This window comes from Erythrolamprus reginae, chromosome 7 (assembly GCF_031021105.1).
Source record: "Erythrolamprus reginae isolate rEryReg1 chromosome 7, rEryReg1.hap1, whole genome shotgun sequence".
In the NCBI taxonomy this organism is placed as follows: Eukaryota; Metazoa; Chordata; class Lepidosauria; order Squamata; family Dipsadidae; genus Erythrolamprus; species Erythrolamprus reginae.
In genome coordinates, this window is record NC_091956.1 from 52,706,109 (window position 1) to 52,850,287 (window position 144,179).

A 144,179-nucleotide genomic window follows, 5' to 3' on the forward strand; every position below is an offset into this window, starting at 1 on the left:
ATTTATAGTCAGTGCATATCCTAATGGAGCTGTCCCCTTTAACAGGGGTGACTATTGCTATCTCTATTTTCAGGCCATTACACCCTGAAGTTCACCCTTCCAAGCCTACAGAAGAGCTGCCGCTGTGAGATCCTCATGAAACTCTCCGGCTACCTATTGCATTCCTGTTGTTGGCCAAGGCCAGTTCCCTGTCAAGTTCAACCATTTCAAGAGGCTTCACCAGCTCACTGTGGTCATGGCAGCCTTCCAAGCCTCTTGGGCTTGGATTGGTTCGACGTCCTTGGCTTAGGGGTAACTAGAATCAACTCTGTCACCAACCATGAATTTGATAAACTTTTTGAGGAGTTTCAGGATTTATTTATTTATTTATTCATTTATTTATTTATTCATTCATTCATTCATTCATTTATTTGATTTGTATGCCGCCCCTCTCCGTAGCCTCGGGGCGGCTCACAGCAACAATAAAACAATGTACAACAAATCTAATAATAATAAAAAACACTAAAAACCCCATAATTAAAAGCAAACATACATACCATGTATAAACTGTATAGGCCCGGGGGAGATGTCTTAATTCCCCCATGCTTGACGGCAGAGGTGGGTTTTAAGGAGTTTACGAAAGGCAAGGAGGGTGGGGGCAGTTCTAATCTCTGGGGGGAGCTGGTTCTAGAGGGTCGGGGCCACCACAGAGAAGGCTCTTCCCCTGGGTCCTGCCAAACGACATTGTTTAGTCGCCGGGACCCAGAGAAGGCCAACTCTGTGGGACCTAACCGGTCGCTGGGATTCGTGCGGCAGAAGGCGGTCCCGGAGATATTCTGGTCCGATGCCATGAAGGGCTTTATAGGTCATAACCAACACTTTGAATTGTGACCGGAAACTGATCGGCAACCAATGCAGACTGCGGAGTGTTGGTGTAACATGGGCATACCTAGGGAAGCCCATGATTGCTCTCGCAGCTGTATTCTGCATGATCTGAAGTTTCTGAACACTTTTCAAAGGTAGCCCCGTGTAGAGAGCATTACAGTAGTCGAACCTCGAGGTGATGAGGGCGTGAGTGACTGTGAGCAGTGAGTCCCGGTCCAGATAGGGCCGTAACTGGTGCACCAGGCGGACCTGTGCAAACGTCCCCCTCGCCATAGCTGAAAGATGGTTCTCTAATGTCAGCTGGGGATCGAGGAGGACATCCAAGTTGCGGACCCTCTCTGAGGGGGTCAATAATTCACCCCTCAGGGTTATGGATGAACAGATGGAATTGTCCCTGGGAGGCAGAACCCACAGCCACTCCGTCTTGTCTTGGTTGAGTTTGAGTTTGTTGACACCCATCCAGACCCTAACAGCCTCCAGGCACCGGAACATCACTTCCACTGCTTCGTTGACTGGACATGGGGTGGAGATGTACAGCTGGGTATCATCAGCATACTGATAATACCACACCCCATGCCCCTGGATGATCTCACCTTTTTAGCAAAGACCTGGGCAAGTATGTGGGATGTTTTTAGCCTAGACCCCAATGTCGCTCCTATCAGCTTAAAGCCCAGGCATGTGCCTTTGGCCTTGCAGCCAGGGGTGGGCTACTGCCCAAACGATGGGGAACGCAGTGGGGTAGCGAAAATGGAGCTCCACCCCAGAGCATCCAATTTGCACTGAAAGATGTTGAAAGAAAATGCAGGACATCCTGCATAAGCCACGTCCACAGTGTGGTAGTAAAATTTTTGGTAGCCGTTCACTGCTTATGCCCCAAAATTGACATGGAACTTGACAAACCTATTAGGCAGGGGATCCTTGAGCCGGTCGACCAGCAGTTTTGTGGAGGGCTGCAATGTACTGGTTAATGGTCTCCCCCTCCTGCTGCAGTCTCTACCAGAATGTATAGTGCTAGATGACTTTGGAGGAAGTGGGAGCATAGTGGGTCTTCAAAGTTGCTTGTCAATCCTGCTACGGTATGGTGTGTACCAGGGTTGGGTCTGACAACGACCCCATGGTATCAAATACCCTGGGACCTCAGTGATTCCAGAAAAGTGATCTTTTTCTGTTATTGGTCAGACCCAACAGGTCATAAAATTAGTATGATTATGGTTATTATTGTACCTTTACTCAAAATTAATTATGCCCAGACAACATGCTGTTCAGATAGACAGAGAATTTTTTAATGTTTTTTTTAAATGTACCAATAAAACATATTCAAAAATAAATACGATTTTCATCCATGTGATCGTTCCCAGGTTCTCTCTAAGCTTGTTAAAATCGACTTTCTAAAGTCTAAAACACTAATTTGATTGTGTTCTATTGTTTGTGTTTCTATTATATTGAATTTCAATATGATAGGGTCACTCGCCCCTAACATTCTGGCAACTTCAATCCCCTCTATCACTTTTTCTCTGTTAGTAAGAATTAGGTCCAATGTAGCTGTTCCTCTAGTTTTTTCCTCTACTTTTTAGGTGACAAAATTGTCAGCTAGGTTGGTCAGGAATGTGCTCAATCTCCCATTTGATGCAGGGTTTGTCTCCTAGTTTATGTCAAAGATCCCCATTACTACTGTGATATTATTTCCAATGAAACGTTTCTCCAAATTATTAGCTGCCATCTGCCCGCTTTATTTTTCATCCACTGATTCTGATTTTATTCTCAACTGCACCAATTGCATCATTTCTAGTGATGGGCGAACCCAACAGTGTTCGGGTTTGGCAAGTTCGGACGAACTTTACGCAAAATTCAGCTGAACCCGAACCGAACCCGAACGGGGAATCCCACCAAGATTCCAGGGACGGAGCTTTGACGTCACGTATACCGGCAGGTTGCTAAGGACGCCAAGGTGATCACTTCCTGGATTCCATGGAATCCAGGAAGTGATCACCTTGGCGTCCTTAGCAACCTGCCGGTGATGTCAAGGCTCCGCCCCCGGAATCTCCTCGTGGGAGGGATTCCCCATCTCCTTCAAAGGGAGGTCTTCACGTAAAAAGAAACATTGTTATTTTTACAAAAAAGGCCGCTGCAGTGGTGCTGCAAGCAAAGGACGGTTCTTTCACATAAAAATAAACATGTTTATTTTTACATGAAGACCTCCCTTTGAAGGAGCTGGGGAATCCCTCCCATGAAGAGATTCCGGGGGCGGAGCCTTAACATCACTGGCAGGTTGCTAAGGACGCCAAAGTGATCACTTCCTGGATTCCATGGAATCCAGGAAGTGATCACCTTGGCATCCTTAGCAACCTGCCAGTGACATCAAAGCTCCGAACGCCGAACGCGACCCCAAACTTTGTCCAAAGTTTCAAAAAATTTTGGGTTCGGGTCCGGCATACCGAACACCGCAAAATTCGGTACGGACCAGAATTGTGCAGGTTCGGTTCACCCATCACCAATCATTTCCCATCACAGTCACTTTTATCAATAAACAATTGTATAATTTTGATCATATGAACTAGCAACATTCTGAGTGTCTTACTTCCAAGAAACATTATTCTTTACCTCTTTTTTATCCAAATTATGATGTTTGGATTTTGTAAATTAATCCCCAGCTAAACTAGGCTGGAACACCAACTTGGAGAAATGTATTGGCTACCTTTTATCAAAAGTCAGAATATCAGAGTGATGTGCAGCCACTAGGTGTCAGTATTCTTTAAACATACTTTTAGGTTTCTCTCAAAGTATCTAAGAGATATGTACAAGTTAAGACTGTCAGGTCTAAGTTGGAAAGATCTTAATTTCTACTATCTGTTAGAAAAGAGATACAGGGGGGAAAAATCTTATTTACCACCATCTATTGATTATCCAAATTTAGCAACACAAATTCAAATCCTTTCAGAAGGAAATAGTTTTTTCTCCTTAACTATTTTTGCCTTCTTGATTCTAAAAGGGGAATTGAGTTTCTGAGCAAATCTCTAATGCTAAGAAACTTAGCCTCAAGACTTTCATCTCTTCTTCTTGCCTAATGCTGCACAGAAGTGGTAATTAGATAAACATGCACCAGCCTACATGGTGGTTCCAGTCCTTATTTAGCAACATTTGGTAACTATTCAAAGTTAAAAGCGATGCTTTAAAAAAGCCTTAGTGACCAGTCCTTGCATTTCAAACCTTTACAGGATCTCTCTGCTCTTAATTTCACTTGCTTACTTATCCCATGTCAAGATTTCTTCACAGAGAACAAATGCAGTTTATTTGAAGGAAGTAGCAAGAAGCAAAGGAAAACTGAAGTCAGATCATAATTCTAGTCACAATCACATGCTTTCACTTCACAACTTCCTCTCTTAGTGTTGTGGTTAGCTCTGGCCCAGCTCCTGCCCCAAGGAATGTGCAGGTGGATGTGGGGGAAACATCCACATGCCGCAGGCCTGTTTTGCTCCCGATGGAATCTGCCAACGAAGCCTCCTCTGACCAAGGAAGCGTAAGTGACAGGGAAGAGGGGAGTTTGGCAGACAGCCCGGAAGGAGATCAATCATCTGTATCATCCCTGGATTCTGAACAAGAATTAATGACACATCCACGCATGTGTAGAGTGATGCATAGGAGACAACAACTGAAGGATTGTTACAAGAGAAAATGAGGCCACCTGTGATTGGGTGGGGCTGCTGTAATTATTGCTACAGATAAAAATGCAGCTTGGTGTTTTACCCTCATGGCAGTTTATCTGATTCATTGTTTTGTCAAGATTGTGGTTTTTGTGCTGTTCAAGATTGTTTGGGGACTCTCTGGACTTTAGAATTGGACTCAATTTCCCAGTTATTGGATGAGCAATTGGATTGCATTTAACCTGTGCCTTGTGTGTACCAGAAAATCCCTTTGACATTTAAAAAGGGAACTGTTTCTGTTTTTCTGTTTATAAAAGCTTTTGGGTTTTCCTTTTATCGTGTGGTGTGTGTCTTCCTGGACTAATTACCCTGTAATTACAGGTGGTTGAAACAAGCAGTAGAACACTTAGTGACCTAGTTTTTGTCCCCCAATGCCCTCAGTAAATAAGGACTGCCTGTAATGAACATGATCCATTCTAGCCTGTCCTACAAATATAACTGAACTTTGGGAATGAGGTCTTCAGTGTGATTAGAATATTTTGGAGCAGATCCTCTCTAGCTTTCCCTACTGGTACTAGCATCCAACTACATTATCTATGCCATGGCTTTAAAAAAATAGAAATGGCATTTCAAGCCCAACAAAGGATAAGAAATTAGTTGCTCAAGAATCCTCCTATCAACTTGTGGCTCAAAAAACCGCCATTCAAATTAATTCCATAAAGGAAAGCTTTGGAATCAGAGAGAGAGCCCTGTGCCTTCTCCGAAGGGAAAAGATGCAGGTCAGATAATGGACTCAAAAACAGTAGTATTTGAAAATACTTGTTATTTTAGTTCACCTTTGGGAGGGGGGGGGGATAAGGAAAGCCAAATTCTTTTTGTGGGTCCTGTTCCCTAATGAGGTACATCTGGCGGGACCCATAAAAAGGGCCTTCTCTGTGGTGGCTCCCTCCCTTTGGAACATCATCCCTGTGACATTAGACTGCCCCCCCCCAATTTGACTTTCATATAGCCCTGAAGACATGGTTGTGCCAGTGAGCCTGGGGAACCCAGAGTGTGAGGGAGACCATCAAATAGGGTAGATTATTTAATTCTTGCTGTCACAGGAGGGGGTGCATTGTTTTTATTGTTTTTATTTTACTTTATATTATTATTTATTTTGTTGTTTATTTTATTATTTCTATGGTGTGTTTTTACTGTTTGTAAGTTGCCTAGAGTAGTGTTTCCCAACCTTGGCAACTGGAAGATACTTGGACTTCAACTCCCAGAATTCCCCAACCAGCATTCGCTGGCTGGGGAATTCTGGGAGTTGAAGTCCAGATATCTTCAAGTTGCCAAGGTTGGGAAACATTGGCCTAGAGCCTCTGTGAGTTAGTAGGCAGCTACAGAATATACATTTTCTAAAACCAAATGAATAAAATTCTAGAAAGACACTATCTCAAAGAATCCAGGATCCTCAGCAATGGCTGCTCAGCCTAAGGAATAAGGATGGGCCTTACTTCAGACTGTAGACCAGATGAAGTGCTCCTTTGTGCTTTAAGGACAGGAGTGGGTGCCTCACTGTTTGACTAGTTTGCGATCCATTGGTGATGTCACGGTGACATCACCAACCCAGTTCGGTTGGTGCAAGTCCGTGGGTGCCGCCATCATTAAAAAAAAATTTTTTTTTTATTATTTCTGAGCATGTGTAGAAGCAAAGTTTATGGCACTGGGCATGCAGTCGCCATCTTGTTTTCGGCTTTGTTTTCTTTTTGAACTTTTTGGCACTGCACATGCGGGCATGGGGGCAATGCACATACATGCCCACGAGGTGCCCCCATTCAGCATGGGGGAAGTGAACCAGCAGTAAGGTAAATTAGAACCCACCCCTGGATTAAAGACATTGTGAACTGCCTTTCTGGATGCTACAAAAATGAATGGGTCGAATTGATATTTTTCTTGGTTATTTTTTAAAAAAACTATTCTTGGAATGTATTAATTAGATCCTAGGCACAGACAGACAGTTATATTAAAGTACAGTCCTATCAAGAATTGGCAAAGGACACTCCATAGATTTCCTGCTCTGACTGGTTAAGCCCTATATTGGTTTAGTATGAGTCTGGGACTTGTGTGCATGAAGGTTGGGGGAGCCAAGGGCCTGGTCTGTCTGCTCCAGCCTAAAATAGCTAAACACATGGGGTTATGCCCAGCAACTAGGCATCAGCAAGGAGGGAATATGCGTGCACCAGTTTTAAGTGGACAGTAGGATCCCCATCACTGTATGATGAAATCAATCATATTTGTTTTAAGCTGGAATAGCTAAAGATGACTTTAAGATGCTCAGATGTGAACACAAATGAGAGAAATGAACATCATGAGAACTAATCTAATCACTAACTTAATTCTACGTAGCTTCTTCTCTGGCAACAATGCACTGCTAACCAGAGCATACAAAACATTTGTTAGATCAATTCTAGAATACAGGTCATTTGTCTGGAACCCGCACTGAATATCAGACATTAATACAATCTAGAGAGTCCAGAAATATTTCACAAGAAGAATGCTTCACTCCTCCACTCACAACAAAATACCTTATTCCACCAGACTTGAAATATTGCGATTAGACAATTTACAACTACGTCACCTCTGATCTCATCTAAATGTAGTTCTTTATCTTTATTAGATTTATATGCTGACCCTCTCCGTAGACTCGGAGCAGCTCACAACAAAATAATAATAGTGCAACAAATCTAATATTAAAAACATATTAAACCCATAATTAAAACCATACAACACAATCATACCAGGCGTAAACTATATAAGCCTGGGGTATCTCAATTCCCCCATGCCTGGCGACATACGTGGGTCTTTAACAATTTACAAAAGGTGAGGAGGGTGGGGGCGGTTCTAATATCTGGGGGGAGTTGATTCCAGAGGGCAGGGACCGCCACAGAGAAGGCTCTTCCCCTGGGGCCTGCCAGACGACATTGTTTAGTCGACGGGACCCGGAGAAGGCCAACTCTGTGGGATCTTATTGGTCGCTGGGATTTGTGCGGCAGAAGACGGTTCTGAAGGTATTCTGGTCCGATGCCATGTAGGGCTTTATAGGTCATTATCCACACTTTGAATTGTGACCAGAAACTAATCGGCAACCAATGCAGGCCGCAGACTGTTGAAGAGACATGGGCAAATCTGGGTAGCCCCACGATAGATCTCGCAGCCGCATTCTGCACGATCTGGAGTATCTGAACACTCTTTAAAGGTAGCCCCATGTAGAGAGCATTGCAGTAGTCAAACCTCGAGGTGATGAGGGCATGAGCGACTGTGAGTAATGACTCCCTGTCCAAATAGGGTCACAACTGGTGCACCAGGCAAACCTGTGCAAACGGCCTCCTCGCCACAGCTGATGGTGCTCTAATGTTAGCTGTGGATCAAGGAGGATGTCAAGTTGCGAACCCTCTCAAAGGGCGTCAATAATTCCCCCCCCCAAGGGTGATGGACAGACAGATGGAATTGCCCTTGGGAGGCAAAACCCACAGCCCCTCCGTCTTGTCAGGGTTGAGTTTGAGCCTGTCAGGGTTGAGTTTGAGTTCATAAAATCATATCCCAAAATGTCCTTCCTGTTAATGATTACTTCACTTTCAACCACAACATACACGAGCATGGAATAGATTCAAACTAAACGCAAACTGAAGAAAATACAACTTCAGCGATAGAGTGATCAATGCCTGGAATGACTCTGTGACTCTGACTCTGTGGTTTCTTCCCCAAATCCCCAAAAACTTTAACTTTAGATTGTCTACAGTTGACCTCTACCTGTTTCTAAGAGGTCTGTAAGGGGTGTGCATAAGCGCACCATTGTGCCTATTGTTCCTGTCTCACTGTCCTATTTTCTTTTATCATCACTTTTTACTTATGTTATGTTTATACAAACTACTACTATCCTATACATGTTTGACAAATAAGTAAGTAAGTAAGTAAGTAAGCAAGCAATTAAGTAAGTAAGTAAACAAACAAACTGCAGAGTTATTCAACCTTGGCAACTTTAAGACCTATAGACATCAACTCCCAGAATTCCCCAGTCAGACAAGAGCCTGGGGAATTCTGGTACTTGAAATTCTTAAAGTTGCCAATGTTGGACACCCCTGACTTCCTGATTTCTATTCTGTGATTAGTGGGACCCGAACGTGAGCACTTTGAAAAAAAGTATTTTTCCAGTAAGGTTTCTTTTAAGGGTGTTTTATAGAAATTACATTCCATTGTAAATATAGGTCTTCCTTGGATTGTTTTTTTTAAAAAAATGCCGGCATCTTTGTTTCCTCTCCCCTAACTGGGTGCTTGGCTGACATCCCAGTCATAAATGAATGTTGTCATGGTTGCTGAAGCAAAGAAAAAACAACAATCCTTGGATTGAATGAGCATGATTCATTCTTGTTTCTTTCCATCAACGGGTCTTCTGTATTCAGAGGCAAAATGGCAAGCAGCCAGATTTTCCAAGATCCTCAATGATATGAAGAGTTTTAAGAGATGATGAAGTCCAAGGAAGGAGGCAAAGAAAGCTTGCAGCCTTTCCTTCCGTCTGCACAGAATATTTCTATTTTAGTAGTAGTAGAAAAAAGCCACTATCTTCATCTGACACAGTTGCAGTTACTAACTAAAGACATATATCTAGGCATGCATAGGAATATGTGACGTAAGCAAAAGTAAGAATAATTCACCTCTGACTTTTAGGTTCTGGTAATAGTGACACTGACCTTTTAAATTGTTCATCCATTCTAATTAAAGGACAAATATTTATTAAAAATAGAGAAGGAAACATTTGTTTTAAATAAGCCAGAAATGACTGAGCATTACGCAGATTATTTACAGGGACACTTTTAATATCTTGGACTAGTTCCCAGACTCATCTTTCTATTTTTGGCTCTGCTTGGTTCCAGTGGTAAGTGAAAGTGAGAATAACATTGTATTTCTAGATGTAACTGTAATAATCCTTGGAAGATACACCTGGAAATATCTCTTCCAAATTGTGTGCATGGTGAATGTTACCAGGATATTAAATTATGTGGTGGACATGTGGGGAGGTCAGATATTTCTGGGGGGGAAATGGAAATGGGTAAAAGAAATTACTTTAGTGGAGATAAAATTTGAACCGGAAATTTTTATATGAATGATTGATAGCAACATTAAAAAAGAGGATAAATATCTTATTATACACGATTACTGCTGCTAAAATATGCTATGCCCAAAATTGGAAAAAGGACCACATACCCACAAATATACATATTATAAATAAAATAATGGAATTGGCTGAAGTGAATAGGTTAATTATGTGGATTAAAGAGAGAGAAGATACAGTCTTCTACAAAATCTGGGACAAATGGTATAATTAGCTACAAAAAAAGGAATCGCAAAAAGGAATTTTATCAACATTGAAATTAAGACCTTTTTTCCTTAATTCAGTCAGGCCATAATATTTATAGACTAGAGCTGCTTTGTTAGCCTTGTTTCTTTCAGTATTATTGTTTCTATACCTTTAAAGTTTTTTTTCCCCTTAAGAAACATTTTTATTATAACTTTAAAATGGAAAGAGGTATTGAAATTTTTCTGTTTGTTTTTAAGAAATACTGTATAGTTAATTTAGGAAAGCGTGAAAATACAGATATGGTAATCTGCAAGTTAAATATTATATTGTAAATCTATAAAATATAATAAGGAAAGAAGGTAAGAGCAAAATATCTCTCCAATTGTTACTTTATTTTACTTTTGTTATTCTGAATTTCTTCTTGTTTTTCTTTTTTGTATTTTTATTTCTTTTCTTTTTTTTTCTTCAAATGTGTTTATATCTGTTTTTTTATTTCAGTTTTGTATTGTGCATTATTATTATTTTTAAAGAGAAAAGTCATCTTATTTGTATTCCCCCTTGAAGACATTTCTGCTCTCTCTCCAAATTTCTATGGGGAGTTTGGGGGCTTCTTGGAGAATATGAGGTGAGTTATGGAGTTGCTTATGAGGAAAATAAATAAATTAAACAAAACTGAACATCATTGAATAAGTGAGGCAGGAGGTCTTATTCTTGGCATGTAGGAGATTTCAGTGAAGAGAAAATGGCAACTGCGTTGATAGTCTTTGTGGATCTACCAGACTTTGTGTAACTCCTCAAACACACCATCAGCACACTTTCACATTGTCATTTTACTGATGTATGAGGGATTACCTTGTTCCTGAAGGGAAAAAAATAAAATCAAAGATAAACACAATAAGTTTGCAAGCTCCACTTTTTATTAGCAGCTTACATGTATTCTTAACGCTTTGCTGTGTGTCATAAAGTCACTGATGAATCAATAGACAAAGAGTTCTCCTGTTATTCTGACTAGGGAAGAAACAATATGTCCATTTATCATTTAAGATTGTTTTATTATTAAATTTCATTTCTGCCTCTCCGTTTTTATAAACATCCAGACAGTGTTCCCTCTAATTTTTTTTTTTTTGGGGGGGGGGGGGCGGAAAAGTATAGTGTCTGAGCGGCAGTCCCTTCGGGACTGGGCGGCACAGAAATAATAAATAAATAAATAAATAAATAAATAAACAAACAAACAAACAAACAAACAAACAAACAAATAAAAAACCCACCCTGTTTTGCCTCAGAGAATTTCAAAATAAAATACTGTACTGTGTGTCTATAACAGTGAGCTCATAATAGGGCAACTCTATCAATATCAAAATGCCAATTATTAAATAGTTGAGCTAGTTTCAAACTAGATTTTGATTTTCTTTCTCTCTTCCTTACTCTCATTCTTTTTCTTTCTCTTTTGCTTCCTCTCTTTTTTCTATCTGTTTCTCTCTCTTCCTTTCTTCCTCTCTTCCTCTCTCTCTCCTTCCCTCTCACTCTTTCCCTCTCGGCTTCTGGACAGGTTTGGAAAACTCTGAGTTGATGATGATTTTTAAGTGAGCGATTGCTCACTGCTCAACTTACAGGGAACTATGCATCCAGACCAAGAAACCAGCTCCACAGAATTGCTAAATTTACTTTTATTGATATTGGCCACAAAACATTTTTTTGCAAATCTGTCTTATACCTCCTTCTCCTTCTTACATTTTGATGAATTTGTTCTCAACCGTTCTAATGATGCGACCCCTTAATACAGTTCCTCACGTTGTGGTGACACCCAACTATAAGTCTACTGCCAATTCTCCCAACAGAGCTTTAAACTGATTGGCAGGAAAGTCAGAGGGACACCCCCACTGTAAATGCCTGGTTAGTCAGATTGTAAAAATATGTTCCTAGGTGCCAGAATAGAAGCTTTACTTCCTAACACCATGGGAAAATTGACTTTTCCCATGGTCTTAGGTGACTCCTGTGAAACAATCATTCGATCCCCAGAGGGCTTCGGACCCCCAGGTTGAAAACCACTGAATTAGGAGATGTCTATCTGAGTTGCTTACATATAGTATCTGTCTGTTGTGGATTTAAAAATATTTGTATCTTTTATTCCCTAGATCTTGCATCATGCATTTATCCCTCAGGATCATCTTCTTTACCTTCATAACAACTTACATTAATATATTTCAGTTTTTGCCAAGTTGTCTCCATTCTTTCATCTTATCGGTAATTCAAAATGCCACCGTCATCTATAGAGTTCTTCTACCCATTTCTTCTGAAGCCTAAAACTGGTACTCCTGTCGAGGGCATCTGTAAAAAGGAAGAGTTAAGTCATTGTACAAATAGATAATTTCATTTCAGTTGTGACATCATGACACAACTGAGGCATTTCCCAAATGAAATCTTGACATATGTGATGCCATCATGTTTTCTGCTTAAGAAAGGAGAAAAACACCACAAATTTCTGATATTACAAGGTTTCAGATTGTCTGGGAGCCTTTGCATCGTATCTGAAATGTGAGCACCTCTTTCCTGCTGATATATTTGTCCAGATGGTTCAGGAAAACTTATATTTGTAGATGGGCTGTCAAATTGGAGGTAAGCAGTTCCAACCTTAGGTACAATTTCCTGTTATGGTTGCACTTCTAAAATGTCAGCTTCTCATAATCCAATTTGTCCCCCTTTCATTCCAGTCCCAATGAAAATTTGCAGTGATTTTAATACTTGTATATCTTTAGTTCATTGTATTTGACCAACCTTTTCGTGACCTTTCTTTTCTGAGAAAGATGTAGGATTAGAAATAAGAAACACAGTTGGGGGAGGGGAAATACAATATGAAAACCTATTGACATTCTTGAATACCCGAGAGGTTGAATTTCTCTATTGCTAAATTCAGAAACATTTTGGAGTTTCAGGAGCTTCAGAAAAATATTATCTGTTAAACTCTCTATAAAGAGGGCTTATTTCTTCCAGAGTTCTGCAGGACAGTAAATATGCCACGTTTCCCTGAAAATAAGATCTATCCCCAAACTAAGGTCTAGCATGTTTTATGCATGCAGTTAATACAGTGATACCTTGTCTTACGAACTTAATGGGTTCCGGGATGAGATACGTAAGGTGAAAAGTTCGTAAGATGAAACAATGTTTCCCATAGGAATCAATGGAAAAATGAATAATGCGTGCAAGCTCAAAACTCACCCCTTTTACCCATTACTGCCGGCATTCGGATCCTTTTTCAGGGGCGGGTGGCGGCGGGGGAGGTGGATGTGGCATTCCTGGCACTGCTTCTGCTTCTCAAAGGGAAACCGCCGCCGCCACCGCCGCCACCGCCGCCACCGCCGCCACCGCCGCCACTATCCTCTTGTCCTGGCAAGAGGGATGGAATCCGCTGGGACATGGCAGCCCCACCCTTTGGGAGGGGGGGCTGGAGCAGAGGGGCGGCTGCAAAGGGGCTGGCTCAGTGAAAGCGCTCCCAGTGAAGGGGCTGTGAGAGGGTTTTCTTTGAGTGCTTCAGGAACGCCTGCCCCGCCCCTCTCACAGACCCTTCACTGGAAGCACTTTCATTCAGGGCTGTCAGTGAAAGGTCTGCAGGAAAGGTGGGGCAGGCATTCGCAAAGTGCTCGTAGAAAGCACTCTTGCAGCCGCTTCACTGGGAGCGCTTTCTCCGAACACTTCCAGAATGCCCGCCCTGCCTCTCCTGCAGCCCCTTCACTGACAGCCCTGAACGAAAGCCCTATCAGCGAAGGGGCTGCAGGAGAGCAAAGCGGCTGTGAGAGCGCTTTCTCCGAGCGCTTTGGGAACACCTGCCCCACCTTTCCTGCAGTGCCCAGAGAAAGGAAAATGCTCCGTTCACTCTGGGCTGCCAAAGCCTCCTTAAGCGCCATCCAAAGGCTCTTCTGGCAGCCCAGAAAAGCCCAGGATGGCCAGGATTAAAGGGAGAATGGAAGGAAACTGGCCAGGCCTTCATACCGCTCTCAAATTTCCTGGGAAATTTTTCCGGGCTCGGTTCTTAAGTAGAGGCAAAAAAATCTTGAACACCTGGTTCTTATCTAGAAAAGTTCTTAAGTAGAGGTACCACTGTATAGCCAAAATAACATTCCTCTCTCAGAGAGTCAAGGTCATCTTGCCCTGGCACCTGGAGTTGGATGACTGGGAGGCATCTCCAATTTGATTGGACCATGTGATGGGCATGTGGGTGCTGGGCAGGGACTTGAACTTTCCCTTGGATGGGGAAAACCTGGAATTCTTCAGATTTGGGGTTTCCCAGTTGTGCCAAAATGACACATCTAATAAAATGGAATCTTAGAGGAAGTTCGAGCCTTGGAGTTTTATTTTGTTGGAGGTGTTATTTGGAACCCTGACATTAGATACTTTTGGAAGAAAAAGTGCTAGCTTTAAAAGTTTTTAAATGTTACATTATTACTTTGTTTATTGCTTACCTGAAGAAAAGAGAGAATGAATAGAGATACTTTAAACATGTGACTTGTCTAAAATAATACCGCTTTATTGGTAAATACTTTAATTGGTTTGGAAGTTGATTGTTCCAAGTGTTTTTAAGTGGCTGAGCTCTTTAATTGTAAGTGGGTGTGTTTCAAATACTCTGTTGTAACCTTTGAACTGATTTAGTGCAAATAGCTTACTTTTAAATAGGATTATTTCCAACATGCAATGTTTGTTGAGGTTGCATCATAGGTGCTCTCTTTGTTTACACAGAGAGCTAGAGTTATAAAAGAAGAGGAAGGCAAATATGGAAAAAATTACTCTATTTCTTCATTTGTTTTGACACACAAAGCTGCACTCTGTTCACAATTTCTATATATTTTCTGGTATTTTTATTTCCTGAGTCCTACAGTACATGAAGATTGGCAGAATTAAGCTAGCTGGATATTTCATTATTTTAAATCAGTAATGTTGTTGTTGTTGTTGCTGTTGTTATTATTATTTTTATTATTAATTAGATTTGTATACTGCCCCACTCTGAAGACTCAGGGTGGCTCACAGGATACAATACAAAACAGTGAATACAAAACAAATCTAATTAATTAAAAAACTACGCAAGCTAAAACCCCAGTTTATTAAAATCAATCAAACAATTCAATTACAGTCATACATCACATTTATTGCCAGGGGGTCTAGATCTAATTACCCCAAGCCTGGCGACATGTGAGTCTTGAGACTCTTGCGAAAGGCAAGGAGGGTGGGGGCAGTGCGAATCTCTAGGGGGAGCTGATTCCAGAGAGCCGGGCCCCCCACAGAGAAGGCTCTTCCCCAAGCCCTGCCAAATGACATTGTCTGGTTGACCGGACCTGGAGAACGCAAACTCTGTGGGACCTAACTGGCCACTGGGATTCATATGGCAGAAGGCGGTCCCGTAAGTAATCTGGCCCGATGCATGTAGGGCTTTGTAGATTACTATCAACACTTTGAATTGTGTCCGGAAACTGTTGTACATACTCTTGATCAGTTGGAGGATGATGAAGATATTGAGGACTCTGATTCAGATAGTGTTTATGAATTAGTGGGGGGCCCGGGGTTACAGGTAGTAGAACAGGTGGGAGGCCAGCCATAGGATGGGGCTATGAGTTCAGGATCTAGTGAGGGAGAATCAGAAGCGCGCTGGGTTAACCCTAAATTCAGAAGGATTCAGAAACGTAGAGAGCAAAGGTCTGGAAGAAGATATTAAGGAGAGGAATGGGTTAAATATTGTAGTGAGGTATTTGGCATGTTAGGGGGCTAGTGGAGAAGAAGGGTGGAGTTTCAACGTTGCTGAAAAGAAATATGAAGGGGTTTTTCGCCACGCTAAAGTAAGCCAAAGAATTTTGTATTGTATTTAGTCAGTGCTGCTGTTTTTTTATGTAGTTAGGAAATAAATCTTGTCTAAGTGAAGCAGGAAAAGGAATGTGAGAAATGTGTCTGAGAGAGAGATAACGGACCAAGTGATGTCTGGAAGGTGTTAAAATACAGAAGAGCAGAGAAATAAACGGAGTTGCTTTATTCATGAAATGATGCATTTAATGAGAGTTACAGTATTTGTAATTACTAAACTTCTACCAGAAACCAGAACAGAAACCAATCGGCAACCAATGCAATTCAACCTTGGCAACTTTAAGACTTGTGGACTTCAACTCTCAAAATTCTGATTGGCTGATGGGAAATTCTGAGCTGTCTACAGGCTTAAAGTTGCCAAGGTTGGACACCACTGCTCTAAATAATACATTGTCCATGGGCTTTCCCTAATTTACCAGGCAAGTTTTCCATATCTATAAAGATACTTAACATAGGAGGAATGATGAGTTGCTGGTGGAATAAAAATGTTACAGGACCTTAGTTTGCCAAACGGTGCTTTAATTCTCCTTTCAGGGAAGGGTACATTTCTGTCTGTACATTCATCTGGAGATATTGCATTTCCTTGTGAGCTTCCAAAAATGCTGGATTGCAGAAAGGAGCATATATTTAACCCACCTATCTTATTTCTGTAAGAATTTATCGCTAGCACAAAGGTCATTCAGGTACTAAGAAATAATATGCTGTTGCCATGGGAAGGCAATGAACTGTTACTATGGCAACATGGAATAGCTGAGCAAGTTGTTGTGTAAACTGAAACTGCAAACATATATTGTCAAAAACATTGGTGGTATTAACACTGTCCTTCTCTTGAAAAACATTGATGCTTGAACAGGTTCTGCAATATTATTTTATGGACAACATAATAAGTATGTAAGACCCACTGAGAATAGAATAGAATAGAATAGAATTCTTTATTGGCCAAGGGTGATTGAACACACAAGGACTTTGTCTTGGTACATACTAGTTGCAGTCTCCAAACACTTTTCAAGGGCAGCCCCCTGTAGAGTGCATTGCAGTAGTCAAGGCAAGAGGTGATAAAACCATCATCAAAAAAGCACAACAAAGAATGTTCTTTCTGCACCAACTCAGGAAGCTCAATCCAACAAGACAGACATAGACTTCAGATGATAATTAGAACTGCAGAAAAAACAATACTACCAACCTGTGTTCCATTGAGAACCTGTATACTGCATGAGTCAAAAAGAGGGCTGTGAAAATATTACCGACCCCTCATATCTTGGACATAAATTGTTCCCTCAAAATGAAGCCATAGAGCAGTGATGGTGAACCTTTTTTGGCTCAGGTGCCAAAAAGGAGTGTGCATGCGCAGGCCCACATCCATAATGAAATGGCTTCAACCCCACACATGCATACAAGTCCCGTGCTGCCCACCACGCATACACACAGGCCTCACTGAAGCCTCTGGACTTCCAGAAGGCCTCTTGGGCTGTTTTTTGCTCTCCCCAAGGTTCAGGAAAGCCTCCTGAAGCCTGCGGACAGCGAAAAACAGCCCAATGAGCTAACTGGAAGTTTGGAAATGAAACAGAAGTAGAGGTGTCTTACTACTTACATTCAGACAGTTGCAACCATGCCTCACACACCTCGGCCTATTTCTTCTGCAGCCGGCAAGGCTTTTCTGAAGGCCTTTGTGAGCCGATAACAGAACTTCAGATCAATCCAGAGCTCTGTTATCAGCTGCAGAGGTCTTCAGGAAAGCCTTGCCTGCTGCAGAAGAAATGGACGGCAGTGGCTGTAACTATCCAAAACTGAAGAAGTTACTGAAGACCTCTGACAGCAAAAAGGAGGCAGGGGGTGATGAGCACAGGCTACAAAAATGGTGGAAGGTATTAAGCATAAAACCTATCAGGAAAGACTTAACGAACTCAATCTGTATAGTCTGGAGGACAGAAGGGAAAGGGGAGACATGATCGAAACATTTAAATATGTTAAAGGGTTAAATAAGATTCAGGAGAGAAGTGTTTTCAATAGGAAAGTGAACACAAGAACAGCGGGGCACAATCTGAGGTTAGTTGGGGGAAAGATTAGAAGTAATGTGAGAAAATATTATTTTACTGAAAGAGTAGTAGATGCTTGGAACAAACTTCCAGCAGACGTGGTCGGTAAATCCACAGTAACTGGATTTAAACATGCCTGGGATAAACATAGATCCATCCTAAGATAAAATGCAAGAAATACTATAAGGGCAGACTAGATGGACCGTGAGGTCTTTTTCTGCCATCAATCTTCTATGTTTCTAGCACAAATGAACTTATGGTTGGCTCATTGGGCAATTTTTCTCCATCACCAGGCTTCAGGAGGCTTTCCTAAAGCCTTGGAAGAGCGAAAATGGCTGAAAAGAAGGCCAAAAATCAGCTGGCCATGAGCACGTATATGTGTTTGAGCTGACACAGAGCAACGCCTCGCAGGCCCTCATGGCTCCATGTGCCACCTGTGGCACTTGTGCCATAGGTTCCCTATCACTGCTATAGAGCACTACACACCTGAACAACGAACACAAGAACAGTTTTTCCCCTGAATGCTATTAAATCTGCTAAACAAATAATTGCCTCAACACTGTCAAACTATTTACCAAGTCTTGACTACTATTAATCTTCTCATCGTTCCTGTCACCCATTTCCTCCCACTTCTGACTGCATAACTATAACTTTGTTGTTTGTGTCCTTATGATTTATATGGGCTGTTTCCTAATGTGATTTGATTGCTTATTTATATGCTATGACAGTGTTTGTGAACCTTTAGGCACTGAGTGCTGAAATGGGAATGTGTATGTGCGCATGGGAAAGTGCCGGAAACCAGGAGAGCAGCTTCCTGGTGTGCATATGTGGGAATGCCAGAAACCAGGAGAGCAGTTCCCCAGTGTGCATGAAAAGGCTGTGAAGCTGAGCTTCCGGTTTCTGGTGTGCACATGCATGATAATCACCTGGTCCTCTGGTTTGTAGTGCGCATGCCAGGGAGCTGCTCTGAAAGTTTCCAGTGCTTTCAGTTTCCAGTGCTCTCCCACATATGAAGACCAGCTGGCCCGCATGTACATGCGTGCTGGAACCCAGAAGAGCAACAGGCAACAGCTGGTGTGCCCGTCATTATGGCACTAGGCCAGTGTTTCCCAACCTTGGCAACTTGAAGATATCTGGACTTCAACTCCCAGAATTCCCCAGCCAGCTGGCTGGGGAATTCTGAGAGTTGAAGTCCAGATATCTTCAAGTTGCCAAGGTTGGGAAACACTGCACTAGGCTATAAACCAGTGGACTGTAAACTCTAGCTGTGCCTTAGCCAAGAAGACAGCTTGGTGACTTTGGGCCAGTCATTCTATCTCGGCACAGCCCACCTCACAAAATTATTATTGTGGGAAAAAATAGGAGGAGGCAGGTGTATTTTATATGTTCACTGCCTTTAGTTATTTGTAAAAATAATAATAATAAATTATTATTATCTGCACAGTAAAAAAATGGCCAGGAGAAGATGGCAATGAAAACATAGAAACATAGAAGACTGACGGCAGAAAAAGACCTCATGGTCCATCTAGTCTGCCCTTATACTATTTCCTGTATTTTATCTTACAATGGATATATGTTTATCCCAGGCATGTTTAAATTCAGTTACTGTGGATTTATCGACTACGTCTGCTGGAAGTTTGTTCCAAGGATCTACTACTCTTTCAGTAAAATAATATTTTCTCATGTTGCTTTTGATCTTTCCCCCAACTAACTTCAGATTGCGTCCCCTTGTTCTTGTGTTCACTTTCCTATTAAAAACACTTCCCTCCTGAACCTTATTTAACCCTTTAACATATTTAAATGTTTCGATCATGTCCCCCCTTTTCCTTCTGTCCTCCAGACTATACAGATTGAGTTCATTAACTTAGTCAATGATTGCGATTTTATGAAGCCATTTCTTTCTTTCTTTCTTTTTCTTTTTTCCTTTTTACAATTTACATATCAATAAACATTTTAACAGTATTGTGTCATATGTTTCATACAGTTATTTATATTAATTTCTATACATCTTTATTTCTCTGTTCTACCACTTACTCCACACCTCTTAACATCCAGAAGCCATTTTCAAGGGTGTCCTCACATGCTGTCAATATTCAAAATGGCTCACTTGACCTGCAGGAAAGCTGTAAGCAATTAAGAACTCTCTGCTATGCATTAGATTTTTATATGATTTTACTGTTTGCCATCAGCTTCCCTGCAAATTATGTGAAACATTTATTTCTAGCGTAACAATATACTTTCACACATCTCCTGAAGCATAATAGAGGACATTAACTCATGCTCTAATTACCACTGCTTAAATTTATTACACAAAACACTGTTGTTTGGTTTCAGCTGCTTTGTATATTTTTAAAGGTGCTACATTTATCCTTGGCATATGGCCAGTAACTCCAGTGGTAACAATTCTATGTGTCCGTCGGTCCCCCTTTCATTAGAAAACCATACATTCTGCCTCTGAGGCCTGTTATGCAGATAGTTAGCAGATGTCCATCACTTAATCGCCATGCCAGGAAATGTTCCTTCATATACTGAAGTTACATAGTTTGCATATAGTATCACATGTTCAGTGTAGAAATGGCAAATGTTATATTGTTTTGGTTTGAACTTCAGATCATCTTAATTCCTTCTAATTTATTTCTGTCTGTCTGGCTGCAAAAAGAGTAGGACCAATAAAGGAGAAGCCTGCTTTGTAAGCCAAATTATTCAAACTTGTAAGAAAATATAGAATACAGTGTTCCCTCGATTTTCGCGGGTTCGAACTTCGCAAAAAGTCTATACCACGGTTTTTCAAAAATATTAATTAAAAAATACTTTGCGTTTTCCCCCCCTATACCACGGTTTTTCCTGCCTGATGACGTCATATATCATCACCAAACTTTCATCCACCTTTAATAAATATTTTTTTTAATAAACTTTAATAAAGAAACATGGTGAGTAATAATCTAAAAGGTTGCTAAGGGAATGGGAAATTGCAATTTAGGGATTTAAAGGGATGGTTTGTGATACTGTTCGTAGCCAAAAATAGTGTATTTACTTCCGCATCTCTACTTCGCGAAAATTCAACTTTCGTGGGCGGTCTCAGAACGCATCCCCCGCGAAAATCGAGGGAACACTGTAGAATAGAATAGAATTTTATTGGCCAAGTGTGATTGGACACACAAGGAATTTGTCTTGGTGCATATGCTCTCAGCGTACATAAAATAAAATATACATTTGTCAAGAATCATGTGGTACAACACTTAATGATTGTCATAGGGTTCAAATAAGCAATGAAGAAGCAATATTAATAAAAATCTTAGGATATAAGCAACAAGTTACAGTCATACAGTCAACATGGGAGGAAATGGGTGATAGGAATGATGAGAAAAACTAGTAGAAAGTCTGACAGTGTTGAGGGAATTATTTGTTTAGTAGAGTGATGGCGTTCGGAAAAAAACTGTTCTTGTGTCTAGTTGGCTTGGTGTGCAGTGCTCTGTAGCGACGTTTTGAGGGTTATTTAAGTTTATATTAATACACTGCCCGAAAACCAGCTTCTAAATATTGCATACATCACAAACAGAATTCAAAGGATTTTTAAAAAAAGAAAACAAGTATTTAAAATTGAGTTGCATCTGACTTTCAGCAGGAATGATTAAAGACAAAGGTTTTATTGTGCTGTAGCTGTGCCTGGGTCATGGAAAAATATGGGGATTCAGAAATCATTTTAGTCTACTACTCATTCAACTTTTTTCTTCAATAAAAAAACATTATTACATTGAGAAAAAGGTTTTGGATTTTTAATGCCAGCAGGGGATTGAATTTTTAAGAAGGAATGGTCAGCAAGCCTGCTTTAAGAACAAATTTTGTAAATTTGTCTTGTAAGCTGATAACATTTTGTATTTACATGGCCCTCTTTGCATAATACCATGAAAGGAAAAGGAGAGCAAGGGAAAGTATGCATATGTACACAGATGAGTGGCAGCATATTTCCAAATAAGTATTTCCTTGTTTAACTTTCATAATCTCTATTAAAACAACTTCTGGAGAAAGAATAACTCTTTTGCATGTTGTCATACACACTGTAGTTCTATAGTTTGCATATGGAAGCCATTCTATGTTCCATGTAGAAATGGGAAATTTTGTTTTTGTTTTATAGAAGTAAACCTCTATCAATCTTAGATCATCTTATTACTGGCTTACTGGTAGTCGTCGGGACAGCTGATAATTTTTTATCAATATGCCTTGGTCTTCTAGAAAATCAAAATGCACATTTAAAGGAGTGTAGAAAATGTAAAAAAAATGCAATTAAAAAAGCAATAAAATATGAGTGGATAATGAGCAAATACCTAGCAGGTCTAAAATAGCAAATGACTAATATATTGTAAGATATATTTATTTAGTTATTTGTTTATTCATTCATTCATCTTGTCTGATATGGCTGTCCATTTCTCTAATGCAACTTCTTGCAAGTACTATAGTAACAAGAATTGAAATAAAACATATGTTTTTAAAAATACTAGCGTAAGAGATTTCATACCCATGTCTAGGCAAAAGATGTATTCAATAAATTGTAACAGTGGTGGGTTCCCAATTGTATACCCCGGAACTCAGTTCCAATAGCGGTCAGAGGATTGGGCAATTTGTGCATGATGGCTCTGGTGCCATCTTCGCCGGTCCATCATGCAGTGATATCTTTTTCCCCCCACTTTATTTTGCTTCCTGAGCATGCATGGAAGCAAAATCTCATGAGAGGATGCTGTGATTTCAGCTATTTATTTGCTTCCACACATGTGTGGAACTAAAAATTCACCAAAATTGCACATGACAGTGCATCCTCTCACAGGTTTTTGGCATTTTTTTGCTCTCTATGCATGCGCAGAAGCAAAATAACATGGTGGGAAGCACGCATGCACATAGCAAGCGTATGAGCATGCAAATTGTCATGATGCACGCGATGAGCACTGGTATGCAGGTAAGAGGAACTCTCCCCTGAATTGTAATAGTATTTGGTTAACAAAAGTGAAATCAATAAAAGTAAAAGGAAAATATAAAAATAGTAAACAATACTGTACATTGAAAGAATATTGTAGACGATATGTCAAATTAAAATACAATACAGTGATACCTCGTCTTACACACCCCTCATCATACAAACTTTTTGAGATACAAACCCGGGGTTTTAGATTTTTTTGCCTCTTCTTCCAAACTATTTTCACCTTACAAACCCAAGCCGCCGCCACTGGGATGCCCCGCCTCCAGACTTCTGTTGCAAGCGAAGCGCCCATTTTTGCACTGTTGGGATTCCCCTGAAGCTCCCCTCCATGGGAAACACCACCTCCGGACTTCTGGTTTTTGCGATGCCGCAGGGGAATCCCAGCAGTGCAAAAACGGGCGCTTTGCTGGCAACACAAGTCTGGAGGTGGGGTTTCCCAGCGAGGGGAGCCTCAGCGAAATCGCAGCATCACAAAAACACAAAAGTCCGGAGGTGGGGTTTCGAGGACTTCCATATTTTGGCAATGCTGCAATTTCGCTGAGGCTCCCCACACTGGAAACCCCACCTCTGGACTTCCGTTGCCAGTGAAGCACCCGTTTTTGTGCTGCTGGGATTCCCCTGCAGCATCCCCTGCAGCATCACAAAAACACGGAAGTCTGGAGGTGGGGTTTCCCATGGAGGGGAGCGCTTTGGCTGGCAAAAGGGGTGAGTTTTGGGCTTGCACGCATTAATAGCTTTTCCATTGATTCCTATGGGAAACATTGTTTCGTCTTACAAACTTTTCACCTTACAAACCTTGTCCTGGAACCAATTAAGTTTGTAAGACGAGGTATCACTGTATATTGAAATCAAACTTGTGATGTGACACTAAACTAATCTTTTGGATTTTTGGTTACTTCAGTCAAGGAGCTTTAAAGCTGAAGTTACAGTTAGGTTTTTTTTTTGTAATCAAATACTTTATGTGAATTTTTATGAATGAATATTATTTGAAGTCTACAGCCTGTTGGTACACTGTGAAATTATTGTCCTTTCTTCCACCTGCTAGCCCAGAACCAGTGCAGATTAATATAGATAGGGTAAAGGGTTTTCCTTCAAACTTACATTACAATTTTCTGGTTTATTTGACATAAGTGATTTAAGGCCTTTCAGTTTTAAAAAAGAATGTTACCTTATGAAATAGCCTATTTCTAAATAACATTTTCTTTAAATAATTGTATCAAATCTTGCTGTATGTCACTAAAAAGACACTACATCTACCAACACGTTAATTAGTCCTTTCTTGCCTAAAGTAAATGACAGTTAAATAGAGAAGATTAGATCCAGGCAGAGGCATTGACAATTGTGTTAACAGTAGCAGCGTTGTCTCCCATTACCAATTATCTCAAGTTTCCAGAAACATGTTTACTCTTTTCAAAATGAACCTGGCATTCGGCAGAGAAAAACAATTAACACAAATGTTTTATTTGAAAAAGACCAAAGCTGCTTGTAAATAATCATTGTGGAAAGAAGGCTGAAGATATTTTCTTCCTTTCCTGTAAATTTTCTATGTAGTATTCTATAAATCAAACTTGTACTCTCTTTCAAAACTACAGCTACATTTACACTAAAATTAACCCATAGCTGAAATTTTTAAATCCCATTATTGGTGCCATACAAACTGGCCCTCTTTCTTTATGAAAATGTTCTTAGATGCATAAAAAAAAGAGGTTTCTAATGCCTGAATAAAGAGGAAAGAAAGTTAATCTGAAAATGTAGGACTGTTCAGAGCAGGGGTCTCCAACCTTAGCAACTTTAAGCCTGGTGAACTTCAACTCCCAGAATTCCCTAGCCAGAGACCCTGATTTAGAAGAACTACACAAATTTCATAGGTATTTATTAAACAGAACTTTATAATACAATACACGCAATGCAATTAAATCTTGCATTCACACTTGGGACTTCTTATTGCTCTGTTGGAAGATCATAATTACTTGTGGAATAAATTAAGGTTGTAATTGAACAAAAATATTGCTTTGGGTGACTGTAGTCTGCTAATGGATATACTGTAGTTCCAGGTGAATGCATAGTATTGTTTTCGTAGAGAGTCAGCAATACAAGTCTTTTCATCTTCCAGCAAAAAGGAGTAATAGATTTTATTCAGTAACTGCTGGAGCTGATTGCCTGCAAAATTTTGGAGCCACTATAGTACATCCTCATAAATTAATGCTGAATTCACACATTACTATACACTATAGTACGGTATTATGGTTTATTCACTTTTGACATGGTATTTTGTATAAACTCAGCTTTTGTAGCTTATTTACAATATAGGGTAGCCTAGAGGTCAATAGATATAAAACAAGAAACAAAGAAAAATCCAATGTATTTTTGCCTAAAACAAGACATCAAATGGTCTATGGGATGTCTTCTTTGAATTCTTAGAATGCTTATCATGTCCAAACATGCAAGCATTTTGACCAGTTATTCCACATGATACAGAGCAGTTACGAAGATGTTCTGCCATTACGCTATCACTATTATAAGAAATGTTACATGCGGATGAATAAAAACCTGTTATCACAAGAAGCCACAAGTGTTTTGTTCTTGACTTCTAATTTCATAATTATCCTGTATTCGATAAATCAGCAATCCTGGGACAGTCTTCAAAATGATAGGAAGGTTGACTTTCAAAGCATATACTTTTTTTCTGAATGCTTTTCTTTTCATTGATTATTAACAGGAAAATATGCAAACACACGCATATACTTATGAACTTGATAAGAAGAAGACACTCAAGAACAAGAAGAGTAAAAGTCAGCAAAGAGAAAATAGGAAAGATACCATTATGCTCTCTGATATATAAACAAACGGAGTTCCTTGAGATGCAATGGATGTAACTTTTAAGTTTAAAATTGTACCCATGTTTTTAAAATAAAATGATTAAGTGGCCCTTAAACTGACTAGATGGCCTTAGAAAATTATAATTATTATTATTTATTAGATTTGTATGCCGCCTCTCTCCGAAGAGTCGGACCGGCTTGAAATTCTTGAAAAGCAATTCAAACATAAATTATTTTCAAGGTGAATGTGCAAAGAGAGCTAAGTATATAGCAGAGAAACAGGGAATCCTGTTTTACTGGAATTTGCCAAAAATGTCTAAAAATTATATATAAATATATTTATCCATATTGGTTGCCAGTCTGCTTGCAGGTCTGATCCAAGATGTTTTACTATTAAAGCCCTTCATGAGACCAGGTTATCTGAGGCACTATATTATACTGTGGTTGCTAAATCCACAGTAACTGAATTTAAACATGCCTGGGATAAACATTTATCCATCCTAAGATAAAATACAGGAAATAGTATAAGGGCAGACTAGGTGGACCAGGAGGTCTTTTTCTGCCGTCAATCTTCTATGTTTCTATACCATACACACTCTTGGTTTTAATATTTTATTTATTTAATTGTTATTAAGCTTAATTTTAATAATTAAGCTTAATAAGAATATTTTATTTAATAAACTTAGTATATTATTTAATTTTAATAATGCACTTAATGTTTTTATATTTATGATTTTACACTATTTTAAACCACCCAGTCACTTGAGACAATGAGATGAGTGGCAATCCTTGATTTAAGACTACAATTGAGCCCAAAATCTCCATTGTTAAACAAGGCAGTTGTTAAGTGAATTTTGACCCATTTTTTGATCTTTTTTTACCACAGTTGTTAAGTGAATCATGAAGTCATTAAACAAATCTGGCTTCCTCATTAATTTTGCTTGTTGGAAACTGGCTGGAAGGTTACAAGTGATGATCAAATACAAGTTTACAAGTGGTGATCAAATAACCCTGGGAGAGTAAAGACATGCCAGTTGCCAAGCACCCAAATTTTGATCATGGGGATGCTGCAATAGTTGTAAGTAGGAAAAATAGTCATGTCACCTTTTTCAGGGTTGTTGCGACTTCCAAAGGTCACTAAACTAATAGTGGTAGGTATAAATTGAATGAATAAACACAATAAAAATACAAACATGCTCTGCGGCCTTATGACACAAGCCTTCAATTAAAGATAGAAATAGCCAAAACAGACACACACACAATAAGTTTCTTTATCCGAAACAAAATAGAAGCAAAACTCCCTTTTTACATTCAAAGGGATTTCTTGTAAAAACAAAGCACACTTGAATGCAGTAAGATAATAAAGACAAGAAAAAACTCCAGTCCATTAAATCGTAACTGTGAAATGCGTCACAACCACTATTCTTCAGACGTTGTAAAACTCACAATGATTTATGGCCAAAGTCCTGAAATCGAAACAGAGTCCTGAAATCCAGAGTCCTGAAAACAAATCCTGAAACGGCAAGTCAAGGTCCAACAAGTACGATCAGATAATCTTCCACACTGCGAGACTGGCACGCTGCCCATTTAACAGCAGCCCTAATTACTTGAACCTCACCCAACCACAGGTGAACTCCCTTATCGTCTGTAATACTTTTGAAGCTGTTCTCTCCTATGCATAACTCTACACATGTGTGGGTCTATCATTGTTTCCTCATCAGAATCTAACGAAGATTGGCTTCTTCCTGGGCTGTCTGCCAAGCCCCCCTCTTCCATCTCACTGACGCTTCCTTCTTCAGAGGATAATTCACTGGCCGACTCTTGTCAGCAGCAAAACAGGCCTGTGACGTTTTGATGTTTCCCCCACATCCACATCCACAGTCCTTGTGGCAGGAGCTGGGCCTGAGCTAACCACAACAAAACGTGGCCAGATTGGAAAAGAAGAACAGTTGGAATCAGGAAGGTGAAATACTAAAAATTGGAGATCTCAAGACATGATTTTCATAAGCAAAAGTGAAGACAATGAATTCATGATGAATTAAACATAGAAATTTAAAAATACATATGCTGATGCTTATTAAATATTGTTTATTAAAGTTACAACTGAATTGAAGAACTTAAGGTAGTAATTATTTTTTCAGGCTGCAAAATTGAAAAAAGATAGTGAAAGAACAATAAAAACTATAGCTTAGCTTTCTTGGGAACAATACAACTAGCATGCTAGTGCCTTTTGGGATTTTTCGGGAGGATATCTTTCTTCTGAAGTATTTGCTCAACCTGGTCCGTTTTTCTGGGAGTGATGATTTCACACCCAAGCCCTGTTTGAATTTACCTCTTTCAAAATCAGGTAAAGTCAGTTAAGGGCTATTGTCTTATCCTAAGGATGGAAGCAATGACAATCTTAGACAAGATCCTGAAAGTAATGACAATAAAGAGGCACAAACTCAAGCATTTCGGGAATAAGATATGAGTAGAAAGAAAGAATTATGCCTGAAAAGTTTGAAAGAGTAATAAATCAGTAGATGAGGTAGATGAAAAAGATCAAAAAGATTGTAGCAGAATATAGTTGGAAGAGTTATTATTAATGATAGATCAAGAAGGCAAGCGTTTGTTTATAATCAGCTGGAATCAAACCAAATTTGTGCAATGACCATGTAATGGTCAGCAATAAATACAGTATTATTGCCTAGTCAAACTCAACAACCATGATCTTCATTAAATATTTTCACATAGATAGGAGATAAAACTATTTTTTCTGTTCTATATAGGTGAATAAAATCATGAGGAAGAAAAAAGAAACCATAGCAGTAAAATGAATGTGTTATTTATTTATAGCACATGCTTTCTTGTAATAACACAAAAACATTTGTGCCCGTTTATATAACTTCTTATATTGGTGACTGCTGCCACTTTTGGCAATAGCAAAATAATTAGCAATGAAATCTCTCTCTCTCTCTGTGTGCATTCAGGAAAGTTTCCTTTATGTCTTCTACATATTAAGGAAAACCATCCTATTTTGTTTAGGATTTTTTCATTGAATAAACTTCCTTAAATTCCCAGAACTGCTTTAATATATATATTATATTACTAATTAAAAACAAATCACGAGAATTATAATAATTGTTCTTATCTCAACAGCATTTTAAGAAGTGCAAGAATGAGTTAGTTAGAGTCATGTGATCCACACTGTGTTGTACTTGATTTTGGCTGAACATATGAATGACTCAGCATGGCACATGCATCAGGCCCTAGTTTGTTTTAGCTGTATATTAGTTGGAAACTACTCTACGGTAGCAATGCTTATAGCCAGATGTTGTCTGCAAAGGAAGACCTACTTTCCGATTTCTTATTTGTATTTTATTTTTAGAGTTCCACACCACTTTCTAATCTATTCACAGATGATTAATACAAATGACAGCAAATCAAACTAAACTTCTTCTAAACTAACCAACCATGCTTACTACTTTACAAAATAAAGTTTATATCAATATTCCCATCTGGGGATAATCTACAACCAGGTTCAATGTTTTATAAAAACATAGTAATTGACTTTAAAAATATGACTTCAGTAACCGAGTTGTCGAAGTGTGGAACTCATGACACTATGGGGATGACACTATGGAACCGGACTCCATAGTGTCATCCCCAAACCCCCAACACTTTACCCTTAGATTATCTACAGTTGACCTATCCAGATTCCTAAGAGGTCAGTAAGGGGCGAGTACAAGTGCACTAGAGTGCCTTCCGTCCCCTGTCCTATTGCTCTCCTATATCTCCTATACCTTTCTTCTATTCCTATATCTCTTCTTCTACTCTTTCATTGATATGTTCTATTACTATATCTTCTTTTCTATTCTTTCTTAGATATATTTTACTTTGAGTATCTCCTCTATAACCTTCATCATGTATTTTACTATGTGTATATAGATATATACCCACTAAAACCCTCATTGTGTATTGGACAAAATAAATAAATAAATAAAATAAATAAAAAACTTTGAGCCCTGATGCAAGTAGATTGTTCTGGTTAAATGAATAGAAAATAATAGAAAAACATTTGAAACAATTATTTTGTTGAGATGTTTTACATTTGAATTAAAAACTGATTTCTGTAAAAAAAACCAAAAACTTCAAAGAGCAATTTATCGCCTTTTCATTTATGTAGATTTGCTACATCATTATCAGATTTTGAGGATGGAATAAGACAGTATGATGGCTGTGGATATCACAGCAAATGTGGAATCTTTAAATTAATATTTTCAAAGAAGTATGGTTACTGATCTCATTATCATTGAATCATACAAAATTTTGGTATTCTTAATTGAAATATTGCAAGGGTTGGGGGCAAGTATGCTCAAATCACATGAGATTTCAAACAAGAATATTGTTTGAATATTGCAATATTGTGAGGTTTCTGATACCCAGACTAAGAACACTCTTTGTAAACAACAGTTTGTTAGGCCCCATTTGGGAAGCATTTCATATGAAAAATATTTCTGTGCATAGTTAAGGGCCAACATAGACTTCAAGTAACTATTTGAAAGTATTACCATATATTATGTACAATTATAATAACCATAACCATAACCATAAGCACAAGGCAGATCTGTCGCTAAATCTCTTGATGTGCATTAAGCAAAGAGATTTTTTAAAAGTACTTATTGAATGGAAGATGTCCAACACTGTGTGTGAACAAGCTTCTGATTATCCTACTTTTATACATGTAGCCATGCTTTTTCCAAATTGTCCCTGAAAGTAACATCTGTTCCACCGCCAATGCCCATTCATTCCACTAACCAGACAAACCCCCTTGCATGTTTTCAGTATTTCTAGGCTAAATATCTTTTCATAAAAAGCATTTTCTATATTTGTCTCAAGTTTTTAATAATTTAAAAAATAAACTAAATATAATCTTCAAGTTTGAAGGTGTTTTATGCTTGGTCTAATTTGTACCTTTTCTTGTATCTTTTTAAACATGTTCCACTGTTAATGCCTGGCACTTGTTTGCTGGTGTTGTATGCTGTTAACTCCATTCTTTGGTTAATCTCTTAATCCAGTTGTAGAGGATCAGTGGAAATCATAACAAGAAATTTAACCCTATGGAACCTTTATGTTTCATTACAATTCAGAATTAAAGCTACCACATTGTCTACCAGTTAGACATTAAAGTTGCTCTGACAACTGTCTTTCTTCAACATGTTTGACACTAAACTTCCAAAGCTGGTGTTAAGATGTTCTGCTCTGCAAGATGGATATGAACTAGGGCTCTGCATGCTTCAAAAATGATTCTGAAAAAAATGCTTCATATTTGATGTAGGAGCACAGCCCTCCTTTAAAGCAGTAGGATCTATTTGTGATGAAGAAATCAGAAGGAATGTCATGATGCCTTTTGATTTTCCAACTCAGTTGCAAAGTGTCCCCAATCCTCAGTGTATGTATTTGAAATTCTGGAAGAAAATGACACATTGCATACTTTTAGCAATGAATAAATTAAATATGAAGTATTTTATTTGAAAGGAGGCTCATGTGGCCATTTAACATGTTTCATGTTTAAAAACTAGGAAATAGCATTCATTTTATTTCAGTACCTGCTGAATATAATTATCTGATTGAATTCCAGGGCGTTTTGTTAAATATTTGTGTTTTGATACAATTTTTGAGCCTAGGTATTCATTATTCTCTCCTCCTTGCTCATTACAATATTTCCCAATATCACACCTTATATGATTTTTACCATTTCATAAATGTAGACAAAGTATTTATTTAAAACTTAGCTATATGTAATATTTATTATCAATCCACAGGATATTTTGATTGCTACATAAAACTCATTATTTCACCTTTACAAATTGTAAAAAAAGAGAAAAAGAGAGGGAGAAAATGAAAAGAGAAATGTGCCACAAAGATGTGATAGTTGCGGACAACCAAACACTAAATTGTAAAATTATAAATTTGCTGTAGAAAAGATAAAAAACCTGAAACAATTAGATTCACTTTAGAATTTTACTTTGAATAAAATAGTCCACTGTATAAAAAAATAAAAAAGCTTACTCTGTTAGAATTAGGGAAAAAATTCTTTAAAATCTTGCATAATATATCTGTAATAGATTTTCTTCTATTGTACCACACAGATTTCAAGCATAGCAGATTAGACACAAATAAGACAAGCACTCTTCAAAACAATCTGTGAAATGTACATGGGAAGTTTTACCTTCCTTTTTAATTCATATTTCCAGATTCCAAGGCTACATATGTCAGAAAAGCCCTCGGAGAGATCAAACCTGGAGCTTTAAATGTGCCATTGATTAATAAAAGGCCTTTTTTGCAAGTGCTATTTTTTTAATAAGGTGCGAAAGCAGACTGCAGTATTGCTAGTGCTGCATTATGTACATATTAACAATAGATTCTGCAGAAAAAAAATATCCAGCGAGTTCACATTTTCTCTTTCCTTCCAAAACATTTGGAGTTCATTATGGTGGCTGCAAGAAGTGAAGTGCTTCTGTTTGGAGGGATGCTTGAGGAAGCTTGGCAATACACGTCTAAGTGAACCTTCATTCCCTGGGCTGTAATCTTGGAACTCCAACATTCTGCTGATCGGAGTTTAAGATGCTCCAATGATGGAGTTGATACAGAGTCATATCTTGTACTATCCAGGTTTTCCTTAAATCTGTAGAGCTCCCACTAGATAGTTTATAGTTTATTAGATTTGTATGCCGCCCCTCTCCGAAGACTCGGAGAGATATGCTCCTCAAAGCCATAAGATACTATCTTCCAGGAACATATCAGTAATTGGCTTAGCTGCTCTTGACTCTTGACTGAGTGATATCTGAGGTTTTCTTGATGACACTTGCACGGTTTTCATGATCTGGAGGCCTGCTAGTGTAGCTGGTAGAAGCAGAGCAAACTATTTGTTGGAGAGGGTGATCTGTGAAAGAAGGCCATGAGCTGCTATAAGGCAAAGGGTCGCTTTCTTCTTTGATGGTCACCTGGAGGTCAGGTTGGTTAGAAGTCACAAAGGTGACCATACTAGGAAGTGGGTAAGGTGGATTCCTTGTACCCAAATTGCTATAATATTGCTTTCCACCGATGTTTTTCTTTTGCCACTGAAGTTGACTCTGTAGAGAAGAATTGATCAAGTTACTTATTTTGTTAACTCCAATAGAGAATTCTTATTTATTTATGGTATTTGTATCCTGTGTTGCTTCTGGTGGTCTTCCCTCATTGTAACTGCAGAACAACAATCCTGTGAGTTACTGTAGTCCAGGGGTCTCCAACCTTGGCAACTTGAAGACTTGTGGACTTCAACTCCCAGAATTTCTCAGCCAGCAAAGTTTCTGGGAGTTGAAGTCCACAAGTCTTCAAGTTGTCAAGGCTGGAGACCCCCGCTGTAGTTCAAAGTCATCCAGACAGCTCTTTGATCAACTGGGGACTTGAAACTTGGTGCCTAGTCCCTAGTCTAAAATCCAGTACCCAAGATAGTATATAGGTAGTCCTTATTTACCAACCATTTGTTCAGCAACCATTCAAATTGTGTTGAAAAAGAGGATTTACAGCTAGTTCTCAAAGTTATGATGTCATAGCCTCTCTTTGGTCATATGATCACAATTCAGGTAGTTAGCAACCCGCATGCATTTATGACAGTTGTAACGTCCCACAATCACATGGTTTCCATTTGCAAACCTTCGCAGTCAGCTTCCAACAAGCAAAGTTACTGGAAAACAGGCAGGAAGTCGCAAGCTTCAATTGTGTGATAGGCTTAATGACCAGCACCTAGAACTGGTGTTGTTAAATTGGCACGGTCATGTGACATTTTGCTTACAAATGTGCTGCTTAGCAACAGAGTTGCTGATCCTAATTATGGCACTGACACATTTAAAAATATCAAATATTGCTCATGTTATCTGTTGTATAAAAAAGCAAACATGCTGACAAGGACAGAATTCTTTGGGTAGTATGTGAAACACAAGGTAGACTTTTCTTGCCTCAATTGTGCACCTTGTTGCAACAAGTTCAGTTTGGGGCATATAGATTTTGTTGCTTGGGACAATGCTTGTGTGCAAAGAAAAGGCAGTACAGGCATTTTCCCTCAATGCAAGGACCACTATTTACTGACATCTGATCTCCGTGCCTTTAGGGAAAACTCTGCATGTGCGTATGGGGCATGTCAAGAGTTCCAAGTCTTCAAGTTGCCCAATTTAGTCTGTTCAGACTTTCTTTCAAACATCAGGATAAAGCTTCTATAAAAATTAGCCTCACAACTGATTAATGAAGAAGTATATACAGGTAGTTCTCAGCAACCACAACTCAGACTAGAATTTCCATTGTTAAGTAGTGCAGTTGTTAAGTGCCCAATTTTATGACCTTGCTTTGGCCATGAATGTTAAGCGAATCTCTATAAGTGCTCCATGAATCATGCGGTCCTTAAATAAATTCATCTTTTCTCCACTGACTTTGCTTGTTGGAAGCCTGCAAAGGTCACAAATGGCAATCAAAGGACCTTGGGACCCTGCAACTGGTGTAAATACATGCTGGTTGCCAAGTGATCAAAGTTTGATCACCTCACTCTTGGTATGCTGTGGAAGTTGTGAGTCATTTGTGATTGTACCTTGGAACATTTGCTAAGCAAGTGGTTGTAAGGACTTGCTACAGAAAATTTAAATATCAGACCTCTTCAAATCCAAGTCTGTTCCCATCTCGTATCAAATATAGCAAAACAGATGTTACCAGCTAGGGCAGTGATAGCGAACTTTTTTTTCCTCGGGTGCTCAAAGAGCATGGGCGCATGCTATCATGGATGCGCGAGTGCCCACACCCATAATTCAATGCCTAGAGAGGGCGAAAAGAAGCTTTTCCCAACCCCCGGAGGCCCCCTGGTGGAAATGGCCTGTTTTACAACTTCTGATGGGCCCAATAGGCTCATGTTTCGCCATCACTGAGCTAGGAGAAAAAACCAGCAAGCCAAAAGTGAATATTTCCCCATTTGTAGCTGAAATTATTTCTCTCCATCCTGGAGAAGTTGCAGGTTTCATCCTACCATGTAGTTCCATCGCACACCTCCTAGTTTACCCTTTTCTCATTAAGTTCAGCAGAAAGCAAGAATGCTCAGCCTTTTGGCTCAGCTTTACAGAAAAGAGAAATAATCATTCGAAAAGCAGAGAGGGTTTTTTTTTAAACCCCAGGAAAAACTACAATTTTAAAAAAGAAATATTTGTTTCCTGATTGTTTCTCATGCAACTTATGAATAAGACTTGATAGAAATGTTATTTGTCTCCCACGTACAACGTGTAAAAAGCATGGTTAGGAGAACTTCCTGCCGTTGTGTTCAAGCACACGTGAACTCAGGAAATCCAAAAGACACAGCTTCTGACTAAGTATAGAAATGTTTATACTAAAGTATCCTCCCTCTGTAGCTTTGTATAGTTAAAATATAATAAGCACTAAAACCTGAAATCCAAACTGGGTGTTTAATTTTTCCATTAAGATTTTGTTGCTCACTGAGTAAGAGGCCATAACTTTATCCTGGGGGTTGATTTCAATTGCAATAAAATCATAGCTGCAAAGAATGAGAAGAATCAAGTTGAAGTGGAAGATATATATTGCATCAAAATAGATAACTCAAACCATCAAGTATTAGGAATGTATAAAGTATTTAAAGGAACATGCTTTGCAAATGTGAAATCAACGTGATCCTTTGGAAGGCTCACAGAGTTGTTTCCAAGGCTATTTCATGTTGCCTATGTATGTTTATCTTTCCACAAACAACTAGATCACCAGGGCAAGGCAGCAGCTATTATGTTTGCATATATCCATACAATGCTACTTTACATGAGAACATAAGAAGAGCCATGCTGAATCAGGCCAAAGCCCATTGAGTCCAGCATTCTGTGTCACACAGTGGCCCACCAATTGTACATGGGGCTCTTGAGCAGAAAGAGAAGGCAAGACCCTCCCTTTCCCCTGACCCCCAACAAATGGTACTCAAGGGAATCCTGCCTGCCTCAAGCAACATAGAGGCGGCACATGGACATCCGTTTCAATAACCACCGATACACTTGGCATCCATGGATCTGTCTAATCCAGCCTTGAAGATATCAAGCCTGACAGCTGTCACAACCTCTTCTGGAAGTGAATTCCATAAACTAACGACCCTCTGGATGAAGAAATATTTCCCTTTATTCACTTTCTTACTTATGAGCTTTAGGGAGTGCACCCTTGTCCTAGTATTGTGTGATAGAGAAAAATTTTTTTCTCTATCCACCTTTTCTATCCTATGCATGATTTTATACACTTCAAGTCACCCCTTAAACGCTGTCTTTCAAGGCTGAAGAGACCAAGGCATTGCAACCTAGTTTCATAAGGGAGATGCTCCATTCCCTAGATCATTATTGTTGCCCTTTTCTGCACCTTTTCCAGTTCCATTATATCCTTCTTGAGGTGCGGTGACCAGAACTGTACACCGTACTCCAAGTTTGGTCTCACCATCGATTTTATTAGATGTCAAATAACAGCAACATCTGGAATGTTTATATTTTTACATTTTATTGTGAGATGATTTATTTGCCCCATGCACTTTGCAAACCACTGATAGCCCATATAAGAATTATGCCTTCTGTAGAGATTTACCAGATTCAATGCCTTATATCAGTGTTTCTCAATTATTTTCTGTTATGCCCCCCTAGGAAGAAGTAAACGGAGTCCATGGAGAGGGGCAGCATACAAATCCAATAAATAAATAAAGTAAACATTTTGCGCCCTCCCAACTCTCCTCCAGGACGATTGTTTGCAATATTCAGCATGTTTTCGCTGGAAAAAAGTCATTACAAGTGGGGTGTAATGTGTTTAATTGGTGCCTTAATTTATTTGGCTTCATCCTGTTCGCTGTCAACATTTTTAGACACAGTAAACATACCGGTCTTTCTTCGTCTCTCACCATAGTCATAGGGAAGCCAAGCGCTACATACGCTTCATATTTCCTCGTCTTAGCTTTCAGGAGACTTACATTTGTCATATTATCGCCATCTCTCTCCTCCTTTCTTTTCATCCCTGTTAAATATTTTTCCATGGTGTCTCTTAAGGGTTTGTTATTTACACTTCATATCTCCTGTTCTGTGCTGGGTGCAATTGTTTGATGCAAAAAGCCCCTTCTCCCTGCAGCATCACTCTCACATTCCTTACAGAAAAAGTCACTGCAGCCAAAGCTACAGTGAAGTTCTCAAGGGAGGTTCTCACTGGGTTCACACCTGTGCTAAGCCAATTTGCTTAATCAAGTCTTGATGAGTCAATCAAAATTGCCTGACCTCCCAACATACAAAGCCAAAAGAAAGCAAATCACACTATGGTTTAACTTGATGTGTAAACCTGTACTTTGCCTGCTGATCTAGAAATTAAACTTAACTATGGATAGTTAAAGTTTTGGGTATTTTAAAAGTTCAACAGCAGCAGCTTAAAAAAAAAATCTCTGCCCCAAGCAACCAGGGTTGTTATTTAATATACTTGTTACCTCTCTAATGGACCATGACCCGTCAGAGCATTCCAGAAGCCAAAACTTCATTTCCAACCTGACCCTTCTAGATCTATTGCAATACAACGCCCAGTCCAATGGTGTTTAAAATCTGGCTATAATGATCAGGCCGCCCTGAGTCCTACAGGATTGGGTGGCATAGAAGAAATTAAATTAAATTAAATTAAATTAAATTGAGTTGCTTTTAATCTAAAGAACAATGGGCAGAAAAAAATCATATTCCTTTTTTGCTTCTCCCTTGGTTGCTGCTTATATATTTCAAGTATTTGAGTTTTAATTTTTTGCTTGTTTTATATCTGTTTAATGCCTTTTTGTATTTTGTAAGCTATTCATCTTTTGGGGACAGGAAAACCTGGCTACAAAATTCCTAACCATCCTACTTTATCTATGGGTCAGTGGGAAGATGGGGGAAATTATTACTGCCTATTTTATTATTGATAGAGTTTCAAATGGCTCTTGTTAAGATGCTTAAATTATTCTTGTAACATTTACATAGTAATCTCTTCAGAAACAATATTGTCTTAGAAGTTCAATCATGACTTCTGGACTGATTTCAGCTGACTGGAGGATAATGAGTCAGCCATCACACTATGGGCTTCTCCTTTAAAAGGGCCAAGCTATTTGAAGGAGCATGTCACCAATGTGACTGCTGAGGAAAAAGGAAAAAAACCCTGCCTCTGGAAAGTCCAAGTAATTCCTATTTTTCATCCTTTTGGAAAAATATGAAGATTTGTTTTCATGAAGAGTTTTTATTATTCTACTACAGGTAATCCTCAACTTATGACAATTGAGCCCCAAATTTCTGTTGCTAACCAAGATAGTTGTTAAGTGGATTTTTACCCTATTTAACGATTTTTCTTGCCACAGTTGTTGAGTGAATCACTGTAGTTGTTAATAACACGGTTGTTAAGTGAATCTGGCTTCCTCACCGACTTTACTTATCAGAAAAGATGACCTCAGGACACGGCAACTCTCTTAAATATGAGTCAGTTGCAGAGCATTTGAATTTTAATCACGTGATCACATGGTTGCTGCAACAGTCACAAGTGTGAAAAATGGTCATAAGTAACTTTTTTCACTGTTGTTATAACTTCAAACGGTCACTAAATGAACCATTGTAAATCGAGGACTACTTACATTTGCCATTTCTTAATGGTACAATCATTTTTATACTGCTCATGCAATAAATTTCATGCAACTTTCTTATCTCTGTTACTGTCACTTTATTAGTAGTATCTAAATGTTATTGTTCACTGTTTCCATCTGTCATAAGACATTTTGCAAACCTTCATAAAGAACAGAAAGGATATTGACTTCTAAACATCATATTGACATTCAAACAAAACTCCTAAAAGCAATGTGGTTTGTGGTGCATAGAACAATGAAGAAAGTTAATTTTAATATTAAAAAAGAAACCTGGAAATGTTTTACTTACTTGTGCATTTTCTTCGTCACTTGGGATGCTATTTGTTGTTTCACTTTCTGGACAAAGCAGGGATAAAAATAGGAATTTTTCAGTAGTATGAATAGCCAATATAAACAGAAATTTACTGTAGTTATTTTCTTTTAACCATCATCAGCTACATCTTCTCATATTCAAGAAATGATTCTATATCAGTCTAGTAAGATTTATGTAAAACTAGTTAGTTCATATTAGTGACTGGAACAAAGGGCAAAACTAATCTAAAATGAATAAATATAAGTTTCTTTTAAAAAAAATAAGATATATATTAGTTTGTATGTGAGGGCCAAAGACCAATGCTACTACTATGTGTAAACTTACTTTAGGATCAAGAGGTTACTCTTAACTATTCCTGCGTTTGCAGCCATGATTATTCATAAAGGCTCTGTGTATTACATTGGCTTATCTGCAAGTAATGTTTTAGCTGCATGTCCTTAAATAATTATACTTATTTTACTTGATAATGTTTATCTAGATTTCCAGACTTGAGGCTGCTTTTTTTGAACTGAAGATATATTGATATCCTAGTAAACTGTGTTTCACCAGAACATTATTGGTGTTTGGCTGTATTATGACATAACTGACAGATGAAATGCATGACAAGATTTTATACATAATAGCAGATCAAGGTTAAATCACTGATAAAGCAGCTGCATTACTTACAATAAGGCCCAGATTGAGTCTTAGATTTCATAGAGGGAAATACAAAAAAGACCCTGTTTTGAATTCCTGGAGTCCATATAATTGACAATGATTTCCATTTTAAAAGACAGATTAAACTATATATAAAAGTGAAATGAAGATTAAGTGTTCTTCAAATTAGCTATTGTCTTTTAAGGAACTAACGTTTTATTGACTGAGTTTTATTAAATTTAATTTTAAGTACTTTTAAGGAACATTCAATTTTATTTTAGTGCCTATATCTGATTTCAATACAGCTTCCTTTCTTAAAAGAAAATTGTTTGTGTTGATTACAATGGTTTTCCCAGAGCATCAGAATCTCTTCCAACTAACCTAAGCAGAAAAGGATAATATCTGTTAAAAATTATAGTATTACAAAGCTACTGACCTGCGTAGGAGGAGACAGGAGAGATTTGTAGTGGATATAGTTGACTCATGCAGCTGGGCTGGTCATCACATTCTGTTGTTACCTCTACTACTTGGCAAACGTCTGGAGGATTGGGAACTATCATGTGATCCTCAGAATCAACATCAAAATGTGATTCTCCTACAACTGGAAATGACAGCAAATTATAAAAATGGTGATTGCATGGAGTTATATAACCTAATAGTATATTTTTTTGTGATTCTGAATGAATTATGGTTTATTGTATTTTCGTACCAGTTTACAAAATCCCACTGTACAAAGGTAAGGCATATGGGCAGTGAACATAAAAATATTTGGTTACTGGGCCATGGGTTCCTGACTGATTCTTTCTCCATCACCACTTGGAGTCAATCAGCTTTCTGTGAATATTTTATTACAATAGCATCTTAACCAGTTCACCCATACAGTATGGGCGGGCATCTCAGAACTTTGATAGTAGATGAAACTCCTTTATGTATGCCATCACTCTGCTAAAGTCCACGGAGAGGGGCAGGATATACCGTATTTTTCGCTCCATAAGACGCAGTTTTTTTCATCCCAAAGTAGGATGAAAAATCAGCCACGTCTTATGGAGCGAAGATGCAGGCAGGGAGGGGGGGGAGGCGCTGGAGCAGAGGGGGGCGGCGGCGATATACTCATCTGGAGACCGCCGCCTCTGTCGCCGCCTCTCCTCTTCCCAACCCCGAAGAGAGCCGCGCCTTTCGGCCTCCGGAAGTGCTGGGCCGGGGGATGCCTCCACCCCGCAGGTTTAGGAGGCGGAGCGGCACCGGAGGAGCGTTGGCGATTCCGAGCCTTTGGGAAGGCTACGGGAATCGCTTAAGATCCAAAACCCAGCCAGTCGCTCGCAGCCGGCCGCCGCCTGTGCAAAGTTTGGCTGCGAACTCGGCTGGCTAGCTGCTGCCTGGCCCCCTCCCTCCCAGAGGAGGGTCTCCCTTCGCACCACCAGCAGCGCTCCCCACGCCAGCCAGCCAGCCAAGCCCCGCGCCCGCCGGAGCCGGCTCCTCGCTCTCCCCCCGCCGCCCGCCGCATTTGCAGGAGGTAGGGAGGGTCAGGCGGCCCGCCAAGGCCAGGAGGGACGCCGCTGCCCCCCCCTTCCCTCTCTCCGCCCGCCGCTGCGCCTCCTGCTGAGCCCCCTCAGCCCCGCGCGGCGCCTGTCAGAGGAAGCTGCCCTGTCCCGGACAGGATCCAGGGGCGAGGTCGTCGGGGTTTGAGGGGCCCTAAACCGCCCACAGCAGAAAAACAGAAAAAATAAGGGAGAAAGAAAGAGAGAGAAAGGAAGAAGAGAGATAGAAAGGGGGAGAGAGAAAGAAGGAGAGATAGAGAAGGAGAGAGAGAAAGAGAGAGATACAAAGAGAGTGAGTGAGAGAAGGAGAGATAAGAGAGAGAAAGAAAGAGGGACAGAGAGAAAGAAAGAGAGGGACAGAGAGAAAGAAAGAGAGGGACAGAGAGAAAGAAAGAGAGGGACAGAGAAAGAAAGAGGGACAGAGAGAAAGAAAGAGAGGGACAGAGAGAAAGAAAGAGAGGGACAGAGAGAAAGAAAGAGAGGGACAGAGAGAAAGAAAGAAAGAGAGGGACAGAGAGAAAGAAAGAGGGACAGAGAGAAAGAAAGAGAGGGACAGAGAAAAAGAGAGGGACAGAGAGAAAGAAAGAGGGACAGAGAGAAAGAAAGAGAAGAACAGAGAGAAAGAAAGAGAGGGTCAGAGAAAGGGAGAGGAGAGATAGAAAGGGGGAGAGAGAAAGAGGGAGAGATAGAGGAGAGAGAGAAAGAGAGAGATACAAAGAGAGTGAGTGAGAGAAGGAGAGAGAAGAGAGAGAAAGAAAGAGGGACAGAGAGAAAGAAAGAGAAGAACAGAGAGAAAGAAATAGAGGGACAGAGAAAGGGAGAGGAGAGATAGAAAGGGGGAGAAAGAAAGAGGGAGAGATAGAGAAGGAGATAGAGAAAGAGAGAGATACAAAGAGAGTGAGTGAGAGAAGGAGAGATAAGAGAGAGAAAGAAAGAGGGACAGAGAGAAAGAGAGGGACAGAGAGAAAGAAAGAGAGGGACAGAGAGAAAGAAAGAGGGACAGAGAGAGAGAAAGAGGGACAGAGAGAAAGAAAGAGAGGGACAGAGAGAAAGAGAGGGACAGAGAGAAAGAAAGAGAGGGACAGAGAGAAAGAAAGAGAGGGACAGAGAGAAAGAAAGAGAGGGACAGAGAGAAAGAAAGAGAGGGACAGAGAGAAAGAAAGAGGGACAGAGAGAAAGAAAGAGAGGGACAGAGAGAAAGAAAGAAAGAGAGGGACAGAGAGAAAGAAAGAAAGAGAGGGACAGAGAAAGGGAGAGAGAGAAAGAGAAAGAAAGGTAGAGAGAAAGAGGGAGAGATAGAAAGAAAGAGAGAGGGGGGCTTGTTTGTATATTTTCCCAATTCCCCTAGGGCAGTGTTATTGTAATAAATATTTTAGCCTACTTTTTGGCTCAAAATATTTTTTTTCTATTTTCCTCCTCTAAAAACTAGGTGCGTCTTATCAGCAGGTGCGTCTTATAGAGCGAAAAATGTAAGTCAAATAAGTAAGTAAGTAAACAAACAAACAAACAAACAAACAACTAATTCCCACAAAACTATTTACTAAGATGGTATTACCTATCTTCTCCCTCTTATGACTATAACCATGTTACTTGTATTTTTACAAATTATATTGTTCTGTTTGTTTCCTAATATGATTTGATTACTTACTAGTAACCTATCACTAAGTGTTGCATCTTATGATTCTTGATGAATGTATTTTTTTTCTTTTTACATACACTGAAAACATATGTACCAAAGACAAATTTGTTTGTCCAATCACCATTGACCAATAAAGAATTCAATTCAATTCAACTCAATTCTAGAGGGCAATTCCTTTTTACTGGAGAAAGGTAATCACTAGCAAACCCATGGTTTGCAGAGGCCAGAATAGCATTCCTATTGAACTAATCAAAGAAAGGTAAGAAATCTAATAAATTAATCTCTTAGTGTAGTAAAATTAAGTTTTGTGAATGAGAACAGGTATATAACAGCTCCGAGTCCTCAGAGAGGGGCGGCATACAATTATTATTATTATTATTATTTTCTTGTTAAAGATGTATGTATGCTAGCTATAGAATGACCCTATTTTGAAGCACCCCAGAACATTTGTGTTTTTCAACACATTTGAACATCTCCAACAGGCCCAAATAATTTGTTAAGTTCATTCCAACAGGATGAAGAGAGAACGGGATTTGCAATTTTTCTGACTATCCACAGCACATTTTCTCTATCCAAACTCCAATGTAAATGTACAGTATGTGTTCGAAGAACACTGGATTTTGTGGATCTAGTCCTTGGACAATTTTTTTATGCGTCATTTGGGAATGATCATAATATAAGAATTTCCAAAGTGAGAATTTTCCCATTCAGCTCAGAGATCTCTATTCAGGCCAAGTGAAAAAATTCTGAAAATCTTAGGCTCAGGGTTGACCATTCATAGACTGCTGATCTGCAGCCTTATTTGTGCTCAGAAAGAGAGTGGAATTTAGGGGCACTCGTGACTAACTAACTGATGGTTTTAATAGGCCTGCTCAAACAGGACTAAATCTGTAGACAAATAACTGCTAGATAAAGAGTTAAATTTCTCCTTTCACTTCTACCATTTCCCAGGAGTTTTGTTCAAGATTCCTAACTAAACCAGGATCTAATTATTCTGTTGCTATGATACATCTGATAAATTACGGTTCAGCATGTAAAATGAACTTTAAAAGCCAAAATTCTTGTTCTAGAAGTTTGCCACACAAGGAAAAGAATGTACCGGTCTACTGGAGCTGCTTACCTACAATGTTTATTGTACTGTCGAGTTCATTTTTTATTGTAGAAGACAAGCAGTAATTAGAAAATTCTGGACTTGTTCCATTACTCAGCTGATAAGAGCCGTCCTCTGGTTCTTGCTGGAAAGAAAGCAATGGAAAGATGATGCATTAGTGGGCACCCAGAAATATGTCATCTCCTGATTGGTGCTCAATTAAACCTATACCATACTATTTCTTTGGCATTCTGTAGGCCAAGTTAAAGCAGACTAATGTCTCATGCTGTCCAATCTCAGAACTGAAACACCAGCCATTTTATTCATAAAAATAGTCTGCATTCAGAAGAGCAATGCAGAGAGTTTATTCTGAGGCCTTCTAAGAAATATGCTTTGCATTAAGAAATTAACTTCAGTATCACCATCCTCAACAACTCTTCCTTATTAAATATACTGCTCAAAAAATAAAGGGAACGCTTAAAACAACAGAATATAACTCCAAGTAAATCAAACTTCTGTGAAATCAAACTGTCCACTTAGGAAGCAACACTGATTGACAATCAATTTCATTTTGTTTTCAGCACATTCAACTTTGTACAGAACAAAGTATTCAATGAGAATATTTCATTCATTCAGATCTAGGATGTGTTCTTTGAGTGTTCCCTTTATTTTTTTGAGCAGTGTATTTATCATAGCTTTCCAAATAAATTGAACTGGTTCTAACTAAAATGCATGATCTTAGAAAATTTCTACCTCCTACAAAATCAAGTCCATAAAACCTAATTAGGCACTCTTGGGTATCAACCTCAGTGGGTCTAGCACCCACAAAATGTCCTTTGATAGTAGTATAAGTTCCTGTTTTCACAAGACTCTTCCAATCCCAGGAAATGAGAAAATCCTCTTTCTTAATTTTTGATCATATATTTGGTAGTCCAGGTCAAGAAATAATTCTTGTGTTTGTTTTCATCACTTTGGGAGGGTTTTTTCTTCCATATCTTTTCAAGGGGAAAAAAAGTAATAGCTCTCCATTTTGATCAGCAAGAATTCCTCTAATTTCTAGTTGCTGATACAGAAGGTGGTATGAATAATAAATTATGACACCATGAGAATGAAGAAAATGCCCCAGTTCCAGCGATGGGCTATTAGACGGAACGCTAAATTGCACTAGCCGCCACGGCTCATAAGTGCTTGCGGGGCCAGCACGATTTTGCTTCTGCACCTGTGAAGGTAGCAAAATTGCGCATGGAGCCGCAGGCGCGCCCGTATTTTGGTGAGATTTTTTTGCTTCTGTGCATGCCAAAACACGGGCGGACATGCATCTCCATGCGCGATTTTGCTACCTCCACAGGTGCAGAAGCAAAATCGTGCTGGCCCCAAAAGTACTTATGAGCCGCTGCGGTGATCGCAATTTAGCGTTCCAGCTAGTAGCCCACCGCTGCCTAGTTCCCAAGTTAGACTTCTTAATAATATGCCTATAATGGAAATACTGTACTTATTCTGTTAATTAAAAGTATACTTTTTAATAACAAATAATTACATTGAATAACTTGCCCTTCCAGTACTTGTGCTTTTCTCAGAATATCTAACAAGTCAGTACAACTATCAACCATAATGTCCACCTACAGCAAAAGTACAGTATGATCAACACTGAGATAAATGGAGAAGGAAAACAGAAGTCATAACTGATTTGGGTTTTTCCAATTAAAAAAAAATGTCCATCTGCTACCTGAAGAGGAAGCTTCTTGCCCCCTCATATGGTCCTATTCTATATTTCTGTTTCTGTTCCTAAAGCCTGCAAATGTACTTTTGAAACTGTGTAGATAACCCCTATCGACACTGGAAAGTGCAGTCAGATAATTGCATAGGCTGTTACTAATGTCACAGGAAGGGAAAGGTCTTTCCCCTGTTTAATTCCTTGTGCAGGATATATTATGAGAATTAACCTTTTGAAGACGAAACCAATTATATAACACAGAAGCAGCTGGCAATTATCACTGTGTGTCCTCCTAGAGATATTTGAGTGCTACACATACTTTTTGATGCCATAAAAACTCTTGAGATAACAGAGATGGGCGGGTGATTGCAAGAGACTACCCACCATGGCTATTTGCCATGATTTCAATAACTAGAAATCTAGATAACCAAAAAAAATGTTAATACTTTTAATGAGCAAGCAGAATGGTCTCAAGCCAATGGTTAGAAACATATTTTGATAGGGTGTCTTATAATACAACTTCCTCCAGAAGTTATAAATACTCCAACACTGGAAGATTTTAAGAAGAGATTACCAGTAGGTAACCATTTGTCTAAAATCGTATAGGGCAGCAATGGTGAAGATTTTTTTCCTCGGGTGCCGAAAAAGCATGCACGCACGCTGTCATGCGTGCACGAGTGCCCATGCCCATAATTCAATGCTCGGGGAGGGCCAAAACAGTTTCCCCAGTCCCCCAAAGACCCTCTGTTGGCCAGAAGCAGCCTGTTTCCCAACTTCTTGTGGGCCCAAGAGGCTCGTGTTTCTCCCTCTCCAGACTCCAGAGGCTACCCTGGGAGTTAAGGGTGGGTAAAAACGCCCTCCCCCATCCCCCAGAGGCTCTCTGGAAACCAAAAACACCCTCCCAGAGCCTCTGCATGAGCCAAAAATCAGCTGACCGGCACACACATGCACATTGGAGCTGAGCTAGGGCAATGGCTCATGTGCCAGCAGATATGGCTCTGTGTGCCACCTTTGGCACTCGTGCCATAGGTTCACCATCACTGGTATAGGGTTTTCCTGCCTAAACAGGGGGTTGGACTAGACCCATGATGGCGAACCTATGGCACGTGTGCTACAAGTGGCACACAGAGCCATATTGGAGGGCACATGAGACTTTGCCCTGTGTAAGCTCCAGCATGCATGCATGCGCTACCCAGCTGATTTTCAGCTTGGGAAAGGCCAATTCACCCTCCGGGCACTTCATGGAAGTTTTCCGAACGTCCAGTTTGCCCGTTGTGCTGTGTTTTTGCACTCCGGAGTTTTAGGAAGCTTCCCTGGAACCTCCAGAGTGCAAAAAACAGCACAACAGCAAACTGGAAGTGCGTTTTCCTGAACTTCCAGTTTGCCCATTTGGGCATTTTTTTTTCATGTACCAGGCTTTAGTAAGCATGGGGGTGCACATGTGTGGGGAAGGAGGGAAGGGGTGTGGGCACGTGCACACATGCTCGTGCACACATGCTCATGCTCACACACACACACACACACACACACACACACACCTTTTGGCACGCGAACCAAAAAAGGTTCACCATCACTGGACTAGGGCAGTGTTTCCCAACCTTGGCAACTTGAAGAGATCTGGACTTCAACTCCCAGAATTCCCCAGCCAGCAAATGCTGGCTGGGGAATTCTGGGAGTTGAAGACCAGATCTCTTCAAGTTGCCAAGGTTGGGAAACACTGGACTAGAGGAACTCCAAGGTCCCTTCCAACTCTGTTATTTCTTTTTTTTTTTTCTTTTCTTTTTTTATTCCTATTCTAGTCTAATAAATCAGCCATTACTACAAACTTAAAAAATAAAAAATAAAACCAGAAGCAAACAAAATCTAATTTTGCTACACTTTGGTTTTCATTTCAATAATCATAGTTGTGAGAAAAGGGGACTCTATTAGAAATGCAGTATAGGAAGAAGTAGATTGTATTTTTTCTGGTCATGTGGGGGAAGGTAAAACAGGAGTGTCTTCTCCCATAGGCCACGCTCCTAAAAAGGATCTATCTTCACCTCCAATTACTTAAAATAAAAACCAGTTATATTAAGCATGTTTTCCAGCTGGGTCAAATATTATGTCTGAATGAGGTTTATTGGGGGGGAAAAGTCTATTTAGTCCTTTTGATGAAAAGTGTCAATAAACAAATAATTTTTCAGATTAATGTTTTAATCCAGAAATGACATCTTCTTTAGCCTTGAAATGATAACAAAAGAAATACCTTAATTTGTTTAATTTTATCTTCCTTGTCAGATTTTGGTTTCTTTCCTGTAGAAATGTAAGAAAAGATATTTTACAGTCATTTCCTGACAAAAATTAAGTATTATTTGCAAATAAAAGATTTTCACGTGAATTTAATAGAATAACCAGGTCAACAATACTTGAAAGATGCTATTTGTTTAAATCATTCTGAAAATATGTGAAGACACACAAACAAAACTGGCATTATTCTCAAAGTTCCCCCATGTCAACGAGGAATAGGATCCCTCTCTACGTTGGCAATACAATAGCTTGTATTATTATTTTTCTTTTCAGTTTCTGGAGCTGTCTTCCAAAATAATAAGATACTATGCTTTTCTAACCATCATCTGCCAAAGCAAGAGAAAAAAAGAAGCTAAATTTTTCTGGAAAATCTTATGATATTTCCCCCCCCTCATTTCCATTTTTTAATTATTCATGTCAGGGAGGTAAACAAAGTACCGATGGGGCGATCATGGTTTTGATCCTTCCATTTTTCTTTGACACAAAATCATATTATTGCTATATCGAAACAGGATGAATGCCAGAGTCCTTATCACCATTTACAATATTTTCTATTCTGATTAGCAATGAAAGATTTTTCCCCATTTTCTGAAAAAAAATTAAAACCGTGGGGCCAGGAATTAATTCAGGACTGTCATCTGCTGGGCCATGCGCAACTCTTATTTTCTGAACAGAAAAAAAAACCCATGGAATTTGATGATGTTATATGAAGTGCTGATGGAACCAAGATCTAAGTATTAAACAAGATCTAAGTATTGCCCACAAGATCATATGCTGCAATGTCCTGCCTGTCGGCGACTACTTCAGCTTCAACCACAACAACACAAGAGCACACAACAGATTTAAACTTAATATTAACTGCTCCAAACTTGACTGTAAAAAATATTCAGTAATTGAGTTGTCGAAGCATGGAACTCATTACTGGACTCCATACTGTCATCCCCAAACCCCCAACACTTTACCCTTAGATTATCTACGGTTGACCTATCCAGATTCCTAAGAGGTCAGTAAGGGGCGAGTACAAGTGCACTAGAGTGCCTTCCGTCCCCTGTTCTATTGCTCTCCTATATCTCCTATGCCTTTCTTCTATTCCTATATCTCTTCTTCTATTCTTTCATTGATATGTTCTATTACTATACCTTCTTTTCTATTATTTCTTAGATATATTTTATTATGAGTATCTCCTCTATAACCTTCATCATGTATTTTACTATGTGTATATATATATACCCCCACTAAAACTCTCATTGTGTATTGGACTAACTAACTAACTAACTAACTAACTAAATAAATAAATAAATAAATAAATAAATAAAATAAGACCATTTGTGCTCATCTGTACAGCTGAAGGCAAGAAAGTTTCAGTATGGAAATGAAGATTCTAAAGACTTATTTTTATTCTTCTTCTTCTTAGGTGACTGCATTAGAACAGCGTTTCCCAACCAGTGTGCCACGGCACACTAGTGTGCCGCGAGACATGGCCAGGTGTGCCGCCAAGCTCCAGCTGGGCGGGGCGCTGCCGGTACTTCCGTCCTGGGGCTCCCGCTCGCAGCTGTCCCCTGGCTCCTGCTCGATGCCGCGGTTTTCGGCGCTCTCCTGCTGGGCCCCAAAGAAGGAAGGCAGGAAGAAAGAAGGAGAGCTCCATTCTTCGCGCCTTTTCCCCGCCTTCCTTCTTTGGGGCCCAGCAGAAGAGCGCCGAAAACCGCGGCATCGAGCAGGAGCCGGTTGACAGCTGCGAGCGGGAGCCCCAGGACGGAAGTACCGGCAGTGCCCCGCCCAGCTGGAGTTTCTCTGGCATCGACGGCAAGTGTCCTTTGTGGCCCGGCGGGAGGGCACTGGCGATGGGAGCGGGGGGGGGGGTGGCCGCAGCGGCCGCAGGCAGTCGCGGGGAGATGGCGGCGGCGAGAGGGAGCGCTCTCTCTCTCTCTCTCAGCTGACTGCAAGCGGGAGCCCTGACGGTGGCGGTTGGACGTGCTGCTGGCGCTGCGGGCCTGGCATATACGGTGTCCAGCAGCACGTCCAGCTGCCACCGTCAGGGCTCCCGCTTGCAGTCAGCTGAGAGAGAGAGAAAGAGAGACATATAAGAGAGGCAGAGAGAGAGAGAGAAAGAGAGACATAGCAAGAGAGGCAGAGAAAGAGAGACAGAGCAAGAAAGAGAGAGAGAAAGAGAGACATAGCAAGAGAGGCAGAGAGAGAGAAAAAGAAAGAGACATAGCAAGAGAAAAAGAGAGACTTAGCAAGAGAGGCACAGAGAGAGAGAGAAAGAGAAAGAAAGAGAGACATAGCAAGAGAGACAGAGAGAGAGAAAGAGAGAGAAAGAAAGAGAGATAGCAAGAGAGGCAAAGAGAAAGAAAGACATATAGCAAGACAGTGAAAAAGAGAGAGAGAGCAAGAGAGAGAGAAAAAAGCAAGAAAGAGATAGCAAGAGAGAGAGAGACAGAGAGAGAGAGCAAGGGAGAGAGAAAGACATAGAGGAAGGGAAGGAGGGAGAGAGAAAGAGAGCAAAAAAGAGAGGAAGAAAGAAAGAGGGATGGAGAGAGAGAAAGAAGGGAAGGAAGGAAAAGAGAGAAAGAGGGAGAAATAGAGCGAAAGGGAGGAAGAGAGAGGGTTTTTTTGTCCAAACTTTTCTTTAGCCCGCCCCCCCGCCCCCCCCCTTTCAGTGTTTCCGAGGATTTTGAAAATATGAATAATGTGCCATGGCTCAAAAAAGGTTGGGAAACACTGCATTAGAAGATGTGCCTGTGACCAAAGAAAGAATGCCTGCCTGTTGATCCACATGCGTCTAATCCAGTACTTCTCAATTATTTTCTGTTACGCCCCCCTTAGGAAGAAGTAAATATTTCACGCACCCCCCAACTCTCTGATCTGTGCCCCAACCGAATTTTAGTGTTAATATTTATTCGTTTACTTATTATAAGCTGTAAGCAGGCTATTGGCTGGGGAAGGCTACTCTACCCACTTATCCAGCAATAAGTCACACTGAACAAAGTGGAGTTCATGGCTACTGTGGCGCCTGCCGAGAACAAGAACCCACACAGCCGCCCCGCCAGGCCGCCTTCTCTTCCGGGCTCAGAGCAGCGTGCAACTGGGAAAAAAACTCCCTGTCTGGGAGAATGGATTGAGATGGGCCATGCATGTTCCCCTGGGGTCCTACCTGCCCCTCTGGCATTGCTCCGCAGCCCCCCAGGGGGGGTCCGCTCGACTATTTGAGAAGCACTGGTCTAATCTGACTTTTCCCAGATTTCCCCTTTAGTTTCCTAAGTGTATTGAAATTGTAAGCTTTATTTGTTTTGATCTAGTGGGAATTCTGTGAGCTGGAATCTTGATATATTGGGAAATCTTTTAAAAAGCAGTTAGCTCTTGTCCAACAAGTTACTAATTATCACAATCCTTTCATTTACCTTTTTTAGAAGGCCTCTCAGATAACGGCAGCATCCGATATACTCTAAAAGCATTGTTCCCTTTCTTGATGCTTTTGTCTTTAACTTCTTCTATGTCTGGTAAGGAGTTCATCGCACATCGAAAATTAGCCTTCCATGTCTTTGGATCTGCTTTATCGACTCCTGGCTGGTACTTTCCTAAGCAAAAAGGGGAAAAAAGAATTCTTGGTAACTGGACTTTATCTTGAAGTGGAAGAGACTGTTGTTGTAACACCGGTTTAAAAATCAATGATTAATCTGACAGAGGGGAAGGAAATGCAGTGCAAACAAAGACCACAGAAAGACAAGAACTGTGAAAAACCGATACAGGGTTTTTAAAAAAAATTAAAATATTTGGGTAGCGGTTACAATAAAATGGTGAGGGGAACTTGGAAAGCCCCTTGGAGATCTTCTAGCCCAACCTTCTACTCAAGCAGGAAATCCTATGCCATTACAAACAAATAGTTGTCCAATCTCTTCTTAAAACCCTCCAGTGTTGGAGCACCTACAACCTCAGGAGGCAAGCTGTTTCATTGATTAATTGTTCTAACCTTCATAAAATTTCTCCCTAGTTCTAGGATCAATCTTTCCTTGATTAATTTCCACCAATTGCTTCTTAAACCTGCTTTCACGTGCTTTGGAGATTTTCTGATATAAGTCTATAATACCATTGGTTTAATCTACCAAAAATTATTCCTATAAAACTTTAACTAATTGAGAAGATTGAAGAAAAGTAAGGGTTAACTGGGCTGCACACTGCCAAAAAGGATTCAGTATTAGCTAAAAATGTCCTGGTTTGAACCTAAGTTGTTCCGTGACCTCTGTGGATGTGGTATCAATTGACAACCACTCCCAAGGCAGACTCCCTAGAGCCCATTAAAGCAACTCCACCCTTACAGATGTGCCTGAGTCCAACTTCTGGAGAAGTTGACTGTTTTCTGCACCTGCCCCAATATAACAAAAAGCTTTTTGTAGGCCACAAGCATATCCCCATATTCAAGTGTGATAGTTCTTAAGAAGTGGAGCCAGAGGGCCGAATCACCTTCAGCTTATGGATAGGGAGGATTTGGTTTCATAACTCAAGTATTTGTGATAGAGGAATCAGAACCAAGACCATTGCATTTTAGACTTTACAGCTACACAGTGTTCCAGATCAGTGGCTCTCAACCTTGTGGTCCACAATGTCATCACAGGGGGTCTGTGAAGGCTTGAATAAATTGTTATGATTTAAAAGTAATAAGTTACGTCTTGGTGGTCCATGGCCACAAAAGGTATTTAAAGGAGGTCCATGGTGAAGAAAATGTTGAGAACCACTGTTCTAGACAATCAAATCAGCAAGTTTCTCATTGATAGTCCATATTTACCCAAATGTGGTCCCAGAAATCAATTTTCAGGAGCAAAGCACACAGATACATCTGATATTTAAGCAACTTTACTTATACTTCAAGGACTCTCTTTCCCAGTATTTCTCAACCTTGCCAACTTGAAGATGTCTTCAACTCTCAGACTTCCCCAGGCAACCATGCTAGCTGGAGAATTCCGAGAGCTAAAAAGTCCATCCATTTTCAAGTTTCTAAGATTGAAAAATACTGCTCTATCCATTTGAAACAGAGAGGGCACTTTTACTTATTCAACAATGTTTAGGGTCCTAATGAGTTTGATCACACAGAACAGCAAAATAGAAAGTACAGTGATACCTTGTCTTACAAACTTAATTGGTTCCGGGACAAGGTTCTTAAGGTGAAAAGTTTGTAAGATGAAACAATGTTTCCCATAGGAATCAATGGAAAAGCGATTAATGCGTGCAAGCCCAAAATTTACCCCTTTTGCCAGCCGAAGCACCCATTTTTGCGCTGCTGGGATTCCCATGAGGCTCCCCTCCATGGGAAACCCCACCTCTGGATTTCTGTGTTTTTGTGATGCTGCAGGGGAATCCCAGCAGGAGAATCCCAGGATGAGCGCTTCACTGGCAACGGATGTCCAGAGGTGGGGTTTCCCAGCGAAGGGAGCATCAGTGAAATCGCAGCATTGCAAAAACACCGGTCGTCGAAACCCCACCTCCGGACCTCTGTGTTTTTGCAATGCTCTGATTTCACTGAGGCTCCCCTCGACAGCGAAGCACCCGTTTTTGCGCTGCTGGGATTCCCCTGCAGCATCACAAAAACACGGAAGTCCGGAGGTGGGGTTTCCCATGGAGGGGAGCCTCAGGGAATCCCAGCAGCGCAAAAACAGGTGCTTCGCTTACAATGGAAGTCTGGAGGCGGGGCATCCCAGCGGCAGCGGTGGGTTTGTAAGGTGAAAATAGTTTGTAAGAAGAGGCAAAAAAAATCTTAAACCCCGGGTTTGTATCTCGAAAAGTTTGTATGACGAGGCGTTTATAAGATGAGGTATCACTGTAATAGCAATGAATAAAAAATTTAAAAAGAGAAAAATAAAGAAATTTAATAAGAAACCACCCCAGTAAAAACAAGTTTCCATACCAGTGTGAATGGCCCAATTCCGAAATAAAGGAGCATCTTTCTCGACATCCCACCCGTGACGTGCGGCATGCATCCAAGGAATCTGAAAAATCTTCTTTTCCTGAGGGGTGGGGATCAAGTAGGACACATAAAAAATTAGTTCACAAACTTAAATCTTAGATACTTACAGACAATCAGTCACCCAGGATCACTGGAATATTTAAGGACACATTTCTAGATGCTGTCAGGCTCTTTTAGATCTCTGAATAGATTTTTAAATATTTTACCTACACTGGGAAACCCGAATCTGAGCTTTCTTTCTTTCTTTCTTTCTTTCTTTCTTTCTTTCTTTCTTTCTTTCTTTCATTTATTTTGTCCAATACACAATGAGAGTTTTAGTGTGTGTGTGTGTGTGTGTGTGTGTGTGTGTGTGTATGTTCGCCTGAGAAGAAGGACAGAAACACCAGCCTGAAGATGACGAGTGAGACCTCGTCGAAACGTTGCCAGAAATTTCCAAATCCTACACGGGAAGAAACCCGAATATACCAAGACCGTCATATATATACACACACCCACACACACACACCCACACACATACATACACACACATAGTAAAATACATGATGAAGGTTATAGAGGAGATACTCATAGTAAAATATATCTATGATAGAATAGAAAAGAAGATATAGTAATAGAACATATCAATGAAAGAATAGAAGAAGAGATATAGGAATAGAAGAAAGGTATAGGAGATATAGGAGAGCAATAGGACAAGGGACGGAAAGCCCTCTAGTGCACTTGTGCTCGCCCCTTATTGACCGCTTAGGAATCTAGATAGGTCAATTGTGGATAATCTAAGGGTAAAGTGTTGGGGGTTTGGGGATGACAATATGGAGTCCGGTAATGAGTTCCACGCTTCGACAACTTGGTTATTATAGTCATATTTTTTAGTCAAGTTTGGAGCGGTTAATATTAAGTTTAAATTGCTCTTGTGTTGTTGTGGTTGAAGCTGAAATAGTCACCGACAGGCAGGACGTTGCAGCATACGATCTTGTGGGCAATACTTAGATCTTATTTAAGGCGTCTTAGTTCTAGGCTTTCTAGGCCCAGGATTGAAAGTCTAGTCTCATAGGGTATTCTGTTTCGAGCGGAGGAGTGAAAGGCTCTTCTGGTGAAGTATCTTTGGACATTTTCAAGGGTGTTAATGTCTGAGATTCGATATGGGTTCCAAACAGATGAGCTGTATTCGAGGATGGGTCTGGCAAAAGTTTTGTAAGCTCTGGTAAGCAGTGTGAGATTGCCAGAGCAGAAGCTATGTAGGATTAGGTTTAGTCTTGAAGCCTTCTTGGTTATGTTGTTGCAATGGACTTTGGCACTTAAATCTTTTGTTATTAGTATACTAAGGTCTTTAACCAAGTGGGGATTATCTGTGATAATTAGATTATTCAGCTTCCAGAGTTTCCCCCCCAGTTGAAAGTTCACATCCCTTGCCGCAGCCCCAAACTTGTCACGTTGCCCACACAGGTTGTACCAGCGTGGCAACTACTCCTTTCACTTCCACAAAGGTGGTAGACAAAGGATGGCCTTGAACCTCTCGAAATAATGCTTTGGGGCTGCGTCTGCTCCCTCATTAAAATCACCCCTCCCAAACTCCCATAAGCATCAGGCCTTCTACTGATATTGTGGCAAGCCGTTAATTTTCCCCCCAACTCCTGCACTGGCTTGACATTATAACAGCGATAGTTGCAATCTACTTTTTTAACATTGGGTTTAGAAGAAGAAAGATGGCGGGAAACAGAGATGATGGGTATTCTGGGAGGGCAAACAAGAGATGATAGAACTTTTAAAGAGGTTTCAAACTTGGCAATTTTAAGATGCGTGGATTTCAATTCTCAGAATTCTGCTACTGGTTGGGGGATTCTGGGAGTTTAAGTCTACACATCTTAAATTACCAAGCTTGAAAAGAACTTATGGTATTTTTTGGACTACAGTGTTCCCTCGATTTTCACGGGTTCAAACTTCGTGAAAAGTCTATACCATGGTTTTTCAAAAATATTAATTAAAAAATACTTTGTGGTTTCCCCCCCTATACCACGGTTTTTCAAAAATATTAATAAAAAAAAATACTTCGTGTTTTCCCCCCCATACCACGGTTTTCCCCGCCCGATGATGTCATATATCATCGCCAAACTTTCGTCCGCCTTTAATAATTTTTTAAAAAAATAAACTTTAATAAATAAACATGGTAATAATCTAAATGGTTGCTAAGGGAATGGGAAATGGTAATTTAGGGGTTTAAAGTGTTAAGGGAAGGCTTGTGATACTGTTCATAGCCAAAAATGATGTATTTACTTCCACGTCTCTACTTCGTGGAAATTTGACTTTTGCGGGTGGTCTCAGAACGCATGAAACCCCGTGAAAATTGAGGGAACACTCTATAAGATACACCAGAGTATAAGACGCACCAAGATTTTGAAGAGGTAAACAAAAAAACATTAAAAAGTTTTTACCCACTCCAGCCCTCAGGAGTACTCTGCAGGCCTCCCAAACCCTCTGCACGCCCTGTTTTTGTGAAAAATGGGAAAACAGGTCTCTTTTTCACTTGTTTCTCCCCCCTCCCAGCCCTACAGGCCTCTCAAACCTTCTGCACGTCACATTTTTTGTGAAAAATAGGACAAGTGGGGCAGAGTTCTTGGAAGCCAAAAATGACTGTATTCGGTGTATAACACACACCAACATTTCTACCCTCTTTTGGGGAGGGAGAGTCCATTTTATACTCTGAAAAGTATGGTATTTAATTATTTACAAATGAGGATGATGATGAGATAGCTCTTTATCATTTCAAATTGTGGTATTCTCCCAAAGTAATATACAATTAGGACATGCTGCAAGAATCAATTAATATTAAGATTGAGGTAATGTGCGTTATTACACTTTCAAAACCAACATTATTAAATGTTATAGGCTTCTTGAAGGAAGACTTTTCTCTACTTCCTTCTACTTAAGGGAAAAGATTTAGCAAATCCACTGGACTGGGACTCACTGCTCACAGTCACTCATGCCCTCATCACCTCGAGGTTCAACTACTGTAACACTCTCTACATGGGGCTACCTCTGAAAAGTGTTCAGAAATTTCAGATTGTGCAGAATGCAGCTGCGAGAGCAATCATGGGCTTTACCAAGTATGCCCATGTTACACCAACACTCCGCAGTCTGCATTGGTTGCCGATCACTTTTCCGGTCACAATTCAAAGTGTTGGTTATGACCTATAAAACCCTTCATGGTATCGGACCAGAATATCTCCGGGACCGCCTTCTGCCGCACGAATCCCAGCAACCGGTTAGGTCCCACAGAGTTGGCCTTATTCGGGTCCCATCGACTAAACAATGTCGTTTGGTGGGACCCAGGGGAAAAGCCTTCTCTGTGGCGGCCCCGACCCTCTGGAACTAGCTCCCCCCAGAGATTAGAACTGCCCCCACCCTCCTTGTCTTTCGCAAACTCCTTAAAACCCACCTCTGACATCAGGCATGGGGGAACTGAGACATCTCCTCCGGGCCTATACAGTTTATACATGGTATGTTTGTGTGTATGTTTGCTTTAAATAATGGGGGTTTTAGTGTTTTTTTAATTATTAGATTTGTTTTTACATTGTCTTTATTATTGCTGTGAGCCACCCCGAGTCTACGGAGAGGGGCAGCATACAAATCTAATTAATAATAATAATAATAATAATAATAATAATAATAATAATAATAATAAATTAAAACCTTTCTCCTTTGTACAGAGATCATGCAACTGGATACTTCCTTGTTTGTTACAAAAAAAGGGGAGGAAAAAAATTCTAGTTCAGATGATCAGATGACTGGCTTATCTTTGCTTTATAAATCGGAATGATAAACAATTGCTTGACCAAAGTGCACATAGTGTTTGTTATTAAGGCTCAGCAAAGCATTTGAAAAGAGAGCTTTGTAGTCTGTTACTATGAGTGAAGCTCCCCTTTCCTGGAGAATTAAAGCCGTCACATCTTTTGGGAGACTCAGGTCTACGCATATTAAACTTAGTCCCAGATTCTTTATGTGCATGGACAGACAGATAGATACACACCCCGATACCACACAACGAGGCATGTCCAAAGCATGTGGCTCATTCATTTCACTTGTAGTAGCATACTATACAAAACATTATTTTGAATGCTCAACAGCCTTGTTCTAGAAAAGATGGTCTGGTTTATTTCTCACTGCTTAAAAATGCAAGCTCGCCTTACCTCATTTATCCATTTCAGCCCTGGGATTTTGTTTGAATGTATTTGTTCCTCTAGCCATGGCCGCATTCGCATTCTTTCCACAGGCATTGTTTCCTCTGCAAGAAGAGGAAGTACTGATTATTTTGAAAGCCAAATTCATATTTCCTTTTCATTAAATACTCAAGCCAATGAATGCTGAAACTTTTGATGTACAGTGAAACAATATCAACAGATTGAACCTTGGTTAATCTTTCCTGATCGGTCTTTATGAGCATTTACTTTATATTCAATCAGCGAAAGAGGCGTTGGTCTTACCTGATACGCCTCCTCTAGGAGTGATGGATATATACCAGCCAGACATGGGTTAAATCCATCTGCTCTCTGATTGGACTGAGTCTGCCAAAGCTGCTAGGTGGTGCCATTGTTGCTATTCATTTCAGTTTAAAATGGAGAATTTAAGCGACAGACACCATTGTTCCATAAAAAGATTAAAGGTTCTTCCATAAACACCAGAAGCCAACAGTTAACAGAGACCAAATTGGGCGGGGCTGGCTGCTGTATCCACCACTCCTAGAAGAGTTGGTAAGACCAACGCCTCTTCTCCCTCATGGTGGATATAGCAGCCAGGTATGGGACATACCAAAGCTGGCTGTCCATACGGGCGGGAGTGATTATAGTTGGTAGACTGTTGCAGAGGCCCAAGTACTTAATGATCTGCTGCAACACTCTCCTGCCAAAGGAGGCTTTAGCCGAAGTGAAGACATTAACTTTATAGTGCCACACAAATGGAGAAGGTGAAGACCAAGTAGCTGTGTGGCAACCCTCGAGGGATGCCTGGGTATACAAAGCTGCTAAGGTGACAGCGCTCCTCGTCGAGTGAGTGGTGATACGAGATGGCGTCTGGAGTGACTGTAGTACATAGGCCTTAGCTATTGTAGAACAAATCCATCTGCCGACCGTGGATGGCTTCATGGAAGCTGGTTGAAACAATAGAAACAACTATTCCGACATATGAAACCCAGTGGTCCGCTTGATGTAGATATGAAGTGTTTGGAAACTTCAAATCGTGTAGAATGCAGCTGCAAGAGCAATCATGGGGTTCCCTAGGTATGCCCATGTTACACCAACACTTCGCAGTCTGCATTGGTTGCCGATCAGTTTCCGGTCACAATTCAAAGTGTTGGTTATGACCTATAAAGCCCTTCACGGCATCGGACCAGAATATCTCCGGGACCGCCTTCTGCCGCAGGAATCCCAGCAACCAGTTAGGTCCCACAGATTTGGCCTTCTCCGGGTCCCATCGACTAAACAATGCTGTCTGGCGGGACCCAGGGGAAGAGCCTTCTCTGTGGCAGCCCCAACCCTCTGGAACCAGCTCCCCCCAGAGATTAGGATTGCTCCCACCCTCCTTGCCTTTCGTAAACTTGTTAAAACCCACCTCTGCCGTCAGGCATGGGGGAACTGATACATCTCCCCCTGGCCTATATAATTTATGCATGGTATGTTTGTGTGTATGTCTGTTTTTTAAATAAGGGGTTTTTAGAGACTTTTTAATATTAGATTTGTGATATATTGTTCGTATTATTGTTGTGAGCCGCCCCAAGTCTGCAGAGAGGGGTGGCATACAAATCTAATAAATAATAATAATAATAGTAGTACTCGTCTCACATCCAGATTATGCCAGAGTTTCTTTGTAGGGCGAATAGGCTGTGAACAAAAGCTCTGGAGATCAATCTCCTACATCTGATGGAACCAAGTATTCACCTTCAGCAGGAATGTCAAATCTAATCGAAGGATCACTTTATAGGCATGGAATATACACAAGTCAAACCAGACTGACAATGCTGCCAACTCAGACACTCTCCTAGCCAATGAAATGGCCACCAAAAACACCACCTTACACGTAAGGTGACACAAACTGGTCTCCCTTAACAGTTCATGGGGCAGATCCATTAGGGACCGCAACACCTTCAGGAGAGCCCAAGTAGCAATGGATGACAGGAAGGGAGATGTTAGTGACACCCCACAAAAATGCCATATATGAGGATTATTAAAGCTAGGATTGGTAAAGTTTCTAACCTTATACTCTGTAAGCTAGTAACTGGAAATTATCCAAGGAACTCAGTCTGAGTGGTCATTAGTGAATTAATGTTGGATCACGTTGTTCGGTCCTTACGCTCTTCCAACCTATTTTTATTGAATTTATTGAGATTAGAATTATTTATCAGGTACCATAAACCAAAAACAGTGTCCAGAGAGCAAACAGGATAATAAATTATGTACCTGCTATATAAGTCATCAGTAAAATGATACCAAGTTATAGTATATGAATCAGGAATGTCATAATGGCTGGATGTTGTCATGCTTCAAGAAAATAAACTGATATGCTGGGCTGGACTGAATATAGAACTGACCTCACACCAGATCAACACATACAGTTAGAATGTAGACAAGTAAGGTATCAAGAATTAGAGCATACCCTCCAGTGTATTTTCCTTGTTTAGTCAAAAAGACACCAAACATACATTAATTAGTAGAACATCATTCTTTAAAAAAATGTTTTCTGCTAGCTTACCATTTTGTACATTAGTTCCACTACATCAAATAGCTGAAGAGCTTCAAAGCAGCTACTATTCCTAGATGGCTCACATAGGCATGCTTAAAGCAGGGGTTAGAAAAATGCAGCTCCCCAGAGGCTGTCAGATTACACTTCCTTTCAGCCTTAGCCAGCATACTGAATTCCAGGGATAAAGGAGGAGGTAGTTTAAGTACCATATGCCTTATGACCAGTGTTCCCTCTAATTTTTTGGGTGGGTGGGCGGAAAAGTATAGTGTCTGAGCGGCAGTCCCTTTGGGACTGGGCGGCACAGAAATAATAAACAAACAAACAAACAAACAAACAAATAAATACTGTGTGTCTATAACAGAGAGCTCATAATAGGGCAACTCTATCAATATCAAAATGCCACTTAAATAGTTGAGCTAGTTTCAAACTAGATTTTGATTTTCTTTCTCTCTTCCTTACTCCCATTCTTTTTCTTTCTCTTTTCCTTCCTCTCTTTTTTCTATCTGTTTCTCTCTCTCTCTTCCTCTCTCTCTCCTTCCCTCTCACTCTTTCCCTCTCGGCTTCTGGGCAGGTTTGGAAAACTCTGAGTTGATTATGATTTTTAAGTGAGCGATTGCTCACTGCTCAGCTTAGAGGGAACTATGCTTATGACATGTGTTGTTGGTTTTTTTGCGGGGAGAGTGGGGGGGATTTTCAGGAAGGCACAACAAACTGTTTCATATGCAGTGTTAAAGTATTAATTTCCCTTCTTTAGCGGAAAGGGGGGACATGATCGAAACATTTAATTATGTTAAAGGGTTAAATAAGGTTCAGGAGGGAAGTGCTTTTTAATAGGAAAGTGAACACAAGAACAAGGGGGCACAATCTGTGGTTAGTTGGGGGAAAGATCAGAAGCAACGTGAGAAAATATTATTTTACTGAAAGAGTAGTAGATGCTTGGAACAAACTTCCAGCAGACTTGGTTGGTAAATCCACAGTAACTGAATTTAAACATGCCTGGGATAAACATCCATCCATCCTAAAATAAAATACAGGAAATAGTATAAGGGCAGACTAGATGGACCATGAGGTCTTTTTCTGCCGTAAATCTTCTATGTTTCTATGAATCAATTAGAAATGTCCCAAAAGTGCTTTACAAGAGACAACTGGACTTTCTTTGTTTTGTTTTTGAAGATGTTTTGCTTCTCATCCAAGAAGCTTCTTCAGTTCAGAACTGAAGAAACCTCTTGGATGAGAAAGGAAACATCTTCAAGGAAAAACAAAGGAAATCCAGGTGCTTCTTGAAAAAGCACCTTTGGGACAACCATGACCTGCATGACTAAGAATCACCTTAGAAATCAGTTAGAAAGTTATTTCCACTTGTAAACTAGCTGAACTTTCTATAGGGAAACTATGTTTCCTTTAAACTATGATTGCTACAAGGAGATTATGATCTGGAGGTGATTTTTGACTTGACTTATTAGTAAGCTGTAGCTTAAACCAGTGTTTCCCAAAATTGGCAACTTGAAGATATTTGGACTTCAACTCCCAGAATTCCCCAGCCAGCATTAGCTGGCTGGGGAATTCTGGGAGTTGAAGTCCAAATATCTTCAAGTTGTCAAGGTTGGGAAACACTGGCTTAAACTAACCAAAATTATCACTTTGGAGGAAGCCTAAAACAAAAGCAAAAGTTTCTAATCTTTCTGCCACAATATCTAGAAAATACAGATGTGCAAGGCCAAAGCTTCCTGTTCTCCATGCACTTAGGTTAGTCATCCTTCCTTGTAGCCTGGTTGGGCATCCTCCTAAGGCTCAGTTTGTGTGATGGAAATTATACTTGCAGCAGAAAAAGACCCAGGCTGCACAGTCCTGAGCTGGATGAGGAAGGAGGGAAGAGGTTCAGGGTAACTTCTCTCTATAATTTCTCAGGTTATATCTACCCTGTTTCCCCGATAGTAAGACACCCCCGATTGTAAGACGTATGTCTTACTTTCGGGGAAACACGGGGGGTATTGCCGCCTCCCTCTCATCTAGCTGCACGCCGCCTCCTGCCCACGTCCGCACCGTCCCCCTCTCCATACGTCGCCGCGTCATCCCCTGCACTTGTCACTGCCGCCTCTGCAAATTTACTCGGGCACGTCCCTACTCCAAAGAAACCTCCCCCCCCCCCGCCCGTCACAGAAGGTAAAATGCATATACACTAAAAAAACACATTTTACACAGTTTTTTTAGCTGTCAGTGCCCCTTTAACAATATAAGACATACCCCGAAAGTAAGACATAGTGGGGCTTTTGGGGATAAAAAGAAAGTAAGACACTGTCTTACTTTCGGGGAAACACGGTAGTATCTTATAGTTTATGTCGGTCTTGTTTGGTGCTGCAATCCAACCAGACCGACACAGACTTCAGAGGATAATCAGAACTGCAGAAAAAACAATTGCTGCCAACCTGCCTTCCATTGAGGACCTGTATACTGCACGAGTCAAAAAGAGGGCGGGGAAAATATTTACTGACCCCTCACATCCTGGACACAAATTGTTTCAACTCCTACCCTCAAAACGTCGCTACAGAGCACTGCACAGCAAGACAACTAGACACAAGAACAGTTTTTTTCCGAACGCCATCACTCTACTAAACAAATAATTTCCTCAACACTGTCAGACTTTCTACTAAATCTGCACTTCTATTCTACTTTTTTTTCTCATCATTCCTATCACCCACTTCCTCCCATGTTGACTGTATGACTGTAACTTGTTCCTTATATCCTAAGATTTTTATTAATATTGCTTCTTCATTGCTTATTTGACCCCTATGACAATCATTAAGTGTCGTACCACATGATTCTTGACAAATGTATATTTTATTTTATGTACGCTGAGAGCATATGCACCAAGACAAATTCCTTGTGTGTCCAATCACACTTGGCCAATAAAAATCTATCTATCTATCTATCTTTAGTCTGGCAAGATTCTGTCAGGTGTAAGCAAGTAAAGGACTGGGCTGTCTCATCTCTGGGCTCAGGCAAAAACAGGGGAAATGGTTTAAATAACTCAAGCTATTCAGAGGCAGTTGATAATTGTTCTGAGTGCCAACCATGCTTATTTTCACAATATAGAGCACTGCACATCAAGACAACTAGACACAAGAACAGTTTTTCCCTGAACACCATCATTCTGCTAAACAAAAAATTCCCTCAACACTGTCAAACTATTTTCTAAGTCTGCACTACTATTACTGCTAGTTTTTTCCCATCATTCCTATCACCCATTTCCTCCCATTTATGACTGTATGACTGTAACTTGTTGCTTGTATCCTTAAGATTTTCACTAATATTGTTTCCTCATTGCTTATTTGACCCCTATGATAATCATTAAGTGTTGTACATCATAATTCTTAACAAATGTATCTTTTTCTTTTATGTACACTAAGAGCATATGCACCAAAGACAAATGTTTTTTTATTGGCCAAATAACTTGGCCAATAAAGAATTGTATTCTATTCTATTCTAGTAGCTACATAAGTAATTTAAGATAAATACATAAATAAATCTTCGGAGAAGAGCGGCATACAAATCTAATAAATAATAATAATAAAGTAGTTCTCCCTTTCCATACCCTGAAAACTAGTTGAGAAAAGTGTAGCTATATAAGTTAAGCAGAGCATCTCGATACCTTCTCTTCAGGTCAGAGGAATTACTTTAGACAATTTCATAAGCAAGGTTGTCACAAGTGGGAGATGTCACGCTGGGGTTGACAGCCTCCAAAGACATTAAGAAACATCCAGTAGTTAGATAGTTAACTCTGTTTATTAATGTAGCTCCTCCCTCTCTATGATGTAATAGTGCTTCGCTCACTTCCTCCTCCTTGCAGGAAGAGAAGAAGAAGACATTTTATATCTTGTCTTTGTCTCTAGAGATGTAGACGTGATTTTCAGCCGCTTAAGGCTAACTTTATTTTTTCTACTTTTTATAATAAAAGTTTGGTTCATTTTGATATGTATGCTTGTGCTTTAATATCCATCTGCCTCCGGAAGGTCTTACTTCAGTTCTAGCGAACTGAGTACTCTGCTTGGTAAGATTTTCTGATCCAACATGGTACCGAGAGTTTGGTCGCCTATTAAAGCAACAAGGGCTTACAATCCGTAAGCACACTGGCTGTTCTCCCGATGCCAGGTAAAAGGAAGAGAAATCCTTTGACTCAGAGTTACATCGATGGAATTTCCGACGGTCAGTTAGCTGACTTTAAACACCTCATTCGTACTACGGAAGAGAAACGGAATTTCATCATGTCTCAGCTGAATCTGCCTGAATCCTCTGACGCTGACAATTCTCAACAAACCGTAAGTCACTCTTACATGATTGAGAAGGGAAACGGAGATGAAGTTAAATCTGTCCATGGGGTCCCCATAGACAATACTTCAACTCAGCCGAGTGATGAAGAGGTGGAAGAGGAAACTCTAACTCCCTCCCAAACTCAAAGCCTCCAATCATCAACTTTGCCTTTAAAAGCTTCGGCTAAGACAAAGCACTCTGATGATCAGGTTTCTCTGACTTCTACTCGAATTAAGGGAACCGCCTTGAATCTAGAAAGAATTGAGGAAATAATTGGAAAGCTTGAGAATGAAATTCGGGGTTTACAGTTATTCTGTATTCACCTTGATAATCTACCCTGTGGCAAAAATACTGAACAGCGAGAATCTTACTTTAGTTACTTACAACAAGCAACAGAGTCAAGAAAAGAGTTAAGGGAATTAAAGAAATTGCAGTTAAAATTAATAACTGAAAAGATGGAGTCTGTTTCTCTGGCAATTTCTACGCATGCCCAATCCCAACAAGCTGATAGTGATGGAATGTCTTTGTCCTATCCAGCCGATGGCAGACATGCGCAACAGAGTCAAACCGCCCACTCAATTTCGATAGTTGATCCACTTAACACTGGACACGCCTCAATAATCTCCCATTTCTACCCTGCTGCAGCGCCACAGATAGAAACCTTCCCTTTACAAGCAAAAGGAGAAAGGGGGGTTGAATTCCCCACAGAAGTTGCAAGAGAAAGGAGGGAGGATCCCCCCTTAGCAGTTGCAAGCCACGGGGGGGGGGGGCATTTTACCCACCACAGCAAGTTACGCAACAGCGGCCACTAGTGGATGGTATGCCCACAAAGCCAAGGCATTTCCTGAAGCTGGAACAAGTGAGTTTCTTCATCATTTTGATACTAAACCAAGTTTCTCACAAGCTTTTCAGGCCGCACAAATGCAAAAGGATCCAACTCCTCAACTTCCAGGAACTTCTGCTTCACAACAGAGACCTCCAGTCCTCACTCCACAGATGCCAACACAGCTTCCCCAGCTGCTTCAACCTTCAGTTTTGCCAGCGGGTGTTGTGGCTCAACCGCAACAGCCGCAAGCAGCTCTGACAGCTGCATCTACAAGGCAAACTATCACCTCATCAGCACTGAAAGGTGAGTTCATATTGAAAGCAAATGGGCAGAACTATAAGATGTGGCTTCACAGGATTAATTTGCACCTACTGGCTCATCAGATCGATCAGATTGCTCTGAATCCCCCAGTAAGGCGCTGGACTGAAGAAGAAAGAGAAGCTGACATAAAAGCCAAACTTCTCATTCTTATGAGTATAGACTCACAATTATCAATCAGGTATACACCTGACATTACTTCTGCTGAGCTGTTAGAGTCACTTGATGGCATGTTCAGGCCAATTTCAGATGAAGGCAACTTCATTCTGCTATCTAAATTTCACAGTATTAAACTTCCTACTGGGAATGAACTTGCTCCACACTTATCCAAGATGCTATCTATGCATAAAGATTTGGAGGAGAGAGGATATCACATGGACAATACCCAAGTCAATGCTGCTATCATAAATTCCCTTGGCCCTGAATGGAGGGAAGCCATTTACAAGTTTAATATGTACCCATTGGCCCAAAAAACAACACAGAGACTCTGTAACATGCTAACTGAAGAAGAAGAGTTGCTGCACACTAACTTTAGGCCAATGTCAGCAACACACAAACCTAGCTTGGCTAAGAGCGGTCAACAGAAAACCAGTACACCGAGGTACTCACGCCAGAAGCAACCCAAGAAGGATGACACTCGTAAGTCTGCTGATTTGCAAAGTGTTCAATCTGGCAAACCTGATCCTCCCACATATCCAACTCAACCAAAGGGAGCACAGAAGAAAGGATCCCGAGGAAAGAGTTCTGGGACTGCAAAGACAACTCCCAAAGACTCCAAAGGTGAGAAAACTGCTTATGTTAGCACTCTCCTCCTCAAAGCTGTTCCTGACAAGAGTCCACTCTACGACATACGTCAATTATGGACCCTAGATAGCGGAGCAGCCGTGCACATCGCATACCGGAAGGAATCCTTCACTGAGCTACACCAGACAGATGTCAAAGAGGTGTTTGGATTTGCAGAAAATCTCTCCAAAGTGGAAGGAGAAGGAAAAGTCTACGTCAAAGAACTGGACTGCCATATCTCAAGTGTTTTCTACGTTCCAACTGCCAAGAACAACATTCTTAGCGTGTATCGCCTGAGAGAAGAATTAGGGACTGTAGTAACCCATGAACTTACAGAGACTTACATTACCAAGAATGGCAAAATTCTTGTTACTGCCATTCCCATTAGAGGTGTTTTTTATTTAAAACCAAAACCTCCAACCAAGGGTGGTGTAAGTATAAAAGTTCCAGTGGGTGAAAGCACAGGTCCAGAGAGACAACCTGGTGCAACTATGAGTTCAGAGGCTCCTAAAGCCACTGAAATCTCCGAGGTTCCTAATACTGTTACAAATTTTAAGCATGTATTAACAAACAAATCTTTTCATTCCAGGTGTATTCACAGATGGCACCGTCGCTTGGGACATGCTTCTTACCCCGTTTTAGCAAAGATGCCTGAGTTTGTTGATGGTTTTAAAATTGATGGGGCTTGCAAAGTTCACTTAGACTGTAAAGTTTGTAACACAGCAAAGTCCAGAGCATCTCCCATACCTAAGTTTGTTCTTCGATTGTCTACACGCATTTTTGAATTGGTCCACACCGACGTTGTCGGTCCATTTCGGCCTACAAAGGGTAACCGTAAGTATTTCTTAACTGTAGTTGACAGTTACTCATGTTTTGGCTTTGTTTTTCTATTAAAGCAAAAATCTGAGGCGTTTGAGGTCTTTAAAGACTTTGCTGCAGAGGTACTTACCCAACACGATGTCTGGATCAAGCGAATTCAAAGTGACCGTGGAGGCGAATTCATGTCGCAACAGTTCCAAGGATGGATGGCCAGGAATGGAATCCGTCAGCAAACCTCAGCACCCTCAACGCCTTCGCACAATGGTATTTGTGAACGCCGTAACGGGGTCTTGCAGACAATGTTTCGTTGTCTCCTTGAGGATGCAGGATTGGACTTTTCATACTGGGGCGAAGCATTAAGGTATGCTAATTACATTGTTAACAGAACATGGAGTAGCGCAATACAAGAGACTCCTTATTACTTGCTTCATGCTAAGAAGCCTGATGTTCAAAACATCTACATTTTTGGTTGTTATGCCACTGTTAACATTCCACTTGACCAAAGAAGAAAAGGAGGTCCAGTGTCAGAAAGATTGAGATTCATCGGGTTTGATGAAAGCTCTAAGTACTACAAATTTGCTGACTCTCACCATAGAGCATATATTTCCAATTCAGCCAAATTTGAGGAAGACACAAATTGGTCCAGTATACATAGTAATGATACTTCAGTTTATTTTCCTAAGGATGGTATGGCGGAACCTGATTCTCATGCAGCTGTTCCAGATATTCCTGATGTTCCAGATGATGAACAGTCTTCGACAGTCGCAGAGGAAATCCCTGACGATGAACTTGAAGGCGGAGATGATGATGAACAATGGACCAGCGTTCCTAGGCGTTCAAAGAGAACCACCAAAGGAACTCCTCCAAAGAGATTTGCACAGCAAGTATCTCAATCTCCTTTTCCTTTCTTGTGTAATAATCTTACACTTCCACCTGATCATTTTCACCAGATCAAACTTTTACCTGAATCTGAACAAGAGAAATGGTATGAGGCTATGGAACGTGAGCTGGACTGTTTAAAGAAACTGAGTGTTCCAACAGGTGGAGCCTCCTAAAAACAAGAAAGTCATTGGCACACGCTGGGTGTATAAAGTCAAACAAAAACCTAATGAAGAAAAGCTGTACAAAGCTAGACTTGTAGCTCAAGGATTCTCTAAAATTAATCCAGATGACTACACTGACACATTTTCACCCACAGTCAGAAATGAGAGTGTCAAGATTGCTCTGATCACTGCTACTGCTTTGAACTTAGAGGTTTTTCAGTTCGATGTAGAGACTGCCTATTTGAACGCTGATCTGAATGAAGAGATCTACGTCAAGGGTGCTCCCGGGTTCCAGGACCGAGAAGGTGATGTCTGGTCTCTGAGCAAGTCTTTATACGGCCTCAAACAGAGTGCCCTTATGTTGTACCGCCTCTTAACCCAAAAGCTAAATTCAATGGGCTTTATTAAGTCCGTCTCTGATGAATGCGTGTTCACAAAAGGGCAAGGTAAGACTTATGAAATTGTTCTTGTTTATGTTGATGATATTGTTTACATTGGTCCCAATGAACGCATGAGTGAAACTTTTGCTAAGGGTCTTGAGAAACATTTCACCTTAAAAAGCCTAGGGCATATTAATGATTATCTAGGTGTTCAGTTTGAAAAAACTGAGAAGGGGTTCTCTCTTTCACAAGAAAGTAAGGTTGACCAGCTTTTGCAGAATTGTAATATGTCTGATGCGAACACTTGTCGTTCCCCTATGCAGACTGATTTTTACAGGTTAACCCGAGAAGAAAATCCTGAATTTGACAACCAAACGCTGTATCGGTCAGTGATTGGATCGCTATTGTACATCAGCAGTTGGACAAGACCTGACATTTCACTGAGTGTGAATCTACTGTCCAGATACGTTGGAAAAGCAACTACGTTTCACTGGTCTTGCATAAAGAGACTGTTGAGATACATGAAGCTTACTAAGGACATGAAGTTGTTCCTTGAGCCGAAACATGATAAGTACCCTGAAGTGATTTGTTATGCAGATGCTGACTGGGCAGGTGATGTAGAAACACGAAAAAGTACTTCTGGTTACATACTGTTTTTAAATGGTTGTCCTATCTTTTGGAAAGTTAGGAAACAGAAGTTTATTTCTTGCTCTTCAACTGAGGCTGAATATGCATGTGTTTCTGATTGTTGTAATGCATTAACCTGTGTTTCTACTCTCATTGATAGTATTTGGGAATGTCCAAAGAAACCAATCGTTATCATGGAGGATAATATTTCAGTCACATATATTGCTGAAGCTGAATGTGTTGGAGCTCGTTCACGGCACATTGACATCCGGTATAGAAATACCAGAGTGTGAAAGCAGGATTCGTGAAAATTCAGTATGTTCCTACTACTGAGCAGATCGCTGACTTGCTGAATAAGCCGTTGCCAGTTGATCAACATGAATATCTCTCCACCAAAATGTGCCTTAAGTGAATTGATGCCTTGATGTCTTGATGTCCCTTATGTCTCTGATGACTGCCAAAGAAGGGGTGTCACGCTGGGGTTGACAGCCTCCAAAGACATTAAGAAACATCCAGTAGTTAGATAGTTAACTCTGTTTATTAATGTAGCTCCTCCCTCTCTATGATGTAACAGTGCTTCGCTCACTTCCTCCTCCTTGCAGGAAGAGAAGAAGACATTTTATATCTTGTCTTTGTCTCTAGAGATGTAGACGTGATTTTTCAGCCGCTTAAGGCTAACTTTATTTTTTCTACTTTTTATAATAAAAGTTTGGTTCATTTTGATATGTATGCTTGTGCTTTAATATCCATCTGCCTCCGGAAGGTCTTACTTCAGTTCTAGCGAACTGAGTACTCTGCTTGGTAAGATTTTCTGATCCAACAGGAGAAACCCTGTTTATGTCCTTGGAGCATTTCCAATGATCTCATACTACCACCATCAGCAATTTGCCACTGATATGCTGGAAGAAGGAAAACATCAAGTTGATTAGCAAATTCTGACAATGGGAGTTTCTCGCTTTATTATAAGTGCTTTGGATGAAAAGGAAATAGAGGTTGCCACCCAGACCATGGATTGTGAATTGCAGCAACGTGGAGGACCAGCTGGCTGGGTTTGGAATCAGCAAAGTCAATGACTTGAAATGCAGTAAGCTATAAGGATAGAAGAACAAGAGTCAGCAGAAGAAGGAAGAGAAAGAAAGGCAACATTAGCAACATTAGTAGTACTTGCTGCTTCCTTGTGACTTCCATGCCAAGGCAAACACTGGAAGGTCCACCATATGCTTTACTGTACATGAAATAAGTGATCTACTCTGTCATAAAAATAAGGTTGTCCTTTGGACCAACACTAGGAAAAGGGCAGCGGCGGACTTACCCGGCTGGCAGGCTTTGCTGGAGGGACCGGGAGACACGGTCCCTCATGGCTGCCGCCATCTTGGATCCCGGGCGAAGTCTCGCGATGCGAGACTTCGCTCGGGAGTTCGGGGCCTGATTGGTCAGGCTCCTGATTGGTCCGGGCGGGGCCTGCTTGCCCTATATAAGGGCGAGCAGGCCCGGGGCTCTCCCTTTTCGCCCGGACTACACAGAAGAGCAGACATTCGTTTGTCTGTTCCGGCGGCCATTTTGGTGGCGACCTCGTGCGAGGCGCCATTTTGTGGCCTGTGGTTTAAGCGAAGAGCCTTTCTTCTATCAGCGGAGCCAGCATCGGCTGGGCTCCGCTCCGGTTTGGAGCCTCATTGCCTGTTTTTGGGTGGTGGGGGGTGCTGCCTTTGGGAGGCCCCGCGGGCCCGCGGTGGTCTCTGGGTGGCTTGTGGCCTGGGATAAAGGCCTGGTGTCGGGCCTTGTGCCCACTGGGAGGAGGGATTAGCCTCTTGAGAGGGTTTTTGCTCTGCGGAGGCCTGCTGCTTCAGGCAGGCCTTTGCCCACAGGGTGCAAGGTCCGTTGGTGGGGGGGCTTGGTCCTGCCCTATCCCTTCTTGTTAAAGTTAGATTTGTCGTTGTTGTAATGGCCCCTAAAAAGCGGCCAGCTAAGGCCCTCCCGGCCCAACCAGTGGTGCGGCCTAGGAGGGCTGCCAGGCCGTCTGCCCGGGCTCGGGCTGCGGTGGAGGGCCCCCCGGGGGGGATCCCGGTGGGAGGGGTGGTAGGGTTTATGCCCACAGTCCCTCAACCCGAGGTGTCCCCTTCTCTCTCCTGGGCCAGGGTCCTGGAGCGGCTCGACGACCTGGAGAGGTGGCGGTCGGGGGCAGGCCCGGAGGGGCTTTCCTCGACTGCCACCGCAGCATGGGGCGCAGACCCCGAAGAGGAGTCGGCCCCAGCAGGGCAAGTGGCCCACAACGTGCAGATGGCTGGCACCGGGCAGACGGGCAGCACCGGGCAGACGGGCCACACTGGGCAGATGGCCCAGTCTGGGCAGTGGTCATCGTTCCAGGGCCCAACCAGGATGGGCCCACCGTGGATGGCTTCTACCCCTTACGGGGCAGGTGAGGTTGCACCACATGCAGGCACATCACCGCTCCTGCCCATCCAGGGTCCCGGGTTCATCCCGCCAGCTTTGGGGGGTGGCAACAGCTTTTTGGGGACTGCTGCAGGCACCTGTGGACAGGTCTGGTCCCCGCCGGCTCCGCCAGTGGGGGCGGCGGGGGTACCTGTCCCACCCGGGGCGGGGGTGGGGGGTTGGATCCCTCCTCCACCGGCCATTATGCCACCGGTCCCGTTCATGTATCCACCGGGGCTTGGGGTGCTGGGCTCGGGGGCCACCACGGTGTGGGACCCGTTCGCCAGCATCAAGCCTGGGGCCATCCCTTGTGGGTTGCCCGCGACGCCTTTAGGGTACCATCTTCACCCGTCAGTTAAGGAGGCAATCTGGCGGGGGGAGTACGTTGATCTTTTCTCCATTTTGAACAGGGAGGTCCCTAAACAGGACAAGGAGGTGGTCCCTGGGGAGAAGGTTAAAAAGACAAAGGTCACGAAATGCTTCAGCTCGTGGCTGTATGCCTTTCTGACCTTTGCGTCGGTGGTAATTCAGAGGCAGCCGGGTAGGGCCGCTGCCTTGCTGAAGTACATCGACCTTATAGCAAGGGCCCATTTTGAATATGGGGGCACCATATGGAGGCATTACGACAAGGGGTTCAGGATGCGTATTGCCCATGACCCCTACTTGCCTTGGGATATGGTGGTCCCGGACCTGTGGTTCCAGGCCACACATATGTCAGGGAAGGAGGGCTGTGATAGGACCGATAGCGGTCACTTTATGGAAGAGGAGCCCGCGACGCCCGCGCCGGCCAAGGCCGTGGCGGGTGCCGTTGGAAAAGCGGCCTCTTTGGTCTGTCACGAGTTCGCTGCAAAGGGGGCGTGTTTTCGTCCCATTTGCAGGTTTCGTCACGCCTGCGGAAGTTGTGGGGGGAACCATTCCGCAGCCGTGTGCCCCCGCCCCAAGAAGGGGAGTGAAAAGAAAGGCTCGGGTCTCCCAAAGCCTCCCCCACCTGCTGGGGGAAAAGGGGCCCAGCCCAATTAATTTGTGTGTGCTTGAGGGTTGGTTGGGTGACTACCACCCTCGCCCGAGAGCGGATGCTCTCTGGCTAGGTTTCTCAGAGGGGTTTCGGATCCCTTACAAGGGTGTTAGGAAGGCCTTCATGTCTGAAAACCTTAGGTCGGTTGTTGGGCATGAAGACATTGTTAGGGAGAAGATTCGGAAGGAGGTGGCTGAGGGCAGGGTCCTCGGGCCCTTCCCGGAGCCGCCCTTTCCGAATCTTCGTGTGTCTCCCTTAGGTGTGGTCCCCAAAAAGGCGAGTGGTGAATTTCGGTTGATTCACCATTTGTCTTTTCCAAAAGGGGAGTCAGTGAATGACTTCATTCCTGACGAGCTGTGTTCAGTCCGGTATGCGTCCTTTGATGCAGCCGTGACTATGGTTAGGAAGTGTGGGGTGGGAGCCCTTATGGGTAAATGCGACATTAAGTCGGCATTCCGGCTCCTCCCCATACACCCAGACGACTTTGAGCTGTTGGGCTTCCATTTCGAGGGGGGTTATTACGTTGACAGAGCTTTGCCCATGGGGTGCTCTGTCTCGTGCTCTCTGTTCGAGAGTTTTAGCACCTTCTTGGAGTGGGCGCTCAGGCGACAAAGTGGTCTGGGGACGGTCGTTCACTACCTTGACGATTTCCTGTTGGCGGGGCCTGCGCATTCGGAGCAATGTTTTGCTTTGATGCGGGGCTTCGAAGCCCTTTGTGCTCAATTAGGGGTGCCTTTAGCCTCGGAGAAGACCGAAGGCCCCGCCACCAGGATTACCTTTCTGGGTATTGAATTGGACTCAGAGGAGCAATCTTCCAGATTGCCCCTAGAGAAGTTGGTAAAGATTAAGCGGAAGCTTGATGAGGTGCTGAGCTGCCGGAAGGTGACCCTACGGCAGCTTCAGGAATTGGCAGGCATTCTTAATTTTGCCTGTCGGGTAGTTGTTCCTGGTAGGGCTTTTTCCAGGAGGTTGTATGATGCGATGAAGGGGCTCCGTTTGCCCCATCATCGTACCCGCCTTTGCGCTGGGGTCAGGGCTGACCTCGGGGTGTGGCGGGATTTTTTGGATAGATTTAATGGGTTGTCTTTCTGGAGGCACGAGCTTCTTTTGGAAGCTGAGTTGCAGCTCTGCTCTGATGCCGCGGGGACTTGTGGTTTCGGGGTGGTGTTAGGTGACCAGTGGTGCTGGTCGGCATGGCCTCCGGAATGGAGTGCCTCTTCGTTGGTTAAGGACCTGACGTTCTTGGAGCTCTTCCCCTTAATAGTGGCCTTGGAGCTTTGGGGGGAGCAGTTTAGGGACAAGACCGTGCACTTTTGGTGTGACAACCTAGCGGTTGTCCATGTGGTGAACGCCCTGTCCTCTAAGAGCGACAGGGTGATGCGGCTTGTCCGCCATTTTGTGCACAGGTCCTTGTCCCTAAACACATTGTTTTTGGCTAAGCATGTCCCCGGGTTGGAGAACGGGATTGCTGATGCCTTGTCCCGTGGTCAGTTGTCCAGGTTTCGGACCCTGGCCCCGTGGGCCCGAGAGTTGCCAGAAGCGTTCCCCAGCCACCTCTGGAGTCTGGGAGGGATCCAGAGTGGTGGAGAGGCGAGGCATCCCGGGCAATCTCCTTGTCTGTAGCGCCCGGCACCCTCAGGGCATACCAGCGTGCAGGTAAGGAGTTTGGGGAGTTCAGGCAGGGCAGGGGTTACCAGCATAGTTGGCCTGTCCCTGTAGAGCATTTGGCCGAGTTTTGCGTCCAGCTTAGGCAGCGTGGCCTGTCAGTTAGGACGATCCGGTCACGGTTAGCCGGCCTCGCCTTTCTGTCCAAGGCGGGGGGGTTTGCTGATCTTTCGGGTGACTTTCGCATCCGTAAGATGCTGGAAGGCTGGCTTAGGGAGCAAGCGGGGGCCCCAGGTGACACTCGTCAGCCCCTGACGGTGGAGCAGCTGTCCTTAATCAACGTGGTTTTTGGCAGTCTGTGTTCCTCATTGTACGAGGCCCGTCTTTTTAGGGCAGCGGCTTGTGTCATGTTCTTTGGGGCCCTTCGGGTCAGCGAGGCCATGGCTTCGTCTCAGGCTGACACTTCGCTCCGGGCCTTCCAGTTCGCTGATCTGGCCTTTAGACAAGGGGGGGTGTCCCTTGTAGTAAGGAGGTCTAAAACGGATCAGCTACGCAGAGGGGTTACCTTACAACTTGGTGCGGCCACCGACCAGTCGGTGTGTCCGGTGGCCGCCCTACGGCTTTATTGTGGTATGAGGGGGTCAGGTCAGGGGTACCTGTTTAGGCATTGTGACGGTACCCCTCTGACCCGTTTCCAATTTTGGGCTTTAGTATCTAGGGCGATGGCCCAGGTGGGCATGGATCCCGCCGGTTATGGAACGCATTCGTTCCGTATCGGCGCCGCCACTAGCGCGGCACTTTCTGGTTTCCCGGCCCATCGGATTCGGGAGATCGGCCGCTGGCGGTCAGCGGCATATTTGGGTTATGTTAGGCCCGCTGAGGATCCTAGGCAGGGCTTAGGCTAGGTAACCTCTCTGTGTGTGTGTCCTCTTGCAGGTCCCCAGGCTAACACGAAACCGACGGCGCTGCTGTGTGGCCACAGCATGATTTTCTGGGCCGGCCGCGCGGCAGCCAGGAGCGCCATCGGGACCCACCTGTCCCTGGGGCAGTGGGTCAACGTTGCCTGGATGGGCCGGAGAGGTATGAGGTGGGAGGGTCTCCTACCGGCGTTGCTGGGCGGTCAGCATTCTGTGGCTGCGCCCGGCAATATGGGGGGCGGCTCCTGGAGTCGTGCCCAAAGGGGTCTGGGTGGGCAGCGTCCTGTGGCCGCACCCAGGTGGCTGGTATTGCACTTAGGTGGCAATGACCTGTGCATACTGGGAGGCCTGGCGCTGATCATCCAGGCACGCGAAGACCTGCGAAGGCTTCGTGAGGTCTGGCCCACCACGCAAGTGGTGTGGTCAGAAATATTACCTAGGCTTGTGTGGAGGGATGCCTCTTCCCTTAGGGCCATTCACCGAGCTAGGCGACGGGTGAATAGGGCTATGGGTAAAACGGTTAGGGAATTGGGTGGAGTGGTAGTACCCCATCCCCTTATCTCAATAGACCGGCCATGGCTTTACCGGGATGATGGCGTTCACCTGTCTGAGCGGGGGAACGCCATCTTCTTACAGGACCTGCAGCGGTCTCTGCGTGAGCTGGCGCAGCTAGAGGGGGGAGTCGGGGGGCCAAGATAGAGATCTGATCCCCACTCCTGTGGCAGGTTAGGGGCGGAAAACTGGGGTGGTTTAGCAACCGCGCGTTCTCCCTTGGGCATCTTTGGGGATGATTGACAGGTTCTCTGCAAGCTCATGGAGGGAGTTTCTGCCTGAGCAGCTGGGGGGAACCTGTCTTTGGGTCCTGCACCTTTAATTCCCCGATTCGGGTTAGCCGGTGGGACCCCCCTCATGCACAGCATGGCAGGGAAAGGTCGCAGGTGACGGCCTGGCCCTCACCTGGACCTTGCATCGAGATACGCCCATGAGTTGCCCAGGAATGTTTGTTGGCATAACGTCATTTCCGCCCGGAAGTAGTTGTTTGACCCTGCAGGTCCATTTCCGGGTCATAATTGTTTATGCTAATTTATGCAAAGTATTTGAATAAATTATGCAAATTTATGTTAATAAAAATGACCCAATTTAAATCCAGCTCTGGTGTCCGTGTCGTTACTCCGTCTCTCCAGCAAAGAGCTGTCACTCCTGCTTTCTCTGAGACATTTGTAAAACCCCAAGAACTTTCTTATCATACTTTCCAAACCTTTTCAAGTACTGATAAAGTGGAACATATTTCATCTGTAACATGAGAAGTGGGCCTCAAAAGTGCATATACCAACAAGAGTATTAAGGGAGTTGTGTCAAGAAAGACCCAAAGCTTTTACAATATTTATGCAACAGCAGCTTTGGAATGTATTTTTCTATACATAAAAAGCTTGTTGCATAAGCTGCTTCCCCACAAAGGCCTGGCTCCTGTGTTAGAATTCTTTCTATCAAACAAACAAAATCCTGTCAATTATCAAAATCAATTATTTGCACACTGATTAAAAAAATTATAGTCATGCAGTTCTCCCTTACTACTTCCCAAACTCACAAGGAAATCCTGCTCACCATAGCCTAGTATTTCCTACAATAACAGAGTGGGACAATGTTGTCTTATTCCTGGTTAATAAGACAAACTCATAAGGCAAGATTCTGGCTTATTAACCAAAGTCAAGCCTTTATTTTTTGATGCATAATTACAAGTTAATGTAAGTTAACACTCTGAATCAACACTGGAACACAATCAGAAGACATAGAAATTCAAGAAACACGATCTCCAGCGGTTTTATATAAGACTTTATTATGAATACATATTCAACAACACCTGTTTCTTTAAAAGGGCTCTAATTCATCAATTTCCAAAAGAAATGTGTTGATATTCTAGGTCATACACATCCTATCATGGCTACTTGTCTCCATGTATTTGTCATTATTAGGTAGTTATTAATTCCTACAATGGGCATTATGATTTTTAAACAGATACTCCCATAACATAGAAATAATACGAAGTCTTTGTTTTCAAATGTAGTAAATTAACTGTAAAAAATTATGCACCAAGGACAAATTCCTTGGGTATCCAATCACAATCTGCTAATAAAGAATTCTATTATTTTATTTTAATATCTATTTTATTCATATATCTATCAAAAGAATGGGAGGCAGCACATTCTTTTTCTGTAAAGGAGAGGGGTCAAATTCCTGATATTTATTTATTTATTTATTCATTGGATTTGTATGCTGCCCCTCTCCTAAGACTCAGGGCGGCTAACAGCAATAAGACAGCATATAATAATAATCCAATACTAAAAACAATTAAAAACCCATTATAATAAAAACCAAACAGACATACAGACATACCATGCATAAAATTGTAACAGCCTAGGGGGAAAGAGTATCTCAGTCCCCCCATGCCTGGGGGCAGAGGTGGGTTTTAAGTAGCTTACGAAAGGCAAGTAGGGTGCGGGCAATTCTAATCTCTGGGGGGAGTTGGTTCCAGAGGGCCGGGGCCGCCACAGAGAAGGCTCTTCCCCTGGGTCCCGCCAAGCGGCATTGTTTAGTGTTCATATGGAAATAACTTTCCAAATATGTGGGGAACAACCACATGAGTTGTATTTAATTCAAACATTGGTTTCCATCCTGACTTTAACTGGTATTTGCAATGTTGCCTCCAAAATCATATGTGAAAGCCAAGCGAGCCTGCGGGGCAACTGAGTAGGATCTTTCTTGCTTGATCAATTAATCAGAGTGAAATGCTCCTTTTGCTCCCAAAGGGCACCCAAGTGGCACCCAACAACTGGTGAACTGTACCACCTCAGCAGTGGCCTTGGATATCTGGGAATTTCAATCGCAGCTTAAGTTGACAGATGCAGGTATTATTACATTAAGATTGCAATTATAGCCATCACATTTTCTGATGGTGACTTAGTATCCTTACGCATAAAATAAATGAGTCTATTTTGCATGCATCTAAAGGGCTCTCGGGATTTCAGCACATTCACCAGCCAAATGGCCATTGTGACATAGAGTGACTTCAAAAGTGAGGGGATGTCAAACTGAAGAAGCTAAGGCTACCTTCTCAAGTGACAGCTGTACAAAACACAAAGTCAAAGATGACACTCTGCAGGCTGCTAGAACTGCCACTATTTGCATTCAGGGCGTGAGACATGAGCATAAATGCAAACTAGACTAGTCCTATAATTTGTCAACTTGAACTCTCCCTAACAAAGAGATTGCAACAGAAGCCATCAAACTTGGCAATTTTAAGACTTGTGGACATTAACTCCTGAAATTCTGGGAATTGATGTCCATAAGTCTTAAAGTTGTCAAGTTTGGGGACCCCTGGATTACAATGTAAGGCAAGCGTGTTGGTCTCCTCATCTGAAACAAGCCATCTGGAACCAGATTTGACGACAGTCATTAAAATGCACTATTCATGGAGGCTCTGAAAAAAATCAGCAGTGGAGGCTACAGAAATCGTTCTTCAGTCATTCTGTCCCAGTCTTATAAGGAGATATTTACTCAGCTGAATCCAAAGAACCCAGAGAAGAGAAACCATAAGCCCCTATACACTTTCCTGAACAGTAATTTAATTTCTCTTTTTCCACAGAACAGAAGAGCTTAAAGAACAGTTTTATTTTCTGTTTGGCTCTGAGATGAAGGGAACACTATCTGTATTTCTGTTTTCTGTTTCAATATTCATTTTACAGAAGTTGAGTTGATGCCTTTTATGGAAACTTTAGCTCCAAAACTCTACAAGTTAGAATTGAAGCCTGAGATCCAAATTTGACCAAAAACACACACATTTCCACAAAACACAATAAAATATCAATTTCATAGAAAATTGATCATGAATAGAGAAAAGGCAATTCAATGAATTCAAAGAAACATACACTTTCTTTGAAAGCTAACACAACCACAGCATACCAATACATAAGCATTGGTATAATTTATGTGGTATGAAGTTAGCCATTATGATTGGTAAGCTATGGTGTATCACTTAGCATATGTAAACGTTAGCAATTGTGTTTTTCCCAGCAACTAATAAGAGAATAATGGTGTAAATCAACCACAACACGGAGAACATAGGATATGCATTCTTTATCCCCTCAAAGGGGTTAGCTAGAAGCCTAGCAAATTACCGTATATGTTTGATGTTATAATACACATGACATCACTTGCCAGCAGTGAAATCGACTTACCTTCCCTATCGGTTTGGAAGCATGCACTCTTTGCATGCGTGCTTGCTTGCTAAACTTGCATGTGCACTCCCACCAAGCACACTTTTTTACTCTGCACATGTGCAGAAGCCTTTGCACATGTGCAGAGTGTAAAAAAACAAGGAAATGGTGACACACGGGAGAGTGGACAGTGCCTCGCACTATTGCCACCAGTTCTCTGAACCACCAGCGGCCGCCACTACCGGTCCCTCCCGAACCGGAGTATACCAGTAGCATTTCACCACTGCGCTTGTCTCATAGCCAGCGCCCATGTCTCTCTTTCCTGCTGTCTGCTCTCCCTGATCTTCCTACATATACACACACACACGTGTGTCTATGCATGTATGTACCCTGGTGGCTGCTTTCTCTCAATCATCTCTAAACCTACAATTCAAGACAGAAGGCAACACCACAATAGATCTCTCAAGAGACTTCCCTATCTTTCCTAAACAGCTGCAAGCTAAAACATTTTCTCTAATGACTCAGCAGTGCAGAAATACTACCTCCCATCAACAGTCCCATGCAATAAAACCCAGAAATAATACATACAATGTAAGATAATAATGGAGACTCATAAATACATCCCTAAAAGACAATGTACAGTTTCAAATAGAATCATTATCCAATTTTGTTTATAAGCAAAATTGAGGCACCAAGAGGGCAGAAGCTCCATGCAACAAAGAAATAATCACACACCAGAGCCTTGTAAACAGGCTTGTGATCTTGTCTGACAGTTACATGATGTCTTCTCCTCAGTATGGGAAAATAAAAACACTGAATGCCCAAATGTGTCAAATCCATGATAATTCTAAGGAGACCAAGTACGGTACATATAAAATAAACATAAATAAAATAAAATAGGCGTTGATTGCTTACCTGAACGCCTCTTCTCGTACGGTGAGCGGGTACAGCAGTCACATGGGTTGCTCATGTCCAATCCGGTGGAACTGAGCCTAGTGTTAAAAAAGCTTGCTGGATCCGCCCCTTCCCCAGAATTCGCGAATCCATAGACTAGGCTCAGCTGTGAAGCTCTGTAGTGTTCAACTCTCATTGTTAGAGGAAGAAAGGTTATAGGAAGGTAAAGAAGACACATACAAGGGCGGGAAGTGACTGCTGTACCCGCTCACCGTACGAGAAGAGGCGTTCAGGTAAGCAATCAACGCCTATTCTCCGTACTGAAGGAGCGGGTCCAGCAGTCACATGGGACATACCCAATAGATGGTCCCTAGGGTGGGATTAGATTACTATCGTAAGAGATAACGGATTGGAGTACCCTTCTGCCGAAGGCAGCGTCCGCTGAAGCGTAAGAGTCAATCTTGTAGTGCCTGATGAAGGAATTTGGCGAGGCCCAAGTGGCTGCTTTGCAGACCTCCTCCAACGGGGCTTGAGTCGCCCAAGCGGCCGAGGTGGCTGCGCTCCTGGTGGAATGCGCTGTGATGTTCCTTGGAACTGAGAGGGAGGCCGACTCGTAGGCCTTAGATATAGTCCCTCTGATCCAACGGCCAATCACTGTTGAAGACACTTTGGTACCCATGACTCTGGGGTGATAGGCTATAAAAAGTGCTTCTGACCTCCGAAAGGGTCCTGTGCGTTGGATATAGATCCTCAGCGCTCTGATGAGATCCAGGGTGTGCCATCTAATTGCCAAAGGATGGTCCCGTTGGAGACAGAAGGAAGGTAAGACAATATCTTGAGTTCTGTGGAACATGGAACTGACCTTGGGTAAGAAGGTGGGGTTCAGTCGTAAGACTACCTTGTCCTGATGAAATTGGCAGAGGTCCTGCCTGATTGAAAGGGCTGCCAACTCCGAGATGCGTCGGGCAGAGGTAATTGCCACCAGGAATGCTACCTTAAAAGATAGGTACCTTAGGGACGCAGATTTTAGGGGTTCGTATGGTGCCTGCGTGAGGGAATGGAGAACCCGTGGCAAATCCCAGGATGGATACCTGTGGACCTTGGAAGGTTTGAGGTTGGCTATACCCTTGAGGAATTCCTGAACTTCTGGAAAGGAACGGAGAGGCTGTCTGCGGGGCCCCGCTAGGACAGAGGAAATGGCCGCCAGATGACGCCGGAGGGTGCTGGTGGAAAGTCCTTGATGGAAACCTTGCATAAGGAAGGAAATGATCCTGTGTATGGGGATGCACAGGGGAGAGAGGCCTTCCTGTAGACACCACTGGTGAAACTTGGACCACGTATGGTCGTAGATTCGATTGGTCGAACCCCTTCTGGCCTTTAAAATGACCTCCACTGTATCGGGGTCGTGACCACGCAGTTCTAAGTCTCTCCTGATAACAGCCAGGCGGTGAGGTGGAACCACTCCGGGTCTGGATGGAATGAGGCCCCCTGCCGCAGCATATCCCCCGAAACGGGGAGTCGCCAAGGGTCCTGGACGGACAACTGTTGGAGATCCGCGAACCAGGGCCGGCGGGGCCAATGAGGGGCGATTAGGATTACTCGGGCCCTCTCGGTGAGGACCTTGTGAATCACGTCCGGGAGAATTGGAATTGGAGGGAATGCGTAAAGTAGGCCTGGAGGCCATGGGCTCCGGAGGGCATTGATTGCTTCCGCTCCCGGGGATGGAAATCTGGAAAAAAAGCGAGGGAGTTGGGCGTTCGCATTGGTCGCGAAGAGATCCAGAACTGGTAGGCCGAATCTGAGGCTGATTTGATGGAACAGGTCTTGATGGAGATTCCACTCTCCTGGGTCTATCGTTGCTCGAGATAGCCAATCCGCCTGGACGTTGAGGCTCCCCGAGATGTGGTCGGCTAGGAGCGACCGAAGATGTTTTTCCGCCCAAAGGCCTAACTTGAGGGCCTCCCTCATGAGGGCCTTGGATCTCGTGCCCCCCTGTCTGCAGATATGGCTTTTTGTGGCAATGTTGTCGGTGAGAATGAGAACGTGCCGGTTGGGAATGCGAGGAGAGAAATGCTTCAGAGCCAGGGATACGGCTCTTAACTCTAGCCAATTGATTGGCTTGGAAGCTTCCTCCGGGGACCACGTGCCCTGGGCTATCATCCCCTGGGCGTGGGCGCCCCATCCCGATAGACTGGCATCTGTGGTGATGACAAATTGATCCGGGCACCTGAACGGGGATCCTTTGTCCATGGCCGGAGACTTCCACCACTTGAAGGATCTGCGAACAATTGGTGGGATGACAATGCGACGACTTGAGTTGCTGTGCCCCGATCTCCGAAAGGGTAATAGGAGCCACTGTAGTTCCCTAGCATGAAGGCGAGCCCAGGGAATGATGCCTATACATGACACCATCTTCCCCAAAAGGGAAGACAGGGTTACTATGGAAACTGAAGGTTGAGATAAAATGCAAGAAATTAACTCCCCTATACTGATTTTTCTCTCAGGAGAGAGAAAGACCTGGGAGGATTCTGAATTAATAACGGATCCCAGGTGTAAAATGGATGTGGAAGGTTGGAGATGACTTTTGTCAAAGTTGATGGAAAATCCATGGTCCTGAAGAACTGACATGGTGACAGAAAGGTCTGTTTTCACTTTCTCTAGGGAGTTCCCATGAATCAAAATATCATCAAGGTAACATAAAATGTGGATGGGAGACGCCCGGATATAGGCCTCCAGGGACCCCAAGAGCTTTGTAAAGACCCGAGGGGCCGAGGAAAGGCCAAATGGCATCGCCCTATACTGGAAATGCCTGCCCTGAAAGGAGAAACGTAAAAATTTTCTGTGGCATTTGGCTATAGGAATATGGAGGTAGGCCTCAGTGAGGTCTAAAGAGACCATGAAATCTCCCGGGTGGATGGCGGCCAAAATGGATGATAAGGAGTGCATCTTAAACTTCCTATATTTGATGAATAGGTTCAGCTTCTTTAAATCCAAAATAGCTCTCCAACCTCCGGAGGATTTTGGAACCATAAATAGGATGGAATAAAACCCTAGACCCTTCTGACCGGGGGGAACCGGTTGAATGGCTCTGATGGACAATAAGTGGGAAATGGCCTCCTCCATACGGTTACAATCTGAGGAGGACCTGGGAGAAGGGCAGGAAATAAAACGTTTCGGGGGGGGAGAAGTAAATTCTAAAAGAAGGCCTGTTTGAACAGTGTCAATGACCCAGGGGTCCTTGGAGGTGAGACGCCAATTAGAGGCGAAATGGGCTAGGCCAGAGGTCCCCAACCTTTTTTGCACCAGGGACCGGCTTTCAACTAGACCAGTTTTCCATGGCCCGGTGGGGGGGGGGAGCTAGCTGTCAGCGGCGCCGTAAAAGGGGCGATCAAGAGAGGAATGGGTGAATGAATGGACGGAGGGTGGGAAGGAAGGAAGGAAAGAGGGAAGGTACAGGAACAGAAGAAGGGTGCAAAGAAGCAAAGAAAGGTGTGAAAGGGGAGAGTAAGAGAGGAAGGAGTGAAAGAAGGGAATGAGGGAGGAAAGAAGGGAGGAAGGAAAAGGAAAGCAAGAAATGGAGGGAGGAAAGGAAGGGAGGAAAGGAAGGAAGGAAGGAAGAAAGAAGGAAAGAGGGAAGGGACAGAAACAGAGGAAGGAAGCAAGGAAACTTATGAAAGGGGAGAGTAAGAGAGGAAGGACTGGAGGGAGGGAGGGAAGAAGGTAGGAAGGAGAAAGAAAAGAAATAGAGGAAGGAAAGGTAAAAGAGAGAAAAAAAGAGCAAGAAAGAAAGAAAGAAAGAAAGAAAGGCAACTTCAAAGAAAGGCTCACTGAGCATCTCTCACTCTCTCTCTCTTTCTATCCCTCTTTCTTTCTTTCTCTTCCTTTCTCTCTCTCCTCTTCCTTTATCTCCTCTTTCTCTCCCCCCTCTCTCCCCCTTTCCCTCTCTCTTTCTCTCTCCCTCTCTTGCTATCTCTCCCCCCTTTCCCTCTTTCTCCCTCTCTTTCTCTCTCTCCCCCCTCTCTCTTTCTCTCTCTCTCCCCCTCTTTCTCTCTCTTCTTCTCACTTTCTCTCTCTTGTTTTCTTTCTGTCTCTTTTGCTTTCTCTCTCTCTCTTTCTCTCTTGTTTTGTTTCTCACGCTCTTTCTCTCTCTTGTTCTCTCTCTCTTGCTATCTCTTTCTCTCCCCCCCTTTCTCTCACTCTCTCTTTCTCACTTTCTCTCTATCTTGCTGTCTGTTGCTTTCACTCACTCTCGTTCTCTCTCCGTTCTTCTCAGCGGTGACACGCGCACGCCCTGCCCGCCTCACATTTGCCGAGAGGACTTTCGCCCCGGGCTCTCACTCTCTCTTTCTCACTTTCTCTCTATCTTGCTGTCTGTTGCTTTCACTCACTCTCGTTCTCTCTCCGTTCTTCTCAGCGGTGACACGCGCACGCCCTGCCCGCCTCACATTTGCCGAGAGGACTTTCGCCCCGGGCTCTCAGCAAGGGGGTTTGCAGGAGAGGCGGGGCCGGCGGAAGGTGATATTCAATGTCGGGGGCGGTCTTGCGCGCGCTCCCTATCTCCCTGCTAGCCCACTCGGAATACGTATTCAAAATAAGAAAAGCCTTTGCCGGCGAAGGCTTTTCTTATTTTGAATACAGTATTCCGAGTGGGCTAGCAGGGAGATAGGGAGCGCGCGCAAGACCGCCCGTGCGCCCCCGACATTGAATATCACCTTCCGCCGGCCCCGCCTCTCATGCAGCCCCCTTGCTGAGAGCCCGGGGCGAAAGTCCTCTCGGCAAATGTGAGGCGGGCAGGGCGTGCGTTCCGGGTGCGGGAGGAGCTGCGGTGAAAGGCAGGAGGTGGCAGAGGAGCAGAGGGGGCAAATCGGGCGGGCGGTGGGCAGCGCGGAAAGGCCGAGGGGGCCCTGGCGCCGCGGACCGGCTGAAAACCCCCAGCGGCCCGGTGCCGGTCCGCGGACCGGCGGTTGGAGACCCCTGGGCTAGGCGACCACCTATGGGAATCGAGGAAAAACTACCATCTAGGTTTTTTTGAAGCCCTGTTAGAGGACGCTCCCCTTTGGAAGCGAAAACCTCTGCCCCTGGAGTTCCTACCTTGGGAACGAAAGCGGGGGGAATACTGACCTGGAGATCTCTGATAGGAAGCCGCTTGATCTTGCTGACGCCCTGGGCGACGAAAGGACTGCGTTTTGGTAGCCTTTTTGGTGGTTGGACCCAATACTTTCTTCTTGTCCGTGGTTTCCGTGAGGAGTGGATCCAGAAGATCCCCGAAAAGAAGGTCGCGCTTTAAGGGTCCCAGAGATAACTGCCACTTCTGACGTACTCCTGCTTGCCAAGGGCGAAGCCATAGGAGTCTTCTTGCCGTTGTAGAAGCTGCAATAGACTTAGCAGAAAATCTAGTAGATTGTAAAGTGGCATCAGCCACGTACTGAGCAGCTGCAAAGACCTTGTTGAAGTCTTGTTGACCTCTCAAGTCATCGGGAGGAATATGCTGTTGAAGTTGGCGAAGCCACAGAAGCATGGCTCTGGAGAAAAAGGAAGCCGCTGCAGAACTTTTAATGGCCCAGGAATCTGCGGTGAATCCTCTTTTGAGCATCTGTTCAATCCGCTTGTCCTCTGGGCGGAGGACTTCCTCTGCCTCGCCTGGCACAGCAGCCGCCGAGTGAAGGATCTTGACAGGTTCATCCGGTTTAGGAAAGGATAGGAGCTCCTCATAGGAAGAGGAGAGTTTGTACAACTTTTTGTCCTTGGTTGTGGGATTAAGCCCAGAGGCTGGGAAATCCCACTGCTTAAGTAAGGCATCTTTAAACAATTTAGGCATAGGAATTACCTCGTTATCCTCCTGTTCCTCTGTGAAGTAAGGTAAATTCTCCTCCGGGGGATCAGTGGATGTGGAGGCCTGTTTCTCCTGGGCCGCCAATCCCGTAGAAATTCTAGCTTTGAGGAGGAGAGATTTGAACAATTGAGAGGGAAAAATAGTAATTGGAGAAGGAACCTTTATTTGGGATTCCTCATCATCTGAGAGGCCTTGAAAGGGATCCTCATCCTCCTCCATATCCTCATATTCGTCCTGAGAGGAATCTGATTCATCCTGAATAGGAGCTCTAACCGTTGGGGAAGAACCCAAGGGGCGGGAGGGACGAGGAGGTGGAGGAGGTAAGGGAAGCGCATTGATGGTAGAGAGTTTAGCATCAATGGCCTTGGATAACACAGAAAAAATAGATTGGAATTCAGGAGGTAAACTAGAAATATCAGCAGGAATGGCAGAAGAATCCCTGAAGGCCTGGGAGGATCCTGGCTGGGGGGAATCTTCAATAATATCTGGTTCCTCTGGACCTACTCCCCATAGGTTAGGTTGGGGTCTGTCTAGGTTTGGCTCATCCAGAGATAACACAGTGACCCCAGAAGAAGGCAGATTAGAAGCCTCTGGGGGGTCATGACTACTGAGTACTTGGGCCTGTACTTTCAAACGCTTTGCTGATTTGTCATGGATTTTTTGTAGGGCTAGGTCCCTTCTCTTCTCAGCCCTGGTGACTTTGGTCGAGGGGCGGGCCCCTGAAGAAGAGGAGGTCGAGGCCTGGGGGATACTGGTAATCTCATCGCCTGTAGGCCTGGCCTCTCTGGGACCTTGAGTGGTGCCTCTCTTGGGAAAAGTAGCCATAGTCTGACAATTAACAGAAGACAAGGCTGAGCCAAATAACTGAATAATTAGGGAGAAGAATTTCAAAGGCTTCCCAAGAGGAATGGATCCTGCTCCTAGGCCTCGGAGCTGCTGAGACTTGAGGGCAATCTGGGCAAACCCAGAGTTCGTGTCCCCAAATACAGCGTGGCCAGCCTCCCTAAACTTTAATTAAAGTAACCAAGGCACTCTGGTTGGAGGCTTAGCCGGTGGAGAATTAAGCCTGAGCGTCCCAAAGCCCACTCCGGGATCCAAGCGGTGGACTGAGGCCTACGCGGCTGGCAGAAGGCCAAAACGAGAGGCCTAAATTTAAAAAAGGGCGCGAAGGCCTTCGCGCCGAAAAATCGCTCCGTAATAGAATTCTTAAAGGGGAAGCGATCGACTAAGTCCAGGAGACTAGAAACAAGCGTCTCACTCCGCAGGAGGTATTTCTTAAGCCCTTTAACAATAATACTATAATAAATCAATGAAGCAATACTTGCACCAAGACCTCCAGGCCAAAGGATTAAAGGAATCCACAAGCGGCAACGGGGATCGTAAACGGCAAAACAGCCGGGGGGAAACGAAACCGCAACTTCTCCCAAGGAAAAAAGCCGAGCCACAAACGGCTGGCGCTATTAGTGCAAGTAAACAAATAAGGATAAACAATTCTTACTACTTTTGAAGGAAAGATCGAAGGGAAGGTGTTAGAATGTTGAACGAGCTATCACAATACAACCACAGGATATGCGAACTGAGCGAATTCTGGGGAAGGGGCGGATCCAGCAAGCTTTTTTAACACTAGGCTCAGTTCCACCGGATTGGACATGAGCAACCCATGTGACTGCTGGACCCGCTCCTTCAGTACGGAGAAATGTATTTACCAGTAATACTTTCAGCTTGGCTAATTTAATACCTCAGTGGACACAAGCCTTCTGTTTGGTTAAAATAAAATTTGCTAATAAATTTTACACTGTAAATGACTATCCAGGACTTTGATGCAGACTATATTCTTCCACTAGTTTCTAAATATTCTTCCACTAGTTTCTAACACTAAATGTTCTTCCACTAGTTTCTAAATACAGTAGTCCCTCGCTATACTGCGCTTCAACTACTGCGGCTTCACTTCATCGTGGGTTTCTGAGGAAGTTGATCGGCAGATTTAAACAGCCCGCCGAACTCAATCGGCAGGTTTTTTTAAAAAAAAAATATCTAAAATTGTAAATACTGTATTTAAATACTGTATCTAAAATAAATACTGTGTGGGAAGGGTTTATAAACACTTAAAACAATGAAAACTTACCAAACAATTACAATATAAATACTTAAATAAGTACTATCAGTCGATAAATTCCCCATCGCGGATTTCACCTATCGCAGCCAGGTCTGGAATGTAACACCAGCGGTAGGTGAGGGACTACTGTATACTATTTTTATATGATACTTCTATTTATTTTCTTGTATTGAAATTGAACCATGTTCTAGATAGACACCTGAAAGTTATTATTGGTGAGTGATGACATATATCACTCCAAAAGGAAGAGCAGATGGCATAGCCCTAACAAGAAGTCAGATGCTACTGGGTTCCATAATAATGTTGGTTGTGGATGTGAGCACCTGGCTTAGGTTAAGAGGCTAATGGTGCTTCTGTATACGATGTGGTGTGATTAAATTGTCTGCAAATTCACAATATTTAACTGTTCAAAAGAAAGGGGAAGTTTGAGAGAGTTGCAGTTAATCAAGCAACTTGCTCACATTCATCCTGAGATTTTACGTTATCACTGGGCTGTAGTGCTTCTTCTATAAAGTTCTAATCATTCTTTTTAAGTCTTTCGGAAAAGCATTTCTCTAGGACACATACCACCTCAAGACATCAGATTCAGCAGTGAAATCTACTTACCCTCCCTACCAGTTTGGAAGTATGTTTTTTGCATGTGCTTTTCCATCCTCTGTACATGCACAGAAGGTTTTGCGCATGCGCAGAGGGTTAAAAAAAGAAAATGGTCATCTGGGCAGGTGAGTGGATCCACAGGCTGTCACCACTACTCGTTCTCCGAACCACCGTCAGCCACCACCACAGGTATACCTAAACCAGTATAACATTTCACCCTTGATCAGGTATACCTTTGGTGCCCTTCAAAGCTTCTGGTGCAGTTTTATTTATTTTATTTTATTTTATTTATTTTTTATTTTTTTATTTTATTTTATTTTTTTATTTTATTATTATTATTATTATTATTATTGTTGTTGTTGTTGTTGTTGTTGTTGTTTGTTTGTTTGTTTGTTTGATTGATTGATTTTTATGCCGCCCTTCTACTTAGACTCAGGGCGGCTTGCAACATGTTAGCAATAGCACTTTTTTAAAAACACAGCCAGCCTATTGCCCCCACAATCTGGGTCCTCATTTTACCCACCTTGGAAGGATGGAAGGCTGAGTCAACCTTGAGCAGGTGATGAGATTTGAACTACTGACCTTCAGATCTACAGTCAGCTTCAGTGGCCTGCAGTACAGCACTCTACCTGCTGTGCCACCCCGGCTTTTTTATTTATTTTATTAATTGGACTTGTATGCCGCCCCTCTCCGTGGACTCAGGGCGGCTCACAACATATCAATGACCAACCAGTATACAGTAATGCAGCTAGATCCAATTAATATAAATAATTTAAAACATTATCAAAAACTAAACATTAAAATCATTCATACAATTACAACCATAAACATACTAAACATTCAATGGCCAAGAGTTTGCAAAGTTTTTTCAATATTTAGCAAAGTTTCTTCAATATTTAGCATCAAATTTTAATTTCCAATATGACAAAAGGAGACCATCATTTTATATACAGAGTATATTGTCACAACTGAGCCTTGATGGTGCAGTGATTAGAACGCAGTATTGCAGGCTAACTCTACTCACTGCCAGATTGAGCGACGAGATCGATTATGACCGGCTCAAAGTACATTCAGTCTTCCATCTTCTCAAATTGGTAAAATGAGGATCCGAATTATTGGAGGCAATATGCTCACTCACTTGGAGAGGGTTGTAAACACTATGAAGCTGTATAGAAGTCTAAGTGCTATTGCTATTACTAGCTGTAAAATTTCATTAGCTCAAGGTTCTTCTTTTCCCCCTTGTCCCTAGGTGCAGCTCCTGCCCCTCACTCATATCCTGTCTAAAAAAATAATACCCCTGCTTTAGGGTCACTGCCATTTCACACATATTCAACACAAAGCTGGATAAAGCAAAAGCACTCACTGTAGATTGCACAATGACTCAAAAGTAAACTATTAATAAAATGAGTGGAAATTTTTCTTTGAGTCAGACCAAACTGGGAAGTCTCTTTTGGTGTAAGAATTTTTAAAAGCTTGAAAAAGGCAAGACATTTGCACAAATTATAAAGATCAAGCGTCTTGTCAAAATCAGAAACACAAACTGAAACCAGTGAACGGAAGAAATAAGAAACGAAACTGGACTGTGTATTATACTTAGATTGGTTTTGATTCCAGTCAGCAACTGGAAAAAACAAGTTAAACCAAACCGTAGCAGTAACTGACAACTGATTGCCATCAGCTTTTTGTTAATGTTGACTTTGTTTCAGTTTTATTTAGGATTCATTAATCTACAGGTGTTTTAAGATTACTTTTGGTCCTGTTATATATGCATCTTCTACAGTAATTGATTTAAGATCAGGGGACAAATGATAAAACTCAAAACTCTCCAAAGAGGTGCTTGGCAGGGTCATAAGAGGTAAACTATAGGCAGTCTCAAAGGTACTTTTCAAGAAGCAACTGGACTTTCTTGTTTTTCTTTGAAGACATATCACTTCTCATCCAAGAAGCTTCTTCAAGTCTCAGAGCTGAGAATCTCCATAAATATTAAACTACAGGCAGTCCTCCTTTAGCAACTGCCTCATTTAACTTGCTGCAATTACAATAATGATGAAAAAGTAATTTTGCAACCAATCCTTGCATTTATGACTTTCACACGTTTTACAGCAAAGGGAAACAGTCACAATTTCATTTAACGACTACTTCACTTAACAATCAAATTGCCAGTCCCAATTGTGGTCCCTAAAGGAGGAACATCTTATCTCTTTCTTAAGGCATCGCCTTAAAAGCATAAGCACAAGCCTCCACTATCACAAACTCTGCAGATGATAGATTTTTCTTCCAAAGGAATTTGGATTAGGACCATGTAAAAATCACATATACCATTCTTTCTCCTCTGTCTGACATTTAGATAAGATACTTTATAAAAACATCTCATTGCTCAGAATAGAATAGAATAGAATAGAATAGAATAGAAAAGACTAGACTAGACTAGAACAGAACAGAATAGAAAAGATAGACTAGAATTTTTTATTGGCCAAGTATGATTGGACACACAAGGAATTTGTCTTGGTGCACATGCTTTCAATGTATATAAAAGAAAAGATATGTTCATGAAGAAACATAAGGTACAACACAATGATAGTCTGGTTACAAATAAGCAATCAAGTCATATTTGGAACCAATAAATATTAATCGTAAGGATACAAGAAACAAAGTTACAGTCATACAGTCATTAGTGGGAGAAGATGGGTGATGGAAATGACAAGAAGATTAATACTAATGCAGACTTAATAAATAGTTTGACAGTATTGAAGGAATTTTTTGTTTAGCAGAGTGATGGCATTGAGGGGGGGAACTGTCATTGTGTCTAGTTGTTCTGGTGTGCAGTGTCGTTTTAAAGATCAGAGTTGAAACAGTTTGTGTCCAGGATGTGAAGGGTCAGCAAATATTTTCACCGCCCTCTTTTTGATTCATGCTGTATACAGGTCCTCAATGGAAGGCAGGTTGGCAGCAATTGTTTTTTCTGCAGTTCTGATTATCCTCTGAAGTCTGTGTCGGTCTTGTTGGGTTACAGAACCAAACCAGACAGTTATACATGTGCAGATCACAAACTCAACGATTCCTCTATAGAACTGTATCAGCAGCTCCTTGGGCAGTTTTTGCTTTCTGTTGCTGCAGAAAGAACATTCTTTGTTGTGTTTTTTTTAATGACGTTAGGTGTCCGTTTTAAATCTTGCAATATGGTAGAACCTAGAAATTTGATACTGTATTGTCTAATTTTGTAAAAAGGTGGAAGTATGGACGGGTTTCTCCTAAAGTCTACCACCATGTCTACGGTTTTGATTGTGTTCAGTTCCAGATTGTTCTGGTTGTACCACAAGGTTAGTTGTTCAACCTCCCATCTATACGTGGATTCATCATTATCTCGAATGAGACCGATCACTAGTGTCATCTGTGAACTTCAGTAGTTTAACAGATGGATCATTAGAGATGCAGACATTGGTATATATAGAGAAGTGGAGAGAGCATGCAGCCTTGGGGGTGGGGGGGAGGCCCTGTGCTAATTGTACAGGTATCTGATATAATTCTGCTTAGCTTCACCTGCTGCTTCCTGTTTGTTAGGAAGCTTGCGATCCACTTACAGGTGTGTTCAGATACTGCTAGCTGGTTTAGCGTAAAAGAGGACCCTTGACAAACTACTACTAAAACTCAAATCCCATGGCATCTCAGAATCCCTCCGCTCCAAAGCCGCTCCAAGTCTTCGGAGAGGGGCGGCATACAAATCCAATTAATTAATTAATAGTTGGATAACTGCATTCCTATCAAACAGACAACGTTGTTAAAATAGGGAGTGCTATATCTAACCCTGTTCCTGTTAAGAGCAGTGTCCCCCAAGGCAGCGTACTTGGACCAACACTCTTTATACTCTACATAAATGACCTTTGCAACCACATTACAAGCAACTGTGTTCTCTTCGCCGATGATGTAAAACTTTTCAACACCACCGATAAAACAGCTCCTCTCCAAAAAGACCTCGACTTTGTTTCAGAATGGTCTAACATCTGGCAACTCCAAATCTCAACCAGCAAATGCTCAGTCCTATACATTGGCAAAAAGAACCAGAACACCAAATAGAAGCTGAATAAACAAGATCTTACAGACAATCTACACTCTGGAAAATACCTTGGAATTCTCATATCAAAAGACCTACTGTAATTGCCAAAGCCCACAGCAACAACATCTCCAAAAAGGCTTCAAGAGCTGTTAACCTAATTCTACATAGCTTCTGGTCTGGCAATCTCACACTACTAACTAGAGTATACAAAACTTTCGCCAGACCAATCCTTGAATACAGCTCATCAGTCTGGAACCCACACCGCATTTCAGACATAAACACTCTAGAAAATGTCCAGAGATACTTCACCAGAAGAACTCTTCACTCCTCCATTCGTAACAGAATACCCTACGAAACTAGACTTACAATCCTTGATTTAGAAAGCTTAGAACTACGTCACCTTAAACATGATCTGAGCATAGTCCATAAAATCATATGCTTCAACATCCTTCCTGTCAACGACTACTTCAGCTTCAATCACAACAACACACGAACACACAACAGATACCAACTTAATGTAAACCACACCAAACTCGACTGCAAGAAATACAACTTCAGTAACTGAGTAGTTGATGCATGGAACTCACTACCAGACTCTGTAATATCATCTCCTAACCCTCAAAACTTTACCCTTAAACTATGCACTATTGACCTCTCCCAATTCCTAAGAGGTCTGTAATATGTGCACCAGCATGCCTTCCGTCCCCTATCCTTAATGTTCTTCATTTTTACTAGCGGCATGTATTTGAATATTATTATTTCTAATACTCTTTTTCAAATTTTTGACTTTTATCATGTATCTTAATATTATATTTTTACTTGACAAAACAAACAGACAAACAAATAAATAAGGTCTTTGGAGATTCAAGAACTTGTAGGATGTAGTGCAGAGCCATATTAACAGCATTATCTGTTGATCTGTTTGCTCAGTATGCAAATTGCATGGGGTCCAACAGTGGATCCGTGATGGTTTTCAAGTGGGAGAGCACTAGCCTTTCAAAGGTTTTCATAACTACAGGTGTTAGAACAACTAGTCTGTAGTCGTTCAGCTCCTTGATGGTGGGCTTCTTCAGCACTGGAATCATGGTAGAGCTTTTGAAGGAAGAAGGAATAGCACCTCTCTAGCAATTTATTGAAGATTGAAGTGAAGATGGGGGCCAAGTGATCAGCACAGACTTTTAAGCAAGGAGGAGTTATCTTGTCTGGGCCTGTAGCTTTTCCTGGCTTTGGTCTGTGAAATAGGTCTTGCATTTATTTCCTTTTCTGTGATCACTAGGGGTTGTGAACCCAATGGTATGGGGTCAGTTGTAGGAGGCTCAGCTGTTGTTGGTGTGTCTGAGATGGGGGTTGTGGAGATAGGTGGCTGTAGTTTCCTTTCAAACCTGCAGTAAAACTCATTCAGATCATCTGCCAGTTGTTGATTTCCTTCAGCCAGGGAAGTAGGTTTGCCATAACTAGTGATATTTTAAAGAGTTTTCCACATGTTTGCTGGTTCATTTGTTGAGTACTGAATCTTTAGCTTTTCAGAGTAGCTTCTTTTTGCTGCTATCACAAGTGTCGGAAACTTGGCTCTGCACAACCGCAGAAGAAGAAAAAATCTAAACCCCCCCAAACCGCCCCCCCAAAATACATTCCCCTCAAAAAAGGTGGCAACATCCACGGGCCAGCACCGACAGAACTGGTTCCGTGACGTCATTGTGACGTCACCAGCGGTTTGCTACCAGTTTGGGCAAACTGGTCTGAGTCCACCTCTGGTCTAAAGCCTTTAGTGGGACAACTGACATGCTAAAAGTATTTTGGTAGATCTTTTCTTTGTTCCTATTGTTGCTGCGAATTCCTTTTATAAAAAGCTCTGGGCAATGAAAGACTATCTTTATGGAAGATAGTCTTAGTTTCTTGATAAGAAAGTGAAATGGAAATTTATTTTTTATCTGCCACATACAGACAGGATTAATCGGCACAATAGAAACAGAAAATAGAGAACAGGATTTTTTTAGGATAGCAGTACTGGGAAAACCACCCTGCCTTTTTTTATTATACCTTGTGGACATCCTTGACAAGGAACATGTTTATAATAACAAATGAATACTATACAAATGAATATTGGATACTGCTCCTAATAAGTTCACTAGACATACATCAAGTAAATACTTCTTTATTCTCCATTCCCAAGTGGAGAATATTTTTCTCCTATGAACAGCAGTAATTTTGTTGTTAGCAAATACTGACTAGTGCTTTCAAAGTCTCAAGTATGCTCATCAGACTTCAGGTTCCCTACACCTGCTTGGTATGCCCCAAGATCCCACCAATTTGATCCCACCATCTTTGTTGTATTGGGTCACATTCAATAATGCCCCAGGCAATTATCTCTGTTCAGTTGCAAAGGCTATAGTAAAATGAGCAGCTCTTCATATTTTTCAAGGGAGGCTCACAACTACTGCAAAAAGAGAACTCTACAGAACTCAAGTGCCCACCCGCTTCAACATGTCATAAAATCTCCTTTTAATCATCAAAAAATTGTTTATGTTTTCACAGAAGTTACATAACAGGCATGCAGATTCAATGTTAGGACTTACTGAACTTCCTACAGAGAAATATAAATGACAATTGACAAACCAATAAACATGGAACTACTACGGATAGCATCCCTTTTGTCCATAGCCCAAGCAGTCATTAATTAAGAAATTTGACTTGCTTTATTTATTTGGAATGAAAGATAAATACAATTATATGTCTCTGTATAAATAATACTTCAGCACTGTTATTAAATAAAATCATGGTCACATAGTAAAGGGATGTTATCAACTCAGCTTGCTATCCAATGTGATGTGGCTAACAACTGCTTCCCTATCCCAATGTAAATCCCTCATCAAAACTTGCTCACAGTTATCCAAGTATTTTGGGAAGCATACAAGCTGTGTTCACTTCACCTATAGATACCCTGTTTCCCCGATAGTAAGACACCCCCGATTGTAAGACATATCGGGAGTTTCAGGGGGGTCGGCTAATATAAGCCATACCCCGAAAGTAAGACATATTGCCGCCTCCCTCTCATCTAGCTGCGCGCCGCCTCCTGCCCACGTCCGCACCGTCCCCCTCTCCATACGTCGCCGCGTCTGCCACCTCCCTCTGATCTTAATGAGCGCCGCCTCCTGCCCACTTCCGCGCCGCCCCCCTCTCCATACGTCACCGCGCCGTCCCCCTCTCCATACGTCACTGCGCCGTCCCCTGCACTTGTCATTGCCGCCTCCTGCTTAAAATGCGGTAATGCACACAGTATTAATCATACATCAGTAAAACATACACACTGGCATACTGGGGTATCATCTGCTGTTTTGTGGTGAATACAATACTGTTCAGGTTGTTAATAAATGTTAATTTTATGGTTAAAACAAAAAATTTGACAATTTTTTTTCCAATATAAGACATACCCCAAAAGTAAGACATAGTGGGGCTTTTGGGGATAAAAAGAAAGTAAGACACTGTCTTACTTTCGGGGAAACACGGTAGCAATGGGCTTCTTTCTTCATTCCAACATCGATTATACAGTATATTCAAGTGGATCAAAAGTAGAGCTAGAATCTGCAGTATCTTCTGTCTGGGCCATACAACCAAGCATGGCCTCAAAGCAACACTACATCAGATGGCCTGATAGAGATAGAGACAGACACCGTTACTGCTTATGTTGGAACTTAAATTTATTAGCCTAAACCTAAAAGAGACTTGGTGTTGCAGGAGTTGGAGTGCAGTACTGCAAACTACTTCGGCTGATCACCGACTGCCAGCAGTTTGGCAGATCGAATCTCAGTAGGCTCAGGTTGACTCGGTCTTCCATCCTTCCAAGGTCGGTAAAATGAGGACCCAGATTGTTGGGGGCAATATGCTTACTCTCTGTAAACTGCTTAGAGAGGGCTGTAAAGCACTGTGAAACGGTATATAAACTCTAAATACTATGCTATATTAAACCTATTTTCTTAATATTAAGATATCTAATACTTGTGATAAAAACTGGAAAAGGTTTGAACAACCCAATGTGGTGATTCAGCATATAAATATTTGGCACTGTATAGGGCAGAAAACACTTGCCAATGCAAAGTCATATCAATGTCTTTTGCAATAAATGGTTGGTCATATTTAAAAAATAGCCACAAAATATGAATAGACTCTTACTGCAAAAATTACTTATTTTCCTCTTAGTTCTATAGCCAATACTAAGTATTACACAATTTACTTTAGGGTTGACAATTACCTTTTAGCAAAACCTGGTTCAGTGCAAGCTTGGGCCAGTCACACTTTCTTAGCCTTAAGAAGCGGGCAATGGCAAATCAGTCCTGAAATCTTGCCAAGAAAACTACAGGGGTTTGTCTAGGCCAGTGATGGTGAACCTTTTTTTGCTCAGGTGTGCGTGTATACATGCAATAGCCTGTACGTGCATGCCCATACCCATAATGCAATGCCCACCACCACACACACTGTAACCCTGTGCATGTGCACAGGTACGTTTTTTGCCATCCCCATCCCTCACCTGTAGCCTGGTGAGGGTGAAAAACAGCCAAGTGGGCCAAGCAGAAGTTCATTTTTAAATTTCCAGTAGGCCCATTGGTCTGTATTTTGCCCTTCACAGGCTCTGGAGGCTTTCCTGAAGCCTGGGGAGTGCGAAAACGGCCTCCCTGCCCTCTGGAAAGCCAAAAACCAACTGGCCAGTGAGTGCATGCGCACTGGAGCTGGCATAGGGCAAAGCCTCGCGTGCCCTCGGATATGGTTCTGCATACATCTGTGGCACGTGTGCCATAAGTTCGTCATCATGGGTCTTTAGACCAGTGTTTCCCAACCTTGGCCACTTGAAGATATTTGGACTTCAACTCCCAGAATTCCCCAGCCAGCGAATGCTGGCTGGGGAATTCTGGGAGTTGAAGTCCAGATATCTTCAAGTGGCCAAGGTTGGGAAACACTGCTCTAGACAGTCACTAGGAGGAATCATGACTGTGTTAAAGAAACCAAAACAAAACTCCACAAAACATCATTGACCATAAATGGATTAGACTTGCATGTTTTTTAACTAACTTATAGAAATTCTCTTCTACCTTTCCAACCCTGGCACAAGCTATCTTTTGCATTATCATGGCTAGGATTTAATCTACAAAGTAGAACTGCAAACTGAAATTTAATTATGTATGTGGTAGTAAACCAGGTAAAATAGCTAGCAATGTGTTTGAACCGAGCTACTGCGTCAGTTCAGCAGCTCAAATAGTTAGGACACAAAATATTTAGGCCTGGATTAAGGATTGACAACTGATTTTCAATCCCAGATCCTGTATCTTTCCTACTGTACAGTATTAAGTAAAGTTCTGCTGCTGCTTTTCAAAAGTAAGCCATTAGAGTGGGAACATAATTACTCAATGCTACTCTGAGGCAGACAAAAGGCCAAAAGGCCATTATTACTTATTACACAATCAATGCTTAGAGCTTAATCACACCTTCTATAAACAAATATACGCAGCTGTCAAGGGAAATTTTACCTGACAAGGTACACTGTACTTCCTCCTGATTTAGCAGCTATTCTTCCACTTGATGATTATTTGCTGTTGTTGCTGCTCTTTTGCAACCGAATAGGGAATTTTTGGTGTACCTAATGATTCACAGTCCCAGTAATTGTGTTGAGACAACTAAATTACAATATTGCTTGGTAGGATTTGGAATCGGTGTTCTCAGCTCCTTCATATAGATCTATTGCCCTTTTGTGAGAATCATCAATCATCAATCCCCTTTATAATATTATACGGGGCGTACATAAGTACACTGGTGTGCCTTTCGTCCCCTGTCCAATTGTCTTTCCTTTCTCTCACTTATCAAATATATTTTCTTTCTTTCATATATCCTCTCCTCTAAGTTCACTTTACCCTTATATATATTACAGTACTACATGTCTATTTTTCTTCCTATGTATTTGTGTATTGGACAAATGAATAAATAAAATAAATTTATTCAAAATATAAAATTTGGGCATATAGTCATGGCTTGCTGAGGAATTCTGGGAATTGGAAGTCACACAACTTAAAGTTGCCAAGTTTAAAAACACATAATTTTACCTTCTGGGCAACAATGTAGGAGAATGGGAGATTTTGGGGTCACAATTGTTAGGCCATCTGATTAGATTTTCCAAACAGTCCAAGCTTAAGAATTTAGAGACAATCTTATGCATATAAGTTTGACAAGGTTCAAATAAAACAAGTGGGCTTTGATTTTCAAGTCTCTACAAAACTCTGTGTATTCACTGTTTATACTATTCTATTTTTTTGTATCCTCCAACTTTTACCCAGAAGTGCCAGGCCAGCTGTAACTTTTAAATTCCACCTAGAAAATAGAATATTTTGTTCATCATCCAAAATGATGGCACAGAATCGGACAATTTAATAATAAATAAAAATATCAAACCACAAATATCATTGCTTTATTTACCACCAAACAGCCAAAAAAAATTGGAAGTGAAATATAGTAACTTGGAATAAAAAAAATTAAAGGAGATTTACAGAATGACCATAAGATCAGACTCCAACCCAACATGACTTGATGGCAATCTCATCTGAACAGAATTTAGCTAGTCTCATGGAGGTATTGGTGACCATTATCCTAATGCAAAATTCACTCTCTGCTCTCCAGACCACCACAAGCTCTTACTAAGAAAGGGATTAGTAGCTTTAAGCACCAGATGGCATAAAAGGAATGGTTCAAGGCCTCTGTCTTTCTGTTTGTTTTTATTTGACCTCCAATTCAGGCAGTCCTTGTTTAGCAACCACATTTGGAACCGGCACTTTGATTATTAAGTGAAGCAGACGCTAAGTGAAATTGCAACTGTGCTCAAGATGTCATTCAGCTTTCTTTGCTTTACAGATAAATGCACGGATTGGTCATAAAGTATTTTCATCACTGTTATAACCCTGAACAACCACTAAACAAGGCAGTTGCTAAATGAGGACTACTGTAAAGCATTTTTCAGGGCCAAGGATCATGGAGGATTAGACTAAGCAATCCCACTAGGCTTCATCACTAGCTACTCTAGCTAGTTTTTTTCCTCTGCTGCTGCCCACTCCTTGTCCCTTCCCGGGTTTATACTTACCTTTGTTCCTAGGCCCTAAGCACAGCTGATCAGCTGTTTCTGCTGATTATAGCTACTGAGCATGCACGGAAGCAAAATTGCACAAGGGACACATGTGCGAGCATATTGAGCAAGCATGTGCAAAATGTCACAATGCAAACTGGTGGGGAGGGTAAGCAGAACCAACCCCTGGTCCAGGCAATCCCCAATTGTCATTCCGCAACTTGGAAATACACTGCATAAATTTGACAGAAAAATGACCTATTTTCTACATGCAATTAGAGGTGAGCATTTCCAAAAAATGAATAAAGAAATGGAAGGTTTCCTTCACCAATGCTGATTTGTAACTCTACATCAAGATCTGCTATTCAAACTAGAGGCAACTCTCACCTCTTAACGGGATGAGACAACCCTATCACTTATTCCATTCACATCAAAAATGTTCTTAAATAGAAAATGTAGCTCCCTGTATCTTTTAAAAATACATTCAATGCTAGAAGAGAAGGCAATGCTTAGAAAGTTGTTGGTGAGAAAATATTTTATTGTGTCTGATTATTGGAGACTGCCCTAATAAGTCCAACAGGGGTTTTTTGGCAAGGTTTTTCCAGAAGTGATTTGTCATTGGCTACTTCATAGGGCTGAGTGTGTGACTGGGTCGGGATTAGAATTCAGTCTCTTGGTTTCTAGCTAATGCCTTAACTGTTCCATCAAACTGGCTCTCAGTGCTGTGAATAGTTTGCTATAAAGAATATTAACAATATGTTGACAGGATGTTTTGTTCTTGCTTTAATGGGAGAGAATGACTCATTCATTTATGTCAGTTGCTGCCCCAATCATAGCCTTACTACTGAGCAGTTTTGAAAGTACGGTACATATTTTCTAAAATTGTAAGAACCAATACAAAATATACCTCATCAATAAACATTATCCCCAATGGATTTTACTTCAAACAGGGTGCATAAAAATAGATGATTTTTAAAAATAAAATAAATCGTATTTTTTAAAATTTAAATCGTATTTTTTAAATTTTTATCAAATTTATTTCAATAAAATGCTTTTGGAGATAGTTTTCTATTTAAGATACATTAATAATTTAGTTTATTGAGCATAAAATGGATCTTAATGTAGCATATTCTGCAATATTTACATTTTTTGTAAACTCATCCAATGAATCCAAGCTCTGCAAGATAAACAGGAAACCATTTTGTTTGCAAATAATATTAAAGATTCCAACTACCAGCAAGAATGAGTGCTTACATTTAAAGCGCACCTGTCATTTCAGATCAATCTTGGCAGCGCCTGTTAGTGGGCATCCACTCACCTACTGCCCATCACATCCCTCACCTTGTTGTGTCACTGCCGCATCATCATGCCCTCATCACCTCGAGGTTCGACTACTGTAACGCTCTCTACATGGGGCTACCTTTGAAAAGTGTTCGGAAACTTCAGATTGTGCAGAATGCAGCTGCGAGAGCAATCATGGGCTTTCCTAAGTATGCCCATGTTACACTAACACTCCGCAGTCTGCATTGGTTGCCGATCAGTTTCCAGTCACAATTCAAAATGTTGGTTATGACCTATAAAGCCCTTCATGGCATCGGACCAGAATATCTCCGGGACTGCCTTCTGCCGCACGAATCCCAGCGACCAGTTAGGTCCCACAGAGTTGGCCTTCTCCGAGTCCCATCGACTAAACAATGTCGTCTGGCGGGACCCTGGGGAAGAGCCTTCTCTGTGGCGGCCCCGACCCTTTGGAACCAGCTCCCCCCGGAGATTAGGATTGCATCCACTCTCCTTGCCTTTCGTAAACTTCTTAAGACCCACCTCTGCCGTCAGGCATGGGGGAATTGAGACATCTCCCCCGGCCTATATATTTTATGCATGGTATGTTTGAGTGTATGTTTTATTTTAAGTAAGGGTTTTTTTAGTTTTTTAATTCTTAGATTTGTTACCGTATATTGTTCTGATTATTGCTGTGAGCCACCCTGAGTCTAGGGAGAGGGGCGGCATACAAATCTAATAAATAATAATAATAATAATAATCATCATCATCATCATCATCAGCCATCCCATTAAAGTGAATGGGACTGTTAGTAGGTCAACAGCAGGTCAGAGGAGGAGCCGCTATGGGACGATTAGTTGCTCCTTAAAAATTGTGATTTAAATTGATCTGATTTAAATCAAGCCATTTTACTAGTGATTTCAATCATGATTTCAATCAACTTGACTTAAATCAAATGTACCCTGACTTCAATATCATTTGGCATTGAAAATTCTATGAACGCAAGTTTATGTTTCTATATTTAAGAGCAATTTCCAGTCTGTTGCGCAAAACCTGATGCTCCATAAGTAGGGTCAGTTTGCCTAAATCTCTTCACATGCTCAACAGTGAATATGTTTTTATTCTACTCCATTTCCTTCTTTGATTCAGAAGATTCACTCACGCACAGAAATGCATTTGTTTTCTTTGTTTAAACAACGGCCATTGTTTTCAGAATGCCACACTTTATATAACCTCAAAGTTTGCAGTTTTTCAAAAACAATAGCACCTTTAATACACCCTTAATACACCTAAAAATGCACCCACATTTGATAGGTATAGAACAGTCACTCTAGCCACTCCATAGAAATGAATTTACTTACACTGCAAAGGCAAGTCCCATTTCCAGAAAGACTGTTTATTTTATACAGATGGACAGAGAAATATCACATTAAAATAAAGATTCATTAATCAACCGCTAAAGCACGCAAACAGACTCACACATTTTAGCTGAGTTTGTCAATCAACACAAGTTTGGGGATGCCAGTCTTGATCCATCCACAAGGCATGGAATCTTGTCACTGTTTCCATGCTTGGTCTTCAAAACACAACAAAAACTCAATACTGATTCTCTTTTCTCTCCTAATGCAGTATAAAGACTGCTGCTGCAAGCCATTTAGTTAAAAGCTTGAGAATAATAATAATAATAATAATAATAATAATAATAATAATAATGTATTAGATTTGTATGCCGCCCCTCTCCGAAGACTCGGGGCGGCAAGAGATTGTCCACACATTTGTGCTAGGCTTCTGAAGGTCTCTACTTGCTTTGTTCTCCAAAGGCTAACGTACCATGGGATATCTACATCAAACAGGACAAGTACAACTGTAACATCAAGAACTTCATGTCCACATTGATGGAAAATTAAACATGACTCAAAGTAAGCCATTAATATCCTTAAAATGAGAGAGGCGGGAAAAAAAGAGAGAGAGAGAAAGAAATTAAACTATTTCCAATTGATGTTTGAGGCAAAGTAAATCGGAAACATTCTTAACTTCCCCATAAAATGAGTTCCCCATAGATGTTTTAAGATGGACTTTCTTTCTATTTATAACCCCCAACAAATATCAAATGCAAGAGAAATACTTCCTCCAGTGAGCAGCAATACACAACAGGTGGAAGGAAGGGGGAGCTGATGTTGGTATTAAGAAACAAAAATATAAAATGTTTTCAAGATTTCATTCATTCATTCATTCATTCATTCATTCGTTCAATTTCTATGCTGCCCAACTCCTTAGGGCCTAGGGCCTCTAGCCGGCTCACAGCAAAAATATAAAACAATTTTATAAACAAAAACTATAAAATAATATTATAAAAACCTCTAAAGACAGTTTAAAAACAATTTACGATACCCCTGCATGGGGGAATCACTGGTTATCACCATAAGATCTACGGCCTCAGGCCTGACAGAAAAGCCAGGTTTTTACTGCTTTCTGGAAGGCTAATAGAGTGAAGGTAGTCCCAATCTCAGGAGGTAACTGGCTCCAGAGAGGCGGGGCAGCCACAGAGAAGGCCCCTTACTATTTTGTAAGAGTTACAAAACTTATAGCTCATTTGTTCAGCTAATTATTTTTACTTTTATCAATAAGATAAATTGTAAATTATCATTAGTTATATAGAACAGCCTCTAAGCAAGAGTTTTAAATCAAGGGACTAGATTCTATTTTGATTAATCATGACATTAATGTAGATATTTCTCAAGTAATGCTATTATTTTGCTACATATTTTCCTAAGAGTATTCTAATATATATTCATTCTATGGTATACAGTACCTGTGTTTTCTTGAAAATAGAAGACCTGGTCTATTTTTCCCACGGCCCAGGTAGCATGTCCAGATCGTGTGCCTCCCCCGCCCCTGACTGCTGCTTGGACAGGAAATCAAAGGACACCATTGGCCCACACGTGCTTGCTGATTTTTGTGTTGGCCATGCCACCCCTTCACTAAGGTTTATTTTGGGGGTAGGGCTTCTACCGTATTAGGCACACACTAAAAATCAGGCTAGGGTTTATTTTTGAGTTAGGTGTTACTTTCAGGCAAATATCATATTTAGAATACATACATACATACATACAACCATAGCTGTATAAACAAAGTCATAGCTTAGTACTGTTTAAAAAGTATACTTCTATTTCATTTTTTTATATATATGTATAGCACATAAAAATTGTATGTACAAGGAGTAAAGGAATTTAAGCAAAGGATGTTTAATGAAATCTAAGAAACACAATGTTTAATGAAATCTAAGAAACACAAATGAAGCTGCATATCTTGCCATAATGCCAGAGGTAACTAGGTCTTCTTCCAACAAAAGCAGATTAAATCTGCTTTTTCAGTTTTCAAATTTCAAATGTATTCATTTTATTATACAGTTATTTCACAAGTTGTCTTACTGACGTCAATAAAACATCAGAATATTTTCTGCACTGAAGCCATTAATGTTCCTTTATGTTCCTGTCTAATCGTCCTGAATAACCTTTTTTATACAAAAAAGGCAATGGTACTCATTGCAAAATACAATCGGGAAACCAGAAAAAGATATGGTAAATTATATGGCTTTGTTCTTATGCATATCAATTCGTAAGAAAATGTTATTGCATTTTGAAAAATTACAGATCATTAACTTTAATGTTCTATGCATTTTAATCAGTATGTATAGTATAGTAAGCAAACATATTAATACTAGATTTTAATCGCTAACTGCAGCTTCATGTGAAGTACAGTCAATACTAAAAAATATTTCCTTTAAGTATGGTACTAAAAACAGTATTTGCATGGATTGTGCCAATGGCATTTCCAAGGCTGCTTCCATTTATATCACTGGAAACTAAAACCCACCAAAGTGCTTAGTTGTGGTAACAATCCTGTTTTTCCTACAACAACCACCCTGCAATGCCTTCTTTCATGCCTAAACCAGGACTAAAACTCACAAATCTCCTGGTTTTTAACCTGGCACCTAAACCAATGGACCAAGCTGTCTCTCACAAGCGGCTTAACCCTCACAAATGTGCAAGACTTAAAGGCCTGGGGAAAGATACCCCACATCAATTCAATCAACATAAAATTAAATTAATTGGTTTTAGGATGCTATATTGTTCCTATATATGTTGTAAAACATCCCGAGGAGCGGCATAAAAGTAAGTTAGTTAGTTAGTTAGTTAGTTAGATAGATAGATAGATAGATAGATAGATAGATAGATAGATAGATAGATAGATAGATAGATAGATAGATAGATAGATAAAGATAGACAGACAGACAAATTTTAAAAAGGGGGGTTGATTTAGTACAGTCACCATCAGAAACCTTTAGAGCAGGGGTAGGCAAAGTTGGCTCTTCTATGACATGTGGACGTCAACTCCCAAAATTCCTGAGCTAGCATCATTGGCTCAGGAATTCTGGGAGTCGAAGTCCACAAGTCATAGAAGAGCCAACTTTGCCTACCCCTGCTTTAGAGCAAGGGTCTTCCAACCTTGGCAACTTTAAGACTTGTGGACTTCAACTCCCAGAGTTCCTCAGCCAGCTTTACTTTGCTGGCTGAGGAACTCTGGGAGTTGAAGTCCACAAGTCGCCCAGGTTGGAAGACCCTTGCTATAAAGTATTTGGGCCCTTTCCCATCGCTGCTTCCTGGAACCCGACGTCGCGCGCGAACGGTATTATTAAAAAAAAAAAAACAATCGCAACGTTCTCTCGCCGACGATCCGTTCCCCGATTGGCCCAGGCGGACACCCACGTCACGACTTGACCCCGGCCGCTGAGAAAAAGGAAGTGACCCAGCTGTGGCTTGTGTAACAGCCGCCTTCGCGGGATATTTTTTTTTCCGGGGGGGGGGGTTACGTTACGCTGACACAGCGGCCCCTCCCGGTTCTCCCCCAAAGCACCCAACGACTCGTGAGGAGAAAAACGACCTTCGGCAGGGCTGCAGCCTTGTCCCTCACCGTTGCCTGCAGCGAGGGCTTGTCGCGGAGCCTCGGAGGCGGAGGGTGTATGTTATCAAAATGCACCCTTCCCTAAAGAGGCCCACTTAGGGCCCCCTATTATTTCCCTTGAAGCACAAACTCTTCCCCGCCCGGGGCGCTCTTGGGCAGCGCCTCCCAACAGGGCCCGGCGATCCCGACATGAACCGGGTCCAAAGGTCCTGCAAGGGTGGGGACCAACAAGGCCAATCTCTCCCCCACCACCACCTGCAACCGCCTTTCCCTGCCCGAGAACGGAAAGCCACGGAGAGGGCGGCGGGCTCACCTTGGTTTCCCGATTACCAGAGAGACAGAAGCCGTCCGCCCGGCCAGCGGGTGGCAAAGCGGCGCCCCGTTCCGCAACTCCATGAGAGCCTCGCCTCCACCGGGGTTGAAGGAAAGTTGAAGGACCCCCGCCCTGTCGAGAACCGCCTCGGCGGTGACATTCCGAGAGTTTTTGCCCCCCCCTTCCGAATGCCCCGCTTATCCGCGCCCTGCCGAGGCTGAGAGGAGAGCGATTTAAAAAAAAGGGACTCTCGGCTTGGAGCTTTCTGGCCGCTGACATGTTTCTCTCGCCGCTGACATGTTGCGCCGCTGCCGCGTCGCCCGCCGCCCCCAACCCCGGCTCCGTCCTCGACCGACAGAAGAAGCAGCAGAAAAAACGCGTCCTTTCCCGCGGCTCTCTTCCCTGCAAATCCAAAAGTGAAATTAAAAGCCCTCGTTTTTTCTTTGCGCCTAAAAAAAAAAAATCATATGACCCGCCACGGCCTTTTTGCATTTGGGTTTATTTAAAAACAAAAAAAACACGCGCCCAGCATCTGCAGTAAATGCAAAAATAAAAAATAAAATCAGATGGCAGAAATGTGTGCAGTCATTGGGTCTTGGGTTAAGAAAAAAAGGGGGGGGATCGCTCTGGATTTACCTTACCAATTATGTGTTTCCCGGTATTTATGTAATTCCTCGAGGTTGTCACGGTTGCCAAGAGACGCAAAATGGAAAGGAAAACCGGCGGCGGGAGCAAATCCGCGGGAGCAAAACTAAAAGTTATATTCCTCCTGTGTGGTGTTTGGCGGGGGAGATTAAGTCCTGACGCCAGATCGAAAGCAAAACAAGGCGAGGAGCGGCGAGGAGCCCAAGCTTGGAAATTCCTCCTCCCTTCCCTTCCTCTGCCCCCCCCCCCTCTCCTCCTCCTCCCCCTCTCCGAGGCCTGTTTGTGCCGAAGGGCGGTGGGGGCTGGAGCGAAAGAAGGTGCGGAAGTTGGGCGCTGCTGCTCATTGGCGGCCTCGGCCGCTTTCATCATTTCTCAGAAAAGCCGATTTCATTTTCACTTCCCTTCAGCAACAGCGACACCACCACGGGGGGAGGGGGGATAGGGGAGAACGAAAACCGAAGGGAAGTTTCAGTTCCTCGGCTAGGAAAAGCGGACAGCTCAAAAGAGGGGGGAAATAAATTACCCTTCGAAAAAATCGGACAGCTCCCTTCCAACCGCGGCAGAGGCTGTCTCTCTCGTTCTCTCTCACTGGAGCCTTGGAAGGACATTGGGAGCATCTTGCAGCATTTCCTTACATCAGTGTTTCCCAACCTTGGCAACTTGAAGATATTTGGACTTCAACTCCCAGAATTCCCCAGCCAGCTGGCTGGGGAATCCTGGGAGTTGAAGTCCAGATATCTTCAAATTACCAAGGTTGGCAAACACTGCTTTACACAGAGGAAGGATGTCGCCGGAGAAGCCCGAATCTAAGCATTGCATCTGTCGGCGTTTGATCGGACACAAACAATAAGAACATAAGAAGAGCCCTGCTGAATCAGGCCAAAGTCCATCGAGTCCAGCATTCTGTGTCATACAGTGGCCCACCAATTGTCCATGAGGATCTTCAGCAGAGAGAGAGGGCAAGACACTCCCTTTCCCTTGACCCCCCCAACAAATGGTATCCAAGGGAATTCTGCCTGCCTCAACCAACACAGAGGCGGCACATGGACATCTGTTTCAATAACAATCTATATGCTTGGCATCCATGAATCTGTCTAATCCTGCCTTGAAGCTATCAAGGCTGACAGGTGTCACGACCTCTTCTGGAAGTGAATTCCATAAACAAACGACCCTCTGGGTGAAGAAATATTTCCCTTTATCTGTCCTTGCTTTCTTACCTATGAGCTTTTAGGGAGTGCACCCTTGTATTGTGTTGTGTGATAGAGAAAAGAATTTTTGTATAAAATCATGCACGGGATAGAAAAGTGAATAGAGAAAATTTTTCTCTATCCACTTTTCTATCCCATGCATGATTTTATACACTTCGATCAAGTCACCCCTTAAATGCCGTCTTTCAAGGCTGAAGAGACCAAAGCGTTGCAACCTGGTTCCATAAGGGAAATGCTCCATTCCCTAGATCATTCTTGTTGCCCTTTTTTGCACGATCTCGTTGGTGGGTCACTCTAGATCAGTGATTTTCAACCTTTTTTGAGCCACGGCACACTTTTTACATTTACAAAATCCTGGGGCACACCACCAACCAAAATGACACAAAAAGACAGTAAATATTATTTATTTATTTATTTATTCAATTTTTATGCCCCCTTCTCCTTAGACTCAGGACGGCTTACAACATGTTAGCAATAGCACTTTTTAACAGAGCCAGCATATTGCCCCCACAATCTCGGTCCTCATTTTACCCACTCCCATGTAACATCCCCTTATAAATACTGTACAGTCAATCATCAATCATCCCTCCTCAAATTTATACTACTGTCTCATTTCTGTCTCTCCCCTCCCCCCCCTTATATGTGTGTGTGTACTCAAACCATTTCCAAAACCAGGTGAGGGCTGGGGTTTTATTCTCTTTTATTCTTTTCAAAAACAGGTGAGGGCTGGGGGGTTTTTCTTATTATTTGGGTGCTTTTTACCATATGCTTCAAGAATCACCTCTCTCTCTCTCTTGTTTCTCTCTCCTCTCATTCTCTGCCTCAATCATTTTCTCATTTCTCCTTTTTTCTCCCCTTTTTGTTCTCATTTCTCTCTCTCTCTCCTTTCCTCTTCCTATCTGTCTCTCTTGCTTTCTTTTTTTTCTCTCTCTGTCTTGCTTTCTTTCAGTATCTCTTGCTATCTCTCTTTTTCTCTCTTGCTTTTCTTCTCTCATGCTTTTTCTTGTTCTTTCTCTCTCTCTGTTGCTCTCTCTCATTCTCTTATTTTCTCTCTCTCTCTCTTTTCTTTCTCTCTCTCTTAGTCTCTCTCTCTCTTGTTCTCTCTTATTTTCTTTCTCTCTTTTGTTTTTTCTCTCTCTCTCATGCTTTCTCTCTCTTGTTCTTTCTCTCTCTCTCTCTGTTGCTCTCTCTCGTTCTCTCTCTTCCTTTCTTCTCTGTGGAGGCCAGCGAAGGTTTCCCTTAGTTTGAATGTTCCGAGCAAGCTGGCAGGGGGATCGGAAGCAGCCCCTTTACTGACAGCCCGGGACGGGATTGTGAGAGGGGTGGGCGTTCCCACAGCGCTTGGAGCGGCTAGCGGCCGGATCGCCAGCACCGCTGCAGCCACCGCTGTGGAAGAAGCCGCACCCCAAAAAAGCCGGAGAGAAGGAAGGATCGGGCGGGCAGGGACAGCCACAAGTGGAAGCCTCAGCCCTGGAGCCCCCTCGCGCCCATGGCTTCTCGTCGATGCCTCTGCCTGCCCCATCTGCGGGAGTGCTAATAGCGGCGGCGGCGGGAATAGCGGGGGGGAGGGGGCTCCTGTCGGCCCCCCCCCGCTATTGCCTGCCGCCGCCGCTATTAGCACTCCTGATGCCACAAGTTAAAGCCTCAGCCGCTGCTATTGCCATCCCGCCGAGTCCCAAGCTCACCTGCTGCAAAGAAGGAAGGCACGAAGAAGAAAGGAAGAAAGAAAGGAAGCCGGGACACTCAACTTCCGGTTTGGGAAGCGGAACTTGGCGGCACACCTGACCTTGTCTCGCGGCACACTAGTGTGCCGCGGCACACCGGTTGGGAAACGCTGCTCTAGATTTACAAGGGGTCTCAAACCTTGGCAATTTTAAGACCCGTGGACTTCAACTCCCAGAATTCCTCAGCCAACCAATTTATTTTATTTTATTTTATTTCTTTATTTGTTTTGTCGAGTACGTATTGGTGGTATACAAAGATACATTTATATACATGATACTAGTAAAGAGAAATGTTGGGACAGGGGACGGAAGGCACTCTGGTGCACTTATGCTGGGAGTTGACGTCCACAAGTCTTAAAATTGTTTATAATTTTATCATTTTCTAGAGTGTTTAGACATAAACACTCTAAAAAATGTCCAAAAATACTTTACTAGAAGAGCTCTCCACTCGCAACAGAATACCCTACGCAACTAGACTTGCAATCCTAGGTTTAGAAAGCTTAGAACTATAGTATGTCATCTTAAACATAACCTAAGCATAGCCCATAAAATCATCTGCTACAACGTTCTTCCTGTCAATGACTACTTCAGCTTCAACCACAACAACACAGGAGCACGCAACTGATACAAACTTAAAGAAAACCGCTCGAAACTCAGGAAATATGACTTTAGTAACCGAGTAGTTGATGCATGGAACTCACTACCAGACACCTAACCCCAAAAACTTTACCCTTAGATTATCCACTGTTGACCTCTCTCAGTTCCTAAAAGGTCAGTAAGGGGCGTGCATAAGTGCACCAGAGTGCCTTCCATCCCCTGTCCTAATGTTTCTCTTTTACTAGTATCATGTATATAAATATTATTATATCTCTCTATACCACCAATACATATGTGACAAACAAACAAACAAATAAATAAATAAATAATATATTGCCAAGGTTGGAGACCCCTGCTCTAGAAGGAACTAGTCTTTGGAGAGGGGCGGCATACAAATCTAATAAACTAGAAACTAGAAAATCATCTTGTGCCAGGACTGTGTGATTGGTCTGGGAGGGCTTTTTTTTTTTTTTTGCTATTTAAAATCTGGATTCAAAATTCTGATAGTCGAACCTTTCCCTTGTAGTAATCACATGAGTGAATTTCGGGGGCTCTGCACCTGGGCCACATGTATATAGCATCCTAGAGTCATGTGACTTTTACTGAAAAGCAGTATTTGGCAACCAGACATTGATTTGTTTAATGACTGCACCATTGCTTAATTGCACACACACCCAAAAAATCCCTAAAATCTAATAAGTCTTGAGATCAACTCATTTTAACAACCATTATGATTTAAAATTATGGTCATGTCAAAGACTACAAATATAAACAATAATATAATTTTTAATCACATTATTAGACTGGCACATAGAACAATCTTGATTAGTCTTTCTACTGCAGGGATAATCAATAAGTTGGAAAAAAACCCACATCAATAATCAAAAAGTTTTCAAACGGGAATACACTGTCTTTCCAACATTTAGGAACAATTTTTTTTGCCAATCTCTCTCCATTCTCATCCCCACTCATAATTATTCCCTTATGAGTAAACATTTATGATTTGAAACTAAAAATACATTCACATCTTCAAACATTACTGATCTTATAACACCATATTAACTAACTTATAGATGTTAAATTGAAATGGGGCAATAGAAGGAAAAGCCTATGTCTTGGATTTTACACTTGCTACAGGATATTGTATTTAAATTCCTCTGGGATGTCTGGTAAAAGTGAAAACTAATGCTTTGTAGATTTAATCTCATTTTAAGATTATAAGGAACATACTCAATACTCCTACATAGATACCCATATACCGTATTATATGATACCGTATTAATAATCAGTACTTACAGTTCTGCCAAATAATAAGTTATTTATCCTTCTTGCATTTAGAAATAAGATATCAAAGTATTAAATTGCAAAAATATTTTCTGAAGTCAATGCTAAATATATATGATTTAACCTTTAAAGAATACTTAATCATAGGAATATAAAAATACTAATTCTCCAAAGTGCATTGGGAACTCTGTGAAGCAATTAATGTTACCGAACATGCAATAAATGTAAAGTTTGCTATTTTAGAGATCTCAGAGAAGTACAGGTAGTCCTTGACTTACAACTACAATTGAGCCCAAACTTTCTGTTGCTAAGTGAGACATTTGTTAAGCATTTGTTTTCCCCCATTTTGTGACCTTTCTGGTCATAGTTGTTAAGTGAATCATTAGTTAAATTAGTAGCATGGTTGTTAAGTGAATATGGTGTTCCCATTGGCTTTGCTTGTTAGGTGGTTACAAAATCATGATTGCATGACCCCAAGACACTGCAACTATCATTAAGTCCATTGCCAAATATCTGGATTTTGATCACATGACCATGAATTTGCTGCAGTGGTTATTAAGTGTGAAAAATGTTCATAAGTCACTTTTTTCAATGCTGTTGTAGCTTCGAATGGTCACGAAATGAACTGTTGTAAATAGGATTACCTGTAATATCTAAGAACATAAGAACATAAGAAGAGCCATGCTGAATCAGACCAAAGCCCATCAAGTCCAGCACTCTGTGCCTCACAGTGGCCCACCAATTGTCCATAGGGATCTTGAGCAGAAAGAGAAGGCAAGACCCTCCCTTTCCCTTGACCCCCAATAAGTGGTACTCAAGGGAATCCTGCCTGCCTCAACCAACATAGAGGCAGCACTTGGACATCCTTTTCAATAACCATCTATATGCTCGGCATCCAAGAATCTGTCTAATCCTGCCTTGAAGCTATCAAGGCTGACAGCTGTCACGACCTCTTCTGGAAGTGAATTCCATAAACCAATAACCCTCTGGCTGAATAAATATTTCTGTTGATTTGTCCTCACTTTCTTACCTATGAGCTTTAGGGAGTGCCCCCTTGTCTTAGTATTGTGTGATAGAGAAAATAATTTTTCTCTATCCACCTTTTCTATCCCATGCATGATTTTATACATTTCGATCAAGTCACCCCTTAAACGCCGTCTTTCAAGGCTGAAGAGACCAAGGCGTTGTAACCTGGTATCATAAGGGAGGTACTCCATTTCCTTTATCATTCTTGTTGCCCTTTTTTGCACCTTTTCCAGTTCCATTATATTCTTCTTGAGGTGCGGTGTCCAGAACTGTACACAGTACTCCAAGTGTGGTCTCACCATCAATTTGTCCAGAGGCAATATAACGCTTGCTGACCTATTTTCAATTCCCTTCCTAATCATGCCAAGCATGGAATTTGCTTTTTTTACTGCTGCTGCGCACTGGATTGACATCTTCATTGAGCTGTCCACCAAAACCCCAAAATCCCTTTCTTGGGTTGTCTAGGAAAATTTTGTCCCCATCAGTTGGTAGGTATAATTGGGGTTCTTTGCCCGATGTGCATAACTTTGCACTTGTTTAGGTTAAAATGCATTTGCCACTTTGTTGCCCACTCACTCAATTTCGAGAGATCCTTCTGGAGCTCCCGACAATCAGTTTCACTTCCAATCTCTTCCCCCTTTAAAATTAAAATATGTATATGATAATACATGTATATGGTAGTGTTGAAGTTCATAAACTAATGTTACATTATTTAAAAAATGTGGCTAGTTGATTGACGAGAGGGTCGTTTGCTCAGGGTCACCTGGTGCATTCGTTGCGGCCCTATTTGCACAGGGAGGCTCTACTCACAGTCACTCATGCCCTTATAACCTCAAGTTTCAACAACTGCAATGCTCTCTATATGGGGCTACCTTTGAAGAGTGTTCGGAAACTACAAATCATGCAAAATGCAACCGCGCAAGTGGTCATGGGCCTTCCCAGGTATGCCCATGTTTCTCCTACACTCCACGGACTGCATTGGCTGTTGATTGGTTTCTGGACACAATTCAAAGTGTTGGTTATGACTTATAAAGACCTACATGGCATCGGACCAGATTACATTTGGGATCGCCTTCTGCCACATGAGTCCCAGTGACCAGTTAGGTCCCACAGAGTCAGCCTTCTCCAGGTCCCATCAATTATACATTGTTGGCCCTCTAGAATCAGCTCCCCCCAGAGATTTGTACTGCTTCCACTCTCCTCACCTTCCATAAGAGTCTAAAGACTCATCTATGCCACCAGGCTAGGGGCCATTAAACTCTAGCCCTCTGGCCGTCGAATGATATGTATGTAGTTGAGTGGGAATGTTTGATTTTTTTAATATAATGGGGATTTTAGATTAGATAAATGGGTTTTATATTAATTGGATTTAGGATCTGTATTCTATTGTTCTTTTTATATGTTGTAAACTGCTCCGAGTCCCCAAAGTGGGGCAGCATATAAATCAAATAGATAGATGATAGATAGATAGATAGATAGATAGATAGATAGATAGATAGATAGATAGATAGATAGATAGATAGATAGATAGATAGATAGATAGATGCACATTGGGTTACTTTTGGAAAGTTTATCTCTCTCAGCTTAATCTGCCTCACAGGATTGTTGCTGTGAAGAACATAGGAAGATCAATAAAATATGATGCCTTAAGTACCTGAATTGAAGGCAGGATATAAATATTGTAGATAAACTATTAAAAATACACAACTTTAACTATGTGATTTATTAAATCAAATTTTAAGGCTCTTTCAGAAAAGCTTGGAAGGCAGGGAAGACAGCTGTTTTAATGCACCATAGAGAATGGTTGTGTTTGTCAAAGTATGAAGCAATTCTTCACAATAATTTTCAAAATACAGGTACATTCAGTTAAAGTTTGTAACATTAGTTTTGGACTTTGACTCAACTATATATATGACTTCAAATATAAATTATAATTAATTGATCTAAATGTGTTGCAAAATATAATTTTAGGATGAGGATCTCTGTGTCAATGTTTCTTGCAATATATTGTATCCAGCAAAATATAACTAATGTCAAGTATATCTCATTTCATTTTTCCTGATGTCTTAAAATTGACCCCATTCTAGAGAATTGAACTGAATTGAACACTTTATTTGGCCAAATGTGATTAAGCACACAAATAATTTGTCTCTGGTACAGAAGCAGTGCACATGCAAAGCAAAACAACAACAATAATAAAAGGGGGGAGTAAAGAATATAATAAGGATACATAATAATACTACTATGGGTTATTAGACTTTAGGCAACTCTGAGAGAATTAGGTATTCAGCATGGAGGGGGAACTGTCACTGTGGGTTTTAAGGAGTTTGCAAAAGGCAAGGAGGGTGGGGGCAGTTCTAATCTCTGGGGGGAGCTGGTTCCAGAGGGTCAGGGCCGCCACAGAGAAGGCTCTTCCCCTGGGTCCCGCCAAACAACATTGTTTAGTTGACGGGACCCGGAGAAGGCCAACTATGTGGGACCTAACCGGTTGCTGGGATTCGTGCAGCAGAAGGCGGTCCCAGAGGTATTCTGGTCTGATGCCATGAAGGGCTTTATAGGTCATAACCAACACTTTGAATTGTGACTGGAAACTGATCGGCAACCAATGCAGACTGCAGAGTGTTGGTGTAACATGGGCATACCTAGGGAAGCCCATGATTGCTCTCGCAGCTGCATTCTGCACGATCTGTATCTAGTTGTTTTGACAGGGAAGTAATTGAAACTGTACGACCAGGATGTGAGGGGTCTGCAGATGTCTTCTAAGACCTTCTTCTGACCTGCCCAAAATACAGGTCTTCCATAATTGCAATTGTACTTTCTACAGTCTTATTTATCCATTAATGTTTCCAAATGTAAAATAATGCACTTGGGGAAAAGGAATCCTCAATCTGAGTATTGTATTGGCAGTTCTGTGTTAGCAAATACTTCAGAAGAAAAGGATTTAGGGGTAGTGCTTTCTGGCAGTCTCAAAATGGGTGAACAGTGCAGTCAGGTGGTAGGGAAAGCAAGTAGGATGCTTGGCTGCATAGCTAGAGGTATAACAAGCAGGAAGAGGGAGATTATGATCCCGCTATATAGAATGCTGGTGAGACCACATTTGGAATACTGTGTTCAGTTCTGGAGACCTCACCTACAAAAAGATATTGACAAAATTGAACGGGTCCAAAGACGGGCTACAAGAATGGTGGAAGGTCTTAAGCATAAAACGTATCAGGAAAGACTTAATGAACTCAATCTGTATAGTCTGGAGGACAGAAGGAAAAGGGGGGACATGATCGAAACATTTAAATATATTAAAGGGTTAAATAAGGTCCAGGAGGGAAGTGTTTTTAATAGGAAAGTGAACACAAGAACAAGGTGACACAATCTGAAGTTAGTTGGGGGAAAGATCAAAAGCAACATGAGAAAATATTATTTTACTGAAAGAGTAGTAGATCCTTGGAACAAACTTCCAGCAGACGCGGTAGATAAATCCACAGTAACTGAATTTAAACATGCCTGGGATAAACATATATCCATCCTAAGATAAAATACAGAAAATAGTATAAGGGCAGACTAGATGGACCATGAGGTCTTTTTCTGCCGTCAGACTTCTACATTTCTATATTTCTATGTTTCTATTAGAGTCTGTTCCTGTCTTATTTGATGCTTCACAAACCAGAGATATAGAAATGACAGGCTCATAATTCCTCTGTAAAACTGTATCAACAGCTCTTGGGCCTGTCTGAACTTCCTGAGTTGATGTTGTAGGAAGAACATTATTTGTTGTGCCTTTTTAATGATGTTTGTAATGTTGAGTGTCCATCTGAAGTCCTGGGAGATTACAGAACTCAAAAATGTGAAAGACTGTATTGCTGATACCAGGATGCTGAATATTGTAAGAAGTGATAAAATAGAAGGGCTCCTCCAAAAAGCCATCTTCATATTTACAATTTTAACCATGTTCATCTCCAGATTGCTACAGCTGTACCACAGGGTCAGTTGTTCAAATTCCCATCTATACCCAGGCACAAAGTAAGACTCCATGAGCTTACTTTGTGCCATAGAAAGCAATTGCAATTTCATAAATATGGTACCTTTACTATATGATGGTAAGTATAATGAGCTATTATGTCTTGCAAGTTTCTTCATGATTGTATTTTTCTCTGCATATTAGTTTTATTTTTTAAATGTTTCATTTGCCTTGAATTTTAGGAATAAGACAAACTCACATTGATATATATATACTGTATATACCCGTATATGTTGCAGAATTAACTGCCCACTGATAATCTACCACCAATCGTAATATATTATGTCTGCCTTTTATTTATTTATTGTTTTGATGTTGATAATAAAAATTTTAATGCTTTCAATTGTAATGCTGGTTTGTTGATTGATACATTGGCCAGCATTATTTACAACTTTATGAGCTTTCCAGATGATTACTTCCCATCATTTTTCTTCCTTTTTTTCTTAGGGGGGAAAAATCGATTTTTATCGCTCTGATTACAGTTGCTGAAAATTGATGGCACAGCTTCCTGAAACACATAAAAACTAGTGATTCACATGAGAACTAATGGAACTAGTATAAACATTGCGTTATCTCATTTAATCAGCAGAGCAATTAATTAACAAATAATGAAAACTTGGTTTAATAATAATATATGAACAGAAATGATGGGATATAAGCTGTTTCCATTGAGACAATGGAAGTCAGTGGCCTTTTTCACAAGGATCTATTTTCTATGTTCACCAGTGGTATTCACATGGTTTAATGATAAAAGTCAAGATGGTGGCTGGAATGTGCAATCAAAGTTATGGACAAACACATGAAAAAACAGGGGCCACAGGCCACCATCTTGTCTTTTTTGACTATAGGCTGAAAATACTCCTGACATCCTGTTGATCCCTCCTTTCCCTTTACTTAAACTAAATGAAAGTTTAAACCACAGTTTAAAAGTAAAGGTTTTCCTTGCCCAGTCATGTCTGACTGTTGGGGGCAATACTCATCTCTGTTTCTTAGCCAAGGGAGCCAGCGTTGTCCAAAGACATTCCCATGGACATGTGGCTAGCGTGATTATACATCGAGATACAGTAACTTAGCTATGCTGTGTTAACTCAGCTATGCTATTACATTTCTCTCATCTTACAGGTTCACTTAGATTTCTGCCCACTTCATTATAAGGGAGGAGTCAGACAACCACTTACTTTAGGAGAATGCAAGTAACCTTCCATTTCACTTATCCCTTTTCAGCCAACTTTCTATCAAGATTATTGGAGTGGAACTAACATGAGGGAAGACTGTGTGCTACCTTATGCTCTCAAGAGAACAAGTGAAATTATAAAAAATCTTGAAGGAAGGCCAGAATCATCAAAAGCAGTTGCTTCTGGGACAGATGAAAAATCTTTGGAGACAGTCCTTGGCATCTTTCTGTGTTGTGAGAGTCTTGCTGAATCATAAATAAAGGAGTATTTCCCCAAGTACAGATAAATCCCCCCAAAATTATTTCTCTTATGGCAGAACAGAAAAAAAATAGCAGAAATCCACATGGAAAGACAGGCTTATGAGATCAGCCACAAGCTCTAGATATTCATGTAAACCAGCTTAGTCCTCCGGTTATGTGGAACTAAAATGTAACACTGAAGTTAAGATGCAACACACCACTATAAATTTCTATTTGATAGAAGTAATTGATGCTTTCCTGCATCTGACTACTACATCCTTTTGTTTATAAGATCTGGAAAAAAAGTTTTCCTGGCTTTAATCGTTAAGAGATTTTTTTTTCATTAAAAAAAATTCTTTATGGTGAGATAAGCTGTTCCAAGTTCACTGCAAATATTCCACAGGATAGTGCTGATTCAAAATCTGCTTGTGTTATCTCTGAGCTTCTAATATTGTTAAACCCAATATTTTGAATAATTTCCTACTCAACTAGACATTTATTTTATTTGTAATTAATCATTTTTTGCACTGAAACAAAAATTTTCCACTAAAGAGTATTCCCCTCCTCCAAATCATTTAAGGGGAATGGTGGCTTAATTTGGTAGGGATAAAAATGTCAACATTTGTTTCTTCTTTTCTGAAAGTGATAATCAAGTATGTGAAGTAACAATATGTCTGAAGTGGTGTAGGGTTTCCTGCCTAAGCAGGGGATTGTACTAGAAGGCCTTCAAGGTCCCTTCCAACTTTGTTATTCTAAGTGGTATGTTATTTTCTTTAATTTTCTTTCTAATAGTGTGAGAAGGGTTCTATTGCAATGGATAAATGAGCTATTATAATAAATTATAATTTTCACATATAAAACATTATTTTGTTTAGACTTTAACCACTCTCTTCTGTATTTTAGACTACAAGTGTGGTAAAGAAGCATTGGAAAAAGTATCCTGTTGATGACACTGTATTGTTCCGCCTTTCCATAAATTGTATGAAAACAATTCAAAACATTGTTTTGATTTGTTTAAGTCTTAACAAGAATTAAATTCAAAGTTTTTATAAGAAGGATAATTAAAGATCTATCTTCCATGACAGTTGTTTCACTATCAAATGTTAGTGGAGGAATTCTTCTTATATAGCAAGTAATGTTTGGGTTCCTATTTCCATTAAAGCCAACATAAGTCAAATAAATTAAATTAAATAGCCTGTATCACAAGAAATATTAAAGGATTCTGCAATGATCTCAGGGAGGTATGTAAAATTGTTAAATTCTGGCAGATAGATTAGGATCCTTCTACCACTTTATGCACATTTTTCATGGAAATTAAATTTTAACACAGACAGATCATTTATTGGGAACTTTGTGTAACATGGATAGAATTTACATACATGATTACCTTACTTTCCCTCCCCCACCTTCACAATATTTTAGTTTCCCTTACTTCCTTATCTCTAGTGACACCCTGTGGATACAGGGGACATCTCAGTTATACGAAGGAGATTAAAAATGTCAGTACAGGTAGTCCTCGAGTCACTATTCATTTGAAGTTATAAAAGCACAGAAAAAAGTTACTTATAATGGGGAAGCTAGATTCATTAACTTTACTAATTTAATCATTGCAGTGATTCCCTTAAAAGTTATAAAATAGCATGAAAAGCATGAAGTTATAAAAAAATGAAAAGTTATAAAATAGAGCAAAATTCACTAATAACTTTCTTACTTAGCAATAGAAATTTAGCCATCGATTGTGGTTGTAAGTTGAGAGCTCTACCTTGCTGTGTGAAGCAAAAAGGGGACAATCTCCCTCCCTTTGTAATTTATTATGCTATGAATTCTATTTAATAGAAAATCAGGCATTGGAGCCAGGAAGGGTGTGATATAAATTTGGGTTCCTGATTCCTATTAATTTCAGTTGTTTATAACCTTACTGGTTGGTTGGTTGTTTCTTTACTTTGATGTTTAATGGGCAGTATATAATCCAGAATCATAGATGTTCAAGTTGGGAGATCATATTAATTTGTTGATCAGTCAAGCACACTAAGCGTTGTATCATTGTTTGCAAGTAATAAAATAACCTTCCATTGCAACCTTCCAGAGACATAATTAAGATGGTTCTATTGCCTGAAATGCATACCGGTTGATATCTGTAAAGTATATAATATATAATACAGATATATTTGTATATCTGTAAATTTCTATTGTTTAAAAAAAGATGGTCACTCAGTTGATTAAAACAATGTACATGGTTTATTGTTATATAAAAACTCAGAGTCACAAATGTATTTAATAAATTAAACATTCTTTGAAATGGTGATCAAGTTTCTGATATCACATTCATATAAGATGCATTTTTTAAAAAAGATTAATATCTGCATGATTAACTACAACCAATTCAGAAAGCCGTAAACTGAGAATATGCAATTTATCAAACAAGTACACACTATAGGCTTACTGCTGACATACCAACCTACTGTTCAGCAAGCCCTGTAAGAATGGATACTTAAGATTCCAGGATCCTTGTTGCTTAAGATCTTCCTTTCTGTCAAGCATATAGCAGCGGCTATAGTACTCTTGATCGCTTACATGTCCAACCCATTTGCATTTTTGTAATTGATAAGACTCAATTGTTTTATACTGTGGCATTGGTAACTACAACAAAGACCATCAGAGTCAACTCAATTGTCCTTGTAAAAATGTGCCTCCTTTTAAAATAGTTTTTAATCTCTGTTGTTTTTCTGAGTTCCCGGGGTGCTCTCAGAATTTTAGCCTATCACTCTGAAAAATCCTAGTGAATATGTTATTATGAGTGGAGGCAACGGATGTTCCGATCTTTAAAAAGGAGAAAATGGAGTGTCTTTAGCAAATTTTTAACCAAGGCAAAATTAAGTTCTAGGAAAAGATTTCTATTAAGTAGTATGAAAAATTTAACAGCAAAGATTGTTAAAAAGTGAGATAGCCTTACCTTTATTCCTGATTTTATTACAAGAAAACAGGCATGCATTGTAGATGCTCAAAGTCTGAGTTGTATACCTACTTAAGTTTTTAAGTATTTTAAAACGATTCATATTTCTACAAGTTACACATTCAAAATTAGAAATGAGGACTCACACTTTTGCATGCCTTTTAGACTAGAATATAAAAAGTGTATATGCTACAAGTTAAAAACCACACACTACTGCACTACAAACTGAAATCCAGGATCCAATTCTGAGTCAAGTTCTAACTTCTAAGCACCTTTTGACATCTTTGAAGCTTAAATCCATGTTAAAGATATTGCTGGTATTCTAAAAGAGCAAAATGCTCTAAAGTTTAAAATCTGTCAGTGAGCATTTTGTATTTAATAACAAATGCACAAGGAGACAGCTATCAGGAATTTGATTCTATTATCAACAGATTAATCCTATTGATAGTTTGATTTTTATACCATTTTGTAAAACCTCTGTTGTATAAAGGATATTACAATCCAATCTTAAATACTAATAACAATATTATTTTTTTGGATGTATGTTTATTTACAAATAGGCTATAACATTGTTACCAAAATCAAACATTTATTCTGAAAATGGTACATTACTTTTTATCTGCAAATTATATAGTCAACCGAAAGTTACTGAATCTTTCATGATTTTTGTTGAAAATTACTCTAAATCAAATGGAAACATTTTCATTTTCTAAATCATAATTTATGTATTACTAAATCTATAAAATTCTGTACTATTGTTCTTTCAACTTAAATACTTATCCTTATAAATCATATCTTTATAAAGCAACCAGGTGATCAGAAAATAAACATAGCTCAGAATAAAACAAATTCTGCCATCTCCCTTCTTTTAGCTTCTGTATCAGAAGATAAAGAACTCTTTAGAATGGAAAATAAAAATCTTTTGTTAGCATAGAGACAATACATGGGATCTGCTTCTTTCCATGAAAGTCAGGTCTGTTTGAATAGGAACTGAATTCTGCAACTTTACGATTTACACGTGTTAGGATCTGCATAAGTTCAAGTTTCTTAGCATATTGTTTCAACATCGTACACAATGACTGTATAAACCAGGAACCATCTAAGGAATTCCTCCATGCGTAGTAGCCTAAGAGAAAGTAAAAAGAACTCATATTGTCTAAGCAATAATTATAAAAGCCAGCCATAGAATTTGATTTCTACAAAATTATACAATTATCAAACCAACAGCATGGAATCCAATGAGCATTTAATGAAATATTCTGGTATTTAAAATATTTGATCACATTATAACCCCAAATTATTTATTTGACATACCCTCATTTCCCTCTTCCTTCCACAAATTCTTCCAAGTATATTTTCTTATGGAAAATGGAAGAATGAAAGAAATAACCTCCATTTATTTTCAAAGACTTCAATAGAGGTAATCATTCTACTGATCAGAAAAATCAGTGATCATAAAATCATTCATAGAATGATGTCTTTCTCTGTTGTGTCCTGACCCAAAGCTTGAAACCTATGATCATAATGGGCAGGCTTCATTACAGTCATAAGTCAAAGACAACCTATAGTCAAAACAACCTATAGTCAAAACAAATTTAAGTTCCATTCATTTTAATAAATCTATTCAAGACAAGGTTATAAACCTAATGAAATTTACACAAAAGTTGCATTTTCTTACCCGGTGCAGTAGAATAAGCGTATAGGAAGTCTGCCTCTACAGGTATTTTCTGACACATCCTTTCATCTGAGCCGCTGTCTGTTTCAATTCCAGAATCAAGATCTGTTCCTCTACAAGCCTACCAAATAAAAACAGGAAAATATCATAATTACTACTAATGTTGCTCATTAATATTGATGGAATATAAACGAGTGCCTACAGAGTAGAGGTGAGCAGTATTCTGATTCAAAGCAAAAAACCAAAACAAAACATACTCTGGATCCAACATGGATGCATTTGCTGTCTCTCACAGCATCATCTTAAAAAACCATGCTTTCTCCTGGTCTCACAAAACAACTTCCTAGGTCTAGACAGTTACCATGCAAGACCAGGAAAAGGCATGACTTAATACTACATGAGCTGAGCCTGTGGCCCTGTGGACAAGGGACCATTGAAACTATAGCTCACTTCCCACTATACTGCATCTTCTCTATAAGGATCCACAGACTCAATTACCTAATAAAATATCTGGGAAATACTAATCTTTTTTACATGCAATTACCGTTATCAAATCAATATGAAATAGTTTCTCTGAATGTGGGTCAATTCTGTTAAAGTATATGTAAAATCAGGCAAACTTTAACTGCCCACTGTTCATCCACCACTCATAATATATATGTCTTTTATTTTTATTTTTTACTATTATTATGTTTTAATGCTTTTATTTGCTGCTTCATAACCATAATAAAGATTGATTGATTGACATGGCTTAAGATGTTACTGACAAATACAATGAGCTATGTCAACATCATCTTTCAATACAATGATAGTCCTAAAACAGAGAGAATAAGTGCATTTTCATATACAAGAGGCACATAAAGTTATAAAATGTAAAACCTAAGGTTTACATTAAATTTTGAAGTTTTATCATTACTCTCCGAATCAGATTAAAAATTCACACCATCTTTAGAGTGCCCTGCTGTAATGGAGGTCATAGATGAAATCATGATCAGAAATGGTTTTGTATGTCATGACTTCAATTTGGGTCAAGGGAAGTTTGATTATTTTAATTTCTAAATGTGAATATGTGAAAACTTCTACTTCTTTTAAGGATTATAAACTAGATTCATAATCTAATTCATGATCTACTTTGAAAGTAAGCCCACTAAAAGGAAATAATGCATCCTTTAAAGAAAGGACATAACTCTTTGGGGACGGATTCAGTTCCTGTATAAGCACACAGAATAAGGGGTCCTTGGTAGTCTCTGAGCTTGATTGTTCTTTTGTAGATATTTCATTACCTAAACCAAGAAACATCATCAATGCTAGTGACTAGCACTGATGATGTTACCTAGTTTGGGTAATGAAATGTTGGCAAGGAAACATAAAGCTCACAAGTATCAAGGACTCCTGATTTTAATTCACATACATTCTCCTTTACTGGCACACAACAATAATTTGTATTACTACTCAAGGACAATTACTGCATGTAAGAGGGTTCAGGTACTTTCCTACAGATGCCAGGATTCTACTTCATTGCTCTTCCCACTTCATTGTGTAGGTTGGAAGGATGGGAAACAGGAGTGGGCTTTAACTTACCTTGCTGTCAGTTTGCTTCCTCCTGCACTGCATGCGCATTGCGCACCATGTGCTGTGCCACACGTCATGTGCGCATGAAGTGCCAAAAGAAAAAAATAGCAATACAGTGTATATAACAAGGCAAAGGCTGCAAGTTCAAGTCCCAGTGAGAGAGGGTATGGCTAGCTGATGAGGCCAGAACACGGCCAAAATAGATCTTTCCTTGTCTCCCTTAACTTTTAAATTCAGCAAAAACATGTGACACATACAGAATATAGTTTGTCGACTATGAATATTAACTGCCTTGGAAATGGCCCTGGGTTGGGCCGAGAGGCAAAAAGGAAGCTGTGATGCTCCTTCTATATATACCAGGGTGATTTGACAGAAAAAAACATATGTATGTGTGTATGTATCTATAGCCAAAACCAAGATGGTGGTGTATGCATAATGCCAAAACCTCTCCTTCTATGCATGTGTAGAAGCAAAAAAACATTTTTCTAAAATAACCCCCCCAAAAACAAAAAAAGATGGTGGCGTCCACGGACTGGCACCACAAAATCAGCTCCATGATGTCACCACCAGTTTACTACCGGGTCTATAGAACTGATGCGAACTGGGAGGAAACCACCTCTGATGGGAAATATTTGGTTCTTTGAGGAAGTCTTCTTTTATTGAAGGATTTCCATTTCTCTACTTTCTTATTACCTGGATAAAAAAGAGCTTTGGCTTCCCTCGCAGGGTTTTACACCTGTCTCCTCTGAAGAGGCTGGTTAACATTTTCAGCTCTAGAGGACCATCTGTGCCATAAATCAGCCCATCTTCGCCATGGCTTAGCAAGACACAAACAAAACTATTTCTCTTTCTATGATCATCCCTGGCAACTTAAAGAGAAGAAAAACAATAATGTTTATATTGTGGTCAGAAATTCCTGAATAACAGTTTCCTTCAAATTAACCAACAAAATTATATATTTTGAATGATAACATCTAACTGGTCTGTAGAAGCCGAGAAACATTTTTAGAATAATAGTTTGCTTTTTGCACTTCTAAAAACAGTTATTTACAACTGCTCCTCACACTTAAGATTGTCCATGATCACAATGTCAATGGTTGCATGATGGAAACTGATCCAAGATTTGGATACTTGGCAAGTGGCATGTATTTATGACAGTTGTTGTGTCTTGGGGGGGGGTGGTGTCATATGATTGCCACCTGCAACTTTCCCAGGAATGACAAACAAAGTCATTGTGGGAAGCCAGATTTGCTTAATAACCATGTGATTCACTTAACAACCATGGTGATTTACTTAATGACTGCATCAAAAAAGGGAAGAAAATCAGGAATGACTCATTTAACAACTACCTTGCTTAGTGATGAAAGTTCTGGTTTCAATTGTGGTCGTAATTCAAGGATTACCTATACATAATTTGATTCTAGTTTATAGCAATAAAAAGTTCTACCTTAAATATTATTTTATTAAACCAGAAAGTAATAAAATTATGGGAATTGTGTTCAAACAAAACACCTTTGAACACAAATTCTATTTTGAAATGTAGATCTAATTGGATTTGATAATACCAACTCTTCAAATCTATACTTTCTAACTGATATATGCCATACAATTCTTTTTACTCTAAGCATAAGTTTTAGACTGCATTAAGAACAGATAGCTCCAAACGTAAAACATTCGCTTATTCATAATATACTTTGATACACCTGATGATGCATCATAAAATGACTACTCACTGTTTTGCAGCACATCAACAATTTGTTTACATGAAAGATCATTATAAGTTTTCACATTATATCCCAATGTCCTGAAAGTGTCTAAAACAAGTGCTGCATCTGCATCTGTACCAGATCGAAGTGGCATTTCTTCATGTTAAGAAAAAAAGAGGAAAAGATCATAAGACTTTTGAATTTTGAAAACATTATAATTCAGCGAGACTGTGAATATTACAGGCATATGCCCAGTTAGACAATATAAATTGTGAAATAACAGCTATACTGAGACATGTCCTCAGACAGATCTCACATCATACAAGGCCATGAAGGCATTTATAGTTGGGTATCCTGACAAGGCAGTTTTCAAATATATTTACTCTTTAAGCCACCGAGAGTTGTGGATTTTAGGTGAGTGGCCAAGCAAACAAATCTCTTCAGAAGAGTCTTTTTAGAATTTCATAGACAGTGTACAATGATCTAGCAGGCAGCTGAGTCCTTTGGGACACTGGAAGAGGAGGGTTCACTTAACATGCCTTTATTCCCACAATCTAGGTATGCTGGATCTGTGTGTGATGTCCTTCCATAGATTTAGTTATATGAAGGTAATTTAGTATTGAAGCCAGAATGGAATGGGCAGAGGTTTCTTTTAGAAATGGCTAGTGTTTCTGAACTCATGGAAGTGGGACAGATTTGACTAACAGACACTGGGTATAACTGCCACATTATATAGACTTAACTTTTATGCATTCTGAAGAATGGCTTTATAGATAATTGTCAAGGAATCAGACTCCACTCCATTGCAGTGTTAATTCTGTCCCTTTGTACTCAGGAAATTATTTCTCTTTTAAAAGACAATGAGATGTCAGGTTATTCCTTAATGATGTATATAGAAGTGCAGTTATCCATAGTTGCACATGATAATATTTACTGATTCTAAATTTCCAAACCTTTTTGCTAGAAGAAATGAAGCTAGATCTTCTCTTCTGCTTTCCTATATATGTTAACCTTTTGCCTTTTCTTTACCATTTGATGTTTCTGAATCCATAAGCTAAATGTGCCCGAGAGATGAACTGGGATATTTGAAATTTTCCCAAGACATCCCACTGATCACAAATACTCCTTTTTTGGATCATTGGGAGGGGACATTGTGTAGGCGCATGCTTAACTATACAATATAGGTAGATGGTCTTAGGAAAGATAACTCCAAAGGATGACACTGTAGAGAGAATGCAGGTTCTAGGAAGTATATACAAAGAAAAGCAAGTCAAGTCAATTACCTGCTTATATTTTTATTTGAATACATTAAAAATATTTACCGGTATCTGGAAGGAAATTTTTATTGTTGACTAGAATGCATATTCCCATTTCTGGACAGTCCATTCTATAACTTTCATCTGGTTGTATCACAGAATCAACAGATTTGCTAAAAGGCATGCTTTTCCTATGAAGAAATAAAACAATTAAAGCTAATATTGCCATTCAAGTTGTAAACTATTCAATTCTATGCATTTTATATGCACTGAAATATTTACCAATGCTAAGATAAAGGGTTGCTGGCAAAAAAAAACAAATTATACAAATGACAAGGAATCAGAATGAGTGAAATAATTACGCATCTCAAAGCCAATGTCTCCTCTAATTTTTTTCCGTTGTGGGCGGAAAAGTATAGTGTCTGAGTGGCAGTCCCTTTGGGACTGGGCGGCATAGAACTATAAATAAATAAATAAATAAATAAATAAAGTGTGGGCACGCGCTATCACGCATGCGTGAGTTCTGACATCCATAATTCGCTCCCCGTCCTTCCTCTCTCTTTCTGTCTCCTCCTTCCTCTCTCATCTCTCTTTCCTTCCTCACTCTTTCTGTCTATCCTTTCTATCTCTCACCCCTTCTCCCTCCTTCATTCCCTTTCTCTCCCTCCCTTTCTCTCCCCTCTTTCTATCCTTTCTATCTCTCCCTCTTTCTTTTTCTCCCTCCTTCATATCTTCTTTCTCTCCCCCCCTTTCCTTTCTCCCCCTCCCTTTCTCTTCCTTTTTCTCTATCCTTTCTACCTCTTACTCTTTCTTTCTCTCCCTGCTTCATTCAATTTTTCTCTCCCTCCCTTTCTCTATCTTTCCTTTCTCTCCCTCCCTCGTTCTCCCCCTGGGGCTGCCTGTGCCTGCCCTGCACCACCCAACACGGACGTACAGCCTCCGGTCGTCGGTTCGTCGCCCCCCCCCCCCACACACACGGAGGGAAATCGGGCTGGCGAGGGGCGGTGGATCCATGTCCCCAGCCACCAGAGGGGAGATTGGGCTGGCGGGGGGCGGCAAATCCACCTCCCCAGCCGGGTGGAGGGAGATCGGGCTGGCGAGGGGCGGTGGATCTGCGTTCCCAGCCGCCAGAAGGAGATCGGGCTGGCGGGGGGTGGCGAATCCACCTCCCCAGCCACACGGAGGGAGATCGGGCTGGTGAGGGGCTGTGAATCCACCTCCACAGCCGCGCAGAGGGAGATTGGGCTGGCGAGGGCGGGATCCACCTCCCCAGCTGCGCGGAGGGAGATCGGGCTGGCAGGGGCGGCGAATCCACCTCCCCAGCTGCGCGGAGGAGGATCGGGCGGGTGGCAGCGGCGAGTAGCCAGGGGCGCTAGGGGGCTGGAGGCGCATGGGGGGACAGGGGTGGCCGCGGCTCCGCGCGCGCCCCCTGGAAAAGGCTGCGCGCACGGGCGTTTTGGGGGTGCGCAGGCGTGCGCAGCCTACAGGGAACAGTGCTCAAAGCTGTTTAATGCAAAAAGGTTGTTAGTTTATTTTTGATACATAAAAATAAAAATAATATACAAGGAGATGATATGAAAGACAGAGATTGATATGATATGAAATACAGAGGGCTGTGTGGATCCCAAAAATTTAGACAATTCAGCCTGTTTAATGAATAATAGAGAGGTATGTTTTTGTACTAGGTCCAAATCACATTGTCTAAATTTTTGGGATCCACAGTGTCTTACTGTTTACTTTTTCTAGCTTTCATGAAAGTTAAAAATATGTCTGTTTGCTTTAAGAACTGACTTGTTAAAGGAACAGAATCTTTTTTTAATGTTCATGGGAAAATATATATCAGGGCTAACAAACTCCTGACCCATGACCCAGATGTGTCATGCTGACCACACCTATGCACTGTTTAGGGAAAGGGGGAAAAGGCCATGATATGTCGTGTGATGCAGCCGTGATGCTGTGAGTTTGATACCCCTGATCTAAATGAAAGACAATGTGCTTTAATGAATAACAAAGAGATATTGCATTTACCCAAAGTCCCAAAACAGCTTGTGATGAGTGTGTCCCCAAACTTAAGGAAATACAGCAAAGCTTTAGTTATAAACAAGTTAGGATTAATTTTCAATTATCTGATGCTAATTGTTTAATGCATGTATTAATTTATTTACAAGCTGGCACTTGCCAAATTACCCAATTTTTCATACAGAATGTAAAGTAAGGGTGTTGTTACAATCCACGTAGTTTTACTTTTGTTTGCTTTTGCTATAGAATAATAGTGAGTCGAAGGAAGTGCCAAATGAAACACCCACTGTTGAGTGACATACTCTTAGTTGATGCCAGGCTCATTGTAGGAACTGGATACATTGTGGATAATTATTATCAGCTTAAATAGGTCAGTGATATTTCCCATAAACCAATTCTTTAACTTGAAAAATAACTATAAATACACATACTTGACCCAAGAGACCTTCCTCCCCGCAAGAAGTCTTGCTTACCCTTCAGAACCAGATAAAGTCTTTGCATCTGGTACACTTTGTGGTGAATTCAGGACATGGTTTTTGTCTGCCATAGTTATTTCTGTTTGTAAATAAAAGAAATATATAATTTTAATTTTATAATTAAATAGCAAGCATCTTTTGTTTAATTGAACTTTAAAATGTAAATTAGATACCCAACTCTGTTTGCTTTTTCTAAGGAATTGAAAACCTTTTTTTCTCCTCCATGCATTTGGAAGAGGATGCTATTCTGGCTGCTTAATAGCTTCTCCTCTGGTATCCAGGTGGAGGGAGGGATGTTGGGAGGGTTCTTTGTTTTTAATCTGATAAACTACTCAGAGTCACTTGGGTGAGATGGGTGGCTATATACATGCATAATAAATAAACCATACTTTAACAAACCATCACAAACAGTATGTGATTTAGCAAAGTGTGACTGTATATTCCTGCACATATGCACTTAGACTTACTTACTTGCCTTGTAAATCCCTTTTGAGAAACAAGGTCAATAGTTACTGCATCTATGGGATCAAGGGATGTATGGTGTATTTTCCCTGAATGTTGAATTATTTCAGTTAAGCAATTTATCTACTGACCTATGATAGATCAATACTTGAAGGGGTCTCAGGATGCTATTTCCCCTTTCTCCAATTGGACTTCCCTAATTTTATGTGCTAAATAACCTACAGCAGGGATCCATGTGAATACTTTCTAAGATCCTGATGCTGGACTCCTGACAACAAGCATAAGGGTATGACAGTTAAAAGAGGTTCCCCTTCCTCTGTGAGGTCTGTTCAAAACAAAACAGTGGTGGGGCATATGGGCATGTCAAGGATGGAAAGTTATGAGGATGGGAACTGGTGGTATCTTTTTTCTGTAACTGTCTTACTCAGGGGTGAAATTCAAATTTGTCCCTACCGGTTCTGTAGGCGTGGCTTGGTAGGTACGGCAGGGGAAGGATATTGCAAAATATTCTCAGAACTACTCAAAATTTCCGTTACTGGTTCTCTGGAACCTGTCAGAACATGCTGAATTTCACCCATGCTCTTACTATTTTATTCCAGACATCATGGTGGACATTTCACCCTTATTTGAGTCTATTGTTTCTGAATCCTAAAAATAGCAATTGGCTACTTGCTGGTTATCCATGATAATAATAAAATGAATGACTACCTTCAATAAAGCTCAAACAAAGAAAATACAATCTAGTTGCCAATAAGGCTTCGATAATTATTCAGAACAAATGTTTGTCTGAAGAAATTGAGGGGTTTCATTTTTGTAAAGCCCAGAGCACACAGAAAATGTGCCCACAGAAAATTCAGTGAATATGCAGAATTTCAGTCAATACACAAAAATCAAGATACCGATAAGAAAAGTAGAAGAATACAAAGAAGACTACCTGCGTAAGTTAAATGAATATGTCATTGCTTTAAAAATAATTACATTTTACTTGCTTTCACATTCGCTTTTTAAATAAAGCAAATTAGCCACACACTTTCCTAGGACAAAGGACCACAAAAAGACCGTCCCATAAGCAGACATCTGTTCTGATTTTGCAGAGTCTGACACATGCTCTGTCAGCAATTATTTACTTCTGTTCCACCGCAGTGATGCTAACATACAGAAGCATCAAACCTCTTGAGAGGACAATGCTGTTACCAACTAACCTCACTCATGTATCAAAGCATTACCTCATCCTGCTTAGCTAATGCACTGATGTCATTGTCTGTCAAGCAGAATATAGTTCCTCTAGGGAAGATGATCTCATTTCTCAATGGGGGGGGGGGGGGGGGATCTGTCTAGGACTATTTAAATTAACGCGTGTCTGCTTTTTGGTACTAACATTTGCTCCCCTGAGTTTTTTTGACAGAAACGAAACACAATTAAGAAAGTTAAGACGGTTCTATGAAATGTTAGCAATAATATAGATAACATATATAAGGTATCTCAATATAGTTTTTAGAGAAATTTAAACTTAAAGATAGTACTTTTTGTACAGTAAAAGGTATTGCTGGCTACCTTGGAAAGGCACTGAAGAGAAAATAAAATACAGCTTCCAGCTGATATTTGAAACCACGATTTTCTATATTGTTCTTCAAATAATTGACCTACTGCTTACCTAGGTTAGCACTCCTCTAGAAATAATATTTTAAAATACTTTTTCAATAAAATGCTTGTCATTCAGCATTATTACCGTATTTTTCGCTCTATAAGACGCACCTGCTGATAAGACGCACCTAGATTTTAAAGGAGGAAAATAGAAAAAAAATATTTTGAGCCAAAAAGGGGAGAGAAAGAGAGGAAGGAGTGAAAGAAGGGAGGGAGGGAGGAAAGAAGGGAGGAAGGAAAAGGAAAGCAAGAAATGGAGGGAGGAAAGGAAGGAAGGAAGGAAGGAAGGAAAGAAAGAAAGGAAGGAAGGAAGGAAGGAAGGAAGGAAGGAAGAAAGAAAGAAAGAAAGAAAGAAAGAAAGAAAGGGGGAAGGAACAGGAACAGAGGAAGGAAGCAAGGAAACTTATGAAAGAGGAGAGTAAGAGAGGAAGGACTGAAGGGAGGGAAGAAGGTAGGAAGGAGAAAGAAAAGAAGAAATAGAGGAAGGGAAGGTAAAGAGAGAAAGAAAAAGAGCAAGAAAGAAAGCAAGAAAGAGAGAAATAAAATGAAAGAGAAATAAAAATAGAGAGGGGGAATGAAAGAACTGGAAGGAGGGAAGGAAGGAGGGAAAGCAAGAGAAAGAAAGAAAGCAAGAGAAAGAAAAAAGAATGAAAGAGCAAGAGAGCAAGAGAGAAAAAGAAAGAAAGAAAGAAAGAAAGGCAACTTCAAAGAAAGGCTCACTGAGCATCTCTCCCTCTCTCTCTCTTTCTATCCCTCTTTCTTTCTTTCTCTTCCTTTCTCTCTCTCCTCTTCCTTTATCTCCTCTCTCTCCCTCTCTCCTTCTCTCCCCCTCTCTCCCCCTTTCCCTCTCTCTTTCTCTCTCTCCCTCTCTTGCTATCTCTCCCCCCTCTCCCTCTCTCTTTCTCTCCCCCCTTTCCCTCTCTCTTTCTCTCTCTCCCTCTCTTTCTCTCTCTCCCCCTCTCTCTTTCTCTCTCTCCCCCCCCTTTCTCTCACTCTCTCTTTCTCACTATCTTGCTGTCTGTTGCTCTCATTCACTCTCGTTCTCTCTCCGTTCTTCTCAGCGGTGACGCGCGCACGCCCTGCCCGCCTCACCTTTGCTGAGAGCACTTTCATCCCAGGCTCTCAGCAAGGGGGTTGTAGGAGAAGCGGGGCCGGCGGCAAAGGTGATATTCAATGTCGGGGGCACACGGGCGGTTGCACGTGCTCCCTATCTCCCTGCTAGCCCACTCGGAATATTCAAAATAAGAAAAACCTTCACCGGCAAAGGCTTTTCTTATTTTGAATATTCCGAGTGGGCTAGCAGGGAGATAGGGAGCGCGCGCAACCGCCCATGCGCCCCCGACATTGAATATCGCCTTCGCCGGCCTCCGCTGAGAAAAGCCTTTGCCGGCATTTCCTCGGAGGCGCAGCGGCGGGCGGAGAGAGGGAAGGGGGGGCAGCGGCGTCCCTCCTGGCCTTGGCGGGCCGCCCGACCCTCCCCACCTCCTGCAAACGCGGCGGGCGGCGGGGAGAGAGCGAGGAGCCGGTTTATAAAATCAGATTTCTGAGACCTACAAAAGGGGAGCAAGAGGAAAAACAGGAAATATCAAAGACGGATTATGCATAAGAGAGGTGAGATTTCCATTTAGTTGTCATTGGAGACAAAGAGGAAGAGGAATCTGCATACAGACCTGGGGTTGAACAACTAACTTTGTGGTACAACCGGAACAGTCTTGAACTAAACACATTCGAAACCATAGTGGTGGATTTTAGGAGAAACCCTCCTATACTATCACCTCTGGCTGGCTGGCGGGGGGGAGCGCCGCTGCTGGTGGTGAGGAGGGAGACCCTCCTCCGGGAGGGAGGGGGCCAGGCAGCAGCTAGCCAGCCAGCCGGCGGGATGGCGCTTCCGAGTTCGCAGCCTCCCCACCCCCTCCCTGCCTGCATCTTCGCTCCATAAGACGGGGCTGATTTTTCATCCGCTTTGGGAGGAAAAAAACTGCGTCTTATGGAGCGAAAAATACGGTAGTTTATAAATTTAAATATATTAAATGTGATACATGAAGAATAGAATCCTGGCTCTCAGCTACATGAGGCGATCACAAATACTATTAACTGTAAAGGAAACAATGAAATATCTAGGACACTGTTAATTATTGGCAACCTGGATGTGGCCTAATCTCTTAGATGAAGGTTGGGCGTGATCCCTTTCCAATCTTTATGGTTTGAGGCTATAATTATTGTCAGAACCTGCAGTCAACCTTGTTTAATCTGCCTCATCTCTTAGATCAGTGTTTCCCAACCTTGGCAACTTGAAGATATCTGGACTTCAACTCCCAGAATTATTATTATTATTATTAATTAGATTTGTATGCCGCCCCTCTCCGCAGACGCGAATGCTGGCTGGGGAATTCTGGGAGTTGAAGTCCAGATATCTTCAAGTTGCCAAGGTTGGGAGACACTGTCTTAGATGACTTACATTTAAAAAAAACAATGGAAAGCACAGATGTGTTCCAGATACATCTGCTTCCAATGTGGCCTATAAAGTTAAAGCACAGACTATAAAAGGAGAGGCCCAGATTCAATCCTTGAAAATTCATTAGATAATAATTACAGTGTATCAATTCAACCTACTGTCCAGAATTGTCATGGTGGGAATAAGATAAAGCCATATAATGTGGTGTGAACTTTAGAAGGGAAGGCAGAGTATACAGTGATCCCTCGATTAGTGCGGTCTCGATTAGTGCGAAACGCTATACCACGGTTTTTCAAAAAATAATACATTTAAAAATAGTCCGCGTTTTTTTTTCTACACCACGGTTTTTCCCGCCCGATGATGTCATTGTTTAAGTGCTTTTTAAGAAAGGAAGGAGGGAGGGAGGGAAGGAAGGAGGGAGGGAGGGAAGGAGGGAGGGAAGGAGGGAGGGAAGGAGGGAGGGAAGGAAGGAGGGAGGGAAGGAGGGAGGGAAGGAAGGAGGGAGGGAAGGAGGGGGGGAAGGAGGGAAGGAAGGAGGGAAGGAAGGAGGCGGGCATTCTAAACGCCGAGAAGCTGTTGCCGCCAGCGCTGCTGCAAGAGGACTCGTGCCCCAAGAAAGCCGGTGAGAGGGGCGAATCGGGCGGGCGGGGGGTAGCGGCGAGGAGGCTGGAGGTGCTGGGTGGGTGGCCGACATTAAAAACAACCATTGCCAGCCTCCGCACTTTCGTCGCTCCCCGGCTCCACCATCTGCGCATGCGCGGCCATGGAAAAAGGGCGCGCATGCGCAGATGGTGTTTTTACTTCCCCACCACTATACCGCGGAAAATCGATTAGTGCGGGAGGTCTTGGAACGTAACCCCCGCACTAATCGAGGGATCACTGTAAATCAAATAGGCAAATACATGGTTTGTGGTGACCTTCTTACAGAAATCACATAATTTAAAGTTACCCTCAGAATATAAATGTGAAATAATAAAACCAGCTAGTCCTATATAGTGTTCTTCACTTAGCAACTATCTGCAGTTACAACATTGATTAAAAAGTAACTTTATTACTAATTCTTGCAGGTTTGTTGAACAATGGAAAGCTAAAGTAAAATCATATGCATAGTTGCAATTTACCTTAGCAACCATTTTGCTTAATGATTGAGTTGCTGTGGGTATATTAAGTCACTTTTACTATACAAAATAAGACTCCATAATTTTCATTAATAGCAAGTAAATAAACAGTACCTACCGGTAGGTACTACTAGTATATAAAAGGCATATCTAGTAAACTGCTCTTAAGATTGTTACAAAGATCATCTACTGGCATTCTAAGTTTCAAATGTCACCAATTTTATCCCCATGTGTTCTATTAGATCTCTTTGCACTAGCTTTGTTATGTCATCAAAGACAATAGAATAACTTAACTCCTGAAGGAAAAGGAGGCTAAAAATCAAACAAATAGAAAAGTTAATTTCATGCTGTCCTCAGCTGAAAACCCCCCAAAATTTTGAGGGAAGTTAAATATTTATAGAGCAGCATTCTCAAGGAGGCTTTTTATATAGATTTTGCATACAGTATTAATATTTTTGGGGGTAGCAAGTGCCCCTGCCTTCATTGGGCTGTATTTCTGAATAAACTACACTAAGATTGTGCTGTAATTTGTCAGAACTGATTCCAAATTAACTTGTTCTAAATGTCTGACAATTCTTTGGGAATATTTATTTCTAGAACAATGTAAAATATTTGGTACATTTCTCAGGCAGCACTTTAGTGCATGTTCTTCACCCTCAGGATATAGTTTTGCTAGTCAATATCTGTGTGAATTGCCCCTTGAAAACTGTTCATGGACTCTCAGGTAAGCTATTGTAAATTTACTGTAATCTTGATTATACACAAACCCAAAGTTAGGAACTAAAACTACTAGTGAATCCAATATACTGTAGTTAAATTTTGCTTTGCAAGTCTTGGGATGCCAAACGGAGGTGGGAAATCATTGTTAAAAGGGTAGTTTAATTTAGGGTAGCCAATCTACCAAATGCCTTACAGTAATACTTTTGACAATTAAACTCCTCCTCTTTTAGAGATGCAGTACAGAGTATTAAGAGGCTTCCTTTCCTTCGCTTAGTTAACTGTATTTCTTTTGTTTCTATTTAATACTCAATGCTGGTTTGTGACCATAATAAAAATCATTAACATTCATTTCTTTCTCTCTTATCATTGAAACGCCGTGAATGTTTGATGGAGAGAGGAAGGAAGGAAGGAAGGAAGGAAGGAAGGAAGGAAGGAAGGAAGGGAGAGAAGGCATAGAAGGCAGATGGAGATAGTAGGAGAGGAGTGAGAAAGAGAAACATGAATATAGACAGAATTTTATCAGTATGATAAAAGATGTTGAATAGAACATATTGACTAGAAAGATATAATAATCCATGCTATGGAAATGTTTGCATGGTATAGGCAGTAATATATGTGATTTTGGAGTTAACAAAAATAAAAATAAGAAAACTTTTTTTGGGGGGGGAGGAACATCGTGAATGTTAAGTGGAGCAAGTGGCTGAAGAGAGAAGGCAAAGCAGTCTCAATCAGCTGCCAAACCAAAGTCTTTTTCAACATCTTTTTTTAAACTGTTGCACAAGAGGCTTGAGGATGGGTACCAGAGGGAGTTGGATATCAGTTTTGTTTCCAGGCAGGAAGCCGCTACCTACTTTAGCTGCTTGCCAGGGGCTCTTCGGCCACTTCTTACATTTCCGAGGCACAATTGTGTAGGTAAGAAAAGCCCGTGGGGGTAGAAGTAAGCAGGGACAATGAACCGCGATGGCGCCTCCAGAGAAAGGCAGAACGGCGATCCAAAAGCGCTGCAACGGGGTCTGTTGCTAACCCTACCTCGGCGAATTAGCTGGGCTGGAAGCAACCTTTTTAAGGGGGAAAAATGCTTTATTTCCAACGGAGGCGCAAGAACCGCCGCACCGGGCTGGGAAAGACCTGCTCGAGGGACTCTCTCCGCCCAGTGGCCGCAGCACCAGCCTGGGAGTGAATAAAAAACAGCCCCCCGGGGCAGGTCACTGACCTCTGGTGGCTCCTCCTCCGCTCCAACGGTTTTACCGTCTTCCCGACCCGCTTCCTGAGGCGCCTCCGACCGATTTCTCTACGCTCGGTTTCCCCAGCCCAGCCCAGCCCAGCCCGCTTTTAATCCCGCCCTTGCGGGAGGGGCCACAAGGAGGGAGGGAGAGTGGGAGGGAGGAAGAGGTGGCCGCTGACTGGAGGCGTTGACGACGACGACCCCGGCAACAGGGACGTTTGACCAATCGCGAGCGCCGGCGCGGTTTTCTTCCCGCCGTCTTTCGAATCCGGCTGGCAACCGCCGCCCTCCCTCGAGAAGGGGCTCCGTGCAGCCCCCCTCCCCCCGAGGTAGGTGGGCTAAGCGTCCTCCGTTTCCTCCCAGTTGCTGGGATGAATTGAAGAGGATCTCGTGCAGTCACGCAACCTCCGATTCTTTTGTTTTGGAACTGCCTGTTGTTTACCGCAAGTTGCACGGGCCTTTGAGCTTTTCGTTGGAGCTGGCAAGAAAAAAATATGCTACATTGCAGATTATATATTATATTGTACTTATACTGTACTAAACTATACTGTACTATAGTACACTACACTCTACTACACTCTACTATACTACAGTGTTTCCCAACCTTGGCAACTTTAAGATATTTGGACTTCAACTCCCAGAATTCCCCAGCCAGCATTTGTTATATCTTACCATCATATCATATTAATTATATGGATATATGCAGGGGCGGATTCCTATTCCCACCACTACTGGTGCGCAGCTTTGGTTATTTTGTGTCCCAATGTGTTTTTGCTTCTGCATGCGTCGGAAGCAAAATCATGTGGGGGTGAACGCATGCGCGTGCCAGATTTCGGCGATTTTTTCTTTCTGCATGCATGTTCCCTCACAAGATTGTGCTTCTTGCACATGCGCAGAAGCAAAAACACGCTGGGAGGTGTGTGCACACAAGTTAACCAAATCTGCATGAGCAGCACAGTGATCACTACCGGTGTGGCATCCTTTATCGTACCCACTACTGGAGATATATATAGATATACATATAATATCCATATAAATAGGCAGATACAGAGAGAGACAGGAACTAGTCTAGGGAGAGGGGCGGCATACAAATCTAATAAAATAATAATAATAGATGATAGATTATTAGAGTTGGAAGGGACCTTGTAGGTCATCTAGTCCAACTCTCCCCCCAAGCAGGAGTCCCTACACCATTTCATACAAATGGCTGCCAAATCTCTTCTTGAAAGGCTCAAGGGTTGGAGCTCTCATAACCTCCGCAGGCAAGCGGTTCCACTGGTTGATCACTCTCGCTGTCAGAAAATTTCTCCTTATTTCCAGGCTCTCCTTGGTCAGTTTCCATCCATTATTCCTTGTCTGGCCTTCTGGTGCCTTGGAAAATAGTCTGACCGTCTCTTCTCTGTTGGGCTTTGTTGGGTATTTTGGTTAATATTAATATTACTAGTATTAGCAGAGTTTAGCTGGCTTAAGTTGCAGCGGATTCAGCAAGAAATCAGTTGTATGGCTTAGAATCCCATTTGTTGGTAATGAATGATCACTCCGTCATAAAGATGAAATAAACTGTAATCTTTACTTACAATTCTGCTGATTCATGCATTTACATAATGCAGGCATATATGCATATATGCTTATATATATATATCATATATGCATACATGCTTATATTTCAGCATACAGTAATAGCTCATCTTCCGGAGGAGGTTCGTAAGGCGAAAATTTCATAAGACGAAACAATGTTTCCCATAGGAAACAATGTAAAATCAATCCGTGCAAGGAAAACCCCCCCGCAAAAACGCCGCTGCCCAAATGCCAAACCTGGAAGTTTAGAGAACACCGAGAAGCCCCCCGGCTGTTTCAAAAGGCGACAGCTGGGCGGTGGGGCTTCTCAGCGGTCTCCCGAATGCCGAACCCGGAAGTTCGGCAAAAGTTCGGGTTTGGCATTCGGGTTCAGGAGGACGCCGAGAAGCTCCCCGGCTGTTTCAAAAGGCTACAGCCGGGTGGCGGGGCTTCTTGGCGGCCACCCGAACCCAAACTTTTGCCGAACTTCTGGGTTCAGCGTTCGAGCGGCAGGTTCGTAAGGTGGAAAAAGTTCGTAAGAAGAGGCAAAAAATTTCCGAACCCCAAGTTCGTATCTCAGATTGTTCGTATGGCGAGGGGTTCGTATCACGAGGTACTACTGTATATCAATAACTTCTGGATGCTTCCATGTGTGAGGATGTCTTCGGATTGATCTCACACATGTGTCCTCAGCCGAGGACAATGGAGCACACGGGAGAGAGAAGGAGGTGGAAGAAGGCTCAGCAGGGCCAAAAAGAGGATCAGAAGGGGAGGAGCATCTACTCTGCAGACGTTTATATAGTCTGTAGAGTACCTGCCCCTTTTGGTCATCAAAAGGTGACATACTGGTCGTTAATTGCGACCTGACCATAGAGATGTGTTTACAAGACAGTGCAAGCATGTAGTAGAGTGGTTAAACCCAACATTCTCAGCCCCTCAAGTATTGGAACACTGCTAGCATGTCATCCATGGTCCTTCTCTTCGCCAGGCTGTCCAGGCCCAGTTCCTGCAACCATTCTTCGTATGTTATATCTCCAGTCCCCTAATCATCCTGGTTGCTCTCTTCGGCACTTATTCAGGTCTACATCCAGGACACCCTTTTGTGAAGAGGCACTGCTTTCATTCACCAAAGCTAATGGGAGATGCACATCCAGTTTGGTGTGCACATCCAAATCAAACTGCCAAATCTAACCTGACGAGAAATTGGGAGCTATGGGCTCATTTGCACAATCAAAACGCCTAGCATGAATATGGCCCGGTAATAGTTTATATTTACAGCAGGTAGGAATGCAAGTTTCTAGTCACCCTCAGCTGATCTGAGTTGACTGCTTCTTTTGTCCCTATGTGTCAAAAATGATTTCCGGTTTGTGCAAACTGGACTGATTTAGGTCATCTGCCCCACTTCCATAGTTCCCTCTAAGCTGAGCAGTGAGCAATCGCTCACTTAAAAATCATCATCAACTCAGAGTTTTCCAAACCTGCCCAGAAGCCGAGAGGGAAAGAGTGAGAGGGAAGGAGAGAGAGAGGAAGAGAGGAAGAGAGAGATACAGATAGAAAAAAGAGAGGAAGGAAAAGAGAAAGAAAAAGAATGGGAGTAAGGGAGAGAGAAAGAAAATCAAAATCTAGTTTGAAACTAGCTCAACTATTTAAGTGGCATTTTGATATTGATAGAGTTGCCCTATTATGAGCTCACAGTTCAGTATTTTATTTTGAAATTCTCTGAGGCAAAACAGGTTGGGTTTTTTATTTGTTTGTTTGTTTGTTTATTTCTTTATTTATTATTTCTGTGCTGCCCAGTCCCGAAGGGACTGCCGCTCAGACACTATACTTTTCTGACCACCCCAAAAAAAAATTAGAGGCAACACTGCCCACTTCATTTCATTTTGGGCAAATGCCTTGACTGCACTAAGCTACTAAGATATACAGTGGCTTCTCCCTTCCACTCACTGGTTGCTGTTCTCCACAGTTATTTCTCTGTGTTGCCTTTCTCCTTTTGAAGTGCTGAACCTGTGGAGCAGAGAAACAATAGGCTTTTTCTTCACAAGCTCACTGCTGGAAGGGTGAAAGGCTGGATTTTACATATCCATTGATGAAATAGTGCATCCGTCCTTGTTTCTTAAATTAGCTGACCACAATTCATGCTATTTCTTCCCATCTCAGTTTCTATCCCATGATCATGTTTCTGTGGTCATGTCAGGATGCAGTCAGCTTTAATGTATTTTTCATTTTTTATTTAGCAAACATGCGTGTGTATATTCATTACAGAATAAGCCAGTGTTTTCAACCTTTTCTTCACCATGGACCCCTTTTGAGGGCCACGAACCATGGCCACAGACCAATAATATTTAATTCAAGATGTAAATTTTTTTTCAAGCTTTCTCAGATTTTATGTGATGACATTGCAGGCCCCCACCACCACCAGTCGTATGCTGATCACAGTTGACTGGAATAGATATATTGACAATCCAAAACTTTAAATCTTGAATCAAATTCTTTTTCCACCATTAATGTATAAATATATACAGAATTTCCAAAAGAATCATAGCTAATAGTTCTTTGTGACATGTAAACAAGCAACAAAATGCAAAAATTAGCTACATAACGAAAATTGATTGAATTTGAAAGATTTGTAATACTCAATACTATTGATACTATTAGATACTACTACTAGAATAACAACTTTTAATGAGTTGTATAATATTTAACTGGTTGATTAAATGAGCATTTTACTGAACTTCAATCTAATGATATTTTGGAAAACATAAAAGTACTGTACGTTATTAAAAAACATTTTGGTGTAGTGATTAAGGCATTAGGCTAGAAACTGGGAGATTATGAGTTCTAGTTTCAGCTTCATTATAAATCTGCCTGGATGACTTTGAACCAGTGAATTTCTCTCAGCCTTCGGTAGGAAGCAGTGGTAAACCCCTTCAGAAATACCTTGTCAAGAAATGTGTAGCATTTTTCTTTCTCTATTCTTTCTATTTCTATTCTATTTCTATTATTTCTCTATAGACTATTGTATGAATTATTGAATATGTGAGCATAATCTAATCTCACTTTATTGAAAAATGCATTATAATATATGTAACAGGTTTCTATTGGTAAAAATTCAATAACAGCCTGGCTATAACAGCATATTAATCTAGTATTTTATGTATTTTTATACAGATATGTTTCTTTACTTTTGAAAACTAAAGCTTGAATGCTATTGCAAGGAAAGTGTCATGAGTATCGGTAGGTTCATTGTTTGAAAGCCTGATAATGTTTATAATGTATTTGCTCACAATAAATATTTGCAAAGTAGTAAAAAGACTTGTAATTAAGTTCTGATTTCTGTTGTGTATTTCACTCTCCTGTTTCATATACTATAAAAATCTGCTTGAGAGAATATAAAATTAAGTGGAAAGTCTCTTTCTCACCTCCAATTTTATTTCCACATTTTTATTGCATTCTAATTCCTTCCAAAAGTGAAATAACATTTTAAATATGTTTTCATATATATATTAAGAATGTACTTTGAGAAACTTGATTCTTAGTTAATGGAATGATTACATATCAGCATAGGGAGGTTTTTTAGGGACATGGTGGCTCAGCGGCTAAGTCACTGAGTTTGTTGATTAAAAGGTACATAGAACAGAACAGAACAGAATTTTATTGGCCAAGTGTGATTAGATGCACAAGGAATTTATCTTGATGCATATGCTCTCAGTGTACATGAAAGAAAAGATACGAAGATACGTTCGTCAAGAATTATAGGGTACAACACTTAATGATAGGCAAGAAGCAATCAAATCATATCAGCAACAAATGGCAACAAAGTTCCATTCATAACATATCAATCATAGCATCTGAACTTTCAAAGGCACTCGGAATAATTTAGCTTTTAATAGTTTACATAGGGATTATTGTAATTTCCTTGAGTAAACTATTTGTAATGCAGATGTACTCACTGAATAATAGTGCTTGTATGCCTCATCACCCTTACTGCAACAAATAAGTAACAATGCATTTCCTGACACATGCATATATATGACAGGTCAAATCATGCCTGGCCTTGTTAATGTTGTATAGAACTATACATCTTTTTATAATTGCATCAAGAACTGAACAGAGAGCCATTGTTGGATCAGAAGTATAATGCTGTTGCCAACATATGGTAGCCAGCATTTGGACCATTGCATTCTGGACTAGTTGTAACTTTTAAGTGATCTTGAGATATAGCTACTTTTTGAATACATTGTAATGATCATCAGGAAACACCATGACATGGTCTTCCCAATCTAAATTGGCCTTCAACTGGCACAACAATCAGAGCTGCTGCCATCTTCTCCACCTGTTTCTCTTAGGAATATTGCACCTCAATGAGATACCTGCCATTCACAGATCTCTTGGATGTTCCAGGATTACACTATACTTGTTGATAATACCATAGTTGGTACAGGTGAAAGATCTATCAGTTTCATGTAAACATCAAATATCAAGTGAAAAAAGATGAAACACTACAAAATTCCATTTGGGTGTAAGTACCAGGCCAATCTCTCCTTTCACTGCTCCAATGGAATCACACACTAAAGAAACAGTAGAACCACTACTGGATAGTGTTTTAATCACCAATCTTTTCTGCAGAAAGATGCCATATTAATTGTTTATAGAAGGCCATGAAAAGATCTAAAAGAATGAGAAGGGATATGTCACTCTTATCTGGCTTCTAAAAATATTCATCAGAATGGCTAATATTGTTGCATTCTATGTTCAAGCTTACATCCTGAATGAAAATGGTTGCTTATAATCTACTTTCTGCATTATGTTCTTAAAATGTGCTGTAATTATATCTTCAGTATCTTTCCTAAGAGAAAGTTGGAGACAGAATGCTAGCTGCCAAGACCAGAACGCTTTCAGCATCACACT

The 144,179-nt window shown here is 41.3% G+C and overlaps 3 protein-coding genes and 1 long non-coding RNA gene across 11 annotated transcripts in view; 1 reads left to right on the plus strand and 3 right to left on the minus strand.

Moving 5' to 3' along the window:
- Positions 1–8,704: 8,704 nt before the first annotated feature.
- On the minus strand, positions 8,705–17,348 carry LOC139170378 (uncharacterized). The gene is made up of 3 exons (XR_011559619.1): positions 17,279–17,348; positions 12,037–12,171; positions 8,705–10,702 (listed from the first exon to the last, which is right to left on the minus strand). It is a non-coding gene; the product is annotated as an uncharacterized lncRNA (long non-coding RNA).
- Positions 17,349–31,272: 13,924 nt separating this feature from the next.
- Positions 31,273–107,800, minus strand: IRF2 (interferon regulatory factor 2). Of its 6 annotated transcripts, none has more exons than XM_070757509.1 (9): positions 107,689–107,800; positions 57,541–57,635; positions 53,297–53,396; positions 50,799–50,975; positions 47,357–47,403; positions 43,428–43,542; positions 39,567–39,731; positions 38,471–38,517; positions 31,273–32,629 (listed from the first exon to the last, which is right to left on the minus strand). In XM_070757509.1, the coding sequence occupies exons 1-9, from the start codon at positions 107,780–107,782 to the stop codon at positions 32,309–32,311; spliced, it is 1,161 nt and encodes a 386-aa protein (XP_070613610.1). In that variant the 5' UTR covers positions 107,783–107,800; the 3' UTR covers positions 31,273–32,308. The 6 variants fall into 6 exon arrangements, with proteins under 6 accessions (XP_070613610.1, XP_070613613.1, XP_070613615.1 ...); XM_070757512.1 differs by lacking the exon at positions 107,689–107,800 and adding an exon at positions 107,157–107,422; XM_070757514.1 differs by lacking the exon at positions 107,689–107,800 and adding an exon at positions 107,162–107,394.
- A 12,849-nt stretch (positions 107,801–120,649) lies between these two features.
- Positions 120,650–137,830, minus strand: CASP3 (caspase 3). Of its 2 annotated transcripts, none has more exons than XM_070757522.1 (7): positions 137,700–137,830; positions 130,085–130,166; positions 127,659–127,783; positions 126,364–126,492; positions 125,324–125,499; positions 123,062–123,179; positions 120,650–122,509 (listed from the first exon to the last, which is right to left on the minus strand). In XM_070757522.1, the coding sequence occupies exons 2-7, from the start codon at positions 130,156–130,158 to the stop codon at positions 122,283–122,285; spliced, it is 849 nt and encodes a 282-aa protein (XP_070613623.1). In that variant the 5' UTR covers positions 130,159–130,166; positions 137,700–137,830; the 3' UTR covers positions 120,650–122,282. The 2 variants fall into 2 exon arrangements, with proteins under 2 accessions (XP_070613623.1, XP_070613624.1); XM_070757523.1 differs by lacking the exon at positions 137,700–137,830 and adding an exon at positions 137,338–137,643.
- Positions 137,831–137,863: 33 nt separating this feature from the next.
- The window catches only part of PRIMPOL (primase and DNA directed polymerase), a 36,045-nt gene continuing 29,729 nt past the window's right edge, over positions 137,864–144,179 (plus strand). For both annotated transcript variants that reach the window (XM_070757517.1, XM_070757516.1), the window contains exons 1-2: positions 137,864–138,040; positions 142,440–142,505. In XM_070757517.1, the coding sequence (XP_070613618.1) occupies positions 142,496–142,505 (10 nt within the window). In that variant the 5' untranslated portion in view covers positions 137,864–138,040; positions 142,440–142,495. The remainder of the gene's footprint in view (positions 138,041–142,439; positions 142,506–144,179) is intronic.

What these genes read in the sequence shown, in the direction of transcription:
- IRF2 (XM_070757509.1), bottom strand. Translation starts at nt 107,782, where the DNA reads ATGCTCCCAATGTCCTTCCAAGGCTCCAGTGAGAGAGAACGAGAGAGA. An exon ending in CTGTCCGATTTTTTCGAAGG is followed by an intron (nt 57,636 to 107,688) that starts GTAATTTATTTC and finishes CTCTTCTTGCAG; the next exon opens with AGGAAACAATGCCTGTGGAA. An exon ending in ATAAAATTAAACAAATTAAG is followed by an intron (nt 43,543 to 47,356) that starts GTATTTCTTTTG and finishes CTTTCTTTCCAG; the next exon opens with CAAGAACCAGAGGACGGCTC.
- CASP3 (XM_070757522.1), bottom strand. Translation starts at nt 130,158, where the DNA reads ATGGCAGACAAAAACCATGTCCTGAATTCACCACAAAGTGTACCAGAT. An exon ending in ACTTTATCTGGTTCTGAAGG is followed by an intron (nt 127,784 to 130,084) that starts GTAAGCAAGACT and finishes ATTTCTTCATAG; the next exon opens with GAAAAGCATGCCTTTTAGCA. An exon ending in AAATTTCCTTCCAGATACCG is followed by an intron (nt 126,493 to 127,658) that starts GTAAATATTTTT and finishes CTTAACATGAAG; the next exon opens with AAATGCCACTTCGATCTGGT.